Source organism: Haemaphysalis longicornis, unplaced genomic scaffold, assembly GCF_048455015.1.
Source record: "Haemaphysalis longicornis isolate Haplotype H1 unplaced genomic scaffold, Haemaphysalis longicornis Haplotype H1 scaffold_13, whole genome shotgun sequence".
NCBI classification, from domain to species: domain Eukaryota; kingdom Metazoa; phylum Arthropoda; class Arachnida; order Ixodida; family Ixodidae; genus Haemaphysalis; species Haemaphysalis longicornis.
In genome coordinates this window covers 90683037-90827215 of record NW_027526233.1, presented here as the reverse complement: position 1 = coordinate 90827215, position 144179 = coordinate 90683037, and the positions used below count along the sequence as shown (strand labels likewise).

Below are 144179 nucleotides of genomic sequence, written 5' to 3'. Positions count from 1 at the left end.
CTAATGATTCGCATCAAGACGACGTGGGAAACTCCCCGGGTAGCTCTCAACACTACCTACCGCGGACAAAAGAAGAGTTGATGGCCGCAGAGGCTCGGGACACCACGCAAATTGGGAAGGTTTTCAGTTGCCTATCGGACAGTCATTACAAGGTTCGGATAGCTGTGCGAACGAAGGTCATTGGCTTGTTTTTTGCTATGCAAGACGCGGTTGTGGGTTTGCAGACTGATTTTGCTCGTGCTCAAGAGCGCATTGAAGAACTACGCCAGCAGGTGTGCGAAGTTAGGCGCCACCAAGATTCCTATTCGGCTCCTGGTGGCATGAAGGCACCTCAGGCTAGCCAGCCAACGTTTGTGGAGATCCTACAGGGTCATGGCAGCGCCACTCACACTACCTCTGCCCACTTCCCAGCTCCACAGTTCGCTCCCACCGCACCTCAACGTTCAGGCTCTTGTGGTGCTCAGCCGTACATGTCCTATGCAAAAAACCCCAACCATGTCCTTTTCCTGACCCCGATTCATCCTTCAGCCAATCCAGGTCCTGACACCATACCATTGCTGAAATCAACATTCGATAATGACCCCTCGGGGATAGTGGTTTAGCAGGTGAAGCTCATTCCATCTCGCTCGGGTCTCACTGTTGTCTCTGCCGACCGCGAGTCTATCGACAATCGAGAAAAGGCAATTTCTTTAAATGCACAAATCAAAACTGCACTCAGAGTTCCCGGCCTTCACTTCGACTTCCCCCGTTCAAGATTTCTGGCGTTATCCCCACCATTGTTCCTGGACCCTTGCAGGCTAACATAAACGCGCGCCACAACCTGGACATTCCTGAGGAGGGCTTCCGTCATCGGACCTACTTCAGGGATCGTGCTGGCAACAATGTGCATATAATTGAGGTCTCACCATCGGTATACAATGCACTCAAAGACCAGCACCGACTCTTGATAGGCTGGGCATCCTGCACCATTAAGGAGAATTTCTACGTTGCGGCCTGCCAGAAATGTTGCTCTTATGGCCATGTGGCAACCCGTTGCCGAAATGTTCATCTGAGCGGTCCCTATTGTGCAAAGTCGCTCACGGCAGATGCTTGCAACCTAGAAAATAAGAATAACGTGGTGTGCCGGGAGTGTCCTGCCTCTGGAAAAGAGCGTTTCAAGCACACCTTTATAGCGCCGTCTTGCCAGGTCTCGACAGCTCGCGTTGGAACACTTCGTGCCAAAACCATCTACGAGGACACTACACGCTTCCCAAATTACCTGCTCAAATTAGTTTCACCTAACAACTGGCATCACTACGTTTTCTTCAAGCAAACACTGACCACACTCGCGCTGCAACTGAACATTTCAGCTCTTATATCGAAGCCGCAACCATTGACTTCGCGGTGGTTTGCGACCCGTATGTTAGGGGTAGGACTGTGGCAGGCATTCCGCCTCGGCGGTTTAAATTTCACCATGCTCAAACACCGCGTTGCATGGTTGTTTCCCGAAATGTGTTTTTGGACCTGTTTCCCATTCACATGTCACCTTTCGTGATCGCAATCCCTTTAAACGCGCCTAACATATCAATACTCTTTATAGCAGTGTACGCTGCGCCATCTGTGGCTCTAGACCATATTCTTTCTTCCGTTGGTTTCCTTTTGGACAGCAACAACTCTGACAATGTGGTCATTGCTGGTCATTTTAATGCTAGAAACCCGCTTTGGAAGGTGATGTATAGAATGCAAGAGGACAGCAGTTGTCGCGGTTTGTTAATTCCCGTCATCTCAAAATTTTGAATGACCCGGACTCCCTTCCGAATTTTGCCACAGAATATTCGCTAACGTGGATCGACGTAACTTTGGCGAGTGGAACAGCCTGGTCTTCTGGGGCTTTCTGGGAAGTGCGGGACACTCCGACGGTTTCGGACAACCGTTACGTTGTATTTAGCATGGAAGAGGCCCCCGTTGCACGAAGGAAGCGGCTGACGAAGGCTTCTGAGTCGCGTCTCGTCGAGGATCTTGTCCAGAATCCTTGGTTTGAAACAGTGCCTTTCAACAGCATCGAATCTCCACAGAAGTTGGAAGACACCGTCAACACACTTTATGAAAAAACTGCCCGACGGCGGAAGGGGTTCGAAAGTGTTTCTAAACCGCACCACAGTAATGCATCATGGTCTGATGACCTGGAGAGGGAGCGGTCGTCCGTGAGATGCTTGCCCCGCAGGTATCAAGCGTGTCGTCATCGGCTGCTTCGTGCGGACCTCAGATTCTTCTATTACAGATCACTAGGTCAGTACAGGCATCACTTTGAGGAAGCCAAGAACGAAGTTTGTTAGAAGACGATTCACCACAACATCCCAGAAAAACACATTTGGCGTGCCTTTCAAAATTGCGTTTCAAAAGTTTACTTCACCGTCTGTGTTGCCTCCTTTCCGCTCTCCCGACGATTCAACTACCTCCTCCACCTTGGAATCTGCTGCCTTGCTATTTCGAACTCTTCTGCCGGCTGACGACCACGGACATGACACTCTCGCTCATCGAACTCTGAGAACACTGATTGTACAAGTTCCCTACGTTCAAACACCTCAACACTATGCCTTCACCTGGCATGAACTTCGATCAGCTGCTCGAAACATAAATGTCAAATCGCCTCCTGGACCCGACGGTATAACCGGTAACATGTTGACCCTCCTGGTCGGACGAACGTCTTCATTTCCGCTTACCTTGTTCAATGCGTGCCTCAGCCTTGGTTATTTTCCGTCAGCGTGGAAGGTAGCGAGGGTGACGTTTCTGCTGCAGCCAAACCGTCCTCCAGATGATCCTTCATTGTACAGGACCATCTGCATTTCGTCCTTGCTTGGTAAGCTTCTAGAGCGCATGCTCAATGGACGCCTGTACTTCTTTCTACACGAGTCGGGTCTGCTACACGTGAACCAGTACGGCTTTAGGCAAGGCCAAAGTACCACCTCAGCGCTGCACTCTCTACGCTCGCGCCTTCAGTTTTGTCGTGACGAAGTACCACTGGTTCTCCTTATATCTCTGGATTTCAAGGGGGCATTTGATTCCATCTGGCAGCCGTATTTGCTGCACTTTTTGCGAACATATGGGCGCCCTTCGAACATTTATAGCCTGCTCCAGTCATTTTTACACCACAGGGTGGTTCATTACTGCGTTCATGCTGGGTGTGTGCGGGCGCAAACCGTGAGAGGTAGCCTGCAAGGCTGGCCGCTCAGTCCCCCACTGTGGAATATTGTGATCCACAACCTGCTCTGCCTTCCTGTATCGCCGGATGTGCACCTGCAAGCTCACGCTGACGACACGGTTGTTGTAGTCAAGGGTAAGACGCGGCGGGCCATCTAGAATCTTGCCAATGAAACCCTTGAGCACGTGTCAAAAAAGACACGCACGGCTAAGCTGCAACTCAACCCCAACAAGTGTACTTGCCTCCTCATTTCTAGGGGAGAGCGGGAGTGCAGCAGAAGTCAACAATCAAGCTGGGTGGCACAACATGGCAGCAGGTCACAGAATTAAAGCTACTGGGAGCCGTCTTTGACAGGCACTTGACATTCGTTGCCCACGCGAATCACCTGCGTGGCCGAACTGAAAAGATGTGTACTGCACTCATACCATTTGCAAAGATGCACCCGTTTTCAGACCGTAACCACCTCCGGCTCCCCTACCACCGCATTATTTTGCCAGCCATTACTTATGGAGCACCGGCATGGTGTGGTGACAGGCAGCACCATTCGCTTAAGGCAAAGATTCGGTCGTTGATGCGCTCTCCGCTTTTTGTAGTGACTGGCGCTTACACGACCACCCGTACAGCAGCGCTGGAGGTTTTGGCCAATTCACTTAATTTGTCCATCGTTTTGGACGTTGAAACGCGTCTTTTAAATTTGTTTCACCTTAAAAGGCTCGCTGATTTGCCCAATAGACGTGTTTCTCAAACAGAGGTGGACCACCCTCTTGACTGTACGTGCTGTCATCCTGCTCTTAGTTTGGGAATCCCGCAGAGCAGAATTGACTCTGACAGAATTGACAGAATTGAACATCGCCTTGACTACGCTCCAGCTATCGTCCCGGTGACAATCAACGAATTCCCCCTTACCCTGCAAAAGCCAACATCGTCTACAGCGCCACCGCCCTTCACCAAGAGTTTAAAAGACCCGCCCAGCCTTGTTCTCGCCAGTGGGCACGCGAGCAGCTTTCAGCACAGTATGGCTTACGTGTATCGCCTATTTGCCCCGCAGATGCGTAACCAAACTTGTTTATATGCTAAGCGATGCGATTCTAGAGGTCTATTGCTGCTCCCGTGCCCACGGGTTCTTTGTGATACTCTTCGAGATTGTGTGCATGCTGCCCTTTTGTTGCTTCGTTCAGGCGATATCAAGACCAACCCTGGTCCCACTAAACCATCGAAGTCTCGCTTCGATTCAGCTAACGAAGCGGCAGCTGAAAATTCAGCGGAAAGTAGTGAAATGCTACAGATGCTAAGAGATATTAAGGAACGAACTGAGGAATTGGCACAAGGTCAGGCAGAGATTAGAACCAACCAAATGGCACTTGACGCAAAGTTGTCCCAAATATTCAAACGTATTGAAACCCTTGAAGTCAAGTCTAACAGCATAGACGCTCTAGGGGAAAACCTTGCTTCTATCCAGGAAACTACTAAGCGTTTGACGTCAGAACACGTAAATTTAAACTGCCGGCTGGACGATCTTGAAGATCGAGCTAGGAGGAAAAATGTGATATTTCACGGTATTCCTGACTCGCGCGAAACGTGGGCGCAAACTGAACAAAAAACACTTGCGGCTATTTCCTCAGCACTAGGCAGCGAATTCCCCTCCCATGCTGTTGAACGTGCGCATCGTTTGGGCGTATTTTCTGAGGTGAATTGCCGCCCCGTAATTATGAAGTTAAATAATTTCAAACATAAGAAAAAAATATTCTCTTTGCGTCCCAAACTTAAAGAGAACGGCATTTCGGCCTCGGATGACTTTGCCCCAGCAACTCGACACGCTAGAAAAAAACTGTTAGAATTCGCCAAACGTCAACCGCATTCCCCCCAGTTTACGCTAAAATACAAAAAGTTGCTCATAAATGATCAGTACTTTGCGTATGATGCGGAGACCGACAGCATTCTTAACATAACGTCCCGAACTTCAAACTCTGCTGCATCGGTCCCGTCACGCAACGCTGCTGCCAATGATGCTGAGACAGATAGCCTGAAAGACTCAGATCCTCGGTCTGCTAACGCCTCACCACCATCATCACGCAACTCCTCACCATAGGAAGTCGAGAGGGGAGATGGTTTTGTTTCACCAGCCTCAAATGTTTCCATACTTCTTGCGAACACGCGAAGTGTCATTAACAAACGTGAACCTCTTACCTCTGCTATTGATACGTGTAACGCCGACATAATATCATTAACAGAAACATGGTTGCATTCAAATGTTCATGACCACGAAATTTTTTTGCATCAGTCAAGTTTTAATATTTATCGACGCGACCGAACTTTGCGTCAGGGCGGTGGTGTACTGCTCGCAATAAGGAAATCTATACCGTCACGCGTCATTCATGTTCAGTCTGAGCTTGAAGCTGTCTGGGCATGTGTAGAAATTGGGTATCGCACATGCATCTTTGGGGTCTGCAACCGCCCTCCCTCTTATCCTCCTAGTTTTGTTTCCGAATTGCACGATGCGCTTAATTTTGTTACGACACGTCACCCAAATGCTTCGCTATTTTTAATAGGCGATTTCAATTTTCCGTCAATTTCATGGACTGCTGTACCTCCGAAATGCATCCCGTCCTCTACACAATGTACCGAATTTTTAGACCTGTGCTCTTTGTTCTCATTGTCCCAACTAATTCTCGAGCCAACAAGAGTTTCAAATGCAGTCGCTAACACCCTTGATCTAGTCCTGACTACTAACCCCGAACTCGTCCCTGAAGTATCGTACTTAACAGGACTTAGTGATCACCTGCTTATCTCATTTGAAGTTAGAACCCTTGTCACAAAAACGATGAGCAGAACCAAACAAATACGTGATTACCGCAATGCAAACTTTGACATTATTAACACCGAACTTTCCCGGTTTATTGGCCCTTTCTTAGAGCACTTTGACGAAAGAACGATTGAAACGAATTGGAACGTTTTTAAATATAAAGTACACGAGTTGATAACCAAATACATTCCCTTGCGCAGTCTCCATTCTAACCCAAATGCACCATGGTTCAACACCCACCTTAAACGGCTATCTAATCGTAAAAAACGTTCTTTCAGGGCAGCTAAGCGCTTTCCTTCCGACCAACGATGGGTTTCTTACAAACTCGCTAACAACGCCTACGTTGACAAGTTAAAAGGTGCGAAAAATAATTATCTTCAACATACATTGCCCTCTATGCTTACTAACGATCCTAAAAAATTTTGGCTTGTTATTAATCCCCCAGAGCGTAACACTATACAGCGTGTCGATTGCAGTGGCCTTTCTATACCGAATGTTGACTGTCCATTCGTACTTAACAGTGTATTTTCTCAAAATTTTGTAACCTCTTCTCACGATTTACATTCCTGTGAGACCGAATATCTTTACCCGCCAATGAACCCTGTCATAATTGATCCACAAGGTGTTGCCAAAATTATTGAATCATTGAAAGTGTCATCAAGTCCCGGCTCTGACCTTATCACTGCGAAATTTCTCAAGAACACTGTATTGCATTCCTCGGTTATTTTGGCTCATATTTTTCAGCAGTCACTAGACAGACACACGGTCCCTGCTGACTGGAAGGTCGGGAAGGTGGTGCCCATCCATAATGCCGGTAAAAAAGACTCGCCTAACAATTACTGACCCATATCGTTAACCATCATCCCATGTAAACTCTTAGAACATATCTTGTACTCCCACTTAGCAACTTTCCTTGAAACAAATTCTTTTTTCTCGCCTTATCAGCACGGTTTCAGGAAGACTTTCTCTTGCGAAACGCAGTTACTTTGTTTCACTCATAATCTTAACACCATTCTTGACCGTGGTTCATGCGCAGATTGCCTTTTTCTTGACTTTTCAAAAGCGTTCGATAAAGTATGCCATAAATCCATTCTCGTCAAACTTAGCCAACTTAACATAGACAGTAACACTTTTTTGTGGATAGAACAATTTCTTCTGAACCGCTCACAGTACGTAATGTGTAATGACCAAGAATCATCTCCTAGCCCTGTTCACTCTGGCGTGCCTCAAGGCTCGGTATTAGGCCCACTTCTCTTTTTAATATATATTAATGATCTACCTGATTGTGTCTCTTCTAGTATTAACCTATTTGCCGATGATTGCGTTATTTTTCGCGAAATAATCAACGATAACGACACTAACATGCTTCAGCATGATATTGACGCGGTATCCGCATGGTGTAAGAGGTGGCACATGGAACTAAACACTACTAAATGTAAAACTATGCGTGTCGCACGGATTTCATCTTCTCCAGCCATTTATCATCTCAACAACGTCCCGCTTGAAGCCGTAACGTCGTATCGCTACTTGGGGGTTCACATAACATCGTCGCTTTCTTGGGCATTGCATATTGAACAAATAATTAACAACGCCAACCGCATGCTTGGATACCTTCGCCGTAACTTTTCATCTGCTCCTATTTCCCTTAAGACACTTTTGTACACATCCTTGGTAAGATCTAAATTAGAATATGCTGCACCAATATGGGATCCTGGCACTGAAATTTTAATCAAATCTCTCGAACTCGTTCAAAACAACGCTGCGCGATTTATTACAGGCAATTACAGTAGAGCATCTAGCGTAACATCCATGAAAAATACCTTGCATTTGCCCCAGCTCGCCCATCGTCGTCAGCACTTTCGTCTTTGTTTATTTCATAGAATATACTATCACAATCCCTACTTGCGTTCCATCTTGGTTTCTGCGCCTTCATATGTTTCTGCCCGCATTGATCACCGTCATAAAGTTTCAATCATGTCCTGTCGCACAAAATCTTGTTCTCAGTCTTTCATGCCTCGCACAGCATATGACTGGAACCACCTTCCCGGACCAATCGCCGCCATTGAAAACCATCAACAGTTTCGCATAACTTTAGCTAACATTGTTACTTTAGGAACCACATAGACCTGTTATAAACTACCTTTTTTGCTGCATTGTATTATTTGTTCTTTTGTGTTTGTAACCCGCTCCCCTCTGTAATGCCTCTGGCCTTGAGGGTAAAATAAATGAAATGAAATGAAATGAAAACGGCTTCACGACTCTTTAAAAGTCCAGGGTTACACGCATATACGGACGGCTCCTTCACCACGACATCTGCTGGTGACGCAATCATCGTGTTCAGTGCTCCGAACGTTATCGTAATGGCCCAACGCTTCCGGATTAGCCCCACTACAACCTCCTATGACGCGGAAGCGATTGCTCTACATCGTCTATTCCTTTACCTTCAACATAGCACGCCTCCGAGCACTGGTTTCATTTATATCGTCTGTTTATCCCTACTTCTTGCTCTGGAAAACCCCCTCAACACGTCGGGCACTATTCACCAAACTCAGAACAGTTATCAATTACTCGTTTCTTCTGTTGCCGTCTTCCTGTTTCACGTTCCTGGACACTCGGGAGTGTGGGGAAACAAGCTTCCCGACTTCGTTGCCAAAGCTGCGGCGACAATGGGCGAAGAGGTGGGAGCGCGTCCTTCAAGGCACATGGTAAGGGAGAGGCTTTTGAGGCCTGGTCGGTTAGAGTGGCAGGAGCGATGGAACACCGACAATGCTGACCCTGAATTGTTTCGCTGGGTTGCCAGCGTGCTCGTTATACCACGTTGCTTTCCTCCGCCCAGACGACTCGCCCACATAGTTACCGGACATGGACGTTTCCCGCACTATTTCCACAGGATCGACTTGCTCCCGGAAAACAGGTGTTTTTGTGGACAGCTTGGCTCTTCAGTGAGCCACAACCTCCGGAATTGCATAAGGACAGCCTCGATTGTAACCCGTCTTGAACATGTCCGCTTGCCCCTGGAACCTCCACATCTGCGACAAGCCCTCGACATTTCTCGGGCCGTGCAAATCCTCATCGAGCTCGTTTATTTTGTGAGTAAGAACATGCTGGACGTTTCGCGCTCATGAAATGGTATCCGAAGCAACGTGTGTTGTTTGGGGGTGTAGTGCGTGGGTCTGTGATGGTCAGTCCTCATTTGCAGTCTCTTCTAGTGGAATTTAGGGTGCTGTGAGTGGTTGCTACATGTGCTGAAGAAGACAGCTTGTGCTCATCCTCAGACCACTGCGGCGGTGCTGTTTTTCCGGGTGAGCTTCTCTGCAGCTTGTCTCTGTGGTGGAGACAGACCGTGCGAATTCGGAAACACGGATATTGCCTCTAGCAGCTGTGCGTGTTAGAGTTTAGGACTTCTTCAAACTGCAATGTGCTGTATTCGGGTTGTGCGTTTTATGTATGTTTGTATTTTTTAATGTTCGACTGATTGGTTTTTTCTGACATTTACATTTTGGGCGCTTGCCTGTGTTCATTTATATCTAATTGGCAGAAAACCTGCCATATCTTTGCTGGTGCGGGTGTTGTTCCCCACTTTTTCTTCTTGTTTTCTTGTGAAAGGGATAACAAGGAAATAAATTGGAAATTGGCAGTAGGCCAATCTCGGCGGCAATCCTTGAAGTCAGCGGCTGGCTCTAGTTAGACTGGCCTGGCGGCTTCTAGAGGTGGTAGGGAGAATAAAGGGTGCGTACTCAGCACCTACCAGATGTCACGGAGCCAAAGATAACACTGTCGTCTTTAAAAAAAAAAACAAGTTCATTTGAGCAAACCTGTGCTCCCCTAGCCACTCAAAAAGTACACAGGCGGCGAAGCAGCTGTCAACAAAGTGACGTGCGTAAGTGAGGGGCGGCCGTTCGAATGCCGCGGCATCTGCTCTGGGGGAATTTATCACACAGCGCGAGGGTTTCTCGAATAGTCGAATTCTATGCAGAACACCGTACATCAACGAAGATTGTTCTAGGCTGTTTACGTTATTTCGGAACGCTGTCCCTTTCAGAAAAGATAACACATGCGATACAGAAAGAATGGAACACGCGCCTTTCTTGGCACTCAGAAAACACCGACAACACACACCGGCGCAGCCGTGCAGCAAAAGCAAGAACACAAATAAACAAACGCAATGCATGGTTCGCGGCAATATACATCGCCACAAGTTCTCCAGCCCACCGGAGTCACCAACACACTGGAAGACAGTTCCACTGACTCTGTAGCACCTAACAAGGAGGGCCACCCTACGTGGTCTCAGCTACTCGGCAGACACACCACCATCCGCATTGCAGGGAGAAAGACGCCTGTCCCTTGAACACCGAGCACGCAACACGATCGCTTCCCTGCCAAAGAAATAGGCCCCGACTGGCATGCAGAACGGCGCCACATCAGGACTAACGTCCTATCGAAAACGCTGCAGTGCCCCGGCCCCGTCATGCACTTTTACTACGTCGATGCACATCCTGGGGAAAACGAGGGAGGCATCTATGCTGTCATCGAACCTTTAACTAAGAACTTGTCACGATAGAGCCAGACGTACATATTATCGACGACCTAGAAACTTCGTCTACTGCGCAAGGCCTATACGCCACAAGTTCCACATTATTTAGACTCTTGGGCACTAGGGTTTGGCAGGAAATGAGCGAGCACATACGCTCGCCCGAGCAACTATTTACCGGGCAGCTGACCAGCTCTTGCCTACCTTAAGCGATGCACAGCCGCCTTTTAGCCTGCGCGAATACCTCCAGTATTTTCGCACGCAGTGCAAGGTACATTCGTCTCCACATCGTACACTCACAAGGCGGCAGTCTGTCCTCCTCCGATAGATACAGACTAACACAATACCCGCTGAATATCTCACACATCCCTTTGGAAATTTACCTGGCACCCCTACTTGGTCGTTCTGCGGAGGTTACCCAAACATATTCCACACAATATGGGCCTGTGATAAACATCAAAAGTTCACCCACCTCCCGAATCCAACTCTGGCATCCCGGGAGGCAAGTCTGGCTCATCGCAGCACTGCGACATAGGTGGGGTCTGCCAGACGGGCGTCCCTGGGGTCCTGCTGACGTCCAGGGCAGAAGAAGCCATAGCCACAGCTTCCCAAGATGGTACCTAGAACTAAGGGTGGTTAGGAAACAATAGTTTCATTGCTTCCTTACTTCTCTGACCTTTGTGGCAGCCAGTGAGAACAGGCTTTCAAGACGATGTTTGTGATATCAACCGAGGTCGAGAAAAGGACCATGCCTCGCTCGCAGAACACAGTAATCTGCTCTTTAACGTCACAGAAAATAGCCGAAAAGTTGAATGAATGAATTCCAACGTCATGTTTCCCCAGCAGACAAGACATAATTGATAATCCAGCAGAGGCTTGCAGAAGTACCAAACTGCGGTCTCTGGTTTTTTCAGCTACAAAAAAATTTTTTTTTCACTTTTTGTATTTGGTTTCTATTTCTGATTCTTTTGATCAGAGTGCGTCGAGGTGGAGACCAACCCCCTTCTAAGCTAGATGCATTGCTTCCTACCATATGTTGTAGCAGTGAAAGGCCGTGGCATCAAAGCGGCCCGAGCAAGGAAACAGCCAGCTTATATTTACAATTCTCGTCATTGAGTTTGGACGCAGGTGTTGCAGCAGTTGAAAGGGGGACTTAGCCTGGTCGGTAGCGCAGACTAAGAAGAAACACACGCTCATTGTGTCGTTATAAAAACTACATTGTTAACAGATATCTCTAAAAAAATCCCGAAGCAGCCGAGCTGGTTTTCACAAGAGAGGTCGATAAGACAAAGCATGGCGTTTTGTAAATCAACGTAGCTAACCAACTAATACGACTTGCTGTGCATAGTTGTTACACTATTTACGATATCCTCGTAGTGTTGCTGCTTGTTTCTTTCACACACATTATATATAAAACCATTACCTTGCTAAGCAATGTAGCTAAATCAGCTATATTTACCCTAACAAGAGGAACACAAGTCTGTTCTTGACAAAAGAAGCCGAGTTATGCACAAATGGAATGAGATTTACACTAAAATGGCGGTTGTTTGTGTAGGGTCTTTCAAACAGAAATAGCTTCAATGAGTTATTTTAAAACAGCCGGATACTGCTACAGAGAAAATGAGAGTTTACGGTTTTACTAGGGAAAATAACTGAAATCTTTGTTCGACCACTGAAATTTGGAAGCTTGTTGTTTTTAATAGTACAGCCGCTCATTAAAGGAACACTGATGAGTTGTACATTCTTTTTGAACTAGACTGCGTAACTGAGATAAAAAAGTAAACATTTTTGTTATGGTTGTCATATGCAGCAGTGGGGTCGGAACGGTGTTCACTTGGGCTATCAGAGTCGCGTAGACGTTTTGCTGCCTCATTTTTCTCAGAAGGTGTCTTATTTATAATACCCTTAAATAATGAGGCAATGTAGACAAAATACAAGTTTTTTTAGGTTGAAAGATTTGGTATTTTATTGTGCCGCTAGCTTTTGTCTGGCAGCAAAGTTTGGACCCCTTGACAACATGATTAGAAAGTTTGGGTTTGTTATGGCGCAAGGCCGACTGAGCGCAAAGAGCCCCAAATGATGTTCAGTTCATTTGAGTGATATATAAGGAAAACTGAAGCATTTTAGTAAAAAAACTAAATAGAACACAAGTTAATGAATATGACTGGTGTAAACGGCCAGGTTCAACTGGTTCCAAGTTCTGTTATGGGTACAATGAAAGAGAATTCATAATTGTACTGATTTGTCGCTTCGGTTTAAAGAACTTAGAAATAACAAATTTTTCCTGGACGTTATCCTGGAAGAAATATAAATTTATTCTGGAATTCTTACTTCCATCATGTTCATCAAAAACTTTGCACAGTGTCTTCTATTATATACAATATTATTTTCTACATGCCATTGCCAGTGCGACAGCTTGTAGTCGATGGCCTAAGCTAAAGTGCAGCCCGGTATTGGATATCTATATATGGTCATGGCGCCCAACATGTTTTAAACTGGACCAATTCTATTCTTTGATGTATTCTGAAGAGTGATGCTTATTATCACTCCCAAAAACTTCATGTGTTCAAAATCTTGTCAGTACCACATTTCCATTCTATTTTGTTCAAAACCGTTGTGTTAAAACATTTTTAATACAGTCACTACAAAACAAAATGGCCTGAGGCCTAAGATTTCTTATGTTACATCCTACTGTAATACAAGATACGGTAGAAGACTCCGTAACTACTCTGTCTCTGCAATGTTTAATTCACTGTCCCCCTGCGTACTAGAAGCTAAAAGAAAACCTAGTCCCAGAAAGGATCTTATACACATTAATGCATGGTCGGAATCCTGATTTCTTCTGCACTTTAAGGTCAGTGTGGTTTTTGTGTAATTAATTCCTACTGATGTCTCTGCCGCTCTCTGCCAGTCACTGCCATTCAATCCTAGTGCGGCTTTGGCAGGCCCGTCTCTGGTTCTGTATTTCACTCATGCTGTCAACATATACTATAATCATTATTATTAATATTAGGAGATGAGATGTACAAACTTGACATCAGTGAGAAACTTAGAAACACGGTCGATGGAAAACATAATCTCGTCCCCTAAAAATTATGATTGGTGAAAGAGAATGTGTTGTCTGTATAGTTGTGGAAAGTGTTCGCATTGTGTTGTGTCTCGTGCCTTGCATTGAATGAATATGTGGATTATGGATAGGGCCTCCCCACACCCGCAGCCCATTGGTCTTGGCGATCCAGTGAGCATGTGGGAACGTGTTACAGGTGTACATGTGTGTGGCTTACCCGTAACCTTGCTAAGGTCACTTCGGTGCATCTGTTGCGTGATTCAGTTGTGAATAGTCCCAAGTGTGGCTTTATGACATGTAGTTTGTTGTCTGTCTGTTCACTATAGAGTGTTTGTCATGTTTTACGCAAGTGTTGTCAGAAGAGTGGCTTGTGGTCAGCGTAGGGCACTGTTGCTATATCTAGTGTGTTTCTCAGTGTAGCAGCAGCAGCCTTTCCATCAGCCAACTTGTTGCCATTGATCCCAGCGTTGCCTGGAATCCAGCAGTTGATTACAATCAGGTTTGAGGCTTATGCTGACATCAACGATTTAAAAACGAGATTGACAACAATTTATGCAAGCCCTTGGGGTTGATAAGGTGCGCACGATGCTAAGCGAATCTGTGAAAATGATAGAATTAGCTGCAATATGTTCGTTGTGATATAGAACAAATATACCCTATACTTCCACTGAAAAATGCTCGAATTGACATTCATGGTTTTACAAGCATTGACGTTGGGTGTGTGTGCAGAATTACACACGCGAGTGGACACTGTTGATGCATCACAAAGTAATTCTGCCGCCCCAATTTCTCCTAGAAATACACGAAATGCTGCAAAATGGCAGTTTCAGGTACAGTGTTTTTCTTAAGAATTGTAAAATACCAATCCTGTATTACAGGGCGAAGACTCCATGACGCTACCGAATAAATGACAGATGTTTTAATGGATATAAAAACGTGACAGAGGGTTCACAAGCCTCCACCCTTGCTCTGAGGGAGAAAGGTGTAGAAATAGATAGACGATTCAAAAACAGTTGAGATACGGATGTATCGTTCATTGTGCATTTATTGGGATGGTAAAACGAACTTTAAAAGCCTACAGACAATCGACATCTTTCGGCTTGTACCCTAAACACAATTTCTCACACTAGACGTACACACTTTGCGCAGGGGTAGTGCAGAAACACCAGACGCAAGCCGAAGGCCGAAGGGCTTCACTCGGTAGGACATTTTTAAAGCTGTTTCCCTCCCAGAATCATGGACAACAGTCTCATAATCCAACCGCGAGCCTAACAGGTTTACAAATACCGGAAGCAGAAATTGTCAGCACCATACGTGTAATGCAACAGGATCTTGAGTATATGATTTGGTTTGAGGCATTTTTGTTTTAGTTTTTTTATATGCGGGATAAAGAAAACTTTTCCATCCTGAACCTAGGAACTTGTGTTCTTTTTTGACTGGGATCGCGACACCATCCAGTTTGATATCTGGATCTGGCCTTCCCCACGTCTTTTGAAGGATGCAGCAAAGTCCTCTTGAGTGGGGTTAGCTTAAAACTTTTTTTTTTCAGCCCAGTCAGCCTGTTTGTTGGCACCAAGCTGGACGTAACGTTCTCAAATTGATAGATTTGATGATTTAAAAAATATTTGCACATCAGCTACATGCATCACGCAGGATATGGTTGGCAGCACTGCATTTCGGTAAGAGTTCATGTTACCTATAAAAGTGCGCATCCCAAAACGCCACCTTGAGGCACGCCTTTCTCCTGCACGTGGACGTTTGAAAGCGCAGAACATGAAATATTGGCTCAGACAGGTACCTGGACATCGTGTTCAGCATGTTAAAGGGACACAAGTGAACTCGTCAAGCTCCCTATTTTGCTTGCACTGTGTAGATTGACTCACATTAACACACCTTTCATCGTTTATCTGGTTGATAATTGTTAATAATTTTATATAGCGGGAAAGAAGAAAAACTACCATGCCCTGTCTGTGGCGGCCGCACGAACTAAAGGCTGTGACGTCGGGAGGAGCTGGCACTGTGATTGCACGATCTCCGGTTAGCATTCAAACAAGTTTCGGTTTCGGTTCTGTAAAACAACATGCCTGACAGCCGACGGCATTGTTGGATGGGTATTCTCGATATCTCAGTAATCGCCGTACCGCGCTGCTTACATGTTGTCGGGTGTCAAATGCCTAAGCTAAACCTCCCAGGACGGCTTGGGATTGTATAAATCACTAGCCGAGGCCTACGCAGTGAATGAACGCCCCCTGCGTCACCGCCGACGCTCAAATGCCATGTTTTTTCCCGCATATTCTGAGCTTGCCTTACTCGTGCCTGTTCGTAAAAGGCTACTTCGCACCAGGCCAAGGGTGTACTGATTCAGGCCTGTGCCCACTGCCCGCAAGCAGTCGATGCTTGTGGCAACAGCACGCCAACGAGAACTCGCTAGAGCGTCATTGTCAGTATGCGCGCGTTCTGCAAACTCGATCGTGGAGCGGTGAACGTTACGGCCCGAAAATGGTGAACCCAGTTAGGAAAAAATTGGCCGCATAAGAAAAATCCACTTACAAAAAAAACATGTACAATTAAGGATCCGAACTTGCGACTTTCAAAACAATATTCCTAGCGTCTCAGACCACTCGGCCATGAGCCAGCGCTGCCGAGGCTGAATACATAAGGTCTACAATGTATATCCAGTTTACACTTTTATTTAGTTCAAGCATTTCATGTACTTTATGTGACTATTTGTTGTATAGCGCTCCTGCAGTAAGCGTCCCCCAGACTTCCACAATATCTCACTTCTAGCACTTGCATTTCTTTGACGGAAAAGCGTTCGCAGATGTGCGGTCGTGCTGCTGAACGCTGTTCTTGTTCACACAGCGCAAAAAGTGCTTCCTGCTCCTCAGTTTTGTGCTGTACGGTAAATGTTTTAGTTTATTTTATTTGCTTAGTACCCATATTGACATCGCTCACTTCTCCCGCCTCCAAGTGGCCTTAGATTTTTGTACTAGCGTAAAGTCAGCCACACGTCGCATGTGCACTTGTGCAGCGCTTCTGTGGAGCGACCCGGACCCGGAGCTTGACACAGTGTAAAAACTAACAAAGTAAAGAAAGGCAGATTCTTCCATTCACAAAGGTGCTGTGGCTTAGTTTCAACTGAGCGAGCGTATTGCGACAAGCCGTCGGCGGCCCCCGGACTAAGCGCTGGGTCGACTGACTCGGTCGGAAAGCCGGCGAGCCGTGCAGTAGCCCAGCCAATTGCCAGCTCATCTCCTGCTGACGTCACACGAAAACACCACAGAAAATGGCCGAGGGTGCCGAGAGCAGGGCAGCATTTTTGAATCGATTTTTCTACTAAATAGACTCGTGTAAACGCGCTCAGAATATTCGAAACATGGCCTGTGGACTCCGGACTACAATTCGCGCTAGTAATCCCGCAATGTTTACAAATCACTTCAGTGATTCTTTAACTGATATAACAAAGGATTTGAAGTCTCTAAGGATGCCGGAGCCCCATGCGGTATGTTATGCCATTTCAATATAAAAAAATACGCTTATGCTGCCCATGTATGTAGGAATCTTTATGTAGGACTCCAGTGCAACGAAATAATCATTTGTGGATCGCCCCGCCCTGAAGCCTGCCTGGGAGCTCCCAAGTTGACCGTTGTACTCTAAGAAATATACGAGACTCCTGTTTATCATCTAGAGAAGCTCCCACAGACCGCTTGTGAGGGTGACTGGTAGATATCTGGCAGGAGAGGATGGGTCCTTCCCCTCATTCAAGAAAGCAACTACAATGGCCTCCCTCTAAGATCTTGGAAGCTGCCCAGAAAGCCATATTTTGTTGTATAGGTGTAGGAGTGTCTGAAAAGTGTCTGGGTGGAAGTGTAGTATCAAGGTGTATGTAATTTTAATTGAGCGTGGAGCTCAAGGTTTACATGTACTCAGAGCAGCGCTTAACTCATAAAGTTTGATTTCAGAGTTGAAAGCAGATTTGATTTGCCTTCGTCTTCTAAGATGATTTTCTCTGCAGTTGTGTTGGGTATATGAAAGTGTTTCTATTATTGTGTGCTGAACTGGACACTTGTCGGAAGAGTTGTGCGAGTGTGTTAGCCTAGTCTTCCAGTGTGTCTCCTCATGTACTAACCAGGGGCAGGCTGTACGTCTTATGTGCTTCGACGTTTCGTACAAGTGTCCATACTTTGTCTGTGTTGGTTTATGAGTTATTGGATGTCAAGAAGATGCGCCAACTCTCTTGTTTTGCCCACGTCACACATGTTTTCAAAACGCCTTTGCCCGCTTGAAGAAATAGATTATCTCACTTGGGGTTTGCCCGCTTGAACAAATAGGAGATTATCCGACTTTGGGTACCGTGGAAGGATGCCCCACGCCTTGTTGTGGTGCTCTAGCGCCCGCCTTCAGTCCTTATTCCAACACGGCCTCCTCTGATTGCGCGGGGCACCAGAGGCGTGCGCACACTGAGGGGAGGATGCGCACAGTGAGGGGTTGGGTATCTTCTTCAACGTGTACGTGTTCAATGGATGTGTGGTGTTGTGTAGAGGTCTCTAAAAATGTATTCCAGCTTGCTGCTGGTTCTTTGAACCCATTGTGGGAAGATTGACTGCGTTGGCCCTTACCTATACATGTTAGTGAGTTGGGGAAGTGGTCACTACCATATGGGTCCGTGCTCCCACCCCACTCAAGCTATGGAAACAGAATTGCAGAACCAATACCCAATCTCAGATTTAGGTATGTCTTGTGTCCTTAGTTATTGTATGTAGCCTCTTTTTTTGTTGAAAAGGCGCGCTCCCGTAGATGTTAGGAGCTGCTCTATCAGGCAACCTCGGGCACCCATGCGAAAAGAGCACCAAAGAGAATTGTGCGCAATAAGGTCGCCTATTAGAATGAAAGGAAAGGGTAACTGATCTTACAGACCTTCGAAATCTGATCCAGAAAGCTTGAAGTCAAGAGGGATGTACACAGAGCACAGTGTTATAAGTCTAATAAAGGTTATGGTTTTAATCGCGACCGCCTCTTGGATGTTGTCTAGTTGGACAGTGTGGCACGTCAACCATTTTTGGTTAAGATGGCCAACCCGCCTGAGGATGTGCCACCACCATCTCTGTCCTTTTCTTAATACTATGTAACTATTCAAGAAATTTGTGTGCCTGGAGTTAAATGGGTTTCGTGGAGATACATCACACTTGGCTGATTGGAATGCAATGACTGATGGACATCATCAGGACTTTTAAAAAGGCCTGTGCAGTTCCATTGCATAGTTTCTCTTCCCAAAATTAACGTATAGAGCGAGTGGAATATCAACGTGTTAATGGGTGTACTTTCGGAGCTTGAGCTCTTGAACTCGGGGCTTCACCTTCTCTCCTGACCTGAAGGCCAAGCCCGTTCCTTTCGCTGGATGCAAGCCGGAACGGCTCGACGTCTATTTCGTCATCCGAAGCAATGAGGGTACCCTGAGAACTGGAAACTTAAGCTTGGCATTCTTTCCGGTGCCCATTGTTGGAGCCGCGAACGCCGAGGGAATCATGCGAGCCTCAGGTGGTAGAGGCGGTGCGGCCGGGTAGGGAACGGCCACTGGTGTCTCTGTCTTCACCTTCTCTATGCCCTCACGTGTGGTTTGGGAGGTAGTGGCTGCACCGACAACCCTAACTGACGTGGTTTTCACCACAGCCACTGCTGGCTCACCAAGATGTGTGGGGGCAGAACGAGCCGCCAGAGGCAACCCGATGGGTGGCAGAGGCGGGACTAGGTCCGAATTTAGCTACTGGGTTCCCGATGAAACAAGACGCCGATGTGCCCCCCGGTGAGCCGTGTCGGCGTACCTTCCCGGGGAGAAAGAGGCAAACCTCTTTCGCGCATCTGTAAATGTCATGTTTTCTATGACCTTGTAGTTGGTTATTTTTTCTCAAGTTTCAAACACTCGGACGTTCGCGAATATGCAGGCTTATGTCCTTGGCAATTTGCACATAGGAATGTATTGGATGTACAGTAATTAGTGAGAAGGTTTTGGGCGCACTTGGCGCAAGTTGGTTGGCCCCGAAACGAGTTTTTGCTCTTCCCGAACCGCTGGTACTTATAGCAGCGACACCAATTCAGGATGTACACTCAGACGGAGCAACAGATGAAGCCTGCTCTAATGGATTCGGAAAGTGGGAAGAGATTGAATGCCAAGATTATATGCTTTGTGGGGATTTCCTGATTATCTCAACCAATGGTGATACGCTTCACTGAAGTTAAACCCTCATCTTTCAAGCCTTCAAAATGTGAGCTTTACCCCCGTATTCTGAGTCCCTCCTCCACTCGAGCCTCCGCTCGAGAGGACCCTTGAAAGCGAGTTTCGGTTTCATAAACTAACCTCCACTTGAGTGTCTCCTCCAACGGAGGAGCCGCTCGGCGATTTGGAGGAGCCGCTCACGATTTGGAGGAGCAACTCCAAGGTGTCGTCTCTGCTACCTTGAAGCAGCCCTCCAGTACTATTTTCAAGGTGGCCGCCTACGCTCCTCTCGGTTCGAGCCGGCTGTGCTCGCTCGCCTCTTTTCCGGAGCATGTATCCCGCATTGACGAGGCATATAATGAAGGTTCAGGGGATTTCCGCACCGTGAATTTGCCATGTCAGCGCATAAGGTACTGGCTGAATACGCTTGAGCACTTCAGCAAGGGCGAATTCGTGTCGCAGTGCCTCTTTACCAAATCGGTCACCGCTGCAGCTGCCGAGGTGGCTTCTGAGCCAAACGCCGAGCTGCCGAGCCAAATGCCAGCAACCGCGGCCACCCACTGCTCCCTGCGTTCCGGCTGCTGGTAACGTTGCGATGTTATTCAAGTTGTAATGGGTGCCTTCGTCAACGTTTCTCCGCCGACAATCCGCGTCGTCAGGCGTTGGTTGGAACTCGTATTTCGAAGCGTCGTGATGTTTTCTGCGACGGCGGGCGAGCTCCGAGATACCTGTGCGGACTTGTCTTTATCCTCGCAATGACAAGGTTGTCGCTGTCATGTACCGAAAGTCATCGCTCTGTAATGAAGGTGTCACACTAACCTATGACACGGCTACCGTAAGCTGCCTACAGTGCGTATGAAGCAGACGATCACCGTATGGAAGCGAGCGAGCGTGTCGTCTGCTCCAAAGCCCAGTTTTCTTTTTTTATTTTTTCTTCGAGCCGCCTGCGCTGCGAGGCTCCGCCCCTCTTCAAGTGCCCGTCGCTTTGTGCTGGCCTGCTACCTCGCGCTTGCGTCCTTGCGTGCTGTCGAAGGGGGACATTTCTACCGGGTTCACCGTGGTGCCTGTAAAATTACACACGCACTACTTTGTAATTTGAACATTATGTTGGCTTTGAGCTGCTGATAGTGGCGTGAACCGAAAAGAACAAAGAATTAGGCGCTCACTGTGTCGGCAATTCCGGTCTATGACATGTGCTCGTCACGCATGGAAGCAAACCGCCCTATACCTCCAGCCCTTCCGCTGAAATATCGTTATCTTGGCTGTCATCCGGAGGGGGGCCCTGAAACTTATAGTAATCGATAGGATCAGAAAGAACAGGAGACACAACGGGATACGAGGAGACATGGAGCAGCGTGCACAAAAACAAAACAGATTTATCGTCTACTACCGAAGTGTGTGTGCAGTGTGGCCAGACCAGAAAACAGTTATTTCTAGTTGTGGCCACCTGGTTCATGTTATTTTCGTGCTCCTCTCAACCATACAAACTAATATTTCTTAAAATAGCTGTATAATTACTTAACAGAAAATAAAAACATTAAAAAGTTATATTTCTTAGGCGTACTTTTATGTCTTGAATAAAAAAATTGCCATAACCTCGCCCCCAGATGCCTTTTGCTGCTCCTCCGAAACTGCGATCTCGAGGATCCCTCCAAACGAAGGATTTCCTCGGAGGGTCGACGTCACCACGTTTAAGAAATGCCTGGAGACCTCGAGTGGAGGTGTTGCCCTATCCTCCACTCAACGGAGTGGAGGAAGCACTTTGAGTGGAGGAGGGATTCAGAATACGGGGGTTAGTCTCATTCATCACATCTGCTCAGAAATCACACCCTGAGAGCTGTTCGGGATGATGATGATGATTATGGTGGCATTTGTTATGGCACAGGACCAACTAGGCAATAGAGCGCCAAAAACAGATGGTTAGCTAGGAAAGATTAAAAGTTTACACTAAAACTCATCAGCAACAGGGGTAAAAAAAAATAAAGACAATGGGAATGGCTGGTGTAGTGGGCCAGGTTGTGGCTATGCATGATGTAATATAAGCTTCAAAAAGTTAACTTCTCATAAATACGTAAAACACGTTGAACAGAAACACTGGTTCGTCACCTAAAAAGTGCGATGGGTGGAGTGGAATCTGTCGTCTGTAGATGTCTGGTAAGTGTCCGCATCGTGAGGTGTGGAGTACCTTGCTTGTGATTACTATGTGCGCTACGAATAGGCCCTCTCCACACCTGCTGCCAGGGGCGTCAGAGACCGGCTGAGAAAGTTTGAATGCGTTATGTAAGTGTGGGATATCCGTAGACTGACTAAGGCTATTTCCATGTGTCTGTGAGGTCTGTCTGCTATGTATTTGCCTAAATGTGGCTTTCCAGGGTTTAGCTTGTAGTGTGTTTGTGTATCCCATGCCTCCTGCCGAAAGTTACGAAGAGCCCTTCGTACCAATAATTTCAGGTCGAGGTAGGGGACATAGGGTACATCGACAGTGCTGCGGAAAGCGGCTTGAGTAGTATTCTGGTGTGCGATTAGGTTTTCTCGAATGCCGCTATGTCCACGGGAACCCAGTAAATAATTACTTTTATTTTGGAGTTGCAGGCAGACATTAGTGACGTATTAAGGCCATTGAGAACAAAATTTCTTGTTTCTTTGAATGATTGTAAAAATCTAACTGTACTGAAAGAGTCTGTAAAGTTTATGGAGTGTTGTTTTATGGTTTGTGTATAATGTGAAAATCTAACTGTTCTGAAAAAGTCTGTAAAGATTATGGTGTGTTGTGTTATGGTTTGTGTGATGTGCTGTACTGCAATTCAAGTGCCAGACGCTTCTGCTGTGAATATACTCCTGTTTATGTTTAATGTGCTTGTGCTGGAAAAGTGGGCACCACGTTCAGCACATGACAGAGCAGAAGAACACTTGGAAGCATCTGGGTAAAAGGCAGTGTATGGTCATTTGTCTTTCAGTTATAAACAATATTGCCTTAGAACTGTCTGGGCGGTTTTTTTTTTGTCAATGGACATAAGGGATATGTCACAACAGAGGTGACCTGTCCTAATGCGGGACAGTCAGCAATGGAGGACTTCATGCTCTCTGCAAATGAAACTCCTAATCTCTCTCCATTAGATTTAACTGTCAAGGAGAATGGAGCAGGTGAAGATGGACGTGCTACATACAAATGGACGGGCTATGTGTCCTTAAGAATAAAATTACAAGAGTGATTATTTATGGAGGTCACTTTAATGACATACAGGAGTGATATTAAATTCCGCTGGTCTTGATGGGTCAACTTATCCTACTCTGTGTAGGGTTCGCTGTGCGCGAGAGATGTACAACCGACACATTTGGCATTCAATCTAAGAGTGCCTTTATTTTTCAGTTGCCCTCCCGTGGTCGCGGCCTCACAATTCCTTCGTAGGGCAGGCCGAGCCACCGGCTGAGCGCCATCAGCGCGGGTTTTCCTTGCGTCTCGGCATAAACACAAAGCACATCATCCCCTCAAAGCCTTCCCTTATACAAGTGCTGAACAGGCGTGACTACTAGTCCAATCCGTGCCTTGTAGCCTTGTAGGGCGGATGACCTTTCCTAGGGTTCAATTTTTCTGGCGGCTTTTAGTCATCCTGAACCGTTGCTCCTCCCACCTCAGGTCTTTTTGCATCTTGCGAAGCTCGCCGGTTTTCCCTGGCGTTGATTCATGCGACGAGTGTTGAACCTCAACTTCAGGGACTGGAGCTAAGTGGTTTTTGTTCCTTTTCAGTTGGTCCGTGTCCGTCTCCACAATGCTAGACACTGCCGATGAAAGTATCGTTCCAGTCTTGTTCAGGTTTTATATGCACGCAGTTTCTCCCGGCTCTAAATCACGGAAGAACGCGCCCCTGATGCCTTCTGTCATGGTTTCTCTTGTGTTTTCTCATGGTTTGGGGCCGTTCCCACGCATGGAGCGCTTTCTTGTCGAGCACAGCGGGATCTATAGAACTAGACAGTGCCGGAGCAGACGTTCTCAGACACTGTTGCATTAACAACTCTGCAATACTAAATCCATTTGCAAGTGGCGTGGCTCTGTACGCCTGAAAAGCAATATAAGCCATTTGCAAGTGGCGTGGCTCTGTACGCCTGAAAAGCAATACAACTGTCCCCGTTTTCTCTAGGCTGTTTATGATCCGCCTGGCTGCCTCAACGACGCTATTGCTTTTCGGAAACCTGGGGCTTGATGTTACGTGTTCGAAGCTTCATTCTTCCGCGAACTGGTGGAAAGCAGTTCTGACATTTCTGACATGTTCGGGACAAAGTTCATCAGGTAGTTTGGTCTTACGAGAAACCATCTCAGCTCTTGAGTGTTTGATGGTGGTGTGATGTCAATATTAGCCTGCACTTTTGAAGGCTCGTTATGAAATCGTTGGCTATCAAAGATGTGTCCCAAAACTTTACCTTTTGTACCATCAACTCTCAGTTCCCACGGTTTAACGTGACGCCATATTTCTGTAATCTTTCCAGAACCGCTCTGAGACGGGCGTTGTGCTCTGCTTGTGTTCTGCCGTCAATCAGGATATCATCCAGGATAAACAGGGCGCCTTTCAAGTTTTTCAAAAACTGTGTGATCTTCCTTTGGAAGAATTCAGGTGCTGAACTGATTCCCAACGTAGTATCTTGAGCGGGTATCTGCCAAATGGCAATATGAACATGGTCACGTTAAGACTCTTCCACCAGCTCAAACTTCCAAAACCGTGAATTGGCGTCGGCTTTGGAGAAGCACTGAGCTCCTGCAAGTTGCGGAAGGACATTTTCACACACAGCCAGAGAGTGAACCTCCCGCTCAACACACTTGGTTATCTCAGTCAGCGCTACGCATATGCGTACATGTACGTAAGGTTTCTGAACAATGACCATTCCTGTGCATCATTCTGTTGGCTCCTCAACTGGCTCGATAACATCCAGCTCAACCATCTCTTAAAGTTTTGCTTCGGCCTTCGACATTAATGGTATGGCAACTTTTTGAGGAGTGTTCTGCGATAACGGTAGAGCATTGCCTTTATGTTTGATCATGTATGCGAGCTTAATTTTACCAAGACCGGAGCACAGCTTGGGAAACTCACCTTGTGGGTTGACAGCTTCGCTTTTCTGAATGATGACATGAGCAAGACATTTTACAATGGCTAGTTCATCGCTAGCTTTCCTTAAAAGAAGAGGCACCTGATGATCATTCACAACGTAGATGCTTCAACGTAGGTGGACGTGCCGCGGTATGACATGTATGCCGCTATCATTCCGGAAACGGGAAGTTCGCGCTCATTGGGTCTCTTATAAATTTTTACTGCCTTCTGGTGATGAACATGTCTGAAATATCTGCTGTACGTGTTCACTGTAAGCCCCATCGCCCACTTTGTAGTCACGTAAGCCACGTAAGCCCCATCGCCCACTTTGAAGGTGATGGGTGACCCATTGATGTCCATAGTTCCCACCCACTTGCCGTTGCAGCTGGATGAGACGGCTCCGAAAAATACATCATTGCTACCAACGATCTCGCGGACTGAAGCTCTTCCTTTGCAGACATGGGCAAAATGTCCCTTTTTGAGGCATTTGTGACAAATTTTTTCATGCTGCGATGTGTCTCTCAAACCCCGAAAAACATCGCTGTAGCTGTTCTTCTGTTCCTCTGTCAACTTAAACGAGACAAGTGTGTCTTCTACCTTGTCGCCCATAAAGAATAACAATGCGTAGACTTGTTCATCCGCGCATTTGAATGCAAAAGCGATGCAAAAATGCTAAAAATGCCGCTTCAATTGCGGCCACTCACTTGGGCTCGCGAAAGTAAGTTCCTCCGGAGGCTTGCTTTTAAAAATGGATACGTATAGCCATATTTCCTTCCTGCGCTTGCGACCCCTCCATCGGTCCCTTCGTAGCAGGTTAGTACGTACGCTGCCACCATGCACTGTTCGCGGAGGGCGAGAGACGTACAGTAGACAGGTTTGGCTTTCAGTCTGCGAGTGCCTTTATTTTTAAATTTCTCACCCCGGGTCGCTGCCGCATAATTCCTTCATCGGGTGCACCGAGCCGTCGGCTCGGGGTTCCCTTGCGTTTCGAAGTAAGCACAGAGCGCAATCTACCCCCCTTTACGCCCACCAAACAATCCTCGAATTGGGTACTATCAATACTGTTGCGGAGCTTCTAGCAGTACGCACGAATCAAATCCATCATCTTCAACGTACTACAACAGGATGACACCTGCTTGGTCTTTTGGGATATGACACCCCAAAAGCTCACGACACGCCCCTCCCAATTCCCATTTCAGTGCGTCAACGAATTTACATCGCCCCTATGTCGAGGCACATTCACCCCTGTCACAAGAGGGGCACAAGACTAGCTCATGTCTGAACGCTACAAAAAAGACTTTACAGTGATCCACACGTCCGATATACAAAAATTGAGTTTACTCACTATGACCGGCGTACCACAGTTGTGGCTCTCGACTTTGCATAAACCACGATGACTTCTGCCACGTATCGCGGAAACTCCTCGACTACCGCTGTATCCATCGCCATAGCTCATTTCTCTACCACGCACCGCAGGGAAAACCGCCTGGTTCTTACGACTATCTCCAGGCATGCCCACACTACCATCGTGAACAAGCTATTCTCGCAGCTATTCTCCTTCTGCAAATGCTTCACCTTCAACTATCCATCACAATAATATTGACAGTAATATTGACAATAATATTGACAGGTCTTCTGGAACGGAATAAATGGTGACATACATACAATGGTGACATACAATCATACAATCGATGACATACATACGAAGGCATGTGCTGCATGCAAGAAGTAGGCGTACAGAGAGCCACAAGAGCCATTATTGTTGCGCCCAGTACCCGATAAGTCTTGGATGCGTGTCGGTATCGATATTTCTGAGTATACAGGAAGGTCATACCTGTGCGTCTACGACGCATTATCAAATTTTCCTGAGTTAGACCTGCTCAAAGACACTAGCGCAAAGATAAGCAGCAAGTGCGATTTCTGCCAGATACGGCATACCAGTTGAAGTTTCTTCGGACAAGGGTCCACAATTTCCTAGCCGCGCTTTTCTGAATTTGCTCACATGTACGACTTCAACCACATAACTTCCAGTCCTAGGTACCCCTAGTCCAACCGAAAAAGACGTTCAAAAAGTTAAGGGGATTCTAAAGAAAAGCACTGATATGAAGCAAGATTTTTGGCTTGGTCTCCTTGCCTACAGATCAACTCCAATCGAATTCGGACCATCACCTGGCGAGGTACTTCAAGGAAAAAACTGCGGACAACGTTGCCCGACGCCCGGTCGTGTCCAAATAGCAGCGTACAGAACCATCGCTAGACTTACCGTTCCATTCGGCAACTAGCACCACTCAACCCTGGAGACACGGTTAGCATCAAAAAGGGGGCATGGGTCATTAAAGGTCGAGTCTTTCAAGCTTCAGGATACCCAAGGTCATACAACGTAGTCACCGAAGACGGAACAATCGTGCGGCGCAATCGGCGGCACCTGCTGCTTACAAAAGGGGCTTTTCGACAAAGAGGGCTTTATGAGCCCGATGGGGTCCTGAACGAAGAAACACGTCAAGGTTCTATTTCAGCATCTATTAGCACTGATCCCGCAATGTCACCGGCCCCAACGAATAGCATTCCTGCCTCCTTCAACCTTCCTCCAGGCGTTCCTAAGCAGCAAGAACCTGTGCCAAGAGGGTCAAACAGAGAACGAAGGCCACCACACAGACTTGCATATGATCGAAACTTTGTGCAGGTTTGCTAAACATCGCTCCCAATGTTTTGTTTCTATTTTACTTCTAAAGAAAGGGGGATGTATCCTATCTGTGCGCGCGGGTCCCATATCTGCGGCCCATGTGACGTGCGCGGAGTGTCTCACGCTTGTAATATGTTGGTGAGGAAGCACACCCTCCTCTCCCCCATGAGTGTATATATGCACGGCTGTTAAATATAGGGGCGGTTCTTCTGCTCGCCTTGCTCGGAGCCTCTGGTCGTGACTCGTCTGCAGCTCGACACGAAACAGGTGTTGCGCCTGCCTGTTTAGTAGCCACCTCTACTGCTTGAACCGTCCTGGTTTCCGTATCCATTACCTCTTGGACGGTTGCATACGGCGCAGGAAGGAGACCCTGCTGGTCGCTTGGTGTTACGGTTGCCTGTTGATGTGATGGGTCTTGGGGTGTTGTGGGTTCGTTGTTCTCTTCCCGTTTATGTATGGCAGGTGGGGATTGGGCGTCTTCCTCATTGAGTGTTGTGTCTGTTTTACAAATTTGGTTTCGAGGCGGAAAAAGGTCGGCTCGCATATTAGTTAGCTCCTCCTTGAGGGTGGCGTTTCCTTCGGCTACTCGTGCACTATAGGCACGCTCCCTAGCCAATTCTCGAGGGACTGCTCCGTGGAGAGCTTTGGGAGAGGTAACTTGTGCCCAGCTCACCTGTGGTAAGGTATACAAAGCTGGCTTGCTTTTAAATGCAGAGCATTTCAGTTACTCACAATGTCACCGGGCGTATGGTGTGTCGAGTTGTAGTCCGCAGCCAGGCCACTACACTATAAAAACATATAACAGTTACTGGCGCCCGGTTCCGACCCAATGACCTTGCGGGCGGAACACAAGGTGCATGGTGCTCTACCCACTGAGCCACAAAACCGACACAGATTCCAATGCTACGAACGCGCCTTATATCCTTGACTCATTCAAACTACGTCGTCAGCTGCGTGCGTTGGCGACTCAGCGGCGTGCTAGCGGCGTGATAGCTAAGTGGTGTACACGTGATACCACCAACCCCCCAAACACTAAACGTTAACGCAATACACCCACCCCCTATGCGACGCATTTACTCGAGTCCCCCTCGCGGGGAGATGGGGACTCGAGTGGGGATACCCACTTAGGGGATTGGCCAAAAAGAGCTATGCTACAAAAAAAAATGATGGTTAAGAGTATAAAGCGGGTATCGGCGCGGGCTCACTCCAGCTCTGCATTTACACATGTCCCTTGCCAGGGGCATGCGACGACCATTTTTTCACCTGCCACTCGTCGACCGGCCTTCACTTGGAGTTCTTTCAGGGGAAGGCGTCCGTGTCCTCGATGAAGTCTTCAGCCTTTACCCGGAACGGTTCTTAGAGATGCTCCGTTCGTGGCTGGCACTGCGTCTCGTTGAATAGCGAGAATGGCGATAGCGCGAACTACCATTACGGAGTTCAGGGGAGGGTTGGCGGTCTGTCGGGACTACTGTTGCTGTTGGCGCTGAGGCTTTTGACGATTCACAGGTGGCAGGTGCCGTTAAATGCAAAACGTGTCCGCCGTCAGGTTGGCAGCCCCGAACATGATGCACTGAGGGTGGCACTTATCGAGGCGAGCCCACATTTCCCCCACCTCGGCGTTGCAGAAGGATGCGGGCACACATCCTCCCTGTGATCAGTTTCGTTGAAATCACGGCAATAGGGTACCGTTCTCTCGTAGAGGACGGTACCCTAGTGTCCCACCAAACCGGGACACCACTCTAGTTGACATAATTCGTCACGCGCTTGCCACAGAATGTGATCACCATTGCATCAATGTTTCCAAGCCTACTGAAGTCAAAACTTCATAATTTGGATCCTCGATGCATTTGAGGAGCGTGTCGGGATTCTATCCAGGTCGATGATATGAATGACCCCTTTGCAGGAGTTGTCTGGAGATGGTGCGTATGACACTACCTCGTAACACTTCCCATCAATGGGTAATTTCTTGATATTGCTTAGCGTCAGAGATGTTGTTTCAGAAGGGGCACTCATGACAAGAACGTTTTTGTCCCCATCTAAGCGCATCGTAACGTTGCACTCCTCCTACAGGTAGGTTTGCCTCAGTTGCTATAGTCATTAGTATTTTTGGGGGGATCACCGTGGCAAGGCTTAGACCGTTGCGTGGCCGAAATGCCCGCTTCAGATCTCTGGCAGGTATTGTAGACATAGGGCTTTCCGCGCACAGGCCCGAATTTTGCGACGGCAGCGCTTCTCCGGCGTTTCAGCCAATTGCTGCTGTGCAGTAACGAGTCGCTCATCTATGGGGCACTTGGCGCGGTGGGCGACGAGAATCCAGGGCGCAGTAGTTGTTTCTCTTCCTCGGAATGTGGAGAGGCGTCTTGGCTGTCGCGGGGTTCGATATCCTCATCCTCCGAGCCGCCGTTCGACTAGTGAGCTTCTCCAGCGACGGCGCGCAATGTCGCATTCGCCATCTGGAGCGTCGTGACTGTCCAGATGAGGGATAGGCTGCACCGCTAGGGTGCCAGGTTTAGCGACGCGGCCGCTCCTTTGATAGCTCAAATGGCCGCAAAGTGAAACAAAATTCACTTACAGCATCCCGCTTGCTATCAACGTACCCCTGGTGACTTAAGGAACACAACGGGAGCGTTGTTTCGGAACACAGAAGTTGATTTCCTCCAGAGGTCCATCCTTGAACCAGAGCCGATGCGATATACACTCGATCAGCTCGTCGTCTTGTATTCCACCTCTGCCAGGCGAATAGTTTATTTTTTTAGTTAATCCCGGCCGTTTGTCCGGTTAGGCTTGCGGTTACTGCGGTTAGTGGATATAGCGTTTCGACGAGTGATGTTATTATTCGGCTTGCCCCTGTCTCTAATTGCTTGTTTGATCCAGTTGAACTGTATTTACCCTTTTTCAACTGTGGGAAGGCCCCGCCGGGTAAATAGCTTGCCTATGATGTAATTTTGTATAGGCGGCTTAGCTAAATTTGTCTACGCTGATTGTGGCCTAAATACGTTTGCGCTCTTGGCCGTAATAAAAATATGACTCTCGGGTTAATGTAACTTTCCTTGCTCTCTGAACAGCCCCACGATCACGCCTGTACGGCTTTTAAGTGGACACACTATGTGCGCAGCTCATCTAGGACTGTTAAGTTTGCTTTGACACCCAAGTTTTGGTCTGAATCTACACGACCACCCCCTCAACGTAGAATAGAAAACGTTCATTTCTCTAAACAAATTGGTGCAATGGAGTTCGCATTTGTTATAAAGGTGCTCTATAACTTTATGAAAGGGGAGTGCGAAAGAAATAAAATTTACGTGGGATATTTGGTGGCGAAAAGATTAAGCTTGGTGAAGCTCCATCTACACACGTCCGCCGTGGCGGGAAGAAATATTACAAGAACACATTGATACTAAGAAATAACACAGAGGGGGCTATATATTTACTCTTTTGTTTACTGGGGGTATAATTGGACAACTGTCTCAATTTACATGTGAGCAAAGCAGATAAGAGTGCTCAAAGCTTTGGTGAAGTTCATGGACCAGAGGAGGGCTCTGGTTCGGAGGGCAACGGTGGCGCAGGGGCGGGCATTGCGTTGGGGTCCAAGGGCGGCTCACTTCCGCTTGTCAGAGAAGAGTGCTTAAAATTTTCGCGAAGTTCTGGAGCAGGGAAGCGCTGTGGTTCAGGGGTCAATGGTGGCGCAGGGGCGGGCATTGCGTTGGGGTCAAAGGGCGGCTCACTTCCGCTTGTCAGAGAAGAGTGCTTAAAATTTTCGCGATGTTCTGGAGCAGGGAAGCGCTCTGGTTCGGAGGGCAACGGTGGCGCAGGGGCGGGCATTGCGTTGGGGTCCACGGCCGTCTCACTTCGGCCTTGTTTTATTATCTGGGCGAATCTGCGGAATTCGCAGATAACAAGAACCTGCAAAAAAAAGTTTAATAATGCCTGTATTAACGAAGTATCGTGAATAAACGTAGGCATTAGATTCAGGTAAAAGTGCCATACAGTGGGATGCATTAAAATACTTTGAAGCGCCGCTTTCAAGTTCTTAACTATTATAGGCGTTATTCGAAGGAAGTTTCAAAACAAAAAATGGTTTTGAGTATCTTAAATTTGTATTACTTAATTATTTTCAAGCCTTTTTAAAAAAATATTTTAGCGCATATCGGAATAACGATACGCTTAGTAAAATATTTACGCTGGTGGAATTCCGTTACCTTGAGCAAAACCTGCTTTTGCATGTACTTTGTAGTGCAGGTGACCGCTATCACGCTTTTACCTTAACGCAACCGTGTCATTACTTTGAGGTTGCCCAATTTTGCATATATCAGTGCGAACAAGTAACGGCGGTTCGAATAAACCTCAAATATTACCACTATTCAGTGCACGTGAAACAACATTACTCATAATCAAAAAGGCTGCGACACCATCACGTAGATAATGCTTACAAAATGAACGAGTAAAAGTTAGTGGTCGATCTATTATGTCGGCACACAGTTAATAAAGGAACGCTCAATTTAGCGAGTGCCCAATAGCGGACTACAGTTTTTCGTGCATAAAATTTACGCATAGTGTTTGCTTCCTTCTAGGCTGTCGTTGCACCTATGACCAAGCCGATTGCATTTGTTGACAGCTCGCCAAACTCTAAATGTGAAACGCACTACACACAGTGAGTCTTTTCTTAGTGCTATTTTCCGGATGCCGGTTTTTTTCTACGGTATACTGTTTTTGAGATTGAGTAAATAAAATACGCAGGTATAGTAAGTAGATTGTAAAACCGCCGTGCTGTTTAATGTACCACACATTGTTTCAAAAACAGCCGAGAGAATTCTTTTGAATTAGCGGCTATCGCTGGCGGGAGAGAAAAGACATTGGCGCTTTAATGACCACATTTTGATACACAATATGCGTTCGCTTGTGTTTCTGGGGTGGGTGCCTGAGGATGGTCCACTTTTGACCCTCCATGCCCCTAGCGCCTTCCCAGTAGCCTAGGTTTGGAGAACCATCTGAATTTCAATATTTTATTAAGCAGTAGTTGCCAAAAATTAGGGCTATTTTTAGGGTATATGTCAGATAACATTTGTGAATCACCAGATTAAAAGAAGTTTAAAAACATCAAGAGTAAAAAGATATCGGTTCAGTGTAATGGGATAATTTCTGATTGAACTAGTAAATGTGCTGATTGAATAACCTATAGGATTTGAAATATGCGAGATTTTATCCAACTCCCGACAAATACAACTGGTTCAGATCGTCACGACGGTAACTTTTTTTATTGAAAATTGCTTTCAGCTGCGGACATGGAGGTAAGGAACCTTAGACGACACCCAGCTAGCCAGCCACCGGAGCATTGAGAGATGTGTGGAGGAAGTGACTTTTTTTGGGGGCAATCGGAGGCCAATGGCTACCACTTCCAAGCAACAGCGTCCAACGTACCTCCACCAACGCCCTACATCACTGAGCGGCGCTGCCGGTAGCCAATGGTCGGCATTTTTACAGACGAAGCTGACGACAGGGGAGCACGCGAAGATGGAGGAGGTGGCACTTGTGTGCAAAATACAAGGGAGAAAAGTGGTCCTACAATAATGGCGTTTACAGCATCAGCAGAACTGACATCAGCGCCTCTCCTTAGCTTTTCTTTCTTCTATGACGACGCAAGTGTCATTATAAAGCGCTACCTACACGCAGACTGGTTTTCTTGTTATTCTCAAATTCAATGCAAGAGATAATGTGGTAAACCGCGATTTGGAGATACTTTTTTCAACCAAGTCTGATGCAGTTGCTACGTTTTGTGAGGGACTGTTGTTTTGTTGATAAGTACGCCGGAAGATTTTTTATATACATGGGCTTTATTTGCGCGTACACCGCGCGCAATTGTACGTGTTCCTGCTTTCGGTAGCGAGGCCGTTCCGAGAAGAGTACAATTCATTACAATAAAGCTCCTATAAGACGGCATCCAGAAGTCCGCATCGAGGCTGTGCAAAAAAAGTTACAGTCAAGGGTTCGACGGTTTTCTATGAAGAAACTAGTAATGCAGTCACTGACAAAGACAAAAAAGTAAAAAGATGTTTCGGATTCCGTACGGGTTCCTCGTTCACAATGAGGCAAAATGAACAAGTTTCAAATTTAGAGGTGCAGTTTGCGACGCAATGACCTCATGTATATCAATGGTAACACCCCTTTTGCTTCTATTCATCGTATCGGAGTGCGTTTGTATGAACGATGATTCTAGTAAACGACGTTGTGTCACGTTTCATTCTTTGAACATAACCGCAGCGTTGTCCCAGTCAATGTCGTGCTTGTGCTTGTACGTCTCGATGTGTGTTGGCTTGCGGTGAGCTCTCCTTGAGTGTGTGTGTGCCGCAAGCCGGCACACACAGTCTTTCAATCGAACTACCCGGTCTCCCACAAAAGAGCTGTCGTGTCATCGCTGGGGATAAGTGCGAGAAGAATCTGCAGAGACGGGAACAATCTGAAAAAAAAACTAAAAATACTACGCAGAGATAATTCTGGCAATGGCTATCACAACATTTTGTGAAAAGAGTTGAGAAGCAAATACTACTACGCAAGCCTCCCATTTCTAAGGTGTTTACCACCACTGGCGGCATTCCGTATGTACGGGGTATAAGAAGTCCCCGGAGTGCGTTTGTATGAACGATGATTCTAGTAAACGACGTTGTGTCACGTTTCATTCTTTGAACATAACCGCAGCGTTGTCCCAGTCAATATCGTGCTTGTGCTTGTACGTCTCGGTGTGTGTTGGCTTGCGGTGAGCTCTCCTTGAGTGTGTGTGTGCCGCAAGCCGACACACACAGTCTTTCAATCGAACTACCCGGTCTCCCACAAAAGAGCTGTCGGGTCATCGCTGGGGATAAGTGCGAGAAGAATCTGCAGAGACGGGAACAATCTGAAAAAAAAAACTAAAAATACTACGCAGAGATAATTCTGGCAATGGCTATCACAACATTTTGTGAAAAGAGTTGAGAAGCAAATACTACTACGCAAGCCTCCCATTTCTAAGGTGTTTACCACCACTGGCGGCATTCCGTATGTACGGGGTATAAGAAGCTTTGGCCCACATTTTAGACACGTGCCGGCCAGCAAGCTTCCGAATGAGCTGGTAAACGTCAAAGACAAGCTTCCCGATAATATTTTTCCCGGTGTTGTCTAACCCGTCCCCTGCGCTAATTGCAAGCATGTTTACATCGGCGAATCCACAAAGTTCCCCAGATGGATGAAAGAGCACCAACACAATGTGAAAAACCATAAGGTGACTTGTAATGTGATTGCCGATGCGCACGAGCACCAGCATGATATTGACTGCGACGACGCGGCGATTCTGATCAATCAACGAAACGTGACATCGCTTCCGTTACTAGAATTATCGCTTATACAAACACACTCTGATACGATGAATAAAAATGAAGGAACGTGGCCATTGATATAGATGTGGTCATTCCGTCACAAGCTGCACCTTTAAATTCGAAACTTGTCCATTTTGCCTTGTGTTTAGTTTGGATTACTGGAGCTGTGTCATGTGCTGCTCCCAAATGCGTGCAAATAGGGCTCACAAACTTTTCGTAATTCATATTATTCCACACCACATTTGGTTTTCTATTCCTGGTGTAAGTTACGTAGATAATTACGGGAATAGCACTATTTCCTTTGGCCCGTGAGTAATGACATCTGAACGTAGCGTGCTAGAAGGCCAAAAGTCTTTGGGAGGTGTCGGCAGATCACAGCAGCGCTAGTGCATCTTGTTCGTAAGATAGCTTGCTCGGTTGTAGAAAAATCACAATATGAAAGTTAAACATGGCATGTTTAATGGCTATTCAAAGAAACATGCAATTTCTTTTTATATGGGGAGATATTTCTGCGGTTTCCTGTTTTATTCTACAATATTCGTTGGGTTTCCTGAGGTTCGCGTTTAATAGAGAGGCGTGTAGGCGGCGTATTGATATTACGTTTGCCGGAAAATTGAATGGCACAGTGACGTTAGATTTGACTCGCGGCTGCGGCCATGAGGCGAGCCATAATGAGCGAGGTAGTACTTTTTGGCGTTGGTGAGGTCACTTGGAAAACCCACAGTTAGCCTTTGCTTGTATATCACGCTTTTGGACGATGCTACACGGGAACATTCAATCTTTTTGCCTTTGTTACTGGTCCCACGCTACATCGTCTAACTCCTTTTTTATGCACGTTACATCGATCGCTCCTTTATAAAACCGTGTATTACCAGTTCGGAGCTTTTAGTTAAGTTGAAATGCGTACAGAAGCTCAGAAATCCTTTTTGTGGATTCCTCCTGTTCAGCTCTGACATACTCCCCTTCTTCACCGAAAACGTGACTTTCGCGGGACCTGCAAACTGATTCTTCAGCGGCGATGCAACAGACATTTTTTTAAGGAAAAGGCCTTTCAGAGGCAGCACGGCGCCACAATTTGCAGGTGTGCAACTTAACTATTCATGTTTGGGGGGGGGGGCGAGGCTGTGCAGCCCACACTCTGCATCTACGACCGCATATTTTCCGGGGAAACCATGGTTGCTCTTAGAGAATTGAGCACTTGTGAATACTTATCCGAGTCTCTGAATTGGAAACTTGTCAGCTGTGTTTACTTCTCAAGGTTTAGCTTGCATATGGTATGAGTCGTTCTTTGGCGAGGAGTTTTTAGTGCGTTTGGGACCGGTATAGGAAGCGTCAAAGCGCAGTTTAGAGTTGTTATATTTTCTGAGGCCTCTGTGCTGAAACCGTATTCTTGCGTTCCTTTTTTCAGAGGTCTTAAGAGAAACGGCCTAATGCCACCGACATGGTTATTGCTGCCAAGCCATCTATACAACTCACAGTAAACAAAATGAGAAACACCAACGAGGAACTTCTGATGTAATTTATAAATACGTGCAATTGTAACCCTGAGGACACTACATCAAGGGGAATTTCGTAATTTGCAGTGTTGGTGTGTGTACCACTGTCAATACAAAATACGTTGTGAGCGTTTGTGTTTCGAATAAATACTGCATTGTAACACACTGGTTGATTTCGAAACGCTCGATTGTTCGCGTTTAACTAAATATTTTACTCGATAATGGCGTGCTCGGCGAGGAAGGCTACATGAAGTCGCTGGGAGACGAAATAACGTTTGATTTATTGAGCCAACATAAGTTTCGCTAAGCGATAATAAAAAAAATTCAGGCGTTTGCGATACGTTACCTACGACCTTCAATAATGCACAACAAGCGAAGTTTGCAGCTATTTCATTTATCTACGTGAAACCATATTTATCCACATATACACTGATGTACCGTTAAGATGAGCTCGGTTAAGATAAATTCTTGTTCATGCCAAACGACATGGCAACGTTTGTTTGGTTTTTAAAATCAAAACAAATACGCCTCAGACAAACCGCCTCGCACGGATTCGTAGGTTAAGCCGAACAACATTCGTGGCCACCACAACTGCTGGTTATGCTTGGTAGCAAACACAGCACTCCTGGTCGGGTTCGGCGGTGCTTTCCTACTACCCAAGGGGGAGAAAAGTAATAGAAAACCACAGCGCGGTGCGATTTCGCGGAGCGGAGTGATGCATGCAGCGAGTAATGAAAAACGGCACGCTGATAAAGCTACCTCTTCTACCACCGTCAAACCCGTCGAGCCAGCGATAAAGCACAGATGAAAAGAGCGATGGCAAGTTTTGTGGCCGCTCTGCTTTGAAGGAGGAGCACAAATAGTAGAAGGGTAAATAAAGGTGCAGATGACATTTATGTTGGGATTATACGATTTACGACGAGATCGCGTTGCTCTGACTCCCGGGGAACATTTTGAAAGATAATTGCTACATCTGCATTTACGATATGTGCTTAGACATCTCAAGGTCCGCGAAGAGAGAAACACTAACAGGAGGCTGTTTAATCCCGGTGGCCCCGGAGAAACACAGACCATGTGTGTTTCCGTGGCTTTAGATGTCATTGTGACCGGTCGTGACGTCGGGGTGTAGGTTGGCTCGGGAGATAAGCTGGCAGCGAAAGGGCTTCAAAGCACTTATACTCTAAAGTCGTTGCTGGACTGAATGATTTTTCTTCTTGAACATGGACAGTGAAAACATTTGTAGAGGAAAAATTATTTTTGGTTTAGGTAAAGGTGGTAACGAAATAATGAAGATCTCAAAAGTTGAAATAAAACTCAGGGGCCCCAAATGGAGCAGCTCCTTCCCTTACACTCGTAATCAGCTGACGCTGATCTTGCGGTATTGAGCTGAACAAAGGCACCTGCAATGTTTTAAAGGAAGCGGAATATACAGAGTTGGAGTTATTGTTCTTTCACCATACCCCTGTACAAGGCTGGGATGCGTGGAAGTGGTTGAATGTGCACCGAATCTAGCACAATGTTAAATTAATGTAAGGTTTTCCCACCACACTTCTCCTCCCACATTATTCTTATGTTCATTTTCTGGTTTATCCTCCACATAGTTTGCAACTGTTCGGTAGCCAGACCCCCTTGCAAGACGGAGCATGTCATGTTATTTGGCATAAAATTACAAGACGTTATTCCCATTTTTTGGGTAGCAGAGTACGGGTGTCGTTGCTGCAAGGTGCACGGAATCTGGGTTTGCGTGTTTCCTAGTTGGTGCCTCGTTCTCTTCCACACCTCTGTTTCCGAAAGTCTACGGGCTGTAAACGGTCTTTACTTTGGAAGGGAGTATATTACCGAAGCGTTTTTGCAATGTCCCGATAGCAGCAGCCTGCAGTGGTGTTTGCGTCTCTTTTTTTCGATGCTTCCGCTAGTCAGACTGCCAAAAGGATGGCTTCAGCTTCCACTGTTTAGTTCATGTATGTAGAAGGGTTCTGCTCACACACGAAGATTGCCAGGGTTGTCAACTGCGATGATTTCTGCCTCCTACTTTTCGTAATTCCTGAGTAAGTGTAGACTTTTATGTAATGGTAGCGCAAGTTCATCCGATGAACTTGATCTTTTCATATCACCTGAATTTCTGCTGATTTAGATCCTTGTTTGTCATTCAGGAGGCTAATTTTTAAGTGGTGTCGCTGGTATGTTTATCCCATTCGCGACGTAGGTGGGCCACCTGTCTTCCATAAAAAGCCACGTACCGATTTGTTTTTCAAGACACAATTTGTGGCAATAGAGTGATTTGTTTATTGAATTTCTTCCAAAGCCTTTACAGATATAAAGACGCGAATATATTCATCATCGTCGTCTTCAACATCATCATCCTCAGGCAAATTAGGTCCATCGCAAGACGACGGCATCTGCCACTTCACCTGCCTTCCATGCTTCGCTCCCCAAGTGTATCCGTTGCGATTTTCCCATTTCGTTCCCATTTCGTCCCTGCGTGAAGGTAAAGGCCTTCACCTCCTCGCGAACCCTTCCCGGGGCGTCCAGTTTGTAGCCGTGGTTGTCCACAGTTTGTTAGTTGGCAACGCTATATAAATTTGGAGGTGGAGATCTGCCTTATCTCCTATCCTGATGAAGGTGTTTTTTTTATTTTCTTCAGTGCGGGTAATTTTGTGGTATGGTAGGGATACGTGGCCCATGGTCAGTGGCTGAATGATCCTTATCGTTTCTTGTTCATTCCTCTTGTTGTGTTTTTTGGCCGATTTATAAAAGGAGCAACTGATTGAATACTACGTCTTTTTGGCAATTCTAAAATCTGCTCTGCCACTTGACCCTATCGCCACGCCGAGCAATTTTTTTACAGAAAACAGCAGCACAAAATCAGGCCCAAGGAGTCCGATTTATCTGACGGTTCTATGAAAGCACCTTTATAGCTATTTTGGAGGTGGCCTCTACCTTCGCCGCGTCGCGCCTTTTGTTGTTTGCCAAACACAGTTTGAGGCGGAAGCAAAAAAGCGTAAATATCGAAACGTGGTTGGGATATTTATGTAATGATACTCTTTGTGGTGGTTTATATATCAGTTTGTTTCTCCTTGTTATGTATGCCTTTGATTTTTGAGAGACTGGAGTCAGTCATTTACACCTTGGTCTAGTTTTGCTATCGAATGCTGGTGCGAAATTTGTTCCGGTACCAAACATGGTGGGGTTTCTCAGTAGTGAAGGCATTGTGATCCTGAGCCAACGATGGTCGTTTGGTTCCCGTCAACGGCCGCCGTTTTCCTTAAAGGAGCATATGTAAAAACGCGTTTGGGTCCTCTTTTCAGCAATTATTGGAAATCTCGAGGTTATCCGGAAATAATTCAAAACCCTCCTTTACTGTGCCCATCATGGCGCAAGTGTGACTTCCGAAAGGGAATTACTGAAAAGTGGATTTTTAACGCGCTAGCGTAATTAGGCTCATTTTTCGATTTCCCCGTGCTTCGTAGCCGTCCGCTACCAGCCGTGCTCATCATGCGTCCGCGGAAGTCACAGGTGTTGAAAGGAAACTGCATGAGAGGCAGCCAGATACGAGGGCTTGCCGGAACGGGGAATGCCTAGCAGCAGCAATTATTAGATTGTGGAAAGGGAGACAAAGATTTACGGCCGAGGCAAACGGAAAGACACGCGATCTGAGCTGCCACCACGCCTGCGCACTGACTTTAATGAGCAGGCACGTTCGTTACCCATGCCCGCAACTTGTGCCCCCACCAGAGTGCCTCTCCGACGACCTAAAATGAAGCCGGCTAGATTGGCCCTATGCAAACGTGGCCGTACATACGCAGACTCGCGGGCATCTGGGTACCCGAATGCCTGCGCGAACATTGTGTCAGCGTTCCTAAAACGGCAGCAGCAGGTTAACGCCGAGCTCTCAAAAACCAAGGACAGCTGACATTGTACACATGAACTAAATAAATGTGTCCTAATACGATAGAAATCTTACTATAGATGGCGTCATATTACATCAAATTAAATAAAACTTCAACATTTTTGTGGTCATTTCCGCCGCGAGGTCCGTTCGGGAAACTATGAATGGCGCCGTGCGGCAAACTAAAAAATTCCGTAAAATTCGGTCAGCATGAGATCCTCTAACCAATTCACGTAATTTTCTCCGGGGTGGCCCTACAGAGAACTGACGGAGCTGATCTCGCAATCGTCAGAAGTAAAGGAACTGTAACAATTTAGCCCATAACGTAAAACGCGTGCACAGCGAAAGTGTAGGAATAACCGAAAGAAATGAAATAACTTGTGCAGGCACTAACCATGGGCCATGTATCGTACAGCCTGCAGCACCAGAAACAACTTACCCGCACCAAAGAAGGCCAAATGAACACTATCATTTGGGCAGCAAATAGGGCAGTCCTTATCCTTCATATTTTCACAATCATGTCAAGGGTCTTTCAATTGTCCTTTATAATAAATGTGTAGAAATTAGAGAGGTCCTACTCGTAGCACAAAAGAAGTGTCCTGAAATATTGAGATGGGGACTGGCCATCCTATAAATATGAGCACATCTGAAAAAAAATCTGAACCTTCCGCAGTGTCATCAATCATCGTAACTATTTTCAGTTAAATGGGGTCAATTAGTGCAGGCCAGCGGAATCTCATTAGAAACTGGAAACAGACCTAACTGCCCCTATATATTTATAGCATGCCTCGATTGAATATTTGTAGCCACCGTAAACCCTAATCAAGGACACTACAAAGATATATTTACGCCCATATATTTCAAAGGCAGCGCGATAACCTTGTACTAACCATAATTAAAGCACGTATGTTAGTCTGTCCTTGTCTACCCCTTCCGTATTCTTGCTTCTAACACACTCTAAGCTTCGTGGATGTAACTGGTACTCCTTTCAAGGGTAATATTCAAAGTGACATTAAAAAAATATACGTATGCGCGGCGGTATTTAAATTTCTGCCGTAGCTATGTCAGTCACTGCAAGACCCCAATATCTGGTAGTCAAGCCTAAAATCTCAAGACCATTTACAAAACCTCGGCTAATTATGCTTCGAACTATCCAGAAGGTATTACCGCCCCGTGCGTAAAAGTTACACGGAGGAAAGAGTCATTTGTAGAAGGTATTTGTTTCTGGGGGCCAAAATTACCAAAGAAAGATCGGTGATCCTTAATGATGATCACGTGTCTACAAGTGTTGGAAAATGTGATCTGGTTGAGAAGACGAAGACGTCGAAGCCACCTCACAGGTAGCAAGGCTCGTGACATCCTCTTCTTCGTCTACCGAATTACCCCCTCGAAGGTCGCATTAAACCGCTATCCTCTAACATACGTCTGCTTGCTGGTCTTCAACAATTTGGTGCCGTGACCAGGATGAAAGGATTACACCGTTAAGACCCCTACCGATGAAGCAGGCCTATTGAAAAAGACGAGGCTGCCAAGAACGACGCATCGCCCCAGCTCCTGCTAGAGCGGCCCCTCCGCGTACTTGCGTGTCATCATGGACCTGCTCAAACAAAAACGTGCTGCTCTACGCGCCTCAACTACACGGATCATCCACGACATGAAGGCCACAATGGAGAGTACCCTGCTACCGATGGGTGAGCTGGCGGAACAGCTAAATATGCTGAAATTGAAAGAGACTTCTTTAAACGATATGAACAAAGAAATCGAGGGTCGTGTCCCTGGTGAGGAAAGAGACGACGAGTTGACAGCCGTAGAATACTACCGCGATTCCACCGCATGCATGATTTTCCGCGCTGAAAGCATTCTTGTAGACGCGTGCCCTTAACGGCGGGTAATGCAATACAGGCTGCCAGCTCAGCTCCAGAACTAGTTCAAGTTCAATTGCCCAAACTTGAGATACAACCTTTTCGTGGAGAATTTGCTCAGTGGCCTGAATTTTGGGACCAGTTTGAATCTACGATCAATAAAAACCCATTCCTAGCCAACGTTGACAAACTCAAGTATCTGCACAGTTATCTGAAGGGGAATGCGCAAGCCGTCTTCAAGGGATTACCAACAACTAACGACAGCTATCCCATAGCCATCGAACTGCTGCAGCAACGATTTGGAGACAAAACCCTCATAATCAACAACCACATGAGAAAACTTCTAAACCTGCCAAAAGTAGCCTCCTGCGACGACTTGAGTGGCATTCAGACGCTCCATGAACATGTGCCAAGCCACGTCAGATCGTTAAAGCATCTCGATGTTCCCACTGATTCCTACGGAGTGATGTTAAAGGCTGCGCTATTGCAGAGTTTACCGTATGAGCTCGCACTCAACTTTAACAAGTTAACGTTGATGGAAACATCAGCACGAGAACCGAAATGTGAAAGGCCCGATGAACTAATGACGTTACTTGACCTCTTGCACCTAGAAGTGAGGAGTCGGGAGGTTACTTCCGTGATGACTGGATCTGCAATCGACACACCACGGATGCAAGTGAAGGGCAACACTCAAGGTTCTGCTTCGACGTTAACCGTTTGGTTGTCCCACAACTGTTGGCTTTTCTGTGAATCGCACGACCACATCACACAGAACTGCCAGGCTCAACGTACACTAGACGAAAAGAAAGCCAAGTTGAAACAACACGGATGTTGCTTGCGCTGAGCTAGGCGTTTTCACCACGCCAAGGAGTGCCGGAGTGCGAGAAGGCTTTCATGTAAAAATTGCAATAGACGCCATATCACTTCATTGTGTGACCCAGCGTGGAAACGCCGATCGCCGGAAAGATTGCCTACGTCCAGCTCGTGTACGGAATCAAAGACCACCGACAGAATGGTTCTGCTTCAGGCAGCACACGTCTGGATTATGGGCACTTCACGCAAACATCTGGTGCGACTCTTATTCCGCGGAGGTAGCCAACGTAGTTTTATAACCGCAAGGATGTCGAGTAAGCACCGATCGAATGTACTTGCAGAGGAGGAGATGACGATGTCCGGTTTTAGAAATTTGTCCTTTCAACGCAGGGGATACAAAAGAGTACAACTCACCCTTTATAGCCAGCACGACCGTTGAGAATTCGAAATCGAGGCACTTGAAGTTCCTGAGATAAGCAAAGACCTGCCTCGGTTAACGGAACAGGCGATTCTTCACGAACTTGATGCCAAAGCCATGCCATTCGCCGACTTCTCTTTTGAAGCTCAGCCCGAACCAGGCATTATCCTACCTATCGGAGCGGACTTTTACTGGAGACTTGTGACTGGGGACATCCGGCGCCTTAGTGAAAATCTCATCGCCGTGAAAACAGTCTTCGGGTGGACGGTGCACGGAGGTGTGTCATCAATCTCTCCGATCGTCCACTTCAAAGAAATTAGAAGCATGCACGTGGAAACTAAAGCGCCTGCAAATGAGCAGAAGAAAACAATTTCGGAGCTTTACCACCCAGGAGTTACGGCCGAGCGAGAACTTTCCAAAGAAAGTAGAGAAAACTTCAAAGCTTTCCAGCATGACGAAGATGTTGACAACTCAGGTGGGGAAAGCGCCTCTACATCAGAAAACGCAAACCTTTGTTGTGGTAGTGCTGAAATCGACTTTTGCAGATCACACATCCGTCTCGAACAATTTACCGCTTGGCAGAAGACGTTAAGTGATTGCTACAAGAAACTGAAGCCTGAACGCGATGGTTATCTCAAGACAAAAGCATCATGAGTTTTTGAAGGGAATTTGATAACATGGACGTACAAAATGCATGGTCGTTTTCTAAACAACTCCGGTAGCTTAAACATCATAGCTGCGCAGGTTCCCTGGTTGGGAGTCTCTTGGAAAAAATTGATTCCGGCAATGAAAGTGTCGATGGACAAGTTCGCTAATGCGTGGTGCTTGCATTTACCGCAGACTAACACGTACAATTATTTCAGCGTCTTCAGCGCCTTAAAGCTACAGACGCAACTGTACTGCCATTTTTAGAACTTAGCCTTGTGAATGCAACCAGATCCATAATATTTGGCCGGCCGGAGCTTGTTGGAAAATGTGATCTGGGTGAGAAGACGAAAACGTCGAAGCCACCTCACAGGCAGCGAGGCTCCTGACATCATCTTCTTCCTCTACCGAATTACCCTCTCGAAGGTCGCATTAAACCGCTATCCTCTAACATACGTCTGCTTCCTGGTCTTCAACAACAAGCAGTGTACTGGTGAAAGTGTATGACTCCATACACGATCACAAGTCCTTCTTAATCCAGTTGGGAGTAATTGCGCTCTGCCAATGGAAGGGTGCGGGAAGTAAACACAGTCGGTGCTCTCCTGCCTTGATCGTCGTCTTGTGAGAGTATTGCCCCCACACCGTATGGCGATGCGTCGCACGCCAGAAGCAGGGGCTTCGTTTCATAGTAGTGCCTGAGGACTACGTGCCGCCGTAGCAGGTCCCTAAGCACATCGAATGCCTTCTGGTGGTGTTGAGATCAGCTCCATCAGAAATCATTTTTTAACCGGCGGTACAGGTCGCTAGCCACAGATGCTGGCTGCTCTAAGAGTTGATCGTTCAACGTAATGAGCGAAAGAAAGGACTGCCTTTTCTACTTGTTGGTTGGTAGTGGCGCCTCTGTGATAGCACGCACCTTAGAATCATAGGATGAATACCTCGAGCATTGATCAGGTGCCCCAATACTTTTACCAAGGTCACTGAAAAACATTTCTCTATGTTTAATCATTAGTTGTCACTGGCTAACCTCTCAAATACCAGCTCTATGCTTGCTGCGTGTTCTTTGCTTGATGTGACACTAATGATAACATCATCCAGGTAAACGCACACATTGGAATTGCAAGCGAAGCGTGGACTCCATGTACTTCTAGAAAACTTCTGGGGCTGCTGTCATTCTGAAAGAAAGTCGTTTAACCATGTAGAGGCCCTTGTAGAATTTATACTGAGCAACTCAGAGGTTTCTTCGCTCACCTTCAACTGTTGTTACGCCTGGGTCAGGTCCAGCGTGCTGAAAAGTCGGGCTCCATGGAGTTTGCTGAAAACCTCCGTTGGCAATGGTAGTGGCTAAACGCAAGCTTTGGTTGCCAGGTTGAAGGTGCTCCTGTAGTCGCCACAAACACATATATTTCTGGCTTTTTTTTTCTGAAAACAAGTGGTGTGGCCCAGTCTGAGTGCAGCGTCGGCTCAATGAAATGTTTCTGCAGAGCTTGCGAAGCTGTTCGTGGTACGCCGACTGCATGGAGAAGGGTACTTTGAGAAATTTGGGGCTGGCGTCCTGGTGGAGCTTAAAGCTAACAAGAGGTCCATTGTGCCCTTAAATATCCTTAGTAAAAACTGTTTTGTACTTGCTTTGAAGCCGCTCCGACAGTTTCTGTCGCTCAGGAATATTTTCATCGGTAGCCTGGTTGATACTTCCAATCGTTATCCCAAGGGCGTCGTGCCAAAGGCGGCCAAAGAGGCTAGATCCAGCCCCTCCAACAATAAGTAGAGGTAGCTGGCTTGTGCCGTTGAAGCAAAACGTCTACGTTGGCACTACCCAGTAGTGGCGAGGCCTGCCCTGACCACATTTTCAGGTGCGTGTCGTCGTCGAGCAAGATGGGTGCATGCTGCCGCCAGGTCTGGTGATACGTCTGTCCTCTAATAAGCGTACATACTGCTCCGGAATCCACCTCGAAGTGTATCGGCTGGTGACCATGATCTTCGGTTGCCTGCGTAGGTTGAGAACCGTGTTTAAGTCGTACAGCGCCGGTGAGGCAGGTCGACTGCCGTGCGTCTCCGCCTGCCTCTTTGTTAGGGCCTCTGAGGCATTCACGCGCTTGTGTCGTTCAGGGGGTGCCCTCAACTGCTTCCTCTTTGTTATGCATGTCTTCCCAATGTTACCTTGTTATGTTGCAAAAATGGCACGTTGCGCCCTAAAGCTTGCATGACTACGGACTGTGCTGCTCGTCACAGTGCGAGCAGCGCTGCGCCTTAGGTGGTGTTTTGCCACATGACTGGTAGGCCTGGGGCTGGGTATTTGTAAGGTATGCCGGCTAATGGGCTTCCGGATGTAACGCTGCTGCTTTTGGGCACTCTCCACTCGAATGGCGATGCCGTAAATCTTTTCGAATGTCAAGTCGGTTTCAGCAAACAGGTTCTGGTATAGGAAGTCTTCCAGCCACCCGCACACAAATCGGTCACGGAGCATAATATCCAGTGGTAGCATAGAAAGGTTCGCAGGTGGCGTGTCAACTGAGTGTTTGGTAGCAACCGTTGTGGTGGGCAGCGTTCTGAAGTTGCAAGCTGCGGCCAGTTTTTTCAGCTCCGCAATGTAAGCGTTGAACGCTTCTGCCTCCATCTGGTATCTTGTTTGAAAACGAGCCCTGCTTTACATTTCGGATGGCCTCGGGTCGTAGTGCTTATGCAGTGCCGCAACGATGTCGTCGTAGTCCACTGCCGCTGGGGTTCTTGACTGAACCAAGGAGCAGACGATGTCGTGCCTCTCCTCCCCAAACAGCGTGAGCAGGTGTGCCTTCTCCTTGGCGGGGTCTGTGATGTTGTTGGCCTCGCAGTAGAATTGGAGGTGTCGACACCATGATACCCGGGAGGAGCCGTTGAATTGAGGTAGTGGTCTTGATGCATGCGTAGCCATTGCGTAGCACTTCGCCTTTCAACGCAGGTCGAACACGCACTCCGTCGCCACTGTTATGTCTGCCCTATCAGTGTGAAGCTGACGTTCGGGCACACCAAATAATACGCTTTATTCATCCAAGACTAGCACAGCTTTTTCGACTGGTCTTAACAGTGGTCCCAAAGAGCCTCCCCATTTATTGTCCATCTCCCCGCTTAGTGGGCGCGGTGTCGGCTAGGGAAAAGGCACCCCTTCTTGTGGGACACTAATTGATGCGCTGCCGGGAAGTGACGACACAACTGTTCCTCCGCTGGGGAGCCCGAACACTACAAGAAGCTAACATGCAAGCCACCTGTAACCTGTAACCTAGCAAGGGTAACTTGTGTGTGTCTGTTGCATGTGCCAGTGGTGTATGGTCCCAAGCTTGGTTTTATAAGGTGTAACTTGTTATCTCTCTGTTCACTCCAGTGTGTTTGCCATCTCTTTCGAAGTTGGTGTCTGATGTGTGCATTCGTGTCTGTGTACGGCGCTGCTGCTATATCCACTGTAATAAAGAGTGTACCATCAGAGGCAATTTGATCTATGGTTTCGTAACCGGGAATTCCAGAGCGCCCTGGAACCCAATAGAAATTATTTGAAGGTCTGATGCATATGCAGACATGATAGCCTTCGAAACATGATTGATGATAAAGTTTTTGAACCCTTTCCGGATGCAAGTGCACATACAAGGCTGAGTCCGTTTACAAGATGGATTTTAATATTTGATCTTGGACTATATGTTTAATACCATTAAAATACCATATGCTTACACTGTGAATATACTGCAACAAAGGTTAATTGTTTTACTGTCACGTACGTTTGGCCCAAGCGCACCACAAGCAGTTGCAGTCTTTGATGCGTCGCTGTAAAACTCTGCACTGAAGTTCTTATCTTGCACAAACGAGAAATGCTGCAGAATTGTAATTCTTCGTGGCCTGTTGCTAAATTACATAAAAGACAGGCCACACGACACAGGGCGGAGATGGCATGGTGGAAGGGAATCAATGATGGGTATTTTGTGGACGCCTGAAAACGAGACTGCTAGCTCACGAGCTTCTTCCCGCACTCTGAGAGGAAACGGAATGGAGATTGATGGATGCATGAATGGACGGATGGATGCATATGAGGATGCATCAACAATGGTCGGAGTAAAAGGATGATTTGTCATAGACGCGGTTTCTGAGGCATATAAAACGTCCATGTACACCCTCTCGCAATCTAAGAATAATTTATTGCATTTTACATGCAGATTTGAACTCGGCCAGTGCGCAAAGCGCCACATTCACGGCTAGCCCTAAATGCGTCACCGGGTCCACTATGTATAGTGCCATTTTTGTTGCACACCCTTATACGACACTGCCGTAGTCCTAGCGACATCCCACGAGGGCGCTACAAACGCGCAGGAGTTTCTTGTCTGCACTATACGATTGGTGGCCGAGAACTCTAAGAATATTCATATATTTGGGCATTTTTGCGTAAGATGTTTCTAGTGTGGAACGAATGTTAGTTTGTTATCGAAGATTAGGCCTAAAAAATTGTCCTCCTTTTTTACAGGAATCGAGATGCCATTAAGTGTAATGTCTGAGTCCGGATGTATCCCGCGCTTCATGGAGGACACAACGCAGTGACGTTTTTCTGGATTATGTTTAAAACCACTCTTGTCTGCCCGGCTGGCAAGTGTTTTAACACCAAGCTGGACCTTACGTTCACAAATTGATATAATGCATGATTTAAAAATATCTCCATGTCGTATACGTACATAGAGTAAGAAATGTAGGTTGCAATGCCTTACCAAGAGAGTTCATTTTAATTATAAACAGAGTACAGCTTAGAACTCCACCTGGTGGCATGCACATGAATCCTTAACAGCGCATTACTGACTCTCACGCGAAACGTTCTTTAAGACATGTAGCTAGCAAGGGTGTTTAGCACATGGCCGAAGACGCCGAAAGACTTCAGGTCACTGAGGATACCGTAACTTCAAGCGGTATCATGGGCCTTCTCAAGGTCAAAAACCACCGCTGCACAAAACTGTTTGGTAATGAAAGCGTGCTTCATGTATGACTCAAGGGCGACAAGTTGGTCATATGTGGATCGCCCCGCCCTAAAGCCTGCCTGGCAGCCCTCGATAAGACCTCTGCACTCACAAAAGTACACAAGCCTACGGTTTATCATCTTCTCGAGGAGCTTTCACAGGCAGCTTATAAGGGCGATGGGCCGATAGCTAGCGGGCAAGGATTGGTCCTTCCCTTCATTCGAAAAGCCACTACTGTGGCCTCCCTCTAAGAGGGGGCAATGGGACCCAAAAACCATATTTTATTGTATAGATGTAGAAATATTTCTACGGTGTCTGAATGTAAGTGTTGTATTATAGTGCACGTGATTTTTTCTTGATTTGGAAATGAAGGCATACATGTGGTCCGAGTGGCCTTCAGCTCATCAAGTGAAATATATTTATAGGATGTGTGTGACTTGTCGCTATGACGCAGGGAATTTATTTCCGTTGATATTTTGTGTTTCATGAAAATGTTCGTGCAGTGTGGTGAACTAGAATGCTCAAGTGTTTGAAGTGTTGTGCAAGTGTGTTGCGCCAGGTCTTTGAGTGTGTCCCATGTTGTGCTAACCAGGAGCAACCTGTGTGTCTGTCGTTCTTTGTGCTTACGTATATGTGCCCACACTTTGTGTGTGTCCGCGTACGAATTAGTGGATGTCAAGAAGGTGGGCCAACTCTCAGATTTTGACTTACGACGCACACGTTTTGCAAACGCCTTGGCCTGTTTGAGCAAAAGGAGGTTACCCGACGTGGGGTGCCGATGAAGGGTACCCCACGCCTTGTTCTGGGCCTCTCGCCCAAGCCTACAATCCTCATTCCACCACGGCCTCCTCTTGTTGCACGGGGCACCAGAGGCGTGGGGAACAGACTTTCTGGCGGGGTCGAGGATGTGCGCCATGAGGAGTTGGGAAGCTTCTTCAATGTGTAGGAGTCTTATGGTTGTGTAATGTAGCTTCTATGTCTGCGTAAATATGTTCCAGTTAGCTTTACTTCATTGAACCTCATCTTAGAAGATGTACTGCATGGGCATTTACCTATATATGTTAGTGAGGTGGTGACGTGGTCACTACCATTTGGTTCAGTGCCCACACCCCACTCAAGAAGAGAAAAGATAACTGCAGAGCCAATAGCCAAGTCAAAAAAATATTGTCCCCTGACATGTTGTGTGTTGTGTCCTATATTAACGTATGTTGGCTTATTTTCGTTGAAAAGGCATGCCTCTAAGTTTTAAGGAATTTCTCTATCAGTCGACCTCAGGCATCCATGCGAGAAGGGCCCCAAAGAGAATTGTGACATTAAGGTTGCATGTTCGGATGTATGGTTCGGGCAGCTGGTCGACCAGTGCCTCGAAGTCAAAGCTCGAAAGTGAAAGATCAGGAGGAATGTATATGAAGCATACTGTTATTAACCATTTGAATAGTATTGCGCGAATGCCCACAGCCTCAACGACAGTGTTCAAAGTGACCAGGTGGGATGCTAAGGATTTCAAGAGAATTATGCCCACACCGCAAGAAGAGTGTGTGCAGCCATTCCTGTCCTTTCTAACAATCATGCAACTACTCAAGAAGCTTTGTGTGATTGGAATTCAATTGTGATTCCTGAATACACATTACACTTGGCTGATTGGCATGCAGTATTTTGTATACACCGTCTAGATTATTGAGAAGGCCTCTACAGTTCAACTGGAATTCTCACCCCACTCTGAAGTGATCAGAGCTAGTGGAGTGTGTTTATGTATCGTCTTTCAGGGCTTGGACACTCGGAGGGGGTCCTTTCGGCGTGTCCATAGGGTCGGATGCAGTGACCCCTTCCTTCCGCTGCGACGCAAACAGGTACGGTCTCACGTCCGCCTTATCCTCGGATGTCCTAGGGGCGCCTGATGTATCAGGCCCCTTTGGACTTGGCACCCTTTCTGGTTCCTTTCGTTTTCTGAGCTGCTACCGCCAAAGATTTAGGGAGCACCACAGATGGCAAGGCCGGTGCGGGAGAGGGGGGAGCCGATGCGGGACCCCGGTGTCCATGTCCTCCGCATGCTCCAGTGGAAACAGGGAGGGTGGGGAAGCAGGGGCCGGAGGGGCATCGGTACCAACCGCGCCTGTTGCCTCCACAGCTGCTGCTGGCTTATCGAGCGGTGCGGAGGAGCGTTTGGCTGACTGCGTCAACCCAAGGGGGAAGTGGGGGCGGGCCCAAGTGTGACTCTCGGGACTCGGTCCCCGCCGAAAGCCGACACTGTTCCGCCTCGCGGTGAGCCGCGTCGGCGAACCTCCCTAAACGGGAAACAGGTGAACCACTTCAGCGCCTCTGGGTAGGTGGTGTTATGGGGATAACGTCAATTACCTGCTTCTCCTGCTTAAAGTTTTCCCATTTTCGCGAGTACGCTTCATGGGGTCCCCTGCAGTTGCACAGGTGAAGGCTCGAATCCTTAGTTTTCCGAGGGATGGTCATGCTGGCTGCACTTAGCCCGGTTACGTCGGCCTAAGCAAGAGTTTGAGCCATGACCGAACCGTTCGCACTTCAAGCAACGCAGTGGGTTCTGGATGTACGGGAGGAAAGAACAATGTATATTACCAGCTTTTATATAATCTGTGAGGGTGGATCGATCAAAGGTCAGGATAATGTGTTTAGTTCCTGTTTGTTTGTCATCTCGGCGTATGAATATGCGCTTTACAGCTGTGACGTTCTTGTCCCTCAAGGCATCGAAAAGGTCGGCATCGGTTTCGGAAATGAGATCTGCCTCAGAGATCACACCCTGAGAGCTGTTGAGGCTGCGGTGGGGTGTGACCCTGATCTCGAGATCTGCGATGGGGGATTCTTTCCGGAGCATGGTGGATTGCTGCTGGGTTTTTACTTCAAGTAGCACTTCGCCTGTTTGTAGTTTTCGCCTCGAAAGATTTGCCAATTATTCCTTCAGGGAAATTGAAGACGAGAAATACAGACTTGGAGGACACGGGTGTCAATTTATCTGCTGATTTAATAACCAAAAACGGGGAAAGTTGTCAGGTATCGGAATGTTGATGGTTGGTAGGGATGGCAAGAAAACTTCGGTGCGGCCCCTTTTTAGGGACCGATTACATTTTGAGGTGGTTTTTGATTTATCCATGCGGCATAGGAAAAAGAAGGGGACAGCGGTATTGTCTTCGTCAGTTTTACCCTTATAGCTCAAGAGGTCTTGGAGTTCCCTGCCTGTTAAACAGACCGGGTGCCGATACGCCATACGCCGGTGTCGCGCCCTCCACCTGTAAACACATCACCACGGTTGGATACAGCTTAAGTTTGGGGCTCAGGGTCCGGGGTGCTGCCAATACCGTCACCAAGATTCCTCAAGGTGCCCCGTGCGGGGGGAAGAGACCGTCGTAGCTATTCTAAAGTTTGTTTATAAGGCCTGTGGATGTCGACGGTATCCACAGCCTGATAAGGGTTCCAGCGTCGTAAGTTGGGGTTTCTGTAGTAGCGTGGTGGGAAGACTTGTGACGACACATGCTCGCAAGGTGCCGTTTGGAGCAGAAGATCGAACACCTACGCCCAGGACCAATCAGCCTAAAAGTGCTCCTTGGCCCCTGGCGCACTCTTTCAGCACAACGCAAAGCACTAATGGCGTTGTTTGAATACCTGGACGAGATCGGCGTCACTGAACTGATTTAAACATCTGAGAACATGACGTTCGTCGAACTGTTCGCACAAACTACATGCTGCCCTTTTTTTTACTTCTTCTCTTCTCTTTCTTCTGTCCTGTTATCTATAGGGCCTTTTCTACTCTCTCCTACCCATTCCCCCGCCGAGTAGCATGTCGGTGGTGGGATTCCGGTAAAACTCTCGGCTTTCTACTCTAATAAAGAGCTTTATCTCTTGTGACGACCTTAATCTGTCTTACCCGATCGTACAGTTTGGCGGCACTCTTCTGAAGCGTGGCGCATTCTGAGTTCGGTAAACTTTCCAAGAGGTCAGGGCGGTAATGCAGGATGGTAAAGCATGTACATGAATGTTGTCGTCCGCGCAGAAAAACGAAACGGTAAGAAGCCTGTGCTACTCTTCGTCGACGTACTATAGATCTGCGCTGGAGTTTTGGCGACATGCAGCGCCCCCAGTGGCCGACGCCTCTGGGTAGTAGAAAAGCAGGCGACCCTCGGCGCCCTGCATGTGTTTTCAATTACAAGCCAGAGTGAAAGTTCTTTGTACTTTGTTTATAGGCTTTGTAGTGCGTAAATGGCTGCATACTGTATGAAAGAGCCCTTAAAGTAGTTGCAGAGGCTAAACAAAATATTATTCGCTGAAACAAGCCGATTTATCGGCTTTCTTTTGAGCGAGCTGTCGCGGTCACCACGGCGTGGGACAGTATCGCCAGGTCGGGTGGCCTAACTTCCTGACGACCATTAATGTTCTTTCTTCTTGCGTGCGGTCGAGAAAGAAAAGTTCACTAGTACAATAAACACGGAACGCTAATGCTAACTGCCAAAGGTTGCTTCAGCGGGAGCATGCAAGCGAACACAGGGAATTGCGCAGCCGACTCAACTGACACTGCTGGCCTGGCACTGCCTTGAAAACGGGTGGAAATTTTGTTTTTTATTTTCGCAAACTAAACGATTCTTGCCTAACCTTTTACGCCGCACGATTTACGAACGGCAGGGAACATGTATAATAGCGAGTAGGTGAAGCAATTGCGTCAAATAACCAAATTAGGCGCTAATAAAGGACGCAAAACAAGCACCAAATCGCACTCCCGCTGCCTCCAGAGATGTGCACTTTTATATTTGCATAACATAACACAGCCGCATACACTATTCGCGGTGTCGAATATTTACAGACGGTCATCACTGACTCCGTTGGTGATTTTCCAATGCAGGAGTCGTCGCTGACAATGTGGACGCCGACACACCAGTTTGGTCCTCAAAAGGAGTTAGACAGCGAGACAAGAATAGAATTGGTCGCTTCCAGTTGAACTGTCCCCCATCTTCACATTTGGCCGGATTATTGTCAAATAATATTAGAATTCGCTTTTTTTTCCGTTACAAGCCCCACTACTGATTCCACCCGCTTTGCCGTCCAGCCCACTGCCGTGTCGGCTGCATGCAACTCGGCAGAGGCAGTGACATATTGTGTGCTGTTTGAGTGTGTGCGTGTTTGTGGTTTGTGCGTGTGTTTGGGTCCCAGGTTGGGTACGCAAGCCTGACTGGTATGGGCAATTCTGCCTTCTGCGGCCCTGTATGCCTGTTTCCGCCCACCATGAGTACAACTAAGTAATATTATAATAGTAATAATACTATTATAATAATTCTAACCGTTGTTCACACTCATTCTAGCCTATTAAGTGCGATCTTGGATTATATAATGCAAGGGCGTAATTAAATAATGTAAGAGCAAACAAGAAAAGCGTACGGCCTCGCAGTTCGCCCGACCACCCTATTTTACTGACAGTATTTTCTGAAGCGCAGAACATTTCATGGTTCCGACGCTTGCTGCATTTTGCCAGTGAGACCCGCCAGGAAACGGCAGGCTAACGGTGCCTCATGAATTCGCAACCGCTGCGCAAAGAAGCACTGTTTAATGCAAGTACCCGCAAGGTACGCAAAAGAGCGGCGCACAGCAGCAGACGAGCCAGCGGTCCGCCGGACTCGCTGGCTTTTTACAGCCCGATCTTCGGCGATCGCGTCCCTCTTATTTCTTGATCGGCTGTTGTTGAATAGGCCTTGTCACCTAGAGTATTCGTTTAAACTGGAAGTTTCACTTCAAATGGTCAGTGAAGCTGCGAGTGGGAGAGCGACGTCACTTTCCAGGAACTTTCGTCGCGCTTTAAACGTTGTAGCGGCAAGCCACAGTGCCAGCGGCACCAGCGTGGCGCAGGCCCACGAGCGCGCTCGTGGGCCTGCGTTACGCTGCTGCCGCTGGCACTGTGGCTTGCTGCACCAGGGCTCCCCTCCGAAAAAGGAGCTGCTGCAACGCTCTGATAAACCTAACGTACATGATGATCACGTCCGGGTCACGAACTGGAGAGCGCATGCCACGGAGGCGTTGAAAGAGAGACGACCAGACCACGTAGCAAGGCCGCTCGGAACACCGTGGTGTCTCTACCGACTGATGCCAGGGGCGCGCGACCCCTCCGGCGGTTGAGAGCGCTCGTGGGCCTGCGTCACGCTGCTGCCGCCTGCACTGTGGCTTGCCGCTACAACGTATTTAGCGCTACAAAGCTTTTACCCCTAATTCCAAGTTGATCACCGGAAGAGACAGGACTCGTCGGGGTGGTTTGGTGACCATGACGCAAAACAATCGGTAACATCGAGCCTATTTTGCTTCTGTCAACACGCGATTAAACGGGACCAGCGCAGCTTTGTACTACCTGGAAATACTGCCCCGAAGCCGCTTGCACAGCGCCCCCTGGGCAGCGCAGGAGTCCTATACGCGTACGTATTCAAAGAACTCCGTTCCAGTTTCAATCGTTTTATTAAACGTAGACAAAACGCTTGTCGCCCAAGGTATGTTTAAATTTTCCAGTTAACTCTGACGTTTTTGGATGTTAGGTTGTATTTTCGCTGCGAACGACTGGCATTAGGCGAGCAGAACTTCCAGAATGTAAGAAGGCTCCTTCCCTGTCGCTCAACCGTTTCATGGGTGCACAGTGCCACATACTAGAGCGTTGAAGAAGTGAGAGTGCGCTATTACGAACAGTGGCACTGGACAGTGCACCTCTTTCCGCATAACTGTGAGATGACTAGGAGCGACAACAAATCGACGATTCCATTTGGCCGTGTTTGGAAGTGGACCGTCAATGACAATTTCAACACGTCCAAAGCGTTAAGCGTAACGTGGAAGTGATCTTCAATGGGCCCGTGCTAGGTTTGGAGAGGTTAGCGAAGCTGGCACTCTGCGCACGAGGGTATGTACTTGATAACTGATGTTTCTAGAGTTTATTTGCGTGGAAATGACAGTTAACTTCACAAAGCTGATCTGCTGTGTGTGCTAAAGGGCACCTTCCATGCCAGTGGGATTTTCTATTGACCTCCACGAAACTTTAAGCGCCATTCATACCAAATTTCCTCATATTTCCATCATCCTTTTTGGGGACTATAACTTTCCTGATATTACTCGGTCCTGCCCCTCCGTCACTAGGAAAACTCCTGTAAATCGACTAGCTTCTCAGACCTTTACTCGAATTTTTCTTTAAGGCAAGATATTACAAACAAACAAGAGTAAAGTGTTCTGCGTCTAATATTTTAGACGTGCTCATAACTACCGCACCAGATTTTGTTTGAGACATAACTTACCTACCGCGTATCAGTGATCACAGCCTACTTAATATTTATTTGAACCTACCATGCCGTAAGTGCCCTTAAAAGAATAAGGTTATCTATATTTATGCTAAAACAACAAAACAACAAGCAAGAGACGACGCAGCAACTCACGCTGATGCAATGATGGCTGTCCCAGGAACAGAGTGACCGTGTGACAGTAGAACTGCTGCGGGTCCGCGAGGAAGAGGGCAGTGAGCAGCACATCGCAAAAATGAACGCTGAAATCAGATGTCATAATGCAACAGAAGACGTTCTTCTACGCTCCATCGCTCTTCGGGTATCGAGTGTATACTAAGTCTCCGGTGCTCGGCAACGGGAGCAGGGGTATTTGCAGGATGATCCAGAAGGTACTCACGTTCATGGAGCACAAGATCGCCGCATGCAACATCGAACACCTGTACGTCGATATAATCCCTGGGAAGAAACTCAAGGGCAGCGTGTTCTGCTCGGTGTTTACAGTAACCTGTCGCAACGGAGCAGAAGTTCAAGACACTCCTCCGCAAGGCGTGCACAGCTGCGGGAAGCCACACGATGTTAGCCTGCGGCGACTTCGAGGCAATGCACCGGGCGGGGGGACGCAGCAAGCACACAGCCAAAAGGCGAGATTTGTTGGCAGACGCGATGGACGTCGACTTTACATTCCTACGAATATGGCACATCCTACTAGACTGGGAAACTCGGTGTCGAGGGATACGATACCGGATCTAACATTGGTGAAGAACGACGAGAGGGGTGCAGACTACCTGGCGAAACACGGGGGACGACCTAGGTAACGACCACGCCATCGTAGTGATCATAATACGGGGAAATAAACATCTAGCCACGACGACCAGGTAGTGGAACGCTATATGAAGATGTTGAACCAGCAATGACTAAAGTAAAAACACAGTATTCTGTCCCAGCAAACCACTAACATCTCTGCGACGTCCCAAAAAGATCCCAACGTCTATGTCCCAGCAGTATCTCTATTAGACATCCGTACAACGTGCGATATTTTTCTGAAAATTTTTGGATGTTGAGATAACGTTGCTGGTACCTTAATGTGGGACGTTATTTCAACTATGCTGAAGACGTACTCTAGATGTTGCTGCTGCTTCATTTCTGGACGGTATTTAGACATATTTTTCTGACGTTGTTCAGATGTTGCTGGTATGTCTGCTTGTCACTTCGTACATGTCTATCACAGTTACTTTCAAACTCTCCGCAGCCGTAGCCTTTTCATGTTACCGAGGGTTTTGTATGTGTTTTGTATGGGTTTTGTACCGAGGGGTTTTGTGCAAGTTTTGTTATCCACCAATATTGCTTTTACAGAAATATAAATGCGGAGGACATAATAAATAAATTAGTTTCAACATATGCCTGAACAAAATTTGATGCCTAAAGGAGTTTTCATTCACTGAAACCACCATTTTACTTGGTCCTTGTGCTCGCTCTCTCCGATGTTTCTTTGCGCGCGGTTGAGATTTTGTGCTTGTCAGCTGCAGATCTCGCGTATGCGCAACTTTTTTCGTAACAAAAGACTTAAAATAGCGTAAACTAGCTCAAGGCGTGATTTTAAGTATGGTGTGATACCGCTCCGGAAAAAAACATTGCCGGCGTCGCCCATGCATTGCTGTGAAGCTGGCACCGTGAGGAGCGCGAAGAGTCTGAGCTAGGCGTCAGCCTCTGTATGCAGCAGTCTTTCGAACAAACGTAAAAGCCGTAGGCTGACAACCGACAACAGCAAAAATGGAGGACCAAAACAAATTCCAATCCTTCAGGGCTGTCGGCTTTGGCAGAAGGCATTACGATTCCAGCTAATCGTATATGTAAGGTAAAACAGATTTGGCAACCTTGCCTAACGCTCGAAACTATTGTATAAAGTCACTTTACGTTGTCACGGCATGAGAGTGTGCCGACATGCACTATGGGGCACAAATAATGTAGGTTGGTTTCCAAACAACGTTCTGTGTGTATAGGCGCGTGCTGGGTTTATACCAGGGAGTATGCAGGCTTATTGAGTATGCAGTATGCAGGCAGTAACCGGTATTGCAAACATACAGTAAGGCATTTTTGTTCAAATTTGGAGAGATATTTTGGTACATTTGCCACAGCCATATTATCCCAATATTCAGATAGGCGTTATAGTAGAACTGCACTCAAGAGGAGGAGGACCAGCCGGAGGAGAAAACTTTAACAGTTAAATCGAGCTGGTTAGTAGGCAGGCTCCTCAGTCCCAGACGAGAGAGAAAGATTCATTCTTCAATTCACCGAACGTCACCCCCAGTTGCCCAGGATTTGTTCTTTGCGCCTGAAGTGGTTGGAAAACAATAAAAAGCTGCCTGGACATATTCATTGGTTTCGAATTGTGTTATACTGAAAATTGGCATGTACACTATTTATTGCGTTCGTTGCGAGTATATCAAGTTTTCAACACCGTAATCATGGCATAACTGTTCGGGTTGAGATTGAGTTCATTACGATAACGATGGTTCGATAGAAATTAGGTGCGCAAAAGCTTTCTTCGAGTACTGTGGACAACATTATCTGCGGCGTAGCACAAATCTCATTGCATTGCATATCCACACGAACTTTGTGAGCCTTGAAAACATCTCCAAACCTTCTGGGACGTTTGGGACGGTGCAGAAAACTGAATGCGTTGGGCACAGAAAAAAAAAAAAACTTTCATCTAACACAAGTCAACAAAAACGAAAGAAATGGAAAACACCCGTTTTATTTCCTGCCGTGCGCCCCGCTGCTTCATACGTAGCATTACACTGTTGAGTCTTCATAAGAGCATCTCAGAAATATTTCGGGGAAGCTTACGCATTTTCAATACTTACCAAGGAGCTTTGAGCACTGAAACTCGCAGATACGCTAGGTAGGAGGCGTTACGCACGATCGTCTGAGCGGTGCTCTCTGAAAGACGTTATCGCTCTCCTCGTTGTAAACTTGTGCGGGATAAAGCTTGAAATTATTCAGAGCTGTCGAAATCTCAATAAAAACACGCTTTTTAAGGCCCCAGAGCATCAAAGCGGGCGATTTCTAGCAAAGGCACTGCTTCCAGTCACAACCGGACGATCGCGGCGCGAATGTAGCAGACGACAGAGGAGCGGGTCCCTCAGAAGTCACATCCAGGGGGCGCCACTCAAATATCTCACCGTCATTTCCCGCAGTGCCCAAAGTTGAGTATAAATTCCTCCCGCTAAGATAAAAACTACATAAAATACACTAAATGTGTACTAACGCTACAGTTCGAACTATTGAAAAGTTTATTGTTGTATATGCTGTTTTGAGACCGCAAAATAACGACGGTGCTATAAAGCCAGATCATATGAGCCAATCCAATCCACTAGTCGTGACCTTCGGCGTTCAACGAGTGCAACGGCCAGACGCGTGCTGCGCCGTTCAGTTTAAACGTGTTAAAGGATGAGAGCCTTGAATGTTACTCAAATGTCTACTGTTACTACTGTGAATGAAAGAAGACTGTGTGCAGCCGTGTGAATTGTGTTGTGAACTCAATTCGTCTGGAAGAGCTCAGCGAGCCGAAAGCGCGACGACAGTTGTCACCGATGCAACGCTATTTAGACCGTTGCAGTTGCGATCTTGTTCATCGCCTTCCCCTCGTGAGTATTGTGCATTTCAACGTCATTACTAATGAAATATCACGGTTTATTAGTTTTGCCAGCATATCTCTCAAAAGGCATATGGGTTGTACGTTGTTGCTGCGTTGTGGGAAACGTGCCTTCGAAATAAAGCGGTGGCGTTACAGACGGGGCGGAGCGATAAGCAGATAAACACTTGCGCTTTGTTCACCGCAGAAGCACAACGTCGCATCTCATCGCGAATGCGGCCACAACACATACACACCCACACCACTTCGTTCGCTGGCCTGGCTACAAAGCTTTGTTTGGACAGTCAGCGATGTCACGACGATACAGAGCTGTGCGAGGGAGATGTGCATAAAGCACTCGTAAAGCAAGGAAATTTCTCCATCGGAGGCAAATTACTGTCGACAGAAAGGCGGAACCGTGGATGCTTGTCGCGCTACTTGCCGCCTGTTGGAAACGCAAGCGGCCTTACGTAGGCACGCTATTTCGCTTCCGTTCGCCAAATGCAGAAGCGGCTTAACGTACGGCGCATGCGCAGTGAGAACGACGCAAAGAATAAGCGTTCGCCAACTTTTTGCATACGGTTGCGTACGTTATTCTAAAACTCTCTAGTTTCCGCTCCATTGGCCTACGCCTTCCCTCGAACCTACCAGTCGAAGTTCAAACTCCTGTGAAGCGTGCCTCAACAAAAGCAGTTGTTGGCGACGCGATCTTCAATGGATTTACAGCGCACGTAGACGAGAACATAAGAAGAGAAAATAGGACAAAGCGGTGAACTCTGAGTTTAATTCAGACACGAAAGACATAAACCGGGACACATCCGATAGGAATGGCAACACCACCTGACGTAAACGTCATCTTGCGCCCTGCCAGCTACACCCGTTGCTCCTACTGGCTCCGCAATGCTGATTTGCCAAAGTGGACTAGCTGTGTGGAGGTTTGGTCCATACTCTTTAGCACAGCCTCGTTTCCCACTCGTGCGTGAAGGCACAACGCCTCAGAAGTGTCATCGGGATTTGTTTGCTTTTGCAGCGTAGAAGGCGCCTTTTGTACAGTCAGTAAAAAAACAGAACGAGAGATTGTGCACCTGAACGGGAAAACTCTGATGTGCATCAGTGATGTAATGAACACGAGTGGCAGGAATTTTCATTGTTATATCCTGTGCGTATATATTTCTGCGATTTGGGCAGAGAAACTGTAGAATGACAAAATGTGTGCGATGATACTCCGCACGCCATGTAACGGAAGCGCCCAACCACTAAGTGCGCAATTGAACGGAAGATGATAGCTATAACATTAAGCGACAAGAAGAGGACGGAGTGGATCAGGGAACGAACGCGTGTTAATGACATATTAGTAGAAATTAAGAAATGGAGGTGGGCAAGGCATGTAATGCGAAGGAAAGATAACCGTTGGTCATTAAGCGTAACAGAGTGGATCCCTAGAGAAGGCAAGCGTGGCAGGGGGCGGCAGAAATTAAGTTAGATGGGCAGATGAAGTGAAGCTTGCGGGGGTAAACTGATCGCAGTTAGCGGAGGACCGGGATAATTGACGAACTATGGGAAAGACCCTTGCCCTGCAGTGAGCGTAGATTGGTGGGTGAAGATGATGACTCATTCCTAAAAGAACGCAAAAAAACTCAGCTCAGCCTCAAAGAATGCAATTGTAACTTTTGTATTTTTAACACGCCGTTCTGCTGAATATAGCAACCTTGTTTTCGCGCAAGATGGTGTCTCTTTTATGTCTAGCGCTGAACTGCAAATGCAACACCAAACTCGTAACAAGACTGACTGCCAACTTTCACTTGGGGAAGGCCTACCCCAATAGCATTGCTATACAGTCAATTCATCCCACCTATGCAATGAACAAAGCCTGCTGTATGCCGTAAAATTGAGACAGTATCAGTTGCAGATTGCGTGTATCATGTTTTACTTCACGTGCGTCTTGTTTGCGTCCTGATTATCCCGTCTACCAGTCATGTTTGTTGGTCGCCTAAATGCCACCTAAGTCTTTATATTTTGCATGTGCTTCATTGCTGAGACGAATATTTTTAAACTTGTTTATCTCCTGGTGCAAGCCAATGCCATCCATGCCCCACCCTTCACGGCATTGTAGGATCGTGCGGTGTGGCCTCATTAACTGTATATTGATGCAAAGTTGAATTGTAAAAATATTCGGCTGGCTTGTGTTCAGGGCATAGTAGGTGCAGTAATAACCAAAGTGAGTGGGGGAATCTATTATTTTGGTTTCATTCCTACCTGTTTTTAAGCAATGCCGCAGCCACCAGTGTCACATGTCTGTTGTTTAAACGCTAACGCCACTGAAAGAACGTAAGCAAAATGCACTTCATTTAATGAAAGCCTGCCAAAACAGCTCACTACAATAGAATTTTAACCTCAGAAATTCGAATACAGTGGCCACTGGAAATTTTACATAGAGTTTAAATTAAGGGAAGTCTATGTTTATATTTGAGTGTGCAGTAAATATTTCTTGCACTACCTTGATGTTTCCTGCTGTACAACGTATATTTCAAATAAAAATGTAGGCCTAACAAGACAAGTGAACAGGACAACAGGACGAGTTTTTCAGTGATGTGGTTTTTGAGGTTTAGTTATGCATATATACCAATTAGCCCACCTCGCCATTGTGCTGCAGGATGTACGTCCATGGCAGAGACGCTGTCCGGGTTTGTGCATGTTTCCTTTTGCCACATTTTGTGGACATGGCTTCATCGGTGTATATATTGTCACTTCACTCAAAAAAGTGGTTAACATAGACACAGAAAATTTTTTTACAAGTTCAGGTCGGACCCGTAGCTGGGCTAAAATGTCCTCAGAGTCCCGATTCACAAAATATAGTGCGTATAAATAGTGGTACCTCACATTAGCAGTCATAATTTTAAGGTTGCCTTAGTAGTGCCAATGCTGGCATTAAATTACATTGACTCCGCTCTCTTCCTTTCCCTTAATGTTACACCCATCATCTAACGTTCTACGACCTGCTAAGTAGTCCCTAATTTCAGTTAGACCCTTTTATTGACCCTGGAAGTATATGCCCCGTAGGTGAGTACCGGTAAGATGCAGCTGTCATACACTGTAGTTTTCAAGGACAATGGTAGGCGGCCACTCTGTATTATACCAGCCTTAAAAGCTGTATTAACAACATAGATTTTCCTGTACCCATGCCTAGATTGAAGAACTGGATTGCAAGGGAGGTGCTACTGCAACCGTGCACAAGGCGCCTGCTCGAGCTACTTTTGACGGTCAACTTGGCGCAGGAGTTCTCCTGGTTTGGGAAAAAGAGAAGCACCCTTTTTTCCACCTGCGAACGACATCCTGAATTGTGTGTAACTAGATATCTTCGTGTTGTTACAGACCTCAAATTCTTTCATTAGACAATGTATAGGGCCCAGATTTTTATTGTCAGTCATATCCTGCGCAAATATCAACATTGTCGACAACCGGTGGCTTCTTAGGTTTTATTGCTAGAAGAGGCATTTAATTTTCTTCAGCCTTTGGATCATGAAATTTCTACTCACTTTCCAACCAATCCGGTCCGCAACTATTTTGACAGTTTCTGGCACCACAACGAAGAATGAAAACTGTTCAAGAATCCCTACCATAACTGATGATGGAGGCATGCACCATAGAACCACCATTGAATTATTTCCTTGCTTCGATGCATTTTTATTTGGTGTTATTGTTCCTTGAGCGTATCACTTGGTGTGAATCATGTAGTTGTGTATGTCTGTCTTGTAAATATTATTCAGTCATTTCCGTGTTCCCCGTTTTTTCGTTTGTTGCCAAATCATATCACTTTGTGTGAAATATTGAAATAGTGTAACATTGTATTGTTTTCCTATCCAGACTTGAATAAGTTGTTGCTAAAGTTTTTTGTTGTTTTATTGTTGTCCTGCCATTTCGCTAAGTGTGAATTATTTCATCACGTAAATTACTACTGCTCTTGTAACCGCCGTACACTCATTTCTGTATACTCACCTTTTCTAGTGTCTATAACCATTTCCCTAGATGTTGGTTTGTTTAAAGTATCTCAAATTTGTATGGCACTCACACCCACCACTCAACACCACGTTTGTGTTTCCAAGGTGCTTTTGGTGTATTGTTCCACAAATTGTTCACTAGATTTGAACTATTTATTTCCGTAAATTTGCTTTGTTTTTGTAACCACCATTCAATCATTTTTTTTTGTTTGCACACTGTTTTTTTCCACACTGCTGTTTTTCACCCATTTCACCTAATGTGAGATACTTCAAGTTGCATAACTATCTTGTGCTTGTACGCTGGGTTTACATGTTTGCTTTTTTTATTTTTGTCAACCTTTTTGCTGTGTTTGACTTATTTAATTTGTCATGAATATTTTGCTATTCTTGCAAATATACAATGTGTACCCTGTGGGCCAGGGCAAATAGGAATCAAAATAAAGTGGTTGTGTTGCGAAAGCATATTACATAATTTTGTGAAGTCAACATAAACTGTGTTACTGAACTCTTGTGTTTTATGTGTGCATTGAAAGCTTTCTTACTACCCAGCTGCTCTTACTTACATCTAGGTTGGCAAGACTGTCATTTTATAGTTTAATTTTTGAATTGTTTCTCTGATAGTTTATTTGCAGAAGGCCTGTACAGCCATGCTGGTTACAATTCGATGACGCTACTGTTGTTGCCTTAGTTTCAAGGTCACTTGTGCTGATCAGGACTGGTTTGCTGTTACTTACTGCCACTTGTTTTCGATGCGACATTTCTTGTTTAGAGCAGTGCTTCGTGTGCTTCTGCAAGAGTGTGTGGTCAGCTTGTTACTTCACATATAAGACTTCATGCAGTATGCAGCACTTCAAAAGTGGAAACATTATTCTAGAAACCAGGTGACAAGTAACAGCAAACAGTGCTGAATAGCTAGTAAGACATGTATTTGAAATATTATTGCCCACAACACGTAGGCTGCCTTGAAAAGGGGGCTGGCCAAACATCCAGATAATGTATAAAGAATGTAAATTTCCATTATACAGGTTCATCTCTACAATATCATACTAACGTACACTAGTCATGAATATAACAAACTAATGCTTGTGCCGAAGACAGAAAAAGAATGTAGAACAGACGTCTATAAACGTCTTGCATGCGTACCACTACAATATCCATACGACGTACCACTAAGGTAACGTCCCGCAAACAGCGTATAAAAGTACCATGAGACGTCTACAGTACGTGATCCTTCGTGTTATTTGGATGGGTTTTTTGCAGTTGTGGGGACGTTGATTATATGTAACTCTGACCCCAACAGTACGTCTCCTGGACATCTGCAATGTCTATTGCTGACGTCTCCGGGATATCTGCACGACGTAACGTGGTTTGCTGGGGTAGTTCCAGGAAACTTCAATGCTAAAGTATACAAGAATCAGGCTGCACACAAGGCAGTAGAGAACTATGGTCAGGGCTGTAGAAATAGCAGGGAGACCTACTAGTCTAGTTTACAGAACAAAATAACCTACGCATAATGAATTCCTTCGTCTGCATACGGAAGACACTTAGGTGGACATGGAGGAGCCCAAATGGGGACCGCAAAAATGAAATAGACTTCACATTATGCAATAACCCTGGCCTTGTGCAGAATGTGAAGTGCTGGGAAGTGTAAGGTGAAGTGACCAGCGTATGGTGATCTTGAAATAGGGTAAATTTGAGGAGGAGTGTAACAAGGTAGTACGAACCAGGCTGATTAATGAGGTAGCAATACGACGTAAAGTAGAAGGATTCAGGATCGCGCTGCAGAACCGATATTCAGCTCTTACCGAGGAAGCAGAAGTTATGACACAGGAAGCCCGCGACAACCTTAGAAGCAGTACAACGGCAACGACAGCCAGCGACAACCACGGAGTGTGCAGTAGAATTCGGGGGCACGTTTGCTAGACAAGATACTGGTAAACTTTCCCAGGCGGCGAAAGAGCTAATTAGGAAACGGCAAACCACGACAATCTCCACCCCAGCTGACAGAATACAACTAGCGGAGCTTTCTAAGTTAATAAGCGTAAGACAGCTGATATACGGATGTATAATATGGAGAGGGTCGAATACGCCGTGAAGAACGGGGGTAGCCTAAAGCAGTGAAAAGGCGTCCTGTCATAGAAAAAAATCTTATGTATGCACTTAAATACAAGCAAAGTGTCATCAGAAATAGGGATAAAATAGTGAAAGTAGCCGAGGAGTTCTGTAGTGATCCGTACAGTAGCTGGGACATCCAGGATAATGCCGAACGAGAAAGCAGTTTAGAAGAGCAGACATCCCACCAGTAACGAAACAAGTAGTAAGGACAGCTTTGAAAGAAAATAAAGGGGGCAAATCACCTGGTTAGGATAAGATAACAGCAGACCTCTTGAAGGATGGCGGGTATATGTTACTTGAAAGACTGGCAACTTTGTATACGCAATGCCTAATGAGCGCAAGTGTACCGGAATATTGGAAGAACGCGAACATCATCCCAATCCATAAGAAAGGTGCCATGAAGGACTTGAAAATTACAGGCCGATGAGCTTACTTTCAGTCCTCTACAAGGTACTTAACAAGGTAATCGCTTACAGAATTTCTGCAATCTCAGACTTCAGTCAGTCTAAAGAACAAGCAGGGCTCCGAAAAGGCTATTCAACAATGACCCATATTCACGCTATCAATCAGGTTATAGAAAAGTGCGCTGAGTATAATGAACCCCTTCATAGATTGTGAGAACGTACTTGACTCGGTCGAAACCTCAGCAGTCATTCAGGCATTACGGAACCAGGGTGTGGATGAGCACTATGTAAGAATACTAGAGGATGCCTACAATGGCTCCAAAGCTACCAACATCATCCATAAGGAGAGCACTAAAATACCTATACAGAAAGGCGTCAGACAAGCAGATACCATCTCCACAATGTTATTCATAGCATGTTTACAAGAAATGTTCCCAACATTAGATTGGGACAAGGTGGGAGGAAAGATTACTGGAGAATACTGGAGTAACCACTGATTGTCTGGTGAGGTTGCCTTGTTAAGTAAGTCGGGGGAGGAATCGCAAGGCATGCTTACCACGCGGGACAGAGTATAACCGTTGGCCGGAAAATTAATATGCAGAAAACTAAAGTATTGTTCAATAACCTAGAACAGCACAGTAGTGTGATATAGGTGGCGAGGCCGTGGAAGCAGTACGCGAATACATCTACTTAGGCCAAGTTGTGACCCCGGTTCCCAATCATGAGGCACCGATAATACTAAGGATAAGAACTGGGTGGAGTGCAATCGGTAAGCATTCTCAGATAACGAATGGCAGCCTACCCTTAAAGAGAAAGTATATGACCGCTAGATCTTACTGGTACTCACCTACGGGGAGAAAACTTGGAGGTTCACTAAGAGGGTTCACCTTAAATTGAGGACGACTCACCGCGCAATGGAACGGAAGATGATAGGTGTAAAATTAGAAACAAGAAGAGAGCGGAGCGGGGCAGGGAACAAACGCGTGTTAAGGACATATTAGTAGAAATTAGGAGGAAGAAATGGATGTGGGCACGACATGTAATGCGAACGCAAGATAAGAGTCAATCACTAGAGAAAGCAAGCGTTGCAGGGGCAGGCATCAAGTTAGATGGGCAGATGAGAGCATGAAGTTTTTCGGGTGTAAATTGGTCGCAGTTAGCACAGGACCGGGGTAATTGGAGACTAATGGGAGAGGCCTTTGCCATGCAGTGGGCGTAGATAGGCTGGTGATGATGATGGTAGATGGACGCACTGGGTGGCTATCCGTGACCTCCTGTCATCGGACGACAAGGGCGAGATTGAGGTCATCGAGGAGTGACAAGGAAGAGCCAGGCTCGGGTAAAGAAGGCAACGAAAACGATTCAGATGGAAGCGAAGGTCCTGTGGGTCGAGAACCGACTGGCTCACCTCATCGAGTCCAAGGAGTCCATACAAATCATGTGGAAGACGCAGCGGCTCAACGGCGGCTTACATAAGAAAGTGGCGGAGGCCAACCCGGCCCTCGAGGACCTCTGCCGAGTGATCTGCTTGGTGAAGTGGAATGAGATCTAAAACGTGGCGGATAGGCAGATGAACTGCGGCAACACCTACAATATGATGCGGTGTCTGCTCGACGAGACGAAGACAAAAGCCGCACAAGCGCAAATAAATAACCAAGCTAATGCACTGGGCGGTTTGGGAGCACGGGGAAGCAGAGGTCGGCAGGAGAATCGACAAGTACCTGCCGGTAACGCCCACGGAAAGGGAATCCCTTTTACAAGGGCCTAGCCAACAAGAAACTCGCACGGGGCATAGGCAAACGAGGAGGTGGGGAAGACTCTGCACGAGCAGAGCGGCAAGTCCGCGGCTGGACCGGAGCGCATTACCACCACGGCGCTCAGGATCCTGAACTACACTGCAATAGAGAAGCTGAACAAGTACTCAAGTGCTGAAAGTTGGGAACGCTGCCGAGGCAGTGGAAAATGGCGAGGAACATCCACATCCCGAAGCCGGGCAGCGTATTCCCAAACCATATCCCGTAGGGGCCCAGGCAGACCACACCCCCTAAGGAGCGGCGCAGCCAAGGAGGGTAAAAAATTGCATTTTTTATGCAGAAATGCATTATAATCGGGGGTTGTCGTGCGTCCCTTGGCCGGCGTGCGCATCGCGTCTGATCAAGATTGTGGCATGATGCCCCTAGGGATTGGTCAACCAAACAATCCATCAGGAGATAGCTTTGCGTTCAACCACCATCGTCATCTTCCCGCAGGGGAACCGCCGAAGAAGAAGAAGGAGAAGAAGACAAAGCTGCGAAGAGGAGGGCTGCGTGAGTTTTGGCTACCGTTATCCTCCTCGGCCGGCGCATCTTCCCGATCTGAGCCCGGTCGAAGAGCGGCTCATCGCGCCTCGACTCCCCTTCATGAGCATCAGGCGGCTGACTCGAGGCAACGGGCCGTTTGGAATCAAGGGACAGGCAGTGAGCGTGCCCATCAACGAATCGAAGGTTGTGCGGTGCCTTCTTCGCATGGTACCCGGGGACGTTGCGTTCGACGTTCACATCAAGCGGAGGCTGATGAGTCCGGCAACGTACAAGAGCGGGTTGGTGAAGCGCGGCAACATCCTGGCTTGGCTCAAGCACCTGGAACACACCCCGCTGTATCGCGCCATCAACGTTCGGGTCGATTGGAGTCGGCTCGATCACTTCGATGACGGCGGCGAACGAGAGGAACCGCAGGAAGACGACGTCGATGATGCTGACGGTGAGTTCGAAACGATTCCCGACGACTTTGACGTGAGCGATCTTCTGCAGTTGGCGGTTCCGCTCAACGCGGTCTCGAAGACGCTTCTCTATAACGAAGCGGAAATGACAGGTGTGGGAAAAGAAAAAAATAAATGATTACGCTCACACTCTCGCCTCCCATCGCCATTAATCGCATCACACTCATCGGTGCACCCAATGCATTTCTGCATCCTCATAATCGCCCTCGGGGAGGTGCGGGGGAATTTTTATTCTCCCTGGACGCACCACCGTGACGTAACTTCCTATATGTGCGCGAGTTCATGCAAGGTAGATTTTTTAGATGCGACGCATCTCTTGCTCTGAGGCATGTCCCTCCGTCGTCGGCGTCGCGGTCGGCGGCGGCCGCACGCCACCTGCGCATGCGCGACTCTCCTCCGCTCTTCTCTCCAACAGCTGTGCGCAAAACTCTCACTCCGTCTCATTGTCATAAACAACAACTGCGTGCGCGCGCTTCGCTCGCTTCGCTCCGCTCCCGTCGCGCAAGTGCGCGCATGCGCGACTCTCCTCCGCTGTCTCCTCTCCTTCAGGCGCTTTGAATATAAAGCGGGTAGCGCGCTGCGGTGGTTCAGTCAGTCAGCGCTCGCTCTCGTTCGACTTCGCGTCACAACACGTTTCAACCGATTTAGATAATCAACCCAACGGAAACACCAATTGAACCCCCCGATGCGTCACATCACACCAGGGTTCCCTCGCGGGAAGATGGGCGTAATTTTCTTTTTTCCCTCTCCCCACTTTTCGGCTGTTTGCGGGCTGCCGATGGTTTTACTCCGTTGGCGGGGCTGGCCTGCGGCGCTGGGGAAGCTGACGCATATGTGGCAGAAGTTTCACATTTTGTACCTGAGCCCCAAATCTCTTCGCGCTCTTCTTGCGCGCCTGCAAGTTTACGCTGACCTCCGATCGTGTTCCTAGATAAGCGCTCGTCTCGTTGCTCGAAGTGCGGGCGCGCGGATAGACGCTTTCACGTACATGTGGCAATTATACAAGTTTCGGAGAACAAACACTCTCATAAAAATGAAGAAAAAAATTTGTTTTGATCTTTTGTGACCGCGATGCTTCGCGGCGGCCGGTGGTTTCGCTACGAGCGCAAACCTGGCGTAGGCGCTTGGAAGATGAAGCTCGCTTTTCGCGCTCTTTTGCGCGCCGTCAGTCGCTCGTCTCCCATGCTGTTCGTAGTTAGGCTAGCGCTCGGCGCGTTGCTCAAAGTGCGCGCGCGGATGGATGCTTTTGCACGTACATACGTAGTTATTGTGTACGTTCCGGAAGCAAGCACTCCCAATAAAGTGAAGGCAAAAATGTTCTTTTTTTGTCTTTGGTGGTCCTTTGGGCTCTCTACGGAAGCGCAGAATGTTTGCTCTCATTTGGTCGAAAGCACACGCGTAGGTCGGTCTCTCGTCGGCCGTGAACATCAGCGAGCGTGTTATTCGCCATACTCGTCTGTTCCTCGCAATCGCGTAGAACTGCCCATCGCAAGGTCTGTTCTTATAATTGTGTGCGCCACACGCGTCCCCAGGCATTTACGCCATGGTCGCGAAGCTTATAACTTCTGCTTCATGGATAAGAACGAGCAACCGCTCGAGGTCGTCAGAGATGACCTCGCCTCAACAAATCATGAGTCTTGTTCCGCGCGAACCTGCCTGACGAAGTAGCAGTCGACGCCTTCATGGACACGTATAGCGGGTGCACCAACAAAACCTGGATTGTCCAAAAGGTCCAGAAACGGGGCGAAAGGTCTGTTTTTCGATACGAATCGTTGTAGTTCGCGAGGCGGCGTTTTGCAGCTTGTGTTGTACTATTTATATTCTTATTCTTGCTATTTCTTGTTTATACATTTGTATACTTTTTTGCGTGTGTGTGGCTTTCAGTTTAGGCGTGAGCTGTGACACAATGCACGCGAATTAAAGACACTACAGAAATCTATATCTGTGGTAGCTAAAAATGCGGCGCAGGAAACAGACACAAACTACTCATCTATACCCATAAGTGGACGTAGAAAAGTGACATTTTTTTGCCGTTATTTGCACTCCCAGATCAATAACCCAAAAATAGTGCGCACAGGAGATAACGTTTTTTACTTAGTTTTATGTCTTCTGCGACTACCGTGACTTCAAGCTCACGCGCAACTACTCATTAGTTCCAGCGAAAAGAACATACGTATCTGAGTGAGTGAAACACTAGAATAAATGACAGGGCATGGGGAGCGTTGGGAGCAGGGATGAGGGGAAAAGGGGAAGGTCACAACTCGCACAATGAACACAGTAGCAGTCTTGGGATCCTAAAAGTCAGTCAGTGGCAGCACACAGTTCAACCTAAATGTGCAGTTCACACTGTAGACAATGCGGTTCACACTGAAAACAGTGCACGCTGGAGACAGTTCACATTGTAGACCGAACGGGGAAGTCGGCCATCCTGCTACACCAATTTTTGGAGTCCGTTTTCAAGGGCGTACTCGGTAGTTGCTTCTAGTGCAGTGGGGTCATCACAGACCCAACTAACATGTTCCTGTTCAGTGGCAGGGGCACGACCTAGAGTTAAAAGTTGGTGGCGATTACGGTCTAATAATGGACAGAGCCAAACGAAGTGGTGACGATTTCGTGTACCTTCCCGACTACAGGGGGGCATCAGCGCCATTCGGATCCTGCTGGAGCAGTCTATTTATAAATAAAGTATCTTATGCAGCAAAATCTGTGTGTGCATGAAGCACATATTGTTAAAAAAAGTAACCTACATTGGCAACAGTGTGAGTGGTAGCACGCACGATTAATGATATTGTCACGAAGACAAGGGCGATGCAGTTGTCTTGAATGAGAAAAACGTTGATTAGAGCGAACTTGTGCTCCCCTAACAACTCAAAAGAATAGAGAGGCGGCGAAGCGGCGGTAAACAAAGTGACTTGCACAGGCGAGTGTCGTCGAATCGAATGCCCCGGCGTCCGCATTGCAGACTTTTTTTCTTTCGGCGCCCGTGGTTCTCGAAACGTCGATTCACATCGAGAACATAGTAGATCCAACAAGATTATTCTGGGCTGTTCACGTTAGATGGGAATGCTCTCCTTATCACAACAGATAACACATGCGGCTCAGAAAGAAAGAATGGAACACGCGCTTCCCTTGACGCAGAGAAAACACAGACCGGCGCAGCCGGGTGGTAAAAGCAAAACACAAATAAACAAACCCGATGTATGGTTGGTTGAATTACCCCCCCCTTTAAGAGTGCATCGACCCGATGCTAACATAAGCGACAGTCTGAGCAAATGAAAATAACAGTTCGTCATCGTCCGTAAAAAGGTTTTAAGCGAACCACGTGGACGACTTCAGGCCGCGTGCGTTGTCGTGATGTGCCGTAGTCACCATCGGGGATCACTTTGTAGGTAAGCTAACCAACACGTCGTAGAATCTGGTAGGGTCCGAAATACCGTCGCAGGAGCTTCTCACTGCGTCCGCGTCGTCGGATGGGAGTCCAAACCCACACACAATCTCCTGGTTTGTGCTCGGCGTCTCGCCGTCGGAGGTTGTAGCGGCCCGCATCCACCAGCTGCTGGTCCGTTATACGAACTCGAGCGAGCTGGCGGGCCTCCTCCGCACGTTGAAAATATCAGTGGACGTCGACGTTGAGGTCGTCGTCTTCTATGTGGGGAAGCATGGCGTCGAGCATCGTAGTCCGCCTTCTACCGTAGACAAGCTCGAACGGCGTCAGCTGCGTCGCCTCCTGGATAGCCGTGTTGTACGCAAACGTGACATACGGGAGCACTTCGTCCCAAGTCTTATGTTCAACGTCAACGTACATTGACAGCATATCTGCGATAACCTTGTTCAGACGTTCTGTCAGTCCGTTCGTTTGGGGTGGTTCGCCGTCGTTCTTCGGTGATCCGTATTGCTGTAGCGTAATACTGCTTGCATCAGCTCCGCAGTAAATGCCGTTCTGCGGTCTGTGATTAGGACTTCTGGGGCTCCATGTCGCAGCACAACTTGGCTTATAAGGAACTTCGCCACTTCTTGCGCAGTCCCCCTCGGAAGAGCGGCGGTCTCTGCGTAGCGCGTAGTGTAGTCTGTCGCTACAACAATCCACTTGTTCTGTGATCGTGACGTAGGGAACGGGCTTAAAAGGTCCATACCAATCTGTTGAAATGGTCTCGATGGGACGGCGATCGGTTTCAGAAGTCGGGCCGGTCTTGTCGGCGGCGTTTTTCATTGCTGGAAGTCGCGGCAGCTCCGGACGTAGTGGGTGACGTCAGAGGTAAGGCCGGGCCAGTTTTGGCCTTGCCTTGATTTTTCCAATAGTGCGGGCTGTGCCGAGATGTCCTGAAGATGGGTCGTCGTTGCACGCTTCCAAAATTTCGTCACGAAGGTCCGCGGGGATGACGACAAGGTAATTCGCTCTTGTTCCGGGGCTGAAATTCTTCACGATGACGGAGTTTCTCAGGCTGAATGCTGGTAAGCTGCGTTTGAAGGTCCTAGGAACGGTAACGTTGCATCCTTCGAGGTAATCGATTATGACGCGTAAGACGGGGTCGGCACGCTGCTGGGCGGCTAGGTCGCTCTCCGTCACAATCCCGAAGAACGCGCTGTCTTCATCATAGTCTTGTGGTGGTGGGTCGACGGGGGCGCGGGACAGGTAGTCGGCGTCGGAGTGTTTGCGGCCGGATTGATATACGATTGTAACGTTGCACTCCTGCGGGCGCAAGCTCCACCGCCCAAGACGGCCAGAGGGGTCCTTCAAATTGGCGAGCCAACACAGCGCATGGTGGTCTGTTACAACCTTGAATGGCCTTCCATACACGTATGGGCGAAATTTTGAAATCGCCCATATAATAGCCAGGCACTCTTTCTCAGAGGCGGAATAGTTTTTCTCCTCCTTCGACAGACCACGGCTGGCATAGGCGATTATTACCCTTTCGCAGCCGCTTGCCTTTTGGACAAGGACGGCACCCAAGCCTATATCACTGGCGTCCGTGTTCATTTCCGTTTCGGCATTTTCGTCGAAATGAGCGAGCAAGGGCGGGCCGTGCAGGCGTTTTTGCAGCTCGCAGAATTCTTTTTCTTGGTCGTTTTCCCACCTGAAAGGGGTGCTATCTTGCGTCAAGCGCATGAGTGGCTCTGCAATGCGTGCGAAGTTTGCGACGAAGCACCGCTAGTATGCACACAGCCCGACAAATCTTCGCACGTCCTTCTTGTCTTTCGGCCTTGGGAAGTTCGCAATGGCTGAAGTTTTTGCCGGGTCAGGTAGGACTCCCGCGGCGTTGAGGACGTGGCCCAAGAACTTGAGTTCCCCGTGTGCGAAACGGCAATTTTCAGGCTTCAGCGTCAACCCCGACGTATGCATGGCCTCGAGTACAGACTCTAACCTTTCAAGGTGTTTATCGAAAGTCCGGGCGACTACCACTACGTCGTCGAGGTATACGAGGCAGGTGTGCCACTTAAGGGCAGCTAGCACAGTGTCCATGACTCTTTGAAACGTCGTTGGTGCTGTGCACAGCCCAAACGGCATCACCTTGAACTCGTATAGGCCATCTGGGGTTATAAATGCAGTCTTCTCTCGGTATCTTTCGTCCTCTTCAATTTGCCAGTAGCCGGTCTTCAGGTCCATTGATGAGAAGTACTTCGCGTGGCAGAGGTGGTCGAGGGCGTCGTCGATTCGGGGGAGGGGGTACACGTCCTTTTTCGTGATTTTGTTCAGTCGCCGGTAGTCAACGCAAAACCTTATTGTGCCGTCTTTTTTCTTTACGAGTACGACGGGCGCAGCCCAGGGGCTTTTCGATGGCTGTATAATGTCGTCGCTGAGCATGTCGTCGACTTGAGTCCGGATAGCTTCCCGTTCGTGTGAAGAGACGCGGTACGGTGACTCTCGGGTCGGGCTCCTTCTTTGGTTAATATTCGGTGCTTCGCTAGAGGGGTCTGACGTAGTTTGGAGCTCGACGAAAAACATTCGCTATAGCAACGCAGCAAAGCCACTAATTTATTCCGTTGTTCTTGCGGTAGGTTTCTACTGAAGGTTTCTACTGATGTGCTTGAAGGTTTCTACTGATGTGCGTTCACCCCGCGCGGAGCCCCTTGAGTATTCTTGGTGACGGTACTGGAGATACCGCGGACCCTGAGCCCCCAAACATAAGCTGGATCCAACCGTGGTGATGTGTTTTTAGGTGGAGGGTTAGAAACCATGAACGGTGGCCGTCGGAGCCCAGGTCAAGCTCCGGCGGATGGGCTCCTTGTCTGTATACCAGGCAGGGAGCTCCCGGACCTCTTTGACTACCAGGTTAAGGTCAAAGAAGAAAGTACCCCCGTCTCCCTGCTTTCCAATGTATCATATGGCATTTTCCAAACCCCACCCAAACGTGATCGGCCCCCGGAAAGGGGCCGCACCAAAGTTTCGTTCCCACCTCTTTCAACAACTGTCTTGTCAACAATCGTGAATAACTATGCTCGTTTTCTTGTGATTGAGTCAGCTGACCCAGCAAGACCTGTCGCTTCCATGTCCGTATTCTTGATCTCTAAATTTCTGCAAGGCACCATAGGTGGCAAAAATCAAGCTAAAAAGCTCAGGACCGGAGAAATCCTTGTAGAACTCAATGCTGAACAACAAGCCCGCAATCTTCTTGCACAAACCCGCATCCATGATCTGGACATCAGGGTCACGCCCCACAGGAGCCTAAACAGCTCCCAGGGTGTGATTTCTGAGACAGATCTCCTGACGGAAACAGATGCCGACCTTCTCGAAGGTGTAAAGGATCAGGGCGTCACAGCTGTGCGGCGCATCACGATGCGCAGGGATGACAAGATAATCCCCACCAAACACATTATCCTGACCTTTGACCACTCGGCACTTCCACAATATATAAATGCAGGCTTCATTCGATGCTCCATTCATCCTTACCTTCCGAACCCGCGCCGTTGCTTCAAGTGCCAGCGGTTTGGGCACAGTACATCCTCTTGCCGCGGCAAAACAACGTGTGCGAAATGCGCCGCGCAGGACCACACCACCGACAACTGTAATTCTGACATCCTCACTTGTGCAAACTGCACGGGATCACATGCAGCCTACTCCAGGAAATGCGAAAAGTTCCAAATAGAAAAGAAAATACTCAATCTCAAGGTCACAGAAAACATCACCTTCCCAGAGGCGCGGAAGAGGTTCGCCTCTTTCCCTCTCGGGAGGTACGCCGACGCAGCTCGCCGAGGGGCGGAGCGGCGTCACGTTTCCACAGGGACCCAGTTCAGCGAGTCTGACCTGGTCCCTCCCGCCCCCGCCCCCCTGGGTTGCCTCTGGCAGCCCAACCCACCACCACGTCGCTTGCTGAGGTAGCAGCGGTTGTGGTGGCAACCTCTTCCGTTGGGACCGGTGCCGCTCCCTTCCCTGCCTCCCCGTCCTCCAGTGCGTTGGAGAGTGCCATGGACACCACGACCCCCGCACCGGCTCCCACCGCCACCGCACCACCCGTGCCACCTCTGGCGCCCCAGACGCCCTCGGTGGTGGCGGCTCAAACGAAGGGCTCCAGAGGGGTGGCCAAGTCCGGGGGGCCCGGTCCGTCGGGCACCCCTCGGACATCCGACGGCGAGAAGGATTTCGGGCCGTTCTTGCCTGCGGTGCACCGCAAGGAACGCGTCCCGACGCCAAAGCCTCCCGACAAGCCAAAAAAGGCGAGGGTCACAGCCCCGCAAGACGACACATAAACAAACACACACTCTAGTAGCTCTCACACTAAATAATGGGAAGAGAAAACATAATTCAATGAAACTGTAGAGGCCTTCTTAAAAATCTTGACGATGTGTATGAAATACTGCATGCTAATAACCAAGAGTAATGTGTGTTCAGGAAACACATTTGAATTCCAAGCACACAAATTTCTTGAATAGTTACATGGTCTTCAGAAAGGACAGGGATGGCTGCACACACTCTTTTGGCGGTGTGGCCATAATCGTCCGGAAATCCTTAGCATGTCACCCTGTCACTTTAAACACTATCCTTGAGGCTGTAGCAATATGCTTAATAATATTTAATAGGTTGATAACGCTATGCTCCATATACATTCGCCCTTATGTTACAGTTTCGAGCTCTGACATCGAGGCGCTGGTTGATCAGCTGCCCGAACCATACATTCTAACAGGCGACCTTAATGCTCACAATTCTCTTTGGGGCTCTTCTCGTACGGATGCCCGGAGTCGCCTGATAGAAAGGTTTCTTACATTCTCTGAAGCATGCCTTTTCAACAATAAACAGCCTACATATCATAACATAGGACACAACACATACTCATGTCTTGACTTGGCTATTGGCTCCGCAGTTCTCTTTCCTCTTCTCGAGTGGGGTGTGGGAACTGACCCATATGGCAGTGACCACTTCCCCACCTCACTTACATACATAGGTAAAGGCCCATGCAGTCCATCTTCCCATAATAGGTTCAATGAAACACGAGCTAACTGGAATACATTTACAGAGACATCCAAACTACACCACACATCCCTAGGACACCTACACGTTGAAGAATCTACCCAACTCCTCACGGCGCACATCCTCGACGCTGGCGAAAAGTCTATTCCCCACGCCTCTGGTGCCCCGCGCAACCAGCGGAGGCCGTGGTGGAATGAGGACTGTAGGCGGGCGCGAGAGGCCCAGAACAAGGCGTGTTGTATCCTTCGTCGGTACCTCACGTCGGGAAACCTCCTCTTGTTCAAACGGGCCAAAGCGTTAGGAAAACATGTGCGCCGCGAGACAAAACGAGAGAGTTAGCGTACATTCATAACGTCAATAAACTCCTACGCAGACACAACGAAAGTATGGACACGAATATGCAAACTCAAGGGACAACAAACACACAGCCTGCCTCTGGTCAGCACTACAGGGGACACACTCGAAGACCAGGCTGACACACTCGCACAACACTTCCAACACGTCTCCAGTTCAGCACACTACACAAACACTTTCCTGAAACATAAAGCCTGTTGTGAAAAGAGGTCCCTACGCGACAACAACAAATCAGAGACTTCTTACAACTCCTTGTTTTCACTACGTGAGCTGAGGGCTGCTTTAAGCACGTGTTAACCCTCAGCTCGAGGCACAGACAACATAACATATACAATGATACAACACTTACACGCAGACACTCTTGTAACACTCCTTCACCTTTACAACAAGATATTTCTTTCTGGGCACATTCCAAAGTCTTGGAGGGAGCCCATAGTTGTAGCATTCTTGAAAGAAGGGAAGGACCCTTCCTCTCCTGCTAGCTATCGACCCATTGCCCTGACCAGAAGTCTGTGCAAGCTTCTCGAGAAGATAATAAATCGCAGGCTCGTGTACTTCCTTGAGTACAACGGTCTTCTCGAGAGCTGCCAGGCAGGCTTCATGGCGGGGCGATCAACGAACGATAAACTCGTAGCTCTTGAAACATATATAAAGGATGCCTTTGTGCATAAACAATTTTGTCTGACGGTGTTTTTCGACATAGAGAAAGCCTATGACACCACTTGGCGGTACGGTATCCTCAGTGACCTAAAGTCAATCGGTGTTGCGGGCAACATGTTGAACATCCTTTGTAGTTATATGTCAGAGAGAACCTTTCGCGTCAGAGTTGGTCGTGCACTGTCAAATGTTCACGTGCAAGAAAATGCCGTGCCGCAAGGTGGACTGTTGAGCTGCACTCTCTTCATAGTAAAAATGAACTCTCTTGGAAAGGCACTGCCACCTACAATCTCTTATTCCATGTATGTAGATGACGGTCAGATATCCTTTAAATCGTGTAACCTGTCCGTCTGCGAACGTCAAGTCCAGCTCGGCGTCAAGAAACTTGCCGGCTGGGCTGACAAGAATGGCTTTAATCTTAATCCTGCGAAGAGCTCTTGTGTTCTATTCTCCAGGAGGCTTGCGTCCACCCGGAGCCAGACATCACTCTTGCGAATGTGCCAATTCCTGTGAACAAGGAACACAAGTTTTTAGGTATTTTATTTAACGAAAAACTTACATTCATCCTACATATCAGACAGCTCAAATGCAAATGCTTAAAAACAGTGAATATTCTTAAGGTCCTCTCACATCAATCTTATGGGGCTGACAAACAACTCCTGCTGCGCCTGTACACAGCGTTGGTGGGGTCTAGGCTCGACTACGGCAGTGTCGTGTATGGGTCGGCGACAAAGACCGCACTGAGAATGCTCGACCCAGTGCTGCATCTTGGCCTTCGCCTCTCATGTGGCGCATCCCGCACTAGCCCTGTTGAAAGTCTTTATGTCGAGTGCGACAAATGGTGCCAAGGGCATCAGCGGGAGTATGTTGACCTGTTGTATGCATCCAAGATCGTGCCTCTGACCAACCACCCTTTTAATCCAACCACCTCTGACCAACCACATCAAATTTACAACTCTTTTTAAACAGGCCATCTATTCCCTTACCGTTCTCTCTCAGAGTTAGGGAGGCGGCTTCTGCACTCAATGTCCCCCTTTCAGACACGCACAAGACACCCATTCATGATCTCATCGCACCATGGCATCTTCCTCCTGTATCATGCGACCTGTCATTCACTCTTGTAGAAAAAAATAGGGTACCCAGGAATGCAATTATGCAGCACTTCCTGTTCCTGCAGGACAAGTACAGGTGGGCAGAATTCTATAGCGACGCGTCGAAAACTGGTTCTACAGTATCTTGTGCAGTGCACGGACCACATTTTAGGGTAAGCAAAACAATGAATTTTCATAACAGTATTTACACGGCAGAAGCATATGGCATTTTACTCGTTTCAAACCACATCATCAAACATAAAATTCGCAAGTCCATTGTGTACACAGACTCTCAAAGCGTTGTACAGGCACTGTCATTAGGAAGGTCATCTAAAAACTATGTGATAAATGCTCCCTTCAAGGTGCCTCAAATCTTGTGCGGATCCTGGCGCCCGAGCCATTGCGTGATCGCTAGGTTTGTGCCCTTGCGCGGCGCTCTTCCTCTCTCTCCCCGAAATGGCGGCTCGTCTCGGCGCCACCGTGTAAAGCCGAGCAGTCCTCTCACACTCCTGCCCGAGGTGAAGGCTCCAGCGACCGTTGCTGCGATAAAACACTGTCACGCAGCGGGCGCTCCGCCCTCGTAGCGAAGCTAACCTCACCTCATTGGTCCGTTTGAACGATGCCCGAACCCGACTCTCGCCGGGGACGCGAACGCGTGCCCTGCGCGGGGGTCCGTTCGGGGGAGACGCTTCCAGGACGCCGAAGGCGTTGGCCGAAGGTATGTGACGCTTTCTTTACCAGCCGGCTGCAACTCTGTTGGCGCCGGCGAAAGCCCACCAGCCCTTCCGGCTGCGGCCCGTGCCTAAGGCTGCTCCTGTTGCCCCTACGCTTGCATATAGTAAGGCCGTACCTACCACTCGACGATCACGCCGTGCGGTACGCGCCTGTGAGCGAATGGGCCCCGTCTCCCTCGCTGCTGCGAGCCGATCTGGCCAGCACGGCGATGCGCGCGCGCACAACGTGCACGCACCCCGGAATTGGCCCTGACCGAAGAGCCCACTGGCTTTGCGCCGACGAAGCGCGCACACTTGCGCGTGGCGCCCCCATCGCCCTATCACCTAAAGGGAAGTGCGTACCGCTACTGTAAATTATCTAATTGGGACTGGAAAATATGTGACTAGAACGTTAGTATAAAATAAACGTCTTGCCTCGGTACCCTGGGCATATTCCTTTGTCGCCCCTTTCTCCACCTGCCCAACAGAGGCGGTGTTAAGTTGGCGCGACGGCGTTTCAGTATCGTGAGCGTGCTCAACTAGCTCGAACCCACGGTGGTTCCTCGCAGTGTGCATGAATGCCTGCCTTGTGCAATGCTAGGGTTATGCATATTGTGAGGTAGAGAGACCACAATGTTGAAATAACTGTATTCTGGGTACCAGGGCATTGTGGAATCCCTGGCAATGAGGCCGCCGACCAAATGGCTGGTGATGCTGCTCTCATGACTACAGTTGACGTTACAACAGTACCTTACACCAACCTAAAGACACACATCAGACGACAGCTTCGTAACACATGGCAATTACACTAGAGTCAACAAACAGACAACAAACTACACGTAATAAAACCACAACTGGGACGCTACATAACTGACTCACACAACAGATACACTGATGTCGCCCTGGCTAGGCTACGGATAGGCCACACACATGTTACGCACTCCCACCTGCTCACTGGAACTTCGGGACCCACATGTAGCAGGTGTGGAAAGGGCCTATCCGTAGTCCACATACTAATCACATGCAAGGCACTTGACACAACACGACACAAACATTTTCCTGAATTATACGGACGACACATTCCTTTGCACCCATCATACTTTTTAGCCGACGAACCAATGTTTTCTAGTCAACGTGTTTTTAAGTTTTTAGCTGAGGTAACCTTTCTGCAGCTCTTGTCATATCATGTGTAATCACCCTGGCCCTATACACCAGCCATCTCCATTACCTTTTGTTTTGCATCACCTTTACTTTTAGTCACATGTTTTAGTATGTACGGTCTCATCATAATTCAGTAACTTCTTCTTAGGCGCTCTTTGCCCATAGTCGGCCTTGCGACAGTAAAACCCAGCTATCATCATCATCATGGTGTGCGTTCAAAGTCGGCGACCGCGATCACGTCACTTGCTTCTTGCGTTTCCTCGAGGAATGCAATTGCCGCGCCCTTGTTTAAATGCTGGTACTCCTCGGTGAAATTAGTAACCAAAATGTGGGATTGGTGTTCCTTGACGCGCGCAATGCCTCTTGCGACAGACACACCATGGTCGAGAAGCAACCTTTGGTCACTCTCCACTATTAGCGTCGACGTTGGGAGCAGCACCTTAACAGTAGACGGTGATCATCAAGCTTGCGCGGGGTGGCAGGGTGACGTGATCATCGGCTATCCTTACAGCTGCACAGTGTTCGGGGTTCGATTCCGGTGTCATGGAGTGATCGGAAGAAAAAGTTATCGACTTCGTCTGCAGATCGATTATTGCACCGTTGTCCGTCAAAAAGTCTATTCCGAGAATTACGTCGCGAGGTACGTCGTGCCATCTATGGTGACGCGCGATGTGCACGTTCCACTTGCCGTCACGAGGTGGCCTCCTGCTGTGCGTATGTGCGGACCGTCCCATCTAGTCATAACTTTCTTCAGCTTAGACGCAAATGGTCCGCTCATTACGGAGTAGTCGGTTCCCGTGTCTACGAGGGCGACTACATCAAAGCCGTCGATGGACACCTTGACGTCGGATGCCGCCTTCCTCGAGTTCCTGGTGCGCCGGGGCGTCGCATCTCGGCCTGTGCGTGTTGACGGTACATTCGAAAGGGCACTGCCAACCCTCACTCGAAAGGTCCTTTCCGACATGTAGCTACTGAGCGTGTTCAGCATGTTGCCGGAAACACCAAACGACTTGCGATCACACAAGATGCCGTACCGCCAGGCCGTGTCATAGGCCTTCTCCATATCGAAGAAGACTGTTATACAATACTGCTTATGAATGAAGGCACCTTTTAGATATGTTTCTAATGCAACCAGTTGATCATTGGTGGATCTCCCAGCCCTGAAGCCAGCCTGGAAGCTGTCGAGAAGACCGTTGTACTCTAAGAAGTACATGAGTCTCCTATTGATAATCTTCTCGAACAGCTTACACAGGCAGCTTGTGAGGGCGATGGGACGATAACTTGTGGGAGAGGAAGGGTCCTTCCCTTCTTTCAGAAAGGCCACTACGATGGCCTCCCTCCATGACCCTGGGAGGTGCCCCGAAAGAAATATTTTGTTATAGAGGTGAAGGAGGGTTTCAAGTGTGTCTGTGTGCAAGTGTTGAATCATAGTGTATGTAATGTTGTCTGCGCCTGGAGCTGAAGGTTTACAAGTACTAAGTGCGATCTTCTGCTCATGCAGTGAGAAGGGGGTGTTATAAGATGAGGTCGACTTATTACTGTCTCTCAAGGACTTCTTCTCACAGGATGTTTTGTGTTTTATGAAAGTGTTGGTGTAGTGTGCTGAACTGGACACATGTTGGAAGTGTTGTGCGAGTGTGTTAGCCTGGTCTTCCAGTGTGTCCCCTGTTGTACTAACCAGGGGCAGGCTGTGTGTCTGTTGTCCTTTTAGTTTATGTATTCGTGTCCATACTTTTCGCGTGTCAGTGCACGAGTTGATGGAAGTGAGGAAGGTGCGCCAACTCTCCCTTTTCGCCTCACGGCGCACTCGCTTCCCAAAAGCCTTGGCCCGTTTAAACGAAATGAGATTATCTGATGTGGGGTACTGGCGAAGGACACCCCACGCCTTGTTCTGGGCCTCTGGCGCCCGCCTGCAGTCCTCATTCCACCACGGCCTCCTCTGGTTGCCGGGGCACCAGAGGCGTGGGGAATGAACTTTTCGGCGGCGTCGAGGATGTGCGCTGTGACGAGTTGGGCGGCTTCCTCCACGTGTAGGTGTTTTATGGATGTGTGGTGTAGTTGAGATGTTTGTGTGAATGTGCTCCAGTTTGCTTTTCATTCATTAAACCTTTAATGGGAAGATGGACTGCATGGGCCTTTACCTATATTTGCTAGGGAAGTGGGGAAATGGTCACTACCATATGGGTCAGTGCCCACGCCCCACTCAAGACATGGAAAGAGTATTGCAGAACCAATAGCCAAGTCGAGATGTGAGTATGTATTATGTCCTAAGTTATGGTATGTAGGCTGCTTTTTGTTGAAAAGGCATGCTCCTGAAGATGTAAGAAATTTCTCTATCAGGCGACCTCGGGCATCCGTTCTGGAGGAGCCCCAAAGAGAGTTGTGTGCATTAAGGTCGCCTGTTAGGATGTACGGTTCGGGCAGCTGGTCGACCAGCGCCTCGAAGTCAGAGCCGGAAAGTGCATAATCAGGACGAATGTAAATTGAGCATACCGTTACCAACCTATTAAAAATTATTGTGCGTATTGCTACAGCCTCAAGGACGGTGTTGAGAGTGATAGGATAACATGCTAGGGATTTTCGGGCTATTATGGCTACACCGCCCGAAGAGTGTGTCTAGCCAACCCTATCCTTTCTGAATACCATGTACCTATTTAAGAAATTTGTGTGATTGGGATTCAAATGCATCTCCTGAAGACACATCTCACTTGGCTGGTTTGAATGCAATATCTCATGGACATCATCAAGATTTTTAATGAGGCCTCTACAGTTCCATTGAGTAATATTTTCTCTTCCCATTATGGAGATTTAGAAGCTACTGGAGTCTGTGTGTATGTGTGTTCATGTGTCTTTCGGGGCTGTTACTCTAGGATTTGGCTTTTTGGGCCTTTCTGCTGCTGGCTTGGGCGTCGGAGGCCGCTCCTTTCGCTGCGTTGCAGGAAGGAACGGCCCGACATCCATCTCGTCGTCGGATGTCCGAGGGGTGCCCGACGGATCGGGCCCCCCCGGACTTGGCCCCCCCTCGGGAGCCCTTCGTTTGAGCCGCCACCGCCGAGGGCGTCCTGGGCACCAGAGGTGGCACGGGCGGTGCGGTGACGGTGGGAGCCGGTGCGGGGCCCGTGCTGTCCATCACCTCGGTACCCTCCAACGGACTGGAGGAAGGGGAGACAGAGGCGGGAGCGGCACCGGTCCCGACAGAAGTGGTTTGCACCACAACCGCTGCTGCCTCAGCAAGCGGCGTGGTGCCGGGTTGGGCTGCGTGAGGCAACCCAGCGGGGGGCGGGGGCGGGACCAAGTCCGACTCGCGGTAGTGGGTCCCCGCAGAAACCAGACGCCGCTCCGCCCCCCGGCAAGCTGCGTCGGCGTACCTCCCCAGAGGGAAAGAGGCGAACCTCTTCCGCGCCTCTGGGAAAGTGATGTTTTCCGTTACCTTGATGTTGATTATCATTTTTCTCTCTGGAACATTTCACACGTGTGGGAGTACGCAGCATGAGGTCCATGACAGTTGCTGCACATTAATTGTTCAGCCTGGCAGTTATCTGTCTCATGATCTTGCGATGAACATTTCGCACACGTTGTTTCTCCACGACAGGAGGTGGTGCCATGCCCGAAGCGTTGGCACTTGAAACAGCGCCGCGGGTGCAGGATGTACGGCCGGACAGAACAGTGAATGAAACCTGCTTTGATGGATTCGGGGAGTGAGGAACGGTCAAATGTTAAGATTATATGCTTTGTCATGATTTGCTTATCATCTCGCCGCATGGTGATGCGCCTCACTGCCGTCACGCCCTCGCCTTTGAGACCTTCGAGCAGATCGGCTTCTGTCTTATTTATCAGATCTGGCTCAGAGATCACACCCTGAGAGCTATTGAGGCTACGGTGGGGTGTGACTCTGATGTCCAGATCTGCCATGCGATTCTGGGTAAGGAGGCTTGTGGCTTGCTGGTGAGTGTTCACCTCGACCAGGACTTCGCCGGTTCTCAGTTTCTTGGCTTTGAAAGACTTGCCCAGGATGCCTTCAAGGAATTTGGTGATAAGGAACACTGACTGGGAGGAGATAGGATTCGACTTGTTAAGAGATTCAACAATCAAGAATCGCGGATAGTTATCTGGCTTTTGGTGTGCAAGTGTTAACAAGGGTGGGAATGTAGCTTCGGTGCGGCCCCTTTTCGGGGGCCGATCACGTTTGGAGGGGGGTTTGGAAAATGCCATGTGATACATTGGAAAGCAGGGAGACGGGGGTACTTTCTCCTTTGACCTTACCCTGGTAGTCAAAGAGGTCCCGGAGCTCCCTGCCTGGTATACAGGCAGGGAGCCCATCGGCTGGAGCTTGATCAGGGCTCCGACGGCCACCGTTTACGGCTTCTACCCTTCACCTTTAAACACCTCGCCACGGTTGGACACGGCTTATGTTGGGAGCTCGGGGTCCGCGGTGTCGCTGCTCACCGTCACCATGAATACTCAAGGTGCCCCGTGCGGGGGCGACGGTGAATGGTTGAAACGGGCTGGTCCACGGCTGGTGTTGGACAGGCATTCTTCAATCTCAGATGGGCGCTGGCCGAGTCGGGGGCATGGTGCGTCGACGGAGAAACCACGAAGTCCGAGTGTCTTGTATGGGCAGCGACGGTAGATGTGGTCGGCCTCTCCGCAGTGGTAACACAGCGGGCGAATATCGGGCGTTCTCCACACCTCGGTCTTTCTCGGGGCCTGGTTTCGGGTTACAGGGGGTCGGGCGGGCGACATTGGGCGGTGGTACGGCGGGGCCTCTTGACGAGGTGTTGGGACAAGGCGGGGTCGACGAACATCCGCGGAGAAGGTCATAGCCTCTGGCTCGCGGGGTGCTTCGTACGACACAGAATTTCCCAAAGCCTGCTGTACGTCTTCCCGGATCACGTCAGTCAGGGATTTGACTTGAGGTTGTGGCGTCGTCGTACGGAAAAGTTTCCGCAGCTCCTTCCTCACCACAGCACGGATGGTTTCGCGCAGTGAGTCGGAGTTAATAGCGCCGGCACCAATCGTCTCCGAAACCAGCGCATTGATTGGGCGGTCATTCTGCCTTGTTCGGATTTCAAGCGGCGGCCTCAGACGCGAATTCGGACACGGTCTTAGGGGGGTAGCGAACAAGACAAGCAAATAGCTCTTGCTTCACACCTCGCATCAGAAACCGTAGTGTCTTTCCCTCCGTCATTTCTGGGTCCGCAGGGCGAAAAAGTCGCTTCATCTCCTCGACGAACATCAAGACCCCATCGCTGGGGTGCTGCGTTCGAGTTTTCAGCAATAGTGCCCCGCGTTCTTTTCTGACCACGGTAGTAAAGGTTTTCAGGAACTCGCTTTTGAAGCGAGCCCAGTTGGTCAAGGAGCTCTCGTGGTTCTCGAACCAAGTGCGAGCTGAATCTTCCAAGTAAAAGAAAACATGCCGGAGCGTTTCTGCGTCGTCCCACCTGTTGAACATCCGGACGCACTTCAGTTTCTCCAACAATTCTTCTGGATCTTTTGCGGGGGCTCCTCGAAGGGATGGCGCTTCCCGTGGCTGCTGCAGGACGATTGTTGATGTTGCTTCTTGCACCATGGTGGTGGTTGCAGCGGTCGTTCTTTTGGGTCCTTCTGGCAGGAGACCAAACTCGGGAGGGAGGCCTTGCAGTCAGAGGCTGGCTCTTGTTGGACTGGCTTGGCGGCTTCCATAGGTTGTAGAGCTCATGAAGGGTGCGTACCCAGAACCTCCACCAGATGTCACGAAGGCAAGGTCGATGCAGTTGTCTTGAATGAGAAACACGTTTATTGGAGCGAACTTGTGCTCCCCTATCAACTCAAAAGAATACAGAGGTGGCGAAGCGGCGGTCAACAAAGTGACTTACACAGGCGAGTGTCGTCGAATCGAATGCCCCGGCGTCCGCAATGCAGGCTTTTTATCTTTCAGCGCGCGTGGTTCTCGAAACGTCGATTCACATCGAGAACATAGTAGATCCAAGAAGATTATTCTGGGCTGTTCACGTTAGATCGGAATGCTCTCCCTATCAAAACAGATAACACATGCGGCACAGAAAGAAAGAATGGAACACGGGCTTTTCTTGGCGCAGAGATAACACATACCGGCGCAACCCAGCGGTAAAAGCAAAACATAAATAAACAAACCCAATGTATGGTTCGCGGCAATATCCAACTGCCCCCTGATGGCTTAAGTGAAGAGACTGTGGTCAATAGCACTGTACAGAAGACATATATCAAACTCCTCGAGTATTTCAGAAGCTGTACAATCCAACTATTACTTAGCCCTTGGTTGGTATAAATCTTCGATATTGCTTCCCTAAATTGTTATGACCAGCAGTGCAAATTATGCAGCATTCATGACCGAGTGTAAAACGTGTTCGTTTGAGCTGGTGTCTTTCTAATCAACGTATCACCCTTGCACGAACGATTCACACCTTCCATTGCTGTAAACAAAATGTCAATGTTTTCCTTACTGGCACTGTTCCTGATAAAGAATTAATGCAATAAATTAATGTTAACGAAATTCAATGTAATAGCAGGGTGACGAGTTGGGCGAGTTGGGCAGATAAACTGGTAAGGTGCTAAAAAAGCAGGGAGGTGCTGGAGAGGCTGAGTCCTCAAGGAAAAGGAGCAAAAAGTTTGCTGTTTTGCCCTACGTACACAGGATGCCCCACGGGCTGAAAAAGGTTGCAGCACGGTATGGGGTGGATGTAGTGTTTTCTTCCTCGGTTAAATTAGAAAGCGACCCGCCGCGGTGGCTCAGTGGCTAAGGCATTGCGCTGCTGAGCACGAGGTCGCGGTTTCGATTCCTGGCCGCGGCGGCCGCTTTTCTGATGGAGGCAAAAAGCAAAAACGCCCTTGTGTACGAGATTTCGGCGCACGTTAGAGATCCCCAGGTGGTCAAAATTAATCCGGAGCCCTCCACTACGGCGCGCCTCATCGCCTGCGTTGCGTCCGGGCGTTAAACCCCACAATCAATCAATAAATTTGAAAGCGTTTGTCCGGCCGTCCAGCGGCGTGCTTAAGATGAGCTGGAAAAGAAGAAAAGTGCATGTAAAGTAACTCGTGTATGACCCTTTGTACCGTGCTCTGTGGCTGTTGTTTACAGGATTCCTTTATCTTGTGGAAAAGTATATGTTGGTGAGTCTGGTCGTTGCTTAAACGTTCGTTTATTTGAGCATCGCAACAAACTTAAAAGAGATGATTACGCACGTTAGGCTGAACATTGCCGCACGTGTAAGCACCGTTTCTATCGGATTTTTCGCGAGACTGATATCCTGGATGAGCTAAAGATAGGCGTACTAGAGTTGAAGGAATCATACCACATCAGAAAGTGAGGGAGTGAATGTATGAGTGAAACATCAGTTGTCCTGCACGAAAAAGAATTTGGTTAGTCGCGATAAGGTGTTCCAATGTTAAGAAGGGTGCGTTGTCAACAGGGGTGTGTTTTGGTCGTGATAGTATGTCATTGGCTTGTGTGGGCACGTAGCGTTGTGGTGGAGGAGAATTCTGTGTAAATATAAGTAGTTACAGCTTTTCCAATAAATCGAGTTGAAAGTGAGCGCTAGTCCTGCCTACTTCTTTCTTATTGTGTCCCTGTTAGTTCGCGTGGTTCCCCAAGATTCAATGTAACAGTGCTTATGAAAGTGCCAAAATGTAGCAGCTCATGCAGCTGAAATATTTCGCAAGGGTAGGACAGTTTGTAAATGTAGTCAAGGGTAATTGCCTGCCTTTCTTGTAATCCTTACCTGCAGCACCGAATCGTATTTTGAGGGGCGTTTATAGTGAAAGAGCACCCAACTCAATTTATACCCTTCTGTGGGTTGTAGAATGAGCTTTCCATAAGGGTGTTTGCTTTACGGAACGTGTATAATTGCCACATGTACGTGAAAGCGTCCATTCGCGCGCGCGCACTTCGAGTAGCGAGTCGAACGCTTATCTAGGAACACGATCGCAGGTCAGCGTCAACTTGCAGGCGCACAAGAGGAGCGCGGAGAGATCAGTGGCTCAGGTACAAAATGTTAACTTTTAATAAAATTGCGTCACCTTCTCCAGCGCCACAGGCCAGCCCCGCCCACGGAGCGAAACCATCGGCTGCCCGCAAAGCAGCCGAAACGAGGGGAGGGAAAAAAAGAAAAAATCCACCTCGCATGAAGTCGCGCTCATAGAGGAAGTGACGTCATGGTGCTGCGTCCTAGGAGGTTAAAAAATGCAATTTTTTTAACCTAATTGCCTGCGTCACTGCTTAGGGGGTGTGGTTGGCCTGGGCCCCTACGGGATATGGTTTGGGAATACGCAGCGTGCAAGCTGCTGGGCACGGACAACATCCGCCAATCTCGCTCACGTCGTGCGTAGGCAAGGTGCTGTAGCCCATCATGGTGGACTGGTGGCAGGACTACATGTTGCGGTGCAGCTTATACCCCGCGTATGTACTGGTATATACCGCGTATATACCGGCGTGGCATATACTGCAGGATGAGGTGATAATACTCAAGAGTGAGATCGTCGACGACAAAGTCAAGACACAACCTAAAGCCATCTTGGGGCTGGGCATGCAGAGCGCCTTCTACAATGTGAACCACTCTGCTATCCTGGCCCAGGGGGCGAGACTCAGCGTATGGCAACGCTCATACAATTACATGCGAGAATTCCTGACCGGTCGGACGTCCGGGCTTCACGCAGGCGATACTGCACCTGCAATAGAAGAGGCGCGGCAGTGTGGGGTCACCGCAGGGGCCCGTCATCTGGCCATTTCTGTTCAGGCTGGTAATGATCGGGGTGACCGAGTAGCTAGAGAATATCAAAGGCGTCAGGTACACTGTATACGTCGACGATATTGCGCTGTGGGTCCCAGGAGAGCAGTGACGCTCACATCCAGGACAAACTGGCGGGAGCAGTAAACGCAATCGGGGACCAGCTCGAATGTTCCGGCGTCATAGGCGCGCTGAGCCAGTCGGAGCTGCTGGTGATACCCCCGAAAATGGCGGACCGAAGCAAGTACAAGATGGTGCAAGAAGATCAAGGTCGTTACGAGGAGCGCCCAAATGATCCCCGAGTTTGGTAAAACACGGGTCCTGGTTATGGTGTTCGAGAAGCAGTGAATAATTGGTGACACCGTAACCTGGCTGACGCAATGTGACATCATGAGGATCACCAACTGCGCGGTAGGTAGGGATAAGCGAGGAGAGCCTGATCAGGCGCGTCCAATCTTTTGATTAGTCACATCTCGTACGTTGCAGTTTAAAACAACTGGCTGCAAACCGAGCGCCGTCTCGGAGCGAGCCGCCGTCTTGGAGCGAGCCGCCTATGAGACGGCGCTCGGTTTGTTCGAGGGCAGGAGTACAACCATGTTTCTGAGTCTGGGCGTGTTTAACACGTTCGAAAAGATCACGGAAGCACAATAGACTGCCTAGCTGGAGCGGCTACCCACGAACGAGGAGAGCAGGAGGATACTTCCAGACCTGGGGTACGAAACGGCGGTGGAGAACGCGAGCAGCACAGTCTCCATCCCCGACGAGACCCGGTGCCGGGTCAGGGTGAACCTTCTACCGGAGATGGTAAATCCTGAGTACAATAGGGGCAGCCAAGCCCTCACCGAGCTACACACAAGCGACAGGAACACGATATATGTGACGCGACGCTCGGACGGCGCTTGAGGTGTTCGAGTGCAGGAGTGGGACCATGCTCCCGAGCCAGGGCCTGCTCAGCACGCTCAAACATATCTCGGAAGCGCAAGATGCTGCCTAGCTGGAGCGGGTATTTACGACCGATGCTAGCAGGCGGATACTGCGGGACGTGGGGTACGACATGGTGGCGGGGAACGCAAGCAGCAGAGTCCCCATCGCCGACGAGACCTGGGGCCGGATCAGGGTGGACCCTCTACCGGGGAACGTAAACCAGGAGTAGAACAGGGGCAGACGAGCGGGGATGGCCAAGGGCCTCATCGATCTACACGCAAGCGCTGGAGAGGGGAGGTATGTGGTGGTCGTCGAGACATCGTGACACCGGTCGTCGTCAAGGCATCGACCGGAGACACAAGGGCGGCTGCGAGCGTTCCTGTAAGAGCGGCGCCCGAGTCGGAGGAGGTGGCCATCACGCTGGCTTTTCCCGACACCGGGTGCCAGACCGTGCTATGTGACTCGAGGAATACGGTGTGAAATGTCGCCTGGGGCGAGTCTGCAAGGAAACCGGGCGGGTGCTGCGCTCGGCGATTTACAGCTCGAAAACAGAAGCACACCTCTCAAGTGGTTTCTGGGGCACGGAAGGGAAGACGCGTCGCCACGAACGACAACCACAACTAGAGGGCAAACGTGATGGCGCGAGCGCTAACCAACCGCACCGCCGTAATCGACACTCCGGGTTGGTGCGGAGTCAATACCGCATTACAGACCATAAAGAGGTCATACTTCCGCCGCTCGGCTTCAAGGACTTTCCCGCCCCCTCTTCCGGGCTTAGCCCCTCAGAAGCAGTGGTGTTACAACAGCTGCAGACTGTGTCATGGCTCACCCCGGTCCTTAGTAAACACGTAGAACCCTACGACTACCCAACCGACATGTGCGGTTGTGCCCTCAAAGAAGGGCGGTCTCTCTGCACGTGTTGTGGGCCAATATGAAGTTTCCGGACAGACCGAGAAGAGGAAGACTGCTGTCGAGGCTAGAAGCTGCGATGATGAGCTACTCCCAGGAAGAACAATTTTGTGCCGCCCACCAGGTACTGGAGCCTCATGAAAGGCATACGCCAAAGGCAAACGACTGGGAGGTGCCTCAGGGAAGACGAATCGCATAATTAGCGGAAGCGGACCCCGAGTATATGACCCCGCCAGGATGACGTAAGGGACCGCATCGCTGTAGGCCATCGAAGTGCATCGTACCAATAAAATTATTTCTATCGATCCATCAAGACCATGCATCGGCATCAATGTGGTTGCGTCGAGTCCGGTATATGACTTGAATGTCGTATAGCTGAAGTCATATAGCCCAACGTCTAAGTCAACTGGAACGATATTTCTGTGGCGACAGCCCACAAAGAGCATGGTGGTCCCTGCCGATCTCGAGTGAACGACCGTTGAGGCAAAGGTGAATCTGATTAGTTTCGAAAAGAATATCCAATCTACTCTCTTCTATGACGTAAAGCTTCGGTCCACCTTTGTTGGAGTGTGGCGTGCGAAGCAAACCACGTATTCATTCAATCCTGATTTGTATGGAGGGCACACCAACGCAACTGGCATTCGTTTACGCTTTGTTAGGTGCATACGGTTAAAATGGCGCCGTAATAGTGGTGTCTCATCAGATAGGGTAAATTCCCAAGGTGGAGTCATCATCACCAGCCTATCTACGCCCACTGCAGGGCAAAGGCCTCTCCCATTATTCTCCAATTATCTCGGTCCTGTGACAACTGTGGCCAATTTATCCCCACAAACTTGTTGATCTCATCTGCCCATCTAACTTTCTGCCGCCCCCTGCAACGCTTGCCTTCTCTAGGGATCCACTCGGTTATCCTTAATGACCAGCGGTTATCTTGCCTTCGCATTACAAGCCCTGCCCACGTCCATTTCTTCTTCTTAATTTGTACTAATATGTCTTTAACACCAGTTTGCTCCCTGACCCACTCCGGTCTATTCTTGTCTCTTAATGTTACACCTATCATTTTCCGCTCCATTGCCCGCTGAGTCGTTCTCAATTTAAGTTGAACCCTCTTAGTGAGCCTCCTAGTTTCAGCCCCGTAGGTTAGTACCGGTAAGATGCAGCTGTCATACACTTTCTTCTTCAGCGACAATGGTAGGCTGCTATTCATTATCAGAGAATGTCTGCCATTTGCACCCCACCCCATTCTGATGCTTCTAATTATCTCTGCATCATGGTTGGGATGCGGGGCCACAACTTGGCCGAAGTAGATTTATTCGCTTACCACTTCCATTGCCTCGCCACCTATCTCAAACTGCTGTGCTGTCCCGAGAGTTTTGATCATTACTTTAGTTTTCCGCATATTAATTTTCAGGCCCACGGTTCTACTCTGTTCGCCCAGTGCGGAAAGCATGCTTTGCCATTCGTCCCCCGAGTTACTTAGCAAGGCAACGTCATCAGCAAATGTGAGGTTACTAAGGTATTCTCCATTAACCCTTACTCAAGTTGCAAGCGAGCCGATGGAAAGAATGTCAGCAATTGTACAAAGCACTCGAGGTGTTGGTTGCAACCTGGTAAAAACTGAAAAAGAACTAAAGAAAGAATAGCCCTATTTGTCAGAGAGCGCCTAAATCATTGTCAATTCACTCTATGCTTGCTATATTATTACAAAATTAGAAAGGCACGAGGTGTAACAAGCGAGTGGTGTGCATCACCCAGGGGCACCAACCAGTTGCCCAACCGCAGGTTTACTGCAGAATACTCGCCAACATGTGAAGAGTTGAACGCCCCGTCGATCGGATGTAGGAGGTAAACATCCTTGCTTTTAGCTTGCTCCTGGCGACGGTAATAAAGGCACAGAAGGATTGCGCCTTTTTTTTTGAAACAGATATATTTGGAGAGGACCGCGGGGTGTTTGTGCAAGGGCCAAATTGCTTCCCGCTCCAGCTATCCATTACTTGCTTGCCAATCACGTGGCGCTCCGGACGTGACCCGTGATATAGTCTCTACCATTCCGGGACCACGGAGCCAGTTTCATTTTCATGGGAGACAGTGGACATGCGTGCCAAGGTGGCCTGCTGGAAATGAAATAATCCGCGAGAGCGTAGCATAAGGGCGATAAGATGGGCGCGTTTTGTCGGGTTGAGGTATTTCTTCATTGTCTGCAAGAACACATGTGGGATTGGCGTACACTCAGTGTCCTCGCACGGAATAACAGTGTTTCGTCAGGCACGCCCTTCATATCAGCCCCTTCCCCCAATCCCAGACATTCCCTGTGGACTACTGCTGTCGGGCGAGAACATGAGTTGCAGCGAAGTGAACAAGTGAACTGAGACGGGCAAGTTCACGTCCTTCCGTCGTGCTTCTTTTGCTATGTTATTTTTCTCCGGCCGGCGCCAACCGCCATTGGCCATAGAGAGGTCTCGTGGTAGCTGCCGTTTCGTTTTTTTTCTGCCTCGGCTGCCGCGTACGCTTGCCGGCTGGGGAATTCCTCAACGCCGCCGGTGCAGAGCCATGTTTGGCTACGCAGCTTCAGTGCCAGCTTTGTCATAGGCGCCAGCGAATAGCAATGGGAATATCGAATTTTCTGTTTTTTCCGAGCAAATGTCGCATCGGTGTCACTTTGTGTTGCTTAGAGGTGCCCATTTGTTGTGCCTTAGGCAGCGCGAATATGGTCAGGGACGACAAACGAGTTCGTCATTACGTCCGGGAAACACGACGCAGAAAGGAGAAAAGTTTGGTTGCATAGATTTGAACGGGCCTACTTCAAGCCGACGCTGTCATCACTCATATGAGAGATAAGTTTCTCAATGCTTGTTCTTGCTTTGTTAATTGTGCGCACGCTTGAGCGGTCACCTACGAAGAAATGCGGATTCCTTCCTCGACGGTGACCACCCTTTGTTCTGAGTAGGCAATGCGCGCAGCGAGGAGTTCGTCACGTCGTAAGCTTTGCTTTGAATAAATGACGTGCATTTGTCATGTGCGCGCTCAACCCCAAGCCTAATTATCAGCAGCGTAGCATGTTCAGTCAGTTGTAGTAAGGTTTTTGTGACACAAGAATTGTTCACCAGATTTCGTGCTTATTTTGGCCTTCGGCAGCTTGTGTCTGACCATGAAGCGTGTGCCTTCCGAGTTCATGTACGCTCTTTTTGGCATGAAGACATGTTTTGTGTGTAAGAAAATCAGGAAGTGTTATTATGCCGGTGTTATGACATTAGGGCGATTTACGGCGTAATATGCACTTGGTCGGTATGGCAAAAATTGAGGCTATAGAGAGAAACAAAATGGCGACCAGGTAAAACAATTTAAGGCCAGCTAATGTAGAAACCGCGCCCTTGATTTACGTTTCATTCGCAATTTTTGTGATCGCTTTGTTAAATTTGCGCAAGTTTGAATGGGCACTTGAAATGCATATTCGCACCACACCGGCTATACGCCTTTTTTTTCGTGCATGCACAGTGCACAGAGGACCGTTAATTACATCCTAACACGTGAGGCCGTACGTTTGCAATGTGCGCGCTTACTTCATTTTAGTAGCCAAGCCAACGACGCAGCGTATCCAGTCATTGCGATGTATTCCAAAATACACTGGGCGACTATAATAGTCCCAGCAGACCTATTTTTTTTACCAAAGCGCTTGTTAAATGCATTCATTGCAAGCGAGTTGAGCGTGGACGCGGAACTGAGCAGGTGCGCCAGCACGAACTTGACCATGCTTCCGTACAATGGTCACTAACTCCCCTTTGCGACGCATTGTTGCCTATATTTGCGGAGTGTTTGTGGCGCATCTCAAACTCTGTGGTGACTTTTTTTCTTCTCAGTGGGAATATTTCAGGGATCAATTTCAGCATCGAATATTGGGAAAGATTGGCGTTAAAAAAACTTAACCCAAATGCCACTCCCAGCATTTTTCTCACACGAAGCTATGTCAGCAGCACAAGCCACCTGCACGAAGTCATTACGAACGTTCCTATAAAATATCCATTTGTTGGCGCTAATTCAGTTTTCTGATATACCTTATTCTTCTCTCTAGATAATCATTGTGATACTGGTTTTCTTTCGAATTTGTTTCGGGTGAATTGCTGTGTTAGTGCCATGTTTTAATATGCCAGAATATATCCCAATAAACCAAACTCTGTCCAAGTGTCTCCATTATTAGCGGCTGTAAACGACGGCACCCGGTAAAATTTTACTGCATTATTAAATACCCAAAATAATCTGTTACATAATTTGTGCCTAGAGGAACTCGATCGCTTGTTCGTATGAAATATAAGAGGCCACAAATATGCAATTTCAGTTTACCCGAACGATTTATGGCAATCTTCTCTGGCGCCTATTCCCAGAATTACAAGTTTACGTTTTTCACTCGGTTCGCACATTAACCTAGCGCCCCAAGTTAGTTTAGTGTACCCGGCGGCGAAGTCGGGGAAGCAGGGATTTTTCACGACGTTTTACGTGCACACGCGCACAGCACCATGCGTGTATTTTTAATCTATTCACAGCATCCTATAGCGACATGAAGCTGAAAGAAACATTTCTATAAAAACGGCAAAGCATTCTAAACAGCACGGAATTAAGGTAGGATGTAGGTCGTTAGTAAAAGCGGGCGCACACTGAACGCCGATATTGATTCACAACCAGCGTAAGAAAGGCAAATGCAATGACGCCAGCGCAGCGCTCGAACGGCGGAATTTGCGAATGAAGCACTCTGTATACTGCTGAGAACCATGCGCAAGCTCTATAGACAGTGATTGCACGACCACAATGACGCGAATCCAAGAAAGGAAATACCGTAACAGGGCCGTTAGAAATTTTCTCTTTCGAACCTTTCGCGTTCATGAACTGTCTTGAGATGTTACAAGCATGCTGCAGACGTAAGGAACCACCGCGCTCTGCGTATGCGTGAGCGGCATCCACCCCGCACAAGTATCCTCTTGTAAACACAATTATCAAACAAAACAACCTCACATAGTGCGCGGTGGTCAAATAAAACTACAAACCTTTAGTGCCATCAAACAACGCTTCGGCACAAAAACCTGAGAAAACAGCGAGCGGCCCGTAGCATTGCGAGATCTGCTATGAAGCAGCCAACAAAAATGGCTGCACCTCCTTAGAGTTCAAGGGCGTGTGGCACCACGGGTGAGGGCAAAGAATAAGATGAGACCGGCGGATTATGAGGGAGCGGTTGGCTCTACCTTAGTAATTTTAGGGGCCTTATATGACAGTGTTGTTGAGCGCCGCCTAGCCATAACTGCAGTGAAGTAAAACGAGACCGGTATCCAGGAGGTTGTGTGTTGAGTACCACCGTGTGCGCATGTCTTTAAAACAAAGCTTTTCTACGCTCGTGGCAGATTGCGCAGAGGATAGCCAAGGCGACATTTTGACCCGAGGCACACCACCGGCGGCACACTCCACCAAGCGCGTCGCGTTATTCATCGGGCCCGCTGTCAGCGCTGCGCACTAGGCCACGTTTACAGTCACTGCGGAGAACGAGCAGTGGTCGCCCCCCCCCAGCTGTGGCTAAGGCAGCCCGCCCCCCCGCAGCCGCTCAAGCATACGGCACTGGGTCGCCTCGGGCTACGAGACTCCTCTCGCCCCCAGGGAAAGGGACTGTGCGTTTGCCGAGAATGAACGTGGCGTTCGCCGCGTTTGTCCCGGCAAACGCCACGTTCGCCCGGCCTCTTCTGTGAGCGTTGCTCGGAAGGGGACGGCTTTGATAAATGGTCGGCAGTACAGCTAAATCAAAGGTTAAACAAACGAAACGAAGACACTACCAGAAGAAGGCATGCCTTTGCTTTGCATATCCAACGTTAGCTGAGCTAAGCCGCAGCCATTTTTTGTCCGCTTTATTTCTACCCTTGAAACATAAAAAAAACCCCAACTCTTCCAAGTGGAATAAGTGACCTGCAAACTTTTCCCCTTTACCTTCCTCCGTGTTGTAGGCTTCCCGCCGTTCCTTCTATGTTTAAGTAATTATATCTGGCGGGAGCACGCCCGTGTTTGTATGAATGTCTACTTTGTTTGGATAAACTTCAAGCTGCCTAAACACACAGCATACATTTCCCACGCCTGGTCACAACACAACATAATTAAAGCTCTCGTGAAATACCTTGCTGCAATGAAAGTGAAAACCCAGGGTGGTACGGTAAAGTCTCTTTGTGGAGCAACTCATCTCCATAGGCCCCGCCCACGTAATCTTGTGCTTGGTGCCAGCAAAAATAGTCGCCAGGTATCCTTACAAACAAGGTGTTGAGTAAATATACTATTCATCATAAAAATTCGGTACAGTTTATGTTGTTTTAAAATAAAATATCACCCAACTTTGCTCTGTCGGCGCACAATGCAGGTGTACGCGAATCAATCTAACGTACTACTGGAAACAATTATCAAACAAGTGATAGCTACAAAGCATAAAAATTGAAATAAGCTCACACAAGGTGTAGGTCTTGAGTGTAGCGAAGCTGTACGCAACTTTCATAATCATGACAAAGCTTTGAGTCCACAATTGCAGCCGATTTCCTTCTTCTTCGTTCCCTAAATGACTTGTACTCCATCATTGTTGCTATAACTGTGAGCTTTCGTTTTTTGTTTGAAGTGATAAACTTTGGACATAACCTTGGGAGAGCGTATGCTGTGACGCCTCTTTCTCGTTATGATCAAGTGTTCCCACAATTTTGGCGAACGCTAGAGTTTTTTAACAGTCTTGGCAAATTTGCAGAAGTGGGTTTGCTTGACCGGATTAATTGGAGTAAACTTTATTTGTGCCTGCAGATCGGCGTTTGTGCAGAAAACATACGCCGGGGACTCTGGACGGTCGTCGTAAGCATACATGAGTGCAAGCTATTTTCTTGGTTTTGTTAACTGCCGGGAGGTCGCTGCGAGGCTCGTGCTCACGTGCACTCTCTTAGCAAGTTCTAGTTAATTGTAACTGCGGACAAAAATTTATGAGTTGCTTAACAGCTTCGCTGCTAAAAGAAGTTCCCCACTCCCCTATAAATAACGTCGATGTCGCGTCGTTGCTGACGTTATAATTGTAATCTTTTTAGGACATGCATAATACCAAGAGGAATAAACTCACATCAATCCAATTCAGCCTGAAGAGAGGTGTGAGTGTTTCCATAACCTTTTCCTGAAGATTACAAAAAACACAAAAGAAACACCAAAAATAAGTATACGGATTTCCGAACAAAGGTATATAAGTATAGTGGCCGAAATGAGATAAGAAATATTTATTAGGTTGTAGGGATGCAGCCCCTACGTGCGCCCGCGGAGGCTGATTACACTGCAGTGAGTGCCCCTTCGACCACCGATAGTGGCATCAGTGCGTCATGTGCCCGTGCGCGCGTGTGCGATGAACAGTGAGCCCCAACGAACACATGTAGTGCAACAAAACCCGGAGCAAGCGCACAACGAACCGAGTGGCTTAAAAGCGGCTCTCACAAGAGGAGTGGGGGGGAGTGCGCACCGGGAGACACGCGAGAGCAGCTGCGGCCGCTGTCGGTGGTAAGCCACGCCCATGACGTGCGGAAATCGAGGATCCACCAGCGACCGCGGTGGACACCCTACACCCGACGTCGGCACAAGTGACGGAAGACATTGACGTGAGTGTACAGCACCATGCTCTACCTTTCTGGACAAGCAGGGTTTCAACCGCAGCAATGTTTTCTTTACGCACTTTCGGCGCTTGCTTGCTGTGCTCTCTTTATATAGCCTTCAAACCTGCTTTGTTTGTTTTTTCCTGTCTTGGTTTTCCCGGAATAAACCGGTGATTCGGGCTCGCGAACCATTTACGCTCGAAAGGGTATCCTTCACGGTAAAGCCATATAAATATCATCGTCATCAGCAGCTGCAGTTTAACAGATCCAATGGAAGACGATGTTGCCGACCTTCAACCTCTAACCGCTCCTGTGCTACACTTTTTCAGTCTACAGTTTACTCTCGAAGTTCCGTATTTCATCCCTCAATTGTGTTATTGGCCTTACCCTACTTCTATACCCATCTCCTGGTAGCCACTCTGTTACAATTATCGTCCATCGGTTTCCAGTGCGTCTTGCCACATGGCCCACCCGAATTCATTTCTTTTTATTTGAACTATGATATTGTAAACTCTTATTGGGTCTCTTATCCAGTACCGTAAGAATTATTTTGGCTCCAATTCACTCCACCGTGCGTTGCAATGAATATTCCAGACCATCCACGAAATCACGGAGCCTTACCGCGTGGAACAAACACTATTTCCTTGTGCAAACAAAAGCTTCACTAAATAGCAAGAACACCACCTCGGAAGCATCAAAATGAACACATTTTCCTAACCCACTAGAGCTCACATTCTGGTTCCACACTGTACATATCGCAATACCGCTCCTACGAGGCTCCGGGCAACCTTTTACCATCTGATGTTGAGCTAGGATAAGAATCACCTCTACTCCTTGCCATTCCCTTCCCCCAGGCACTCCGAGTGAGCACTGCCCAGATCGAATCCTGACGACCAGCTTTGTCTGGGGCAGAGAGCCCAAGAACACAAACGGACACAATGGGTCCCAGAATGACAACTCTACACAAGGGATGAAAAATTTAGAGAGACGTTTATTCCTCCGCGTCATCCTGTCCGGAAGTGTTATTCCTGAGATTATTCGTTCTCTGGCCCGTGTAGCTCACCAAAGATTGCGTTGTAGTTATTAGGAAGTTGTTCCAAATTTAAGCTGCGTACATTAACACCGGAAGTAAGGCACTGATTGTAGATTTATATTTTCAGTGACAGAGGTAGCTTACTTTTTATTATTTGGGAGTGCTTGCGAAATGCTCCCCAACCCACACCTATTCTGCGCCGGATTTTCCTCTCGTGTTTGGGTAAACACTCTGAATGATGGCTTGTGCTGTATTTATTTCAACATCGGATGGATGGCTTGTAACCCCAGCGCTTTGGGGAGGTTTAGTTAGGGGGTTTTCCAATAGCAGGTCACTTCACCAATACAGGTATATATCACGTGGCTCAGGGGAAATATGACCGTAATATAAATCCACGAATACGGTTTGTTGAACTGAATTTTTGCGCACTGCACATAGCAAAGATATCAACCTGCAACCAGTGCAATACAAATGCGATGTGTATGGATCTCGATAACGCCTTGCGTTTGGGGGTGACCTATTCTACCCTGTACCTCCAGCTAACCAAGGCAAACAGAGACACCCTGAACACAATGCTGAGTAAGGCAACCAAGCAGGCGATGGGCATGACGATCTACGTGATCCCGCGGGAAGTACTGGGCATGAGAGTACACAACACGGTAGAACACCTGATCGAGGCTCACCTGTCACACCAAAGGGCACGGCTAAGCCAAACAGAGCACGGCGGCGCCGTCCTACGGGAAATAGGGTGGTAGATTGTGGTGTTGCGGCGCGGGCGGCCGCCATCTCGAACGGAAGAAACTGGCACACATGAACGCCGCGGTGGCCTACCGACGACTGCCAATGTTTCTTGGAAAGTACACATATACAAGAAACGGCAATAGATCACAGCACCAACTCTGTTCGTGTCACGGGACGAATACGAATATGCAACATATTCCCTCCCTTCTTTCTATAGTTGATTAGTAACTGTTCGTGCGTGTTAGTGGCGAGGCATTTCATCTATTTACAATAAGCATGAAATATTTACACATCGAGACACACACTGAAAATGCAAAGTATGCACTGAAATTATACCCTCTATTGCAACATGTACACTCGTACATGTCACTGAGTCCACTAAACATAATCCATAAATCTTTGAGGCGGTCGTCTGGTCCTCGCGGGTAGCTCCCGATGAGGGCGGGGTTCTAAAGTGGGTGGAGAAGAGACCGCTGTTGTGGTGTCTCTTGCGATGCTACACAAGCGCTGCCCTGAGCACTAGGCACTGCACTGAGAGAGGAACCGGAGGGCATTGCACTGAGTGGGGTACCGGGAACCACTGCCGATTACCCAGCCCCACAACGCAGACGGGCTTGAAGGCTGCGCTGGTTCAGCATGAACACCTGGCGTTTGGATGACTCAATGAGGCTGGGTGGCCTGTGCAGGAACCTGACTTAGTTTGGACGAGTTCCATGTTCGTCCATCATCAAGACAGAACAAGGATAGCCCTCGTTGTTCCACACCCTTCCGAGGACAGCTGTACGAAAGGTCTCCTTTAAAAGAGACTGTCGGTTTCTTAACATGAACCATGTCACCAACTGCTATGTTTGGTTCTTTGCCGCACGACGGAAGTTTGCGTACCTCTTGCTGCACTTTTGCCTCCGTGTGATTCTCTTCTCTTCCGAAGGTGGCCACATTTTTTAGCCGGGTGCGTGAAGAATGTTCGGGATGGGTGCCCAATGATATTCGGTCGTGTTTGGGTAGTCGCCCGTGTAAGAGCAAGGCTGGTTCTTCTCCCGTGGTGGTATGAGATGTGCACCGATAGACACCGAAGTATTCTAGTGCTGCGTGTCGAAGAAGCCGATGATCTAGCGAAGCAACTTGTACAAAGTCCATAAAAACACGATTAAACCTCTCAACAAGCGCATTTGCCAGGGGGTAATACACTGAAGAATGTGTCAACCAGATGCCACGCTCTTCAAAGAATTGTGCAAATTTTTGTGAAAAGAATTGAGGCCCATTGTCATTGACTATCTCGACAGGGTATCCCTCTTGGGAAAAAATCGACATCACGAAGTTAGTGACTGTTCTGGCCTTATACCTCGCTGCAGAATTGTACTTCGGGCCACTTAGAAAAAAAATCAACCAGTGTGATCGCGAATCTGCAATCTTGAGGACCTCTTTCCATTGGGCCAACAATATCTATTGCAACTTTTGCCATGGCCGTTCTGGAAATGGAACGGGCTGCAGAGGAGCAGTTGCCGTTTTCACACTCTGGTCTGCTTCCTTAAACACGCTGCACTTTTCGATTGCGACTTTTTTTCCTATCCACGCCCAGCCGCCAAACCTTTCTTGAAGTCTGGCTTTCGTCGTGACGATGCCAGGATGAGCTTTATTTGCTGCAGAGATGACGTGATGCGTAAGGGATTGGGGCACTAGGAGTCGCTGTCCACGCAGGAGTGAGTTATCGACCGACAACTCGTTGCGTAGCATGAAGTACGGCTGCAGCTGATTTGGGACGAGTTTGTGTGGGGGCTATGACGACGTAACGTATTCCTTGACTTTCGCAAGAGTGGTGTCGTCACGGGTGGACTGCTCGAACTGCTCCGACGAGATGCACCGCGACTCGGCTAAGGACACTACTTCTGTAGAGCTGTGTTCAGGTTGTGGTGGGAATTCCGGGTTACCTTCCACTGGGAGACGTGACAGCGCGTCTGCTACGTTGTTTTCAGAGCTCTTGCGATATTCGACGGAGTAGTTGTAGCGGAGGAGTTGTTCAGCTCACCTTGCAATGCCAAAATGGTATCCCCCTGTTTCCTTGTAAGACAGCAATGCCACCAACGCCTGGTAATCAGTTTTTCTTGTAATACAGCCATGCTACCAACACCTGGTAATCAGTTTGAAGAGTGAAAGGGCGTCACCACAAGTAAACATGCCACTTCTCGCATGCCCACATGCAAGCTAATGCTTCACGCTCACTGGCAGAGTACTTCCTTTCTGATTAGATAGGGTCCGCAAGGCAAACGCAAAGGTGTGAGTTTTCTTTCCATCCACTTGCTGCAAAACCGCACCTAGTCCGTATGCAGAAGCATCAGTTGCAACAATAACTGAAAGGGCTGTGTGAAACATGCGACACTTTGTGGGAGGCCAGAAGAGACTTCACGCTCTCGAAATTTGCTTGAGTGGCTGTGTCCCACTCAAAATGTGCGTCTTTGCTCAGCAGTCGACGCGTGGGCTCCACTTCTTCGGCTAGCCTCGTAATGAAATATGCGTAGTACTCGTGTAGGCCTAAAATCGAACGAAGTGTGCCTGGTTCTGTCACACTATGCCTTCAGCACTGACACGATGTCCAAGGAAAGAGAGTTCTGTTGCATTGAAAACAGATTTCTCGTTGAGCTTCAGACCTGCTTTCGCGATGCGATTCAGAACGTCTTCCAAGTTCTCCAGATGTTCTTTCTCCGTCTTCCAAAGACAATGATGTCGTCTAGGTAAGAAAGAGCACCATGGCAGCCTTGCAGTGTTATTTTGAGATCTGCTGAAAGGCTGCAGGGGCCGACGACAATGGAAAGCAGACCCGTTTAAACCGGAAAAGACCCTTGTGCGTAACAAACTCTGTGAGATCCCTGCTGTACAGGTGCAGCAGAACTTGGTAATACGCAGAGGCAAGATCAAGCTTTGAGAAGTGGCGGGCTCTGTTTAAGGCATGCAGCAGCTCTTCGGTGTGAGGCAGCGGGAAGTGGTCCACCATGATGGCTACGTTCGGCTCACTCAGGTCAAATCAAAGACCAATGCTGCCATCTTTCTTCAGGGCCGCGACGATTGGAAAAACCCATTCGGGGGCATCGATTTTTTTTATGATGTCGGCGGAGAGCAGGGCCTGTAGTTGGTTGCTTACTTGTTGGCGTACTGAGAATGGAAGGCGTCTCAAATTGGTGATGACTTGGGGGACTGCCTGTTTCGTCTTCACCCTGTGTTGAAATGATTTAACAAGGCCCAGGCCTCGAGTAAACAGGTGAGAAATCCTGGTCCACAGCAGTGCACGCATTCCAAACTTTGGCTCACTCGGTGGCTGCGTTACGATAGTGCCTTGCGGGGGAATGCTGTCTTGTGCGTTTGATCTCGTTGCAGGCAACATTGAGGTTGCGAGGGCGGGCGTTTGCTGAACGACCGTGTGCAGGCAACGTAGTTCTGTGCCTGAAATTTGAAGATCCGGGGCTTCCACAGCATACAATCGCAGAAGGGAGGTCCCACTGACGGTTGCTTAAGGCGGTACGATGGCTGTTTGTGCCTCGAATAACAGCTTTGCTTCAAACAGGCCAAGCGCAGGAACCTTCTGGCGTGAAACATTGTAGTGACCTTATCCAATTATTGACAATGCTGAGCCTGTGTCGATGAGAAACGAGACTTTGCGCGCGAGCGCCTTCGAGTTGAGCGCCGTCACATCGACGTCAACACACAGACATCGGCGTTTGTTTGTACGGATGGCGAAAATACTGTGAACGCTTTCAGCGTCGTCGTCACTGAGGAGTTCGCGGACTGGTGCAGGCCTTTGTGGTGGGCCGCTACGAGAGCTCCGACAAACGCTTTGGACGTGTCCGTGGCGTCCGCAACAGCAACAGGCGCGTCCGGTGGGGGGACAGCGCGACTGTTCGCATCTTGTTGCGCCGCAGTTATCCCAGTTATCTCGAGCTGCGGCGTGCAGGGGGTCGGCAGCAGCAGTTTCCACCTTGGGCTCGCAGTTTTGGAGAGTGCGCGACGAGCTACCGCGATGTTGACTAGGCGGGCGGGACTCGTCAAAACCAAAGCGTGGGCTATCTTGCCTAGCAGGATTGCGTCCGCGTTGTCACTGTAGCGTGATGCGTAAATCGGCTTCGCGAAAGCTTCAGCTTCTTGGCAATTTTGTTCGCCAAGTCTGTGTATTTCTACAGCTCGGTCGAATGTAAACGCCTCACCTTCGAGGAGCAGTCTTTCTCGGAGTTGCGGGCAAGTAACTCCGACAACGAACTGTTCGCACAAGTTATCATCCGCGGTAGCGTCTAAATTACACGGGGCTGCCAGTTCACTGAGCACCAAAGGAAATTCGGCAACGTACTCACCGAAAGTTTTCGACGCTCACGAAAATGAAGACGTTCAACTATAACCTTGACGGTGGCTGTAAAGTATTTTGCCATGCAACGTCGTACGTATCCGGACGGCTTGAGGCAGGGTTGTGCGTGGCAGGCGTTTGTTCCTTCGTCAGCTTGTCGTCGGTGGTTGCAGGCGAAAGCGGCAGCTGCGGTGGAGGTGGTGCCGGCAGGGAATCGAAAATCGTTGGGCCCTCGGGGCCCAGTCAATGAAGCAGGAGCGCGCGACGCCGGGTTGCTGATCGCGAGCACGATGTTCTGGAACATGCAAAACCAGCGGTGCCATGGGATTTCTGGCGTGCCCGGAGTCTCGAGGAACGGCGGCGGCGGCGATATGCTGGTGGCCATCCTCGTGGCCAATGTGGCGTTGCGTCGCGGTGGGCGGCTATCTTGGAAGGAACAAACTGGGACACACGAACGCCGCCGTGGGATACCGACGACTGCCAATGTTTATTGGACAGTGCACACTTATGCACGACACGACAACAGATCACAGCGCCATCTCTGACGGTGTCACGGAACCAATACGAATATACAACAAAGATAGAACCACTGCCAACCAAGGCGGCCCTTCCCAAGCAGTGGAAAGAGCTCATTCAAATCAAGCCACTCACCAGAAACACGCAACCGGGGAAGGATGAAGGGAGGCGGACCGCGCTAGCCAACGTCAGGCCCAACAGCTAGAGGAGGACCCTGGGATACACTATGCGGACGCAGCGATCAGAAAACACGACGACCGAGCTACGCCGGTAGCCATGTTCATCTCCAAGCTGATCGTAAGCGCGTCGCTTAGGACGACCAACCCACCCGTGCTAGGGTGCTCACATTCGTGTGGCCAAGCTTGGCCACCCTGGTCACAGATTCGAATTCAGCCTAGGAACGCTTCCGCAGGCGGGTGATCTGTAACACGGTGCGATGCCATTTTCTCGAAGCACACGCATCCAGGACGAGCCACCGGTCTCATGCTTGTCCCGGCTCGCTCGAAAGTGGAAGGTACCGCCCTCACCGACAACCACGCCCGAGAAGTGTACATCTGGGACGAGGATGGGCCAGCTCAGCTACTGGACCCCCTTACGAGCATTGTAGACTCTGTTGTCCACCCCGCTCAGCCGACTGAGCTCCCACTGACGGCCAGAGGCCAGGACTTGCTGGAGATATATGCGTCCTGTGAATAGGGAACCACCCATTCTGGTGCCTGCGCGCACCATCGAAGTTTCGAGCGCAACAAAGTTGATTCTCTCCCTCTCTCTCTCTGTATTACAATCCCAGCATTCATGCCGAATGTTCATGCACTGCAATTCGCTGTGTCGCAACTCGGCATAAAGGAGGGCTTCCATAAAGGAGGGGCTTGCCGTCGCATCCACACGGTGAGTCGTGCACCGATTTGCACCCACGGAGATAACATAAAGAAGGGTTGTTTAATAAATAGGTGTTTTTAAGGGGACATTGTTCTGGATAACTCAACCCGCTATGAACGAAAGCGCCATGCCACAGCCCATCCTCTGACCACAATATTACCAGTTCTGCACTCCTAATGTGATCTTGTTGTAGCCATACAAAATAACCCAAATTGTATCCTTTTAATTACAATATCACTCTTAATTGTGAACATACCCGAATGAACAATTCCATTAAAAAGGCTTCATTAGTAAAACTAGCGTGTTCATGATTTTTGTAATATGGTGCCACCCCCGCCCTCCTACGCTCACAATAAATTGACATAGCCCATAATTATTATACGGTTGTCTAGTTTGTTTGCTTGTATGACACCTAAAATAAGCTGTATAGACTAGGATTCAAAACTCAGGTATCCTGGTGATAGATTTTACCTAGTCCGCCACAGACCTATGGATTGATTACACAACTTTTATTGATCTTGACATAATGAATTGTGCGCGCAGGCGCCATACGGGGGTTTCTGTTCACGGGACCCTTACGTGTCCATTAATTCTTCTCCTCAAGCCACCAGCTGTTGCTGCATGGCTAGGTCATTGCTGGAGAGTATGGTCTCCCATCGATCGAGCTGGTTCGGTCGGAAGAGGGGAAGGGTCTGGGTGGTGTCTTCCACAATTATGTGCGCGACCGTGTCGTCGCCCTCGCAGAGCGGTCATCTGTTCTCATCAATTTTCGGGTACATTTTGTGGAAAAGCTCTGGGTGTGCGAGCGTCCCTGCCTATTTGCGCTGCAGTATGGTGTGCTGCCGTCTGCTTAGTTGATTGAGCGGCTCCGGAAGCCTCGTTCAACTTTTTTTATAGGCTGACGATCACCTTATAACTCGTTGCGGGGGTGTGGTTGCTCTTCCTCGCCACGTATGGCTACTTCTAGGTCCCAGTGGTCAGAGGTAGTATCGCCTTTCACGAGCAAGTGACCCGAGACACACACGAGCTCGGTGACTCGTCTCGGTGTTGGGGGCTGTTTCTTGAGTATAGTTGCTGCCGCGGCGGAGTCGATCCTCCTCCGATAGCTTCAGTACGCTTTCATAGAGCCGGTAACCACTGTGCTGACCTCCGGCATTCCTGGGACCAGCGCTATGGGCACGGCTTATGCGACAGTCGGGCCCGTAGTCTTCACGGAAGCGCAGGTCTTCAGATCGTCTATGTTAAGGCCACCACAGCCCTTGTTCCGTGATTTGGGAGCGAGGCATCCACGTACGGGACCAAGAGTCCTCCTCCAGCTTCCGGGCCACGGCTTTGTCCCGCGCCGTGTGCTTCCCGTCAAGCCGTTTCACGGTCATGTTGCTAAGTACTTGCCGAAACCGTGGATTCCTACGTTGCACTCCTGCTTTGCTTTCGCATTATTGTTTAAACTTCCGCTGTGCACACTTCCCTCAGTGCGACATGAACATCCGACAAAGAGCTCACACAACCTTTCACCTCGAGCAGCATTTCACATATCCTACGCTGCAATAGTCCCGGGCTCCTATCTTACACTCAACCGTCATATCATGTATTCAGGCATCCGTAACAATCTTAAATCACCTGGTGAGAAGCTATGCGTACACGTCGAATAGGCTTCACAAAAAAGCCCTTCTCTTTGCACAGTAATGGTCTCACTGAACGCATGAGGATCTTTGTGTTCAAGACACGTACGCTACGGTCCTGAGATGCTTTAACCTAAAACCTGGCGGCACCATTAGATCCATCTACGTAACCCACCATGCATTCTGTGGAAGTAAAAGGAGGACGAGGTATGTGACTTGGGTATCAAGAAAAGCAAGTTTAAGGCCAAAATGGGCAAATACTGTGAAACAAAATACAGGGACCATTTTGCGTCCAAACTTTAATGCGTATTGGGGAAGTGCTTTTTGGTTTTGAGTATAGACATGCGCTACTAGTACCTGCACAAAACCCCACCATGTACCGGGCACAGAATGTGTAAAGAGTTCAGGAATAGTACACGACAGCATACCATATCTCGAATAAATAGCTAAAGGAACATGTGTCCCTAACACTCGCACATGCCATGAACCGGAAGGTTGGTGGCATGTCCGATAAGAAATTTCTGGATAAGAAATTTTTTGCGACAGTTTATGTTACCACGGACACTCACATTACAACGCAGGTCGTTTGTATTATATTCTTAGATCCTTAATATTTACCTTCACATCACCATCATAATCAGAGCAGAGCGAATGTCTCCCCATTGATCTTCTACTATCACTATTCTCCCCTGCTCGACAGCATTATTTACCCCTGAACTTTCTTATTTCATGTAACCTTCTAGTTATTGCCATTCTCCCTTTTCAAAAGCCTTCTATCGGTATTCAGCCTCTTGCGCTTGTGGTACACCAATGGTTATTTCGCCTCATATCGTGGGCAGCCCAAGTTCATTTCTTTCCTATGTGAACTAGGATTATGTTCACGGGAACATGTAGGCCAACCACATGCTGCCCGCATGAGAGACCATGAGGATATGTGCCTGGGCCATGCCCGTTATGTGCATAGCGCTGATGGGAACCAACGAGGAAGACGGGGGTTGTCTATCGCTCGTGCCACCTCGACCTTGTCTAAATAGTCCCTCTTTCTACTTGGACTGATTTACTATAAATGCCTGCCAATACAACATTATTATTTGAACTTTCTTCGTTGCATCATATGGTGTAGGTAGCAGTGTGACCCTCATCCTTTGCATTCAGCCAACACGGAGATGCGTAGCTGTCACCAAATCAGTCTTGAGACCTTGCCATCGAATGAAGCAACGGTTGGCACGGCACCGATTATCGTCGTGTCCAAACCAAGAGAACCCAGTACGTTCAATGGCACAGATGGTGTCGACTTTGAAGATTGGCTCCGCATGTATGAGTGAGTTAGCTCTCACAGCCACGGGGATGAAAATTTGATGCTAGCCAGCGTCTGCTGTTCTGTGAAAAGCGCTGGCCAGGCTTGGTTCGACACAAATGAGTCCAGCGTCAGCTGAAGGTCAGCAAGCAGAAGGTCAGCTATATTTGGGAGCAGCCCGAAGCAAACCGCCTAGTTAACAAAACCATCTGGCCGCCCGTCTGTAAACGTCGACTGAATCATATCGTATACTCGAATGTTTTCCCTGATCCAGTACTCTCTCTTCCTGTCTCGTTTATCTTACCAAACTTCGCATCCCAATTGTTACGTAAGGCACCAAGTTTCTAGCAGAACATGGAAACAAAGAACTAAGTGTTAAGAAAAAGTGACAGGGACCAGTAGTGTCCCTGTCAATTTTATTAACACTTATTTCTTTGTTTCTATGTTCAGCTGCTTTTTTCTAAACTTAATATGCACAAACTAGCCCATCAATAAACTGTCACCAAATTTCTGCTCCATATATCATCTAGGGCAGCATGCATTGGTTGCATATTTAACACAGAGTTACCTTCTGTTTTATTATTTCGGAGAACCTGCTGAGTGCACCCAAGCAACACCTATTCTGTGCCAAAAACTCTCTCGTGCTTGGGGTCAGCACTGAAAACCTGACAAAGTAGTTATATTCTTCAACTTGTTCTAGCATTTAGGAGCATACTTAGAACAGGGTACTTTAGCATGCAATACCAGTACATTTGTTTTGACTTATATGTATTGTTAGACCCACTCGTCAACGTCCTCGGCAAACGTCCATTATTCCTATGTTTTCTCCGTCATGATCACCATATTACCCTCTCCAGGCATGCTGCCAGTAGTTGTGGCAAGATAGTGTGTCCTTACACTACGCCATTTGGGGTCGGGAATTAATGTGAGGTAATAAAATGCCTTTAAATTCTTGATATGTGTCTTCGGGAACGCTTATACGGGTATCCGGTATTATTATTTTCCTCTATTGCTCCTAGCACAGCGGAGGTATGTGCCGAGTGAAATGTTTTTAAATGTTGTAAGTGCCATGTACATGGGTTTATTGCACCCTGCAGATATTTCTATTACTTGACGGATGGCAGGAAAGTGGCCTAATGTTTGGTATCCTTTTGTAAACCCAGCCTGTTTTTTCAGTTCCTGGGAACCGAGGAGCTCACTTATTTGGGCAACTATAGCTTTGGCAAACTGCTTGTATGCAACTCAGAGTAGCGTGATGGGGCTGCGATTTATAAGGTCTTTTGTGTCGCCATTTTTCCGAATTGGAAATATGTAGGCGTTTTATCAGGCTTTCTGAAATTTTATTCTTCATGTAAACTTAAATACCAAAGCACATATTTTATTTTGATTATCTCAACCTGAATTCAGAAGATCGGCGGATCAGCGTTGTCACTTGTAGCTTTTCGTATTTTCGTGCTCTTGGGAGTCCCTTTTTCCTTTCTCTTTCTGAACAAATGGGACATAACAAGCTAAGCTTCTACGCTCAGAGTTTTTTGCTCGTCTAACGTCACTGACAAGAAGCCTGGCGTACAGCCACTCTGCATCTTTTATTATCTCGTTCACAATGTGCGTAATATTACGATGCTGGTATCTAAGTGTGTGCATTGTGCCTTTGCCAATACATAGCTCCCTCTTAGTTGTTTTTAAGCAAAGTCCAATTTCTAGCGCTCGAATATTAGTTGCTATGCTTCACTGATAAATTCCGTTTGTTTCACTTCTGATAGTCAATTTTGCAGATGTACTAATTTAACCTTATCAGCCAGACTCGAAACTTTAAGGTACTTACGTTTCACTATTAGAGTTTCGTTTCACCGCTAGTTTTCAGTTGGCTTTTCGACTTGCTCTTTCGCCCATAGCTGCTGCAAATTCTGTCGTTGCATTGTTGGGTTGTCATTTAGCCTTTCTAATCTATCCTGGTTCTTGCTTGGAAAAGCGAAATGGTTTCAAACGACAGCAGTTTTTAAAATGACGCTCCTTCGTCGGTTGAGGCAGAGGGCACACGCTATAAGAAAACGTTGAACTTTATAATTGAGGAAAAGAAACTGCTCAAAGCTCATAACACTGAACAAAACATCGCGCTCTAGCCGCAACGCTAACGCAACCCTAATCTCTCGATACGTCTGGGTGCCGATGTTAGTACCCGCAAGATCCTTCGCCGCGTCAATCGTATGCGCCTGAAATGATACTGCCCCACCCAGCAAACGCCAGCTGGCACAGTGTATAATAGTTACCATTCCAAACAGGACCTTACTGTCTTGGAGACGAATCTAGAGATCGCTTCGTCAAGTTAGAAAGCATGACCGCTAACATAGCAGATATACTCAAAAAGCAACAAACCTCCCTCAATTTCAAGCTTGTGATTATTGAGGCCTCACACACAATCTCAAGACACGTCCGTCTCGATGATCCTCATATAAGGAAGCCTTACTTGAGACCCTATTTTTGAGAAATAACTACGGAGCAATGAATCTTGTAGCGGCCGGCATGAATTGGTATACACTGTATTGGTAGTATTACGCAGGCAAAAGGAACTGCGGTGAGCATCGCCACACCAGAGCAACCTTCTACAGTAGCGCAGCACTTTAAGATAGATGAACCCGAAATTCTTCAACTTCAAAAATCCGGAGGCGTCGATGAGATATCTGACTACCGAATCTACAGTGCCCAACTTCCTGAAGCAAATGAAGTACTTTTACTTCATTTGTCAAACGTAGCTCTGCAGGCATTGTGCACGCTACTGGCATCACTGCGGTCGAGCATGTTTTTCTCAAAATTATCTCGGATCGCAAAAGCGGAGGTGGCAGTTTAGTCATACTAAATATTTGCAGCAGCCCCAGCAAATATCATAGCTTTTAAGTGGTGATTCTCGAAAGGCTGGATATCTCTAAAACTACTCCGTGTCTGTACTAAGAAGATTTATTTCGCCACATGGAGCATGGGGTAACCGCAAGGACACCGAAAATGCAGGATACTATAGGGAGGATGTGAATCAACTCGGTATAACACTCCTCGCTGATCCTACTTACCCCACTCAAAAGGAAAATTGTGTAATCCACGATACTACTGCAGCACTCACATTTCCGTACAATATATGAAAGCTACATCGGAGAACACGTATGAAAACCAAGGCAGTGAGCATTATATTCTATATTCCAAAGTTCGTTTCAGTCCCACCCGAGTGCAAGGATGGTAACGGAAGGTTCTTAGCTAGGATACCTATTGACAGCTTCGAATGGCTGAACACGAAGCCGAAGTCACCAGCATACAAGAGATACGAGCTTACATAGGAGAAAAGCAGGAGCATGTTAGCTTCGCCACCTGCTTCATTCCCGCGGTGGCGGCGCTACAGCAGGCGGACACTTAGCTAGCACAATTGTGGGAAGCAAAAAAGTATTCACGCTGGCCTCCAGAAGTAGAAACCAAATCGCTGCTTACAACGCAACGCGACCAGACTCAATCAGGATATTCCAAATGACGTCACGCGCCTCATGTCCACAATCCGCCGTAGTGGCTGAGTGGCTACGGCATTCCACTGAGAAGCACGAGCTCGCGGGTTCGATTCCCGGCCGTGGCGGTAGCTTTTCTGATGGAGGCGAAAAGGGAAAAAACGCCCGTGTAGACGAGATTTTAGCGCACGTAAAGATCCCCAGGTGGCTACAATTATTCCAGAGCTCTCCACTTCGGCGCGCCTCATGTGCCTCTAGAAAAACGTGTCATCATCTGTACAAGCAAACAACTATCCTGTATTTTCACGGCTCGCGTCTGACAAGAGAAGCTGTGGAAGCGGCCGAGATTTTAATGTCTGGTCATCAATGGGTCAGCAGGCCGTCTGTAGCATTATCGAAACTTGAACTGGATTTCTTGTCATAGGCAGTACGTCACTGGCGTTTTGTTCGCCCATCGCTTTAATGTTTTCTTTCCTTCCTCCTGGCTTCATGCTAGCCAGAATCCTTTATATGCGCTGGTTCTGCAATAAACGTTTTTGAATGTTAGCCCTTCTCCTGTCCACGCCTCTTCCTATGTGTGTTTTTTACAGCGCTTGTACTGTGTGATGGCAGTGCGAATGAGCTACTGAAGGGCCTGCAGGGTCGGTATATTGCACTCTGCACACCCGAGCCTGTGCCCCCCCATGACGGCTTTATGAATTCGTACACACATCGCCTCATCCCTACAGTGGGGGCGTGAGTGGCTATACGTGAACTGCGTGTCCAGGCTTCCCGGGCCCCGATGGGGTTAGCAATACGAATCTCAAGACCCTGAACCATATCCCATTGAAGCTCTACATACCTTATGCATTGCCGGGAACCTGAAACTACCCCCCGGTTGGCTGAAACACTGCAAAAATTACGCTTACCGAGAATCCTGGGAATCAGCTCCCTAAGCTCCGGCCCATCTGCCTGAGCTCCGGTTCATCTGCCTAACATCAAGTAAGCACAACGTGTTCGAACACGTAGTATTTCGGTGCCTCAACGATTACATAGTTGCCTACCAACTTTTTCCTGATACAATGATCGGTTTCCGCTCGAACTCATCATCAGCATGGCGTGACGCTTTGCTGATGTATCATATCATAGAGGGCCAGGGGGGCTCGCACTCGAAACCCGGATAACTGTAGGCTTGGACCTTACGGAAGCCTTTGACAACGTTTGTCATGAGGCCATTTTTCACATCCTAGCCGCTCTCGGTTTCGGAGAGCGGGCATAAACTTACACTTCCTGACCCACCGCGCCGTTAAATAACCTGAAGGTGGTATTGAGTTTCAGTCATAATTACTGGGCACCTTTCAAGGCTCGGTTTTGTATTTTTTTCAACCTGGCAATGATCACCCTACACTCACAGCTTGCCGATCTACTGAGCCGGCCGCACAGCTCTTATGCAGAGAATATAAATCTTGATGGCTCGCAGCAGTGATCGCGAGAGAGAACATTCTGAAAGAATTCATACACATGTCTGCTACCGATGTGACCCTAAGTGGCTTAACGTGTATACCAACTTCTTCTCTGTGGAAACCGCCGTCCGAGAACACCACCGGATATTGGACTACATGTTACGGATTACCCTATTCCAAGGGGGGCATGGCCAAGGGCGCATGACTAAAGACTGCAGAAAAGTGGCTTCAACACCTAAAATATTCACGCACTTTAACCACGCACACAGCAGATGGCCCGGCTCATATCCCGGATAGACAACCGCCACCACGGCCTGAAGGCAGCGAATTTAATGCGCCTGTTGCAAGTATTCATATTTAAATGCGTCCCCTACGCGGCTCCATTTCTCGGCGTCAAAAAAATTCGTAGAGAGCAGCTAGGCTCGATTATCCTCACAGTATATAAACGCCGTGTGAATCCCTACCGCAGCTTTGGAATGCTACGGCTGTCAACAACTCTTTAGATGAACTTGTGAAAACCGAACGCATTGCGTAACTTTAACGCCTTGTCGGGATGAGGACAGGCCGCTTCATTCTGCAAAAGGTAAACACATCGTACCTTATACAGCATGGCGACAAGCTTGCTTTAACGAACGATCGGATGGCGGATTTACCGTGCCACCCTGTCCCTCAAAATATTCACCCTGAGCACACGTCGAAAGCTGCGTTCCCCGATTGCAAACATTACAACGACTCCTGCCTACGGAGAAATGCATGGTCTACAACGACGCGGCTGACTACGCAGTCTGGAAAGCCGTGTCCATCACAGTCATTGATCGAAAATCAATTTTGTGTTCTCACGATCAATTGCCACAGTGCACCCGAAAACTGTAGAAAAAGTGGCCTTGCCAAAACTGCTCTCTTCCGAATCTGCCAAGATAATAGCAGACCTAACGCTGGGTCGGAAATTTTACATCTTTTCTTTTAATTAGCCATTTGTTCTGCTCGTATTGTAAAGCTTCGCCGCATGCCGTCTGGGTGGTGCAGTAATTTGGAGGAATGTTGGACTAACTTCCGCCGTTGTTTAGCAAAACACCCCGTCCTCGTTATACAATCAGTACCAGGTGCGCCAAATTCTTCGAAAGACCTCGCACGCTCTAATAATTACGCAACTACACGCGCTTTGTCCCTTTGTATTCAGATAAATTGAGAGACGGCGGCTAACTCTGATGTCACGATTGCTGTCTTTGAAAGATGGCTGTGGTGACAGCGTTTCCGTTGTGAATGCGGCCGCCGCACCGTACTTTTCCTTCCCTACGCAGAAAGAACCCGTACTGTATTGGTATGCCTGCAATGAAATGCAAACGATAATGGGGGGAATATCGGTGCCGGCTACCGTTTTATCTCAGAGACCATTCCTCTTGGCAGAAACTTCTCTAACCTGAAGCGCTACGTTCTCAAAAATGGTTTTATGGATCAACGAACGTATCAAAAAGCACATTCAAGAGAAACCAACTGAGGTACCAGGGTGTTTGCTAGGCTCATAATTGCATACAACTGATGGTCTATTTGGCAATGGTGAGTGACAGAAAACATTTGATAAGGCATAAAAAGCTGTCTCAGTAGCATGCGCGTAACATCAGTTATGTGAAAAAGAACTTGGGGGCTGCTACATGAAGGTGGAACAAACAAACAGGAGGGCAGTTAATTTGAAGCAACGTATCAAATTGATGCGCGCACCTTAGCGCTGAATGGAAATGTTGGCGGTGTCATTCCTCCTATGGATGAATCAAACATACAGGTAAAATAACGGTGACCGTATTCATTGTTCTCCCGCAGGATCCGCTGAAGAAAACATTTATTTTCAGCCAGTAATCTTCTCATTAATCAGTGGAATTTTGACATGTGGGATCTGCTCGAAACCTAGGAATTCCCCTGAGTAGTACTAACTGAACTGGGGTGTCCACCTTGAAAAATACAGTACTTACCGTAATGGCTTTGTCCGGATTACTGTGAAACTGAAAATAGCAAAATTACAAAAATTAAATTCATTTATTAAAAGCAAAAGAACTTCTCTCACAAGCTCAGTGGTTGCTATTTTTTTATTTCGGCTTAGTATAAGTATCGGCGCAGTTTATGTTTCTGCGGCAGCATTTATCTTCATTTGTGTTAAAACACTGGAATACCTGTGTGCTCGCCTATATTTTTGCAACAGGGCGCCACGTGAAGTACACTTTCAAATTCTTTGCATTGCATTCAATTAACGGAGAATTGATACCGTAATTTGGCGAGCCATTATTAGCGTAACGAACCACCCGGAAGTCAAGGGATCCTTTATGTGACCCCGATGGGGTGGCATCTTTTACGCAACTAATGAATATTCCATCCATTTTTATTTATTTTTAAGAATCATGGCGAATATACGATTAGTAAAGTGTAAAAATATTGCATAAAAGTATGCTTTTTATAAACCGAACTTTTTATTTTAATTTTCACACTTCTTTAGGTTTCATGACTTGGGGCAGCTGTTATCACATTATAACGGCAGCGTGCAAGTAACTACATCGTATAAAAAGAATCGAGCGTTGTGAACACTACCGGCACTGTGACCAGCGGGGGCATGCCGGTCCCCCTCCGATTAGTATTTACACTCCCTCGCTCAAGCTTGCTTCGGCAAGCTTCCCTGACTGCTGTATCTTAGGCGCCCTCCTCGTTGCACATACTTGAGGGGCTAATGGCCGTCCCCAAGCTGCACCACTTGAAAGTAGTCGGCATGAGGGCGACGCTCCGTACCTCGACCGCTGCCCTCGTCGCCTGGTGATCCGCTGCTACCGCCGGTGTTATAAGAATTTAACCGTTCAGGGGCAGCTGTCGCCGATTGACGTGCTTCGCTGTGGGTCCCTGGCAGGCACGCATGTAGCCAGCGCCGTATTCTATGGCTTTCACCGGGTCACAGGTGACCACTCGTTCTCGTGAGCTGTCCGGATCGCGATGGTGAGCAGCCACGCCGCACTTCCAGAACGACGATCGTAGTAGCGGATGCGATTGCTCCCAGAATCCTATCAGGGGACCGTCAAGCGGGGTCCCTGAAGCGGCCCGGTCATCATTCAAGAGTTACTCGGGACAAAGTTCGTTTAGAGATTTACGTGGTCCTCATTTCCAGCTCGGTGCGTCGATCCGAGGCCCCGATTTACTGAAGCATAAATACCAGGCGAGCAGCGAACGCCGGGAGCTGCACGGCCTGCATCCCGCAGGGGAGAAGGGCGCCCGCTCGCGATGCTCAAACACGTGCTCTCTAAACAGGGAACACCTCCGAGCGACCGCAACGTCCGACCCACCGGAGAACTTCAACCTGGGCCGGTGAGGGTCAGCCGCATCATTGCTCGTCGTGGTCACGAGTTCGTTGAAGAGTGCGGAGATCCGGCCGTCCGCGAGGAGGACTAAGTGGTCGCTAGGCAGGCTGATGGGTGTATTCATTCCTCCCTCGAGGGTAACTGTCGCGAGCTTCGCAAGTTGTTCCGGGCGATGAGATACCTCGCCGGCTGTGGGCCGTGTAAATCGTCCCCACGCGGTATACACACACCGCGTGCACATTCGCCACATTATCGGCCTCCCCGGTGTCTTGAGGTCACCGGAAAGCATACAGTCTGGCCAAAACCGGGTGACGACAAAATCAGGGCTCGGCGCTCTGGTACTCTGAGCAGCAACTTGAGAAGGAACCGCGGAGGGTCGGGCGAAGAAAACGTGCGCGCGTATCAAGTATGGCTTTTCGTCGTATTCAAAGCTGGTGAGGAAGTTCACTTCCAACTCCTTTAAATCGACGATTTTGTGGACGTGCTTGTCAAGGACCTTAATTTCCTCGTACGTGGAGTTTACGGCCAGCAGGTGCGAGTGGACCTGCTTTGTGGGTGAGTCAGGATGCTGTAGTAGTGATTCGATCCGGCACGAGTTGAGTGATCCGGCACGAATACGAGGCGTGTCAAATCAGCTGCATCCAAAAACGTCCACAGCCTAGCATATCTCATCATCTGCGCCGCGACAAGTCAAGTCTGCTTGTGGTTCGATCTCCTGGGTGTGGCGGCACCAGAAAATCGCGGAAACCGACCAAGACAAGGAGCCACACAGCCAGTCGCCCATTCCCTGTTGCTGAAGACTAGCCACTACCACGAACGCGAGGAGGAAGCTAAGTGCCATACCCCCGTGCCCGTGTGAGCCGCCTTCATATTTTCATCAACAGTGCGTATATATACACGCGCACACACACGCACACACACACATATATATATATATATGTATATATACACAAAGTAGAAGTACGCTCTTTGGAGACTTTATTTCCAACGTTTCGACCTGAGACAGGTCTTCCTCAGGAAGCCCTGTCTCCCAACCTCTTCAATACCAGACCGGTATTATGGATGTTGTGGGTTCGGATCCCACCTGGCGGGAATTTTTGCACCACTTTTCGACTCAAAAAATTCTTCATCTCTTTCTATGCCCCACCACAGCCTCCCCTTTGCTTTCCGAGGTTTTCTTGAATGCCAACCCTTATTTTGAATATATATATATATAAATATATATATATATATATATATATATATATAATAGGGAAGTAGAAGTACGCACTTCATAGACTTTATTTCTAACGTTTCGACCTAGACAGGTCTTCCTGAGGAAGACCTGTATTCCTCAGGAAGACAGGTCTTCCTCGTTGGAAATAAAACGTTGGAAATAAAATCTCGGAAGAGCGTGCTTCTACTTTGTGTATATACATACATATATATATATATTTATATATAAATATGTAGTGAGGATTCGCGGTGTTCTAATAAGGTAATACGCAGTGAGACCGAGCCTATTATGGCCAGCCAGAGTGAGCACCGAGGGGTACGCTTCCCAATATCTTGTACACGCGCCTTATCGCCATTACCACCTCTAAATATTAATCATCAGCGTTGGACTTCCGCCTGCTTAGAACGTTCGTTCCGAGCAGCACAATAAACCTCGTCTCGGAGACCTCGTCCATCGCTCTCTCTCTCTCGCTCCATTTCTTATATATATATATATATATATATATATATATATATATATATATATATATATATATATATATATATATATGTACATATATAGGGTTTGGAAATGAGGGGCTTGTTAGGAAATACAGAAAGAAATGCCGGCAGTCTACAGCGCCAAAGAAGGCATAGGGGAATGGTTAGACTATTTTTTACCGTTAGCGACGTTACATTATTTTTTTTATTATTAATTACATTAGAAAGAAAGAAAGAAAAACACGCGCCCAAAGTGGGGACCGAACCCACGCCTTTCGATTAGATCTCGAATGCCTTACCAATTCGGCTATCTGGGCGACTGTGTTCTTCACTTTCTGGGGTATTTATATTTACTAAAACTGTATCTGACGCTTGAGGGTGGTAGCCAGCGCCACTCAGACTACACGGGGAGAAGGGGACCTCCTTTTCAACCACCGGGGCGTGACGCGAACGTCTACAGCCTGTCATAAGCGGGTAACTGGCGGGAAACCCTCTTATGCTACCTTGGCATCAAGGCTGCCAGAACCGAGGCCCTCGCTAAGCTTTCGTACGATGATAGGGTTTGGAAATGAGGGGCTCGTTAGGAAATACAGAAATAAATGCCGGCAGTCTACAACGCCAAAGAAGGCTTAGGGGAATGGTTAGACTATTTTTTACCGTTTGTGATGTAACATTATTTTTTTAATTATTATTATTTCCAGCGTTTCGACCTAAGACAGGTCTTCCTCAGGAAGACCTGTCTCAGGTCGAAACGTCAGAAATAAAGTCTATGAAGAGCGTACTTGTACTTCTGGCTACCACCCTCTGGCTACCGCTGGCTACCACCCTCAAGCGTCAGATACAGTTGTAGTAAATATAAATACCCCAGAAAGTGAAGGAGCACACAGTCGCCCAGATAGCCGAATTGGTAAGGCATTCGAGATCTAATCGAAAGGCGTGGGTTCGGTCGCCACTCTGGGCGCGTGTTTTTCATTCTTTCTTTCGCATGTATTTAATAATAAAAAAATAATGTAACGTCACTAAAGGTAAAAAATAGTCTAACCATGCCCCCATGCCTTCCTTGGCGTTGTAGACTGCCGGCATTTCTTTCTGTATATACATATATATATATATACATACATATATGGGTGTCACGCTGAAACTAAACCGAAGCAGCAATCGGAACAGAGACGGTATTGTTGCCGAACTGAAACCGAACACAAACCGCTTGTTTGAGAACATTGAACCCGAACCCGAACTGAACAGAAAAATGGGGGTCGATCATCCGCAGTTGCTGAAGGGCAGTCAACGCCATTCGTTGTCGAGTGCAGTTTTTTGGTCGAGTTGGTGTAGCATTGCAGGAAAATTCATAGTTGAAAGTAGCTCCCCATGTTGTCTCTGTTTTCTTGCCCCCGGCCGCATGCGCTATGCATTTTTCAGCCGTTCGTGGATTTTCTCTGTCGCCACATCACCTTCATTACTTATCCCGACTGTCCCTCCACATCAGCCAACACTGTCATGTTGCTCTTTTCATCGTATCAACATAAATAAATGTCTGAGCACCAATATTGCAATGGTAAACTACTACTGGTGGCGCGAGAATAGTGCAAGGGTTTGCAAACGAAATGTCGCACTTGCAGGTGATATGAAACATCGACTGTGCCCTTCCATTGCTATGATTGTGAAAGGCAATTGGGCCGCAAGAGTGCTGCACTGCGCAACGGCAAAGGCCAACACCCGAAATGTCCATACTTGATGCATTTCATAATTTTATTTGATAAGGTCGCACGAATGGAAAGTTAAAATACTTGACAAATATCACCTTCAAGTACCGCTGGTGAATGAGCGGTAGGGAGCTATCCTCAAAGATGCGGTTTTCTCTGATGCCGGCGGCCGTTTCGCTTATGCAAATGAAAAAGGAACACTTCTACGTAAAGAAATTTCCCCGCGCTGAAAAAATCCCCAGGTAGTGTAAATCGCTTTACCGGGACACAATATATATATTTTGTGCATAGCACAAGATTGTAACGGTCTAATTAGTGTCGCATCTTGGCGGCGATGGCAGCGGTCCTATTGATCAACCCAACCGGCCAAACTGCTTCTGTTCACTTACTATCAGAGTCACTGTTTTTATTAACAATGGCGCTGGCTTATCAGTGAGCGGAAGCGGTTTTTCTGGGTGGGTAAAAATCAAGATACACTGTCCCCATCCAGTACAGCAATCCAACCCGCACCTGCTACCGAACCGTCTCTCTTGCTTTTACACAACCGGGCAAACCCCATCCGCTCACTGACTAGCCAGCGTCGCCATCAATAATAACAGTGACTGTGGTTAGTGAGTGAGCGGGAGTGGTTGGCCTCGTATAAAATCAACTATGGTTGGTCCTATCGACGCCGTAATGTGACACAAATCAGACCGTTACCGCATGCGAGTAACATCGTGGCATTCACCACACCAATATTTTTTGGGAAGTGGGCGTTTGCTGCAAAACAACAATGACAAGACCAACCAAATGATAAATTCTTCCGCGCCGATTTCCCACAGTAAATATTTGGGCTCTACCTTTCTGCCTTCAGCCATACAATAAGCAAAACACCAACATGTGTATGTTGTTTTACAGGTAACTTTATTTGTCCAACCGACCACAACCAATGTTATCATCACTACGAAACCTACGAGCACTGTGGTGCGTGGTGAAAATCGTGTGTGTTTTTTAAGCACGAGAATATTTTTTAAGAAGTGTGAGTTTGCCGGAAAACAACAAAGACAGGGCCCACAACATGACAATAAATTCTTCCGAGCCGACTTCCCGCAAGAACTATTTCTGCCCTTCTTTTTTGCCTTAAGCCATCCCGTAAGCAAAACATCATAAGGTGTGGATGTTTTTTCATACCTTCCTTTGTCCGACTTTTCTCAACCAATCTTGGCATCACTACAAAGACAGCGAGCACTGTGGTGCGTGGTGTAAATCGTCCGTGTTTCAGGAAACGCAGGGTGGACAAGGTCGTGCTTTTTACCCTATACAAATAAGGATAGTCGGCGGCGTTTTGGCATGACAAGATACTTGTAAGCTGTCCCAAGAGACAAAAGATTTATATACTAGAAAGTTCAACAGCGCGAACTGACAGGACGGAAGACGAGAGACACAAACGACGTAGACGGGCGCTGAACGTAGACGACGTCGTTTGTGTCTCTCGTCTTTCGTTCTGTCAGTTCGCACTGTTGAACTTTCTAGATCATGAACCAACTAAATCGCACCAGAGTCTTGTTAAGCCAGATTTATATACGCAACGACAAAGCATGACAATTGCCACACCAACCAGCAGAATGGAACTAGCGGAGCTTTCGAAGTTAATCAATAGGCGTAAGATAGCTGACATACGGAAGTATATTATTGAAAGAATTGTGCATGCTGTAAAGGCGTCTAGGGATGAGGAAAATCAGACGTATGTTTTTAAAGACAAGCAAGGCAATGTCATTCAAAATAGGGATAAAATTGTAATAGGAGCTCAGGAGTACCACAGAGATCTGCCCAGTAGCCGGGACATGCTGGATAATTCATAAAGAGAAAGTAGTTAAAAGCAGGTCGTCATCACACCAGTCACTACAGAAGTATGTAAGGAAGGTTTTGAAAAAATGTCAGGAGGAGGGGGGGGGGCAAAAGTACCCTGTCCGGTGCTTCGAGGCACTAACTGGCGCTGGCCCTGGGAAGAGCAGCGCTGAAATGAAAAGAACGTGTTGTGCGGCGTACTAAAACGCCACGCATTCCGCGAAAGGCCGCGCCTGCTCGCACCCAATGTCCTCACGGCCACCCCATGGGGATGGACCCCGACGAAGACGACTCGCTTTCACCCCTTCCCGTGGTCCTCAGCGGCAAGAGAAGGGGAAGATGAAGATGGCGAGACGCGGTCCGGGTGCAGCAGAGCTCAGCTCATCGTCTTCCGCCTCGCCGGAGCACTGTTTCATTGCCGCCCACTGGGCTGTCAATAGGTTACAGTTTTTGTATCAGAAGCTTAGTTTGTCAGTTGAGGATACCTGGGGTCACATCCTCAACGCTGCTGCAGCTTGGAAGAGAAGCCCCGGGGAAAAGAACACCACGAAGATAACTGGCGCAGTCGGCACGATCTTAAACAGCGACGACTCAGCAAGCTGGCGGGTGATACGGACCCTCAACGGACGGAGCACGCGGCGAAATCGCGGTCTGCTGAACGAGATCGGCAGGAGCAGCGAGCTCGCCACCCAGGTGTAGAAGCGGCTCGATCGGCGCTCAACGGATTTCTCAACGGCGACGGAGGGAATCTCTGCGGCCTGCTAAGCGGCGGAGAAGCAGCTTGACCAGCAGTCAGTGAATGAATCAGCAGCCCATTGAGTGTTGAGCGGCAAGAGCAGCGAGCTGTCGGCAGGCGAGAAGTCAGCTGGCCATTGTTTGGCGGACACCCTGGCTGAAGGAGCCGCGCCTAAATGGATACCGCATCTCCACCCGTGCGGCATCTCTACAGGCACCGAGCTCTTCAGGTATGTGCCTCTCTTGATCCTGGGTGCGAGGATCACCATGATATGTATGGGGTGCTTCTTGAGCAGCCTGGAGATAGTGGTGGCTTGTGAGCTAGTCATGGTGAGATCGAGCTAAGTCTGAGGGATGACGAGGCAGGTAGCTTCAGGATTAGGTCACCCATGTCGTCGCTGACGCGATGGCCCTACTGCAGGCAAAATTGAAGATCGCTGAGGCTGAGTTAGCAGCGGATCCTCTAAGCAGTGAGCGTTTGAGAAGCACTAACAACGCCACCAGCTCAGCGATACTGCAGCGAGCATAAGGGCGCAGCGAGTGGATGGGAGATTAGATTGCATGAGCAGGCTGCAAGGGGTGCTCATAAATATGCCCTCCCAGGAAGCGCTTGTGCTTGAATGGTTCGCTGGTGCCAAGGCCAGGCTAGACTGGTACTGTGTTCCACCAAAATGGCGAGCGGAAGAAATTCTTCCCTACCTGAGCGTGAGGGCTAGCAGGTGCCTAGCTGAACTCTCGGGAGAGCAGAAAAAGAGCTACGCATTTCCTAAAGCAGCAGTACTGAAGAAGCTGAGGCTAGCTTCAGTTGAGCGTGAGCCCGTCATCGCCTTGTGCGGAGATACAGAAAATTCCGGGGGCGGGGGCTAGCGGCCCGTTGCTTTGCAGGATGCAGCAGCACGGGAATCGCGCAAGGCATCGGATGCAGTTGGTGTCGCGCCCACGGCATCTTGTGTTTCTGGAGATCCCCAAATGTCATTTCCCGAAAATGTGATTGGCATGGGGAGCTCTATCGAAGTGAGAGGGGAAAGTGTATATCAGGGTAAGGCCGCTCATATAATGCAGCCCCAGGCAGTTTCAGGTAGGACTGTAGGAGTGGCTGAAGAGGTACATCTCCAGCATTGCATGTCTGTGTTGATGTGGCCGATAAGCAGCCTTCTGCTGCCTATTCTGAGCAAAGGTGCATAGTTGAGCATGGCGTTCCGAGCCCAGAAGCGGCCGATCCAGATGGTTCGCCTAGGAAGAGGCGAAAGCGTAAGTCAGCTTCACCTCAGTGTAGCGTGGCTGCAATGCGTGCTGACAAGTCACCAGCCGCTCCTTCTCGAGCGAGAAACCGGGGAGGAGAGGGGGGCCTCACAATTTTGTGCGACGAGGATCACAGTATGGCAGGGATGTTTTCGAAAGACGACGGCTGGTGCATACCACCATGTAAGGGCCTCTCGCTCTGAGTGAACTAGAGTGTTGTGGCTAGTCTTTGTCATAGTGACCTGCAGCCAGGGTCATGGGACACTGGCCATGCTGATTGTTGTGTCGACAATTGAATCAGCTCTGAATAACGCCGCGCATTCCGAGAAAGGCTCGCCTGCTCGCACCCGATGTCCTAATGGCCACCACATGGGGACGGACCCCGACGAAGACGACTCACTTTCCCCCCTTCCTCCGGTTCTCAGCGGTAAGAGAAGGGGAAAATGAAGGCGGAGATACGCGGTCCGGGCGCAACAGAGCTCGGCCCGTCTTCTTCGGGCTCGCCCGAGCACTGTTTCTTAGCCGCCTGCTGGGCTGTAAATAAATCTACAGTTTTTGTATCTGACGCTGAGTTTGTCGGTTGAGGATACTCGGGGTCACATCCTCAGCGCTACTGCGGCTTGGAGGAGAAGCCCAAAGAAAAAGAACATCACGAAGATAACTCACCCGGTTAAGGTCTAACAGCAACAGACCTCTTGAAGGATTCCGAGCAAATTATACTAGTAAAACTGGCAAACCTGTACGCACAATGCTTAAGATTGCGAGTGTACCATAATCTTTGAACAATGGAACATCATCCTGATCTATAAGTAAGGTAACATGAAATACTTGAAAAATTACAGGCTGATAAGCTTACTGCCAGTCGTCTACAAAGTACTTACCAAAGCAATAGCTAACAGAATTTCTGGCACCATAGTTCTCCGTTAACCTAAATACTAAGCAGGGCTTCGTAAATGCTATTCTACAATGGACCATACTTACACGATCAATGAGGTGATAGAGAAGCGCGCGGAGTATACTCAATTCCTATATATAGCCTTCACAGATTAAGATAAAGCATTTGACTCGTTCGAAGTCTCAGCAGTCATTCAGACATTACAAAACCAGGGCGCAGACTTGCATTAAGTAAGAATATTAGATAGCGGATATCGTCAATAGGGCCACAGATACCGTTGTCGTCTCTAAGGAGAGCAGTAAAATACCTATGAGGTATAAAATACCTATAAGCAGTAAAATACCTATATAAATGAGGCAAAGGGTGAGTGAGGACTTCATATCCATGGCATGTGCTGCATGAGCTGGAGTATTCGAGAAAAACTCCGAATAAGAAAGGCGTCATCTCGGTTGTGCGTGATGGAAAAAAAACTCATGTCACGAGACGCTTTATGACACGATCCATTCGAGAAGCATTCCGCATTTACAAAAAACAAAATCCTGACTCAAGCATTGGGCTAACAAAATTTTACTCGTTGAGGCCTCGTAGGGTCAAATGTAATCCTCAGCAAGAAGCGTGTGTCTGCGTCTACTGCGCCAACTACGAACTCTACGTTGCCGCTGTGAAAAACGCTATACAACTCAAACATAGGTGCTAGTGGATTGATCGCTGCATTCCTCTGCACTCCGGCATCAGACCACTGCTTCCTAGGGGAGTGCGACGAGTGCCCAAAAGGAGACTCCCTTACGCTCAAAACATCAATATCCATGAAGAAGAAGACATTGTGGTTGCCACGTGTGAGTCTACCTTGTGAAGAAAACCCTTGACCCTTCTTCACGAGGTATTCCGACTGTCACTGGCTACATGAATCGTGCACAATCACATCCCAAAGACCCAAGAAGCTGCCATTCACAATGAAAAGAAATGCTAACAGCGAGAAAGCGTGGTGTTGCATTTTGATTTTGCCGAAAATTGGACTGTAATTCTTCCTGATGAGGTGCAAAGCTACCAGTCACATAAAACCCAAGTATCGATATTCACTTGTATGGTAACGACCCGAAAAAACAGTCAGTTTTGTGGATGCAAGTGATGACGTCTGCCATGACTCTGCGCATGCCTGATTGGCTTTAGAAAAAATCAGGCTGTGGGTAGACCACTCTCCCACTGTACTCCAAGGTGACTTATGTGAGTGACGGAGCTGCCAGTCACTTTAAAAACAGGTACCAGCTTCACGAGTTGCGAAAGAGTGGCGTGCCTTAAACACAATGGATATTCTCCGCAACAGGCCACGGAAAGAATGCCTGCGATGGAGTTGGGGGAATCGTCAAACACCAGGCGACGCTTTCCAAACTAGGAGAACCACAATGAAATGCGATTCAAAGTGCAAAGGACTTGGTAGCTGTGTTGTCTGTGAAAATCAAGGGCGTTCACTTCGTATACCTTCAGGGGAATGAAGGTTCCAGCTATCGCAAAGCACAAAAGGAAGAATGGCGAAGAGTGCGTGCCTTCTCCGGGATACAGTCCTGGCACGTGTGGTGTTTAAGGAAGTCATCAGAAGCCTATATATGCGAACTATACGCAGCGCGGACTGTTTGTGCCCCTTTGAGGAAACTGTGAACATTGACGCAGCAGCCAACGTGTACATAAACAGCTAATAGCTGTATGATAATAATGGTGTGCCGATGGAACTCTGTAATATCAAACTTTCACTTTGTTAATGTCACTTGGCTATTCTATTCTTATCTCAGAAGATATTATGCCCTTTCTACAAAATAAATAAAGGAAATCTGCAAAAAGCCACAATCGTCGTTTATTGTCTCTGTTCCTTGAGACGAGCACGCTTGCTTTTCAGTGATCAAAATGATGCGAGTTTTTTAATGGCTCACGCAAGTAAACTACGAGGAAAATATCTGTCGAAAGCTTCATAAATCTCGAAGAAGCGTTGTTTTATATGCGCCTGCATCTAGATTTCCTCGGTTCCTTCTTCCAAGAGTTACCGGTGCGCAGATTGTTTATTTTTGCTCCAAAAATCACATAAAAATGTCAGTTTCGCTTCTCAATTCTCTGTAATACCATCAATAAGTAATCTTTTGCCTTTGGTACACAAAAATTATCAAATGTCTGCACATTCACAGAAGGTTGCTCTCACTGTTTCGTGTCTCAGGATCTTGTGAAGACCCGGCCGACCAGGCTTGTTTCTCGCGCTGTAGGCGCATGATTCAAAATCATGACAACATTTTTTGAATTATCAATAAATCAAATTCACAACTTAACATCTGGGGAGAATTTCAGCAAATTCGAAGAAGTGTTTTTTTCATAAGCCTCCAAACGCGGAGTGTTTTAGTTTTTTCTTCACACTTGTGGGCCATTTACTTTTTAATCGTAATGTGCACATACACAATATTTATGGCCCTTATTTGTGCTTCCCAGGAGCAGCCCTCGGTTAAGTTTGAACGCTCTAGCTCCATTACGAACGATAATACTGGCCCCCTATTAAAGAACAAAATGCGCTCTGAGCAAGATTTAGAAATCTATAACAAAAAATATATGTTTTTCTAGCCAACGATATTTTGTGCAGGAAGTATACACCAGGCGGAGATTAAGCATAAAAATTACCATTCCCGCCTGATTAGTATATTTTTCGGGAGACGTCGTCAAAATAGGCCGTGGCATGTGGGCAGGTAGCGGCAGGGGTCCATGCGGGTGGGTTCCAATTTTTTTTTCAGTCGGCGAATTTTTTTTCTGCCGAAAATATTTGTGAATACGCACATTACACACATGCGGGAATGAGGTAAAAAATTCAATCGAATTGAAGAGGTCGACCAGCCATGCTTTGTTCCATCTTATCTGAAAGAGCCATCTCCTGCGTGCCCTCGCATGCAGTTTGGGATGGTGGAGCGGAAGTGGAGGATGCAGCATCACTCCCACCAGATGTGGTTGCCACCACAGCCGCTGCTGGCTCAGCGCGCGGTGCAGATGCGGGAGCAGTCGGCAGAGGCAACCTGATGAAGGGCGGGGGCGGGACCAGCTCCGACTCGTAGTACTGGGTCCCCGCCAAAACCTGACGCCGATCCGCACCCCGGCGAGCCGCGTCGGCGTACCTCCGGAGAGGGAAAGGGGCGAACTTCTTTCGTGCCTCTGGGAAGGTGATGTTCTCGTTCACTTTCAAGGCAATAATTTGTTTCTCTTGTTTAAACTATCCACAGCTTCTAGAATAGGCAGCGTGTGGTCGCGGCAGTTCGGACCAGTGACGTGCTCGGACTCACAATTATCAGCTGGATGGTCTTGTGCTCACATTTGACACACGTACGTTTACCCCGACAAGAGGTTGTGCCGTGGCCAAACCGTTGACACTAATTGCAGCATCGTGGGTTAGTCACGTAGGGTCGGACCGGACATCTCACGAAGCCTGCGTTGACCGACTCAGGGAGCGTTGAGCGGTCAAACGTCAAGATGATGTGTTTGGTAGGTATGATTTGCTTGTTCCTGCTTATGGTTATTCGCCTCACTGCCGTCACGCCCTGATCACGGAGGCCCTCCAGCAGATCGGCTTCAGTTTCACTGACAAGATCTGGATCTGAGATCAGGCCTTGGCAGCTATTAGGGCGGCGATGTGGCGCGATCTTGATGTCAACATTGGTCTTGCCGTTTTGTGCTAGGAGGTTTGCAGACTACTGTTTGTTGTCTACCTCAATCGGGAGTTCCCCCGTTTTCAGTTTCGTAGCCTTGTAAGACTATCCGACAAGGCATTCAAGATACATGGAGATTAGAAACCCGTACTGGGAAGTGATTGGCTTTGTCTTATCAAGAGATTCCATCATCAGAAAGCCCGAGAAAATATCGGGCTTTGGGAGGGAGATGGATTGCAACGGAGAAAAGGATACTTCGGTGCGACCGCTTTTCAGGGGCCGATCAGGTTTGGAGGGGGGGTTTGAAAATACCATACGGCATATATAGAAGCAGGGGACGGAGGTACTTTCTTCCGCGGGCTTACCCTGATAGCTGAGGATGTCCCGGAGCTCCGTGCCTGGTAAACCGACAGGCAGCCCATCCGCCAAATCTTCACCCGTGCTCCGACGGCCACCGTTTGAGGTTTCAATCCTTCACCTTTAACCACATCACCACGGTACGTTACAGCTGATTTTGGGGCTCGGGGGCCGCGGTGTCGCCAACACCGTCACCAGGATTGCTCCAGGTGCCCCGTGCGGGGCAGAAGGCTCCTTGGATGGACAGGTATCGTTGTGGGTAGCCACCTGCCCATGAGAAGTTCTGCCGTACTTTTTCTTAGTGGCCCCGGAGTGTCCGTGTACACTAGGGGAGAAAGATATTGGTCCTTCGCTTCTGTAATCAGACATTTAACTGTATGCACCATCCTCTCTACTTCCCCATTTGCCTTCGGGTATCTTGGACTCGATGTCACAGAGCGAAATCCGTAGTTGCGAGCGAACCACCTGTTTTCCTGCGACACCAATTGCGATCCGTTATCAGACATAACGACCTCTCGTATGCCATGTGTTGAAACAAACTTTTAAGATGCATGATGACAGTGGCACTTGTTGTCAAAGATAGCAAGGCTATTTCTGGGTATCCAGAAAAATATTCCACGACAACCAAATACCATTTTTCTTCATTATGGCAGAAATCAGTGCCCAGCTTTTGCCAAGGACGTTGGGGAGTGGTTGTCGGGATCACTGGTACCGACCTTTGTTGTCTGTGCTCGGTGCATACGCGGCAATCGGTCACCAAAGCTCCCAGCTGACAACTGAATCCAGGCCACCATACCGACTCTCTGGCTCGAGCTCTGCATTTCTCGATTTCCCGGTGACTTTTATGCAAGCCTATCAATATGTCTGCGCGGAATTTCTGCGGAATTACAAGCCCTGCACCTTTCAGTCGCCCACCTTCAGCGACTCTCAGCGTGACTCTTTCCTGTCAGTATGGACGCAAAACTGCCAAATCGACAACTTCGGCTACCTTTTCCGGCTGAATATCATGAGTGTTTGACAGACATCATCAGATGCTTGTTATGCATTACCTTTTTCAAAAAAGGTCAGCTTCGACAGGGTTTGACAAACAACCAGAAACGTGCTTCCTGGCGTCACCAGCAGGCAGTGCATGATTCATTTGCTCGCCCGAATCGGCGCTCTTGACAACAGATCTGCAGTAACAAGACTCTTGCCAGGGACATGCACAACCTCATAGCTGAACCGCATGATCCTCATGTGAAAACGCTGCATGCGAGGTGGTAAAACATTTTCTTTTGAACAAATTCAGGTGCTGACATTATCCCAAACGGTAGTGTCTGAAAACAGTATCGCCCAAATGGTGTTATGAATAGTTAACAATTGGCTTTCGGGCGACAACTTGATCTGATAAAAACCAAACTTAGCGTCTACTTTTGAAAACACAGATGCCGCACTTACATACCGAGGCTATCCTCTACCGTTGCCAAGACATATCGCTCGCCAAGTACACTCTTATTTAATTGAGTCAAGTCAACACAAATACGAACATCTAGACGGCTTGAGTATGGTACCTACCCACGCAGCATTCTGTAGCTCCGTCTACTTTGCAGATTACTAAATCTCGCTCCATACGCTCCAGCTCCTGCTTACCTCGGTCTCGCAAGGGCAAGGCAACGCGATGCGGAAGCTCAATTGCAAAGAGAATCGAGTTCGGCTTCAGTATAATACTGTATTATCCTTTCATAGCTCCTAGTGAACTGAAAAGCAGCGGGTAGGAAGCATCGATGGCTGACGCGCAACTGACCGAGTCAGTGAACCTAATAAGATCGAGTGCTTCGAGCGCTGGGAGAGCCAAATGTATGGAGCGTAAGGGTGAAAGAACGTACACAGTTTGTCGGACTGTGCGTTGTTTCCACTGGATATAGGCAACAAACTTTCTGAGAACATGGAGTGGCTCATTCACGGGTCCTTTAAAGGTTATGTCGCACTTGTATAACCTTGTAGGCAATCTAGGAAACGATGAGGGTACCACGTTGAGGGTACCACGTACCACTCTGCACCCGAGTCTAGTTTAGCGAACACCGGCGTGCCGTTTATTGCGACCGGAGCATACTGAGAATAAAAGTGCCCCTGTGCACGGCGTCAACAAAATAACCCCCTTGTAGATATGGAGTGAAGCAAGTTGAACCTTCTTTAGGTCGCCTGCAGGCTTTTTTCGATACACCACTGCAAAATGTCAGGAACAACCACAGTAATCGTATTTCGCTGCTTTTGCTGGGCAGGAAATCCTGGGATGCGCTCCTTGACCGCAGTTGGGGCATGGACCGGGGGCGGCGTGGTCGGTAGGAATGTTGTCTGGTGCGCTGACCTTGTATGCAGGTGCACTGTTCCTTGACGAGCTGCCGGGACGCTGTCCTGAAGAGATCTTCCGGGGTTGCCCTTGGTTGCTGATGGCGTCCAGGTTGCTGGCTGCCGCTGCCGAAGGTTCGTCGCAGGTTTCTCGGAGCAGCTGCTGCTGTCATTGGACGGTCTCCCTCAAGCGAACTTTTGCCAAAGCACTGGCAAGTGTCAAATTTACATCCCTTTGTAGCGACTCGGAGAGCTTCGCATCACTGACTCCAACGAGAAACCTGTCGCGGATCATGCGTTCCTTTTGCTGGTAGTCACTCCAGTCCGCCAGCGTGTGCAAAGCAGTGATGAGTTTGTCGACTGATTCGGCAGGCTGTCGACAGCGTCGGTGAAAACATTCGCTCTCATAAACTAGGTTTCGTGGGGACACGAAGTGGTCGTCGAACTTCTTTTTGACGACTTCGTACGCCTTCTGTTGCTCTTCAGATAAAGGAAAAGTTGAGAAGATTTCAATGGCTTGCCTTCCCATCGTATAAAGAATAGTGCGGACTAGTGCTTCTTCACATCGCTCGTTTAAACCCGAGGCAAAGTGGGAGTCATCGAAGAGCTGGATCCGACAAGGCCATTCGGATGTCCGGTAGAAGTCAAACGTTGGCGGTGCAGGAACAGCGAACATGCCGTGGAATGGCTTGACTCCGTTGTCTTCTGACATGGCGCCGCTTGAAAGTTGGTGCAACGCCCATTGAAACTTAGAAGACGCCATCTTCTGACACTAGTAGTGCTGCGGCCTGGAAGTAGCGCAGCTGGGTTGCCGCAAGAACCGAAGAAGAGACAGAGCCGCCGACGATGCGGGAGAGATAATGACAACATTTATTCCATGGCACCAGCATAAATATATATCAAACGCACATGTGACCACTGACGTCACGTACAAGCTGGACATGGCACGTCGGAGCGACAGCAGCAGATAACGCAGTCACACAATACGCGTCCTAGGCGCTATCACCACAGGACTGGGATAATTGGAGAGTGATGGGAGATGCCTTCACCCTCCAGTGGACGTGTATGTATATAACACACAAAAATAAGTGTTGGCAGCCAAGAAAACCTCGGAAGGCAAATGTCGGTTGTGGTAGGTCATTGAAACAGATAAAGAATTTGGAAAGAAAGAAAGAAAGAAAGAAATAAAGCAGAGAAAAAATGCCCGCCGGGTGTGTATCGAACCCATGACCTCCAGAATACCGGTCTGGTGCAACGATCAGTACGCTACCGACGGGGCTGTTTCTCAAGCACTTTCTCGGGTATTTATGTTACGGTATTGTTTGTTTTCTTCACTTGGGGGCGGCAGCGAGCGCGGCTCGGACGACTCGGGGTGAGGGGAACCTTCTTTTTAACCCCCTGTCCGTGACTCAAGTGTCCACGACATGTCGAGAGTGGTCGACCAGCGTTGAACCCCCTTAAGCTACCTTTCGCACTAAGACTGCCAGAACAGAGGCCCTCGCTGTGCATGTAGCGAATCAGAAATGGGAAATTAGGGGCTCGGTGAATTAAGACAGAATAAGGGTTGGCAGTCAAAAAAATGTCGGAAAGCAAAGGGGTGAATGCTGTAGGTCATAGAAAGAGATGAAGAATTTTTTGAAACAGAACGAAGGTGGTGAAGGAATGGCCCCCGGGTGGGATCCGAATCCATGAACTCTAGAATGCTGGTCTGGTACGATGACGGGTACGCGACCGACGGGGCAGTTTCCTGGCACTTTCTCGGGTGTTTATGTTATGGTATTTTTGTTTCCTGCACTTCGGGGTGGTAGCCAGCGCCACTCGGACTACACCGGGTAAAGGGGACCTTTTTAACCACCGGGCAGTGACTTTCATTGATGTCAGACGACGCGGACAAGCTGATTGATACGTTACGACTCACGAACCACGCGATTGTGATGCGTTTTAAATTTATATTGGAGAGTTGTGGATGCTTCGAGAATTTTAGAATGGAATGATCTTGTGCATGACCCTTACCTCCCACCAACAGAAGCCAAGTATAGTACTGTTATGTCTCAATCACCTCAATCTGATTCCTAGAATGGATGTGTATGGCCAAATGTGCACCTTCTGCGTGCATGGGCATATCTTTTTTGACCCCTCTTTTGACCTCAGTTGCCACGGGACACTGAGAATACAAAGTACTTTGTTCACATCTTTTCTTTGTACTTCTTTTCATGTTGGTACCAAATGACTGTGATTTTTTGTTATGTTTTTATGCCTATGCCAAATTTGTGCAAAGGGTTACAAATCGGCCCACCGCAGTACTTTACCGCATCACTCCTCGGCTGTGCGGTGAAGCCACTCCGTGCGCCTTTTAAAGAAGCCCTCCTTCCCCACCCGTGTCGGTGACTGATGTTTTCATGCTTCGACAAGCCTGGGTTAGACGCTTCGCTATCGGCGAGATCAACATTCAATGGCGGGCCGACGCAACAGGCCCCGCCCTGTCCCATGGTGATGGTGATGGTGATTTGTGAAGGAAGAAGGGAAGAGAAAAGAACTGGGGATATTGTTTCACTCAGTCGAGGAGTTCACCCTCATACAACCCAGTCCAGGGAAGGGAAGAGGAGGTTTCAAAGGATAGGAAGAGAGAAAAAGGAAAGAAGGAAGAAGGAAGAGAGTGGAGCACAGTCTATGTAGCGTTCGTTTCGTCCAAGGCGCAACGGCTACAAACGCTGCACTAGTCCTGTCCCAACTAGGAATTTGAGGAGGTGCTGGAAGACCTCTCATCGTAAGGAGTCCGATCCCGTGGGGAACAGGAAGTCTTCCAGCTTGTGGCTTGGTGCACCCCGTCGCTGGAACGTGGCCCGGAGTTCCTCCCTCGCGGTGTCATGCTGCCTGCAATAGCACACTAAGTCCTCAAGCGTATCAAGCTCTGGGCAGTCGGCACAGGTGGGGGACGCCCGGCGGGCTGCCACGTTGCAGCCTTTAGGCCGCAGGCGAAGCAGGAGCGACCGGGCGTCTCTACTGATGCGGCCGGGCAGGAGCCGTGGGGCCTGACCACTGGCCACTCGAGCATCTGGATGTTGGGCCTCCACCACTCGGGCCAGGATAGTCCTTGCGGCGTCGAATGACACCACAACCCGAGAGTCTGGTACCCCTGCCTGGTGAGCAGCACCCTTGGCCAGGGCGTCTGCAACCTCGTTGCCCATGATGCCTACGTGCTATGGTAGCCAGTGGAATCGCAGTGGACACCCCTGGGCCTCCACTGCATGAGCTTTGCCGCCAGCGACCGCTCTACGTAGCCACTGGATGCACCCCAGGTATGGGCCCCTTGCTCTAGAAGAAGATCCGCGGCCAAGTAGAGTCCAGCCAGCTCTGCGTAGGTGGATGAGGAGGGAAGGGGAGGCTGCACCCCTGGCTGGTGCCAAGTTCCAGTGCCGTGCAGGCAGCTCCGGCTGTGCCCGTCGACTGTTGCGCGGAGCCATCCGTGTACACCTGCACAAGTCCGGCAGCATCCTTCTCCAGCAGGGCGGCCACCTCTTGGTAGGTGGCCTGGGGTGGAGTGGACCTCTTGCCATGGACACCCGGCATTGTGCTGGCTATGCGTAGAGCCTGCTCCGTGCCTGGTGGTGGTGGCTCCAGGCGGCGCCGATGCGGCAGCGCGATATGGCTCTCTATGATACTGAGCAGCATGCCCATGCGAGAGTTGGGTCGGCTGCGGTAGCGCTGCAGGAGTGCAGCACCGTCCGGGGTTCCCTGCAGTCGATGGATGTGGCGGAGCCCCACCTGCAGGGCCCGCATTATGGATAGGCTAGAAACCTGCTTCCGTGTACGTCACCGCCCAGGCCCAGGCAAAAGCGGATAGCCCGGCGCTGATCCACCTCTAGCTCCTCCCACCGGCGCGGCATGAGTTTCACCAGAGGCAGATCGTATGGGACAGCGGACGACGTCATCCTGTGGAACACTCGCAAGGCCACAGTATGTGTGCAGCCCTGACCACGCGCCAACAACCTTCGCACGCCCTGCTGGACCCTCACTGTGCGTTGCCGGAGCGACTTCACCAGCCAGGACAACTGGTAGTCGACCAGGTACTTGGCCTTGGTGCACCACGGAAGAGACTGGCCATTCAAGGTGAGCGGGTCTGTCAACTTGCATGCCCTGCTGCCCCTCCTGTGATCGCAGCAGAGCCCTCCTTCCTCCCCTCTCTCGCACTCAGCAGGCGCCGATGCTATCGAATGCTCACGAACTCTGGAAAGAGTGTTCTGTGTGTCTGTGATGTTCGTGGCGTGCGGAAAATCTAGAGGGAACGCTGTTTTGACCGTTGCGCTTTTGGGTATAAATACGAGCCCCCGCTAGCGCTATAATTTATTCCTGTTTCGGCATCGAATGACTGCAGTCGCTCGGCTTGAGCCCTGTACTGTTACCTCGCCCGTCGGCCTGTTCTTCTTTGGCTTCGCCTCACCTTTCACTATGAAGTAAACAGTTACGTTAGCCTACGGATTCTAAACTTCACGGCTGCAACAGCGGCTAGCCGCTCGTCACTCCACGCTACCAATCGTATGTCAGAGGCGACAGACCATGGCTCGACTCGGCGCACGCGGTCGCAACAACTGGTGTCCGCGGTGGGATGACAACGTCGCAACAAGTGGTTGGCAGCGGTCGTATGGCAACTTCGTAACACCTGGAGCCAGCGGTGCGGGATCCAACACCACAGAAGTAAAGGCGGCTTCGGACTTCGCAGAATTCACGGCGGTCAGGAGTGAGTAGGAGACTTTTCTTCACTGAGTTTTACCAGGCCTCTGAGGAAAGCTGGTAGGTCATGTGTTTTTGTCGCGTGGGTTATTCGCGAAAAATATTTTTGGAGCAGTGGGAAAGCATTACTCTATACCCGCCATGAACATGAAGGCATTGAAAACAGCGCAGTTGTTGGAGCTTGCAAAGGAGCGGCGCTTGGATGTTACTGACGCTCTGAGAAAGCCAGAGCTGGTACATTCTCTACTTCCTGCTGGGGCTGACGATGACGAGCTGTCAGAGTGCATTGAGCTGATCAATGACAGAGAGACTGGTAAGCGTCAGGCTGCAGAGGCAGAGGCTGAGCGTCAGCGTAAGGCGCCCGAGAGGTAGGTACAGGAACAAGAGCAGGAGCTCGAGAGGCTGAAACATGAACGCGAGGAAAGAAAGCGAGAACAGGAGCGCACGAAGGAGAAACAGGAAGGCGACGAGAAAAAGCGAGAACAGGAGCTCGAGAATCAGAAACACGAACAGCAGTAGGAAAAGAGACGAGAGCATGAGCTCCTACTCGATCAAAAAAAGCGCCAGCATGAGCTACAATTCGAAGCATCTAGACATCGAGGTATCTCGATCTATGCGTGAGAGTCACAACAGCGAGCCAAGCGTATAGTCTGCGGCGAGTAAGTGACCTAATGCAACCCTACAAGGTTGGAGAAGACATCGGTCTTTTTTTTCAACTTCGAGCGTACGTGCGAGATGGCCCAGTTTAGCCGAGAGTCATGACCACAAAAGCTGCTTACGCTTTGGCCAGGGGAGGCATCGGACGTAATGGCCCGCTTGCCAAAGGAAAAGGAGGAGTATTCCGAAAAAGTCAAGTCGAGCCTCCTACGTAAATACAAGCTGTCAGCAGAAGCTTTTCGCCAGAAATTACGTGAAGCCGAAAGAGTTAAGGGCGAGTCGTAGTCGGATTTCCCCTATAAGCTGAGGGCTACACGGAGTTGTGTCTCAACGAGGCAAAGGCTTTCGGAGAGCACGACAAAGTAATTGAGTGCTTCCTTCTCGACAGTTTTACCGCCGTCTAGCAGAAAACCTGAGACTGTGGGTGAAAGAAAGGCCAGGGGTAAGTAATGTGAATCAGGCAGCTCAGCTAGCCGACGAGTTCATCGCACGACGAGGTGTGCAGGGGCCGAAAAATAGGCAAAAAGGGTTCAGGTCAAGGCCTGATAAGTCAGGACCTAAAGCCAGGGCTCTCCAGAAAGGCGGTGGAACAAGGGAAGTCGTTGTCATGGATAGGGAAATTGGCCATGAAAGCGAAAAGGGAGCAGACGCCGAGGAGCAGCGCCGACAGGAGGCTTCTGAAGCTAGCGGACAGGCTGCGTGTTACAATGAGGCGAGATGGAACATTTCGCTGCGAGATGCAAGAAGGGAAAACTCGTCTTTGACGTGGTAGATCAGAGTAAGGAGAGCAGGCAGTTCCTGGAGCCGTACGTACGTGAGCTAGTGGTGAACGGTAAACCGTGCCGAGTTCTTCGCGACCGCAGCGACGGTAGACGTGATCCATCATTCGTACATTGAACCGGATCAGCTGACTGGACAGTGTGTTTTGGTTAAGCTGCCCGTGGCAGCACGAAATGTGCGACATCGATTGCTAGGGTCACCAACGGAGGTCCGTTTGTGAACTTGTCACGCAGGCAGCAGTCTCCCCCCCCCCAACCTCTTCCGGAATACAGGCACCTATTCTCAAACAGGTCGGATCAGCTGATACGCGACAAGGGGAACAATTTCGAGAAACTGCCGAGGAAAGAATCAGCTGAGCTTGCTGCGAATGGCTCGAGTAACGATAGGGTCCCCACCTCTGAGAGGAATCGCGAGACTCAGACAGAGAGCGAGGATGGCGCATTTCCGGAGGCTCATGACAGAGGGCAGCGTAAGTACACTGTGTGTAAGGCCCCTCTGAGCGGAGATGTCTCAGCGTCATGGAGGAAAGAATACTCAGGAGAGGCCCCTAGCATCCCAATGCATTGCGAAGAGTGTGGAGGAAGTCACGTGATTTTTCTTGAGCCCATAGACAATGTTGTTTACTTGTTTACATTTGCGGCGGCCAAATTTAGGCGAATAGAACGGACAAATATTTAAGGCGCTTGGTATGTGGCTGCCTCGCTACGCTTGCAAACCAGCGCAGTCACTACGACAAACGTTTTTATATTAGGCCTGTTTTAAAACTCTGCCGTCGGAGGCGGCCGTAACTCGTACCCAGGCCGCAGCGGAGCTTACGTCGCGTCGAGATCGGCGGAGCGAGCCGCTGCCGCAGCCGGTGACCTGCCGGGAAAATCCCCTTCGCTCAGCGATGGCCAGAGCCTCAGTTCGTTCTTTGCTGACTATGTGTTTCTTCGTTGTGAAGTGAAGTGAAATTTATCGCTGGTGTGCGTAGCGCGCAAAGACCGCAGTGCTGTACGACCCCAAACAATGCTCCCGTCGTCTGCGTTCGCCATCGCGCGAGCCTGTTGCTATGACGACGACAAATGCTACTTTGCCAGGCTTATTAGCTGAAAAATCGTCCTTCTACCTCGAAAACGAAGGCCATTTTTCGATTGAAACTTTGGGTGAGGGTTAGAATGGGCAAACAGAAGGCGAAATCAACAGCTTAGAACATGACATAGCACCGAGGAATTAGCCACGAAGCTCTTTTGGCTTCGAAGCGGGAGGGCAGGGCGACGCCATGTTAGTCAAATCAAACCGGAGGCAGCAAAGGATGATGGGATAGAGTGGTGGGCTCAGTGTATGGCTCAGTTGGCTCAATGGCGGGACTCGGCTACACAAATGTGACGTCAGGGCCTCTCCTAACCTTTTTTTTCCTCCATGCTCAGCGTGCTCGTGCACGGGAGGCCTTGAAAACGGCTACCGACGCGAACGCGCGTGGCTCACAAGCTAACAGCGTTCCGTGGGAAAGCCAAAACCGTGACGTTAGCGAAAGGAGGCAACAGGAGTCTGTTGAAACAAAGAGTGTTTCTCCCGAAGCGAGTTCAAAACCTATCAACACTGGGGCAGAGCCAGCCATCGAGACACTGAACGATGTTCAAGATGCCTAAATTGGCCTTGACAGCAGGAAAGTAGAGCGAAAGCACCCTGCGGTGTTCGCTTGACGACATTGTTTCAATCAAATGTGGCCAGGGCTCTCGTGCGCGCTTGCCGAATGACAGCGCCGCACGCTCGCTTTGCGCCGGGTCTCAGCAGACCTCGGAGGGGGCGAGAATGAAAGCGCACGCGTTGCTCGAGTGGTGTAAATCAGAGCATTGTCCTCCGCGCGCTCGAGATACGTCTCGGAAGAAGACCGATGTCTTCTCGATCGGTCGCAGTCACTTTCAGAGAGCAGGTACACCTAGAGTGCGATAAACATTCGGGAAGCTCACGGTAATGGCAAGAGCTGAAATCGGAGCTCTCGGTTTAAGAAGTGGCCTGTAGATGCCTGGCTTTATCAAATTTGTTATGTTTCCTGAAGCAGGTTTCTCCCTTTACGATTACATTTTTTGTGTGTGGGACATTTCCAATCACGCGAAATGTCACCTTTCAAGTTTGTGCACTTGCTTAAAGTACTGCTGGGCTAAACATTACTAGCGTAGTTAGGTATTCGCGTATTTTTTTCCAAATAAAAGCCTGGTAGATCTTCAGTCTGCATTTGTCTTCGCACTTGCCAGCGATGCGGTTGTGTCCTCCTGTGTTGTTCTGTTGCTTGCCTAACCAAGCCCGAGACGTTCATGGGGAGCCACTATTCATCCAGTGATCGGGCCGGTGAAGCTCCAGCACGATGTAGTGGAGCCCACGCCAGGAGTCGAGCGTTTGCAGAGCACTTCACTTCGAAAGCACCCCTCCGGACAACGGTTGAAGACCCTTATCCATCGGGATCTCGGACCCCCAGAGGAGAAGCTCTTGCGAATCAGCCGTACTTTCCCGCATTACTTCTCGGGTGTGCGGTGGAGCAACTACGTGAGCCTTTCAAACATGGCCCCAGTGTCGGTGACTCATGTTTTTATGTCTGGACAAGCCCGGGTCAGACGCTTCGCTATCGGCGCGATCAACATTCGATGGCGTGCCGACGCAACAGGCCCACACATGCCCCAAAGTCAGCTGCCCTGCGATCGCAGCGGAGTCTTCCTCTCTCCCCGCTCTCGGACTCAGCATACGCCTGTAGGGCGCTATGTCGGGCGAGAGGAAGGAGCCTCAGGCAGGAGGACCGTTCGTCGCAAGGCAAAACCAGATTCTATTTCGTCAGCACCAGTGTCCTCCAGCACCAGTGTCCCCCGTGTCCTCGTGCGCTCGCGCGGCCATGCAGCCTGTGTCCATGTCCATCGGGCTGCTGCGCGAGGAGCGGCGCTCGATCCAGCGATGTCGCTGGAGCTGCCGCTACAGGGCTCCCTCCCAAGAGAGGAGCGGGAGTGACGAGCGAAAAAGCCATGCATGTTTCCAGTGAACACGCTGAGGTCGTCTTGTTAAAGGGGGCAGAGCAGGTTCCAACGAAGTGACTTCGGGCGGCTCGAAGTACGCGGGCTTCAGGCGTTCGATTGCCACGGTGTCTGGAGAGCCGTTGATGTCCAGTACGAAAGTAGTCGAGTGACGTTGAACGACTGGATAGGGGCCGATGTAATGTGGGCGCAGTGGTCCTCGGACGGGTCCGTAGCGCACGAACACATGCGTGGCAGTTTTGAGGTCAGGGTGCGTGTAAGTCGTCGAGTTCTTTGCAAGGCGTGTGGGCTGAGGCCGAAGGTGTCGAAAAACCTCTCGTAGGTTATCAATGTATTCACTTGCAGGGACAGGTTGCGGAGACTCGTCGAACAAATCCGCTGGCAAATGCATAGGTGTACCGTAGACGAGCTCAGCAGACGGGCACGAGAGGTCCACTTTGTACGCGCTCCGGATTCCGAGAAGCGTCAGTGGTAGCCGTTGGACCCACTCGGTGGGGCAGCCGTGTGCAGTGAGTGAAGCCTTGAGGTGTCGATGAAAGCGCTCCCCAAGGCCGTTCGACTGCGGGTGGTACGCAGCTGTTCGCAGACGAGTCGTTCCGAGAAGACGCAGTAGTTCGGTGAACAGGGATGACTCGAACTGCCGGCCGCGATCGGTGACAACGGTGGAAGGGCATCCGTAGCGCGACACCCAGGTAGACACAAAGGTTGAAGCTACTGTGGAGGCCGTGATGTCGGGAAGAGGGCAGGCTTCGGGCCAACGTGTAAACCGGTCAACACAGGTTAGAATGTACCGGTAACCTTGGCAAGGGGGTAGGGGGCCAACGATGTCAACGTGAACGACAGAAAAACGTTCATCGGGCCTGAGGAATGGCTTGGCAGGGGGAACGGAACGGCGTTGGACTTTTGAACGCTGGCACGGCGTGCAGGCTCGTACCCAGTCTCGAATGTCAGCGTTCATACGGGGCCAAACGTAGCGGGACGCAATGAGCTTTTGAGCTGCCCGAATGCCGGGGTGGGCCATGTTGTGTATAGCGTCAAACATGCGGCGACGATGTGAGGCAGGTAGGAAGGATCGAGGAACACCTGTGGACGTGTCGCAGACGATGGTCACACCACGAAACGGTACATCTTCAAGGTTGAGTGCAGTAGGTGCTCCACGTAAACGGGAGAGCTCGTTGTCGTTGGCTTGCGTCGTAGCCAGTTCTTGTACGTCAAGCGGGTCGGTAACTGCTTCCAGCGTTCCTGGTGAAATAGCATTTACATCGTCCATGCGACTCAGTGTGTCTGCGGGGGAATTGGCCACACCACTGACGTGCTGGATGTCGGACGTGAACTCCGAGAGGTATGCTAGTTGACGCACCTCTCGTGGAGTGTAGAGGGTGTCAGGGCGGTTCAAGGCGAAAGTGAGCGGCTTGTGATCAGTGAAGATCGTGAACGTGCGTCCTTCGAGGTGATGTTTGAAGTGACGAACAGCGAGGTACATGGCTAGCAGTTCGCGGACGAAAACGCTATATCGTGTGTGAGCCGGAGTCATGCGCTTGGAGAAAAACGCTAGCGGTTCCCATGCACCTTTAACTTGCTGCTGAAGGACAGCTCCGACGGCAGAACTTGACGCGTCGGTCATGAGTGCCAACGGAAAGTTCGGATTTGGATGAGCCAGCAGTGCAGCGTCGGCGAGAGCGCGTTTGATGGCCGTAAATGCCCTTTCAGCAGCATCGTCCCAATCAAGTGAAGTGGATGACCGTTTGGTGGAAAGCAGCCTGTCGAGAGGTTCGAGCAGCGTGGCACAGTTCCTAATGAAGCGGCGGTAGAAATTTACAAGCCCTAGGAACTGGCGGAGCTTTGTCACTGACGCTGGCTTGGGAAAGTCGATGATTGCGTGAACCTTGGCGGGGAGTGGACATATGCCAGTGGCGTCCAAACGATGACCAAGGAAATCGAGGGCAGTGGCACCAAACTCGCTCTTCGAGACGTTGATGACGATGCCGTGAACAGCGAGACGCTCGAAGAGAAGGCGAAGATGCTTCAGATGCTCTTCCAGGGATGTGCTGGCCAGCAGAATGTCGTCAACGTAGGCGTAGACGAACGGTAGCCCTCATGTGACGGCATCAATGAAACGCTGGAATGTTTGTGCAGCGTTAA

At 48.6% G+C, this 144179-nt stretch overlaps 1 pseudogene; it reads right to left on the bottom strand.

The window, feature by feature from the left end:
- Window positions 1-132711: 132711 nt before the first annotated feature.
- Window positions 132712-133579, bottom strand: LOC144163949 (uncharacterized; annotated as a pseudogene).
- Between the last annotated feature and the right edge of the window lie 10600 nt (window positions 133580-144179).